Below are 144,179 nucleotides of genomic sequence, written 5' to 3' on the forward strand. Positions count from 1 at the left end.
ATCACCATTCTTCCAGTGAAACTAACTTTCAAGTCCTTCAGTTCAAACCTCCCGCGGAACGGACGAAACCAACGAACTGCGCCAGCGCTACAACGAAACTGACACACAAAACCAATGCAAGTATACTGCCGTTTCTCAATCTCAGATAGTGAAACTGTTTTCCCTGCTGGCCTCAAGGACTGGTTGTAAGTTTTACTGCTTCTCTTCTCTCTTTCCTTTCCTCTACTTTCGCTTCTGTATATATTTGTATATTCTGTATATAGACATATAACCTCTGTAGTAGTAGTTTGTATATTAAACACACTGTATTCATGCTGGTTTGTTCTTTATTCATTCAACAAAACCAAGTCCCTTTAACGTTCTATCAATTTTATGCTTTGATGCGGTGATAGGAAGTTATTCTTGTGGCCAAAGAATAAATCCAGTCATAACATAGAGTAAACTTGTTTGCAGGACAAACATAGTTCTCTAAATAATTATTAAAACAGAACTAATCATATCAGGTGATCGTTTGATTCGTTGTGGTCAATTCGTTGTGGTGATTCGTTGTGGTCAATTCACAGTATATGTTTAATTCCCCCTTGGGTCAATTTATGAATCATAATTTATCTTAAAGTTTATGATTTATTTTAATTCATAATTTTAACCCATAAACTGATTAATAACTGTACAGTACCGCTACACTTGACATGAGATGCATTATGTGAATGCTTGGCTAAAGAGATCCGTCTTTAATTTACTATTAAACTGGGTGAGCGAGTCTGAGCACCAAACATTTTCAGGAAGGCTACTCCAGAGTTTCGGAGCCAAATGTGAAAACGCTCTCCCTCCTTTAGTTGACTTAGATATCCTAGGTACAACCAGAAGTCCAGAGTTTTGTGATGTCAGTCACAGAGTTTTGTGACCAGTCATAGCACTCGGTTCTTCCCCTAAATATACTGTAAATGTTAGACCCAGTGACAGGCTGGCATGAAATGGCTTGCATAATACTTAGTAAGGAGGCCATAATAATTTTTGACTCATGGCTAAAGTTAAGTTTCTCCAGCTTTCCCCAGGTTGGCAAAAAACACATCTCAAAATGCATCAGATTGATGCTTTAAAATATGAAATATGAAATATTTAAATTTTTCTTCCGGGGGAGCATGATCCCGGACCCCCCCTAGAGGGGTAATATCCTTCTCACCTTTTTCACCCCTGACCCATTTTCATGCCTGAGTAGACCTAATAACTCAAATAAAACTTTATGGAGTGCTACAGATTTAACATGGGTATAACAAACAAACAGTTATTGCATATGTAACATTTATTGTAAGACTTGTATATTTTGGGCATCCATCTATATTTTGTTGTTCATCCAGTTACATGAATTATCACAGCCTGTAATGACAGCTGTGCTGGAGCATGACAGACAGGTTAGGTACACCAAGGATTTGTCTTCACTGTCTTCTATCAAGGACACACCAACTACACATCTAGTCTGTCATCACCCCCACCAGACACTGAAGTTATTCAGGGGAAAAAGGTACAATCAAAGGGGCCAACAAAGTAATAAGACAAGGAAGAAAGGAGAGATTAACCTTGAGAGAGAGAAAGTTGAGATCTTCAAGCAAGTAGCAGCTAATAAAACATTAAACAATGAGGATTTGGATGCTATAATTCAATAAGCAAGAGGTAAGTGAGATGGGTCTCAAAAGATCCTGAAGAGTAAAATGCAAACAGTTGGTCCATCATGATGATTTTGTATGATGCTCAAGACAAAAGCATGTCGAACACCCAGCAGATGTAAACCTACTCCTATCCTGGTACATTCTTAGGAGTGCTCACTTCAGAGCAGCAGGGTGAAGACACCTTGTAATAATTTTTGTTTTGTTTTTGCTTTGGTTGTGATGTTTAAGTACAACTTGTGATATTGAAAAAGTCTAAAAGTTGTACAAAATCTCTTACAAAAGGCTTTAATTGATGACTGATAAAATAAGAAAACCGGAGAGCAGTGGCAGACAATGTTCACTCAACTGGAAGTTCCTTTTTCCCTCCTTTGTTTGTTCCTAGTATTTATACACTGTGAAGTTTCATCTCAAAATACATAATTTACTTTACCATGCTGTAAATGCCCCTTTTTGGGTGGAAGCAAATACATGGCTGTTTTCATGCATGATTCTTTAAATGCAAATGAGCTGCTGCTCCTTACCTCCACTTTCCAGAAGAGACAGAAAATTTACAGTGCATGTCTTGGATACTCTGCCAACAGCAAACAAATGATCTGTTTGTTTTTGATCATTATCTCTAGCTATCTTCTGCAGAAGTTTAAATGCAGACACCCAAAGCATGTACACAAAGCTGGCTGTCACATGCCATGTGTCACGCTAGTACTAATCCTTGTGTGTATTTGACAGCTAAAGCCAGGGATGCAAACAGGCAAGGGGGAAAAAAGGTGAGAATATCGCGTGGGGTGGAGGCATGCTTCACAAAATGTTTTATAAATATATATATATATATATATATATATATATATATATATATTTGCTTTACATGCTCATTTGTATTTACTTAAAGGGATTTTCTATTTATTTTTAATACCGTTTATATCCAATACTGACCTAATTTATGCAGCCTAATAATCCTTTAACGGATCTGAAAATATAAATTGATAATGTGTTATGTGTATGCCAGGTTAAAGATATGCGTTTTTAGTCTAGATTTAAACTGACAGAGTGTGTCTGCTTCCCGAACAATGCTAGGAAGATTGTTCTAGAGTTTTGGTGCCAAATAGGAGAAGGATCTTCCACCTGTGGTTGATTTTGATATTCTAGGTATTATCAGCTGGCCTGAATTCTGAGATCGCAATAAACGTGAAGGACTATAATGCATTAAGAGCTCACTTAGGTACTGGGGAGCTAAACCATTTAGTGCTTAGTAAGTAATTAGCAAGATTTTAAAATCTATACGATGTTTAACAGGAAGCCAATGCAGTGTTGACAGAACTGGGATAATATGGTCATACTTCCTAGTTCTAGTAAGAACTCTAGCTGCTGCATTTTGTACGAGCTGTAGTTTATTTATCAGACGAGCAGAACAACCACCCAGTAGAGCGTTACAGTAGTCTAGCCTTGAGGTCATGAACGCATGAACTAACTGTTCTGCATTCTTCATTGAGAGCATATGTCGTAGTTTAGATATATTTTTAAGATGGAAGAATGCAGTTTTACAGATGCTAGTAACATGGCCTTCAAATGAAAGATTGGTATCAAAGAGCACACCCAGGTTCCTAACTGAAGACGAAGACTTAAAGCATATTCTGAGGCATAGACTGGAGTCTGTCTGGTTTTAGGCTGCACAGCAAACTAAACACTAGAGATCTTACTTCTATACTATAGTAATAGTGTTTAGTGGAGGTGAGGAGCACTAAAGAGCTTAGTATCAGGTGATAGTGCCCCAAAACAGGCCGAGATGTCGGCCGACTCGAACAGGTATTGAAGTACACTTAGTAGAGTATAAATTTATATGTTATTGAGTGTCGATTAGGAGACGCTCCGCATGGGTGTCTGGGACACCCGGTTTAAGTCAGGTGCGTAGGGAAAAATCTACCACAGGTTGTACAGGAGTCATGGTGAATAAATAAAGGATTTTTTGTAATATACACATTTTAACTGTTGCAATTCGACCTAAAAATGGAAAGTGGTAGATTCATCCAACAAGTTAAATCATCTTCTATTGTTTTTAACAGTGAGGTAAAATTGAGGTTAAATAAGTCTGCAAGGTTTGGAGAAATGTTTATTCCTAAATATGTAATATTGTTTATCGTAAATGATGTGTCCTGTATATTATTGTCATTTGAATTCATGTTCAGTGGTAAAATGGTTGATTTAGTCCAGTTTATGGAATAGTCTGAAATATTTGAGTGTTTATTGATGACGTTAATTATTTCTGAAAGTGATGTTTTGGGATTTTGTAGTAAAAGTAATATGTCATCTGCGTATAAGGAGATTTTATGATTCGTGTTGTTTGATAAAACTCTGGAGATATTGTCATTCTGTCTTATTGCAGTGGCCAGAGGTTCTATAAATAAAGCGAAAAGTAAAGGAGATATGGGACACCCTTGCCAAGTCCCGCGCTGAAGCTGGAATGGACAAATTTTAAACCAAGCACGGCAATTTTCATTTTATAAAGATCTTCCCTCTCTGTGTGCGCTCGCGCCTTTGTGTTTATGAGAGCTCGCGCAGTTCTGAGACAATGGTACTTTTAAATGCGTAAGTAACTAATATGCTAGTTTTCATACAAAATAAGCAGGCTATGTAACAATTAGGTACTTTAGTTATTATTTACACAATAACACAACACATGTAGGCTACGTTTCTGAACACTGAGAATAAATAAATAAATAAACGCCTGTTTCTCCAGACTCACACTTGTCAGTCAGTCACACATCACAGCATTATTCACTAAGCCATATAGTGATTTCAATTTTATTAAGATTTGTTGTTCAACGTTACTTGAGCATTTTATACTCGTTTACCTTAAGGAGTCATTGTCCTCGCTTGAGAACTGAGCACTGAGATGGCGGGAGTGGAAGAAGGATCGAGCTGTATTTTGTGTTGCTGTCGATTTGCAGTCTCTTTTTATTGATAGGCCGTATGCATTTGTCAATCATACCCGCTTGCTATTTGGAGTATTGAACTCAGCGCTATGATTGGTCAAACTCTTACTTTTTTTTTACCAGCATACTTTGATGTCAAAATGCGTACCCGCTACGCAAAATGCGTACATGTTGGCAGGTCTGCTTTACAATCTATATGTTTGTAAGGAACAGATCCAAATTCAGCCCTTTATACAGCAATCTTTATCTTCATTCTCCGCAGCGACCCTCACGGTCAAAGCCCACGCTTGTTATGATTCAAATTTGAAAGTTGGCCCCTCGAGAACCTTTACGACATGGCACTGATATCGAACAACCACGGTTCTCACCTGCTTCGTCACAGATTGCGACCTGTCGTGTTTCAGTGGATTGACATTTGAAATGAGTATCGCGCCTTCACACAGAGAAGCCGGGTTCATATTGTAGGGAAAACAAACCCTAGATGTAAAATTAGCTCAAATGAAGTAATTTATTAGGGAATTATAAAGAGTTGTTTACGACCGAGCAACTGAGTCGTCCAGCGTTCATTTGCTCGAGCCGTAATAAGCTCTTGTAGCGGATATAAATATCCAACAATCATGAAAACACTGATTACAGCCGGTAACTTTAAGCACATAATACAAGACAATAATCTAACAATCTAATACAAACACACACACATTCATACATATTGCAGTAAGAAGGAAATGAGAGAGAAAGAGTTATAAGAGAGAGAGAGAGAGTGTGATATGATTAACAGAATTCCTATCAAAGCATTTCAAAGACCTGAACGAACCATGAATGATTAATTTAAATGCACCAGTTCAGTTCTCATCTGGAGGTACTTGCTTGCGTTGACTTTAAATGTGAATTTCCCTCGTCGTGCAGAAAAGGCTTTTCCAAGTCGATGATTTGTCTCTTCAGGTCCAGATAGTGATTAGGTCAAAACCAATCACGTTTGAGCTTGCTGGAAAATTGAAGTCTCTTTGTCGTGGCTGGAGTTAAAGCTGAAGCAGCAAAAGTTGTTGGTTGAACTTTGCGGAAAAACTTTCAGCAGAAAAGAAAATTAAGTAAAAGCAAAGAAAAGAAAAGTGAGTGAAAGTTGAATGGCTTGAATGAGCTGCTTGTCTGTTCTTCTTGTTACTCCATTGTTCTTGGTTCTTCTGGTCATGACTGACTGGTTCTTTCTTCTTGAACTCGAATTTTAACTTGAATTAGTCTTCTCTTGCAGTTTGACTATTTAAACTTAGTTGTTTGTCACACCTCAGAGGAGTTTTGGCCAATCAGATATTGTCCTGTTTCAAAGGGGCTTTTCTCTGCTCCCAATAAAACATAGGTGTTACTCATAGGTCCATCTCTGCTTTAGCAGAGTGCCATTTTAACATAATTTCTATTAACTGGAATATGATACATTTTACACAGATTTCATTCAAGCCATAATTTAGGAAAGATGAAAAGAAATAAATCAAGTCCAAATAAGGCATACTTTCAGTCTGTTACAATACAGAAGAATACCAACAGAGATTGATACCAACAGAGAATAAACAGCAGTGCAGGTGAGTATATCGTGATGGGAATGAGATGAATGGAATGCAGAGAGGGAATACTGTCCTTTGATGATTGCAGATATGGAGTTCTTGGAGATCACTGGAGAAACTGGACAAGGAACACTCACACACAGAAGGAAGTCACACAAGGAGAACTGGAGATGCTGGAGACAGGTAAGTATAACACTGGGAGTCCTTAAGGTAAGCATGCAGGTAAGTCTTGATGCGAACGAGACCGGACAATGAGTGTGTGTGAGTGTGGGTCCTTTGTAGTACTGGTGATTACGGTGCTGGTGAGGTGCAGGTGGCGGTGTAGCGATTTTGTACAGTTATTAATCAATTTATGGGTGGGACATATGAATATAATAAGTCATAAAGCTTCATGACTGATTATTATGTACATACCGACCCAAGGGGGAATTAAACATATATTGTGAATTAATTACAACGAATTACAATCAGTTACATATATGATTAATTCTGGTTTAATAATTATTTAGAGAAACTATTAGTTTGTCCAGCAAACAGTAAGTTCCTCACAGAATATTATCAAAAGGAAGATTTTTCTCTGGCCACGAGAAAGACTTCCTCTCCTAGCATCCAAATCGTAAAGCAAGGATAGGATCAAAATGTTAAAGTGACCTGGTTTTTGTTGAATGAGCAAAAGAACAATCGAGCATGAATAATGTGTTTAATATATGCAAACAACGACTACAGAGGTTATACGGCTATACACAGGATATACACATATATACAAGAGTGAAAGTAAAGAAAGGGAAAGAGAGAAGGCAAGTAGCAAAACTTACAACAGTCCTTGAGGCCAGCATGGAAATCAGTTTCATTATCTAAGATCGAGAAACGGTAGTACTTGCATCAGTTTTGCTTGTCGAGTTTCGGTTTAGCTCTGGTGCAGTTCATTGGCTTCTTCCGTTCTGCGGGAAGGTTTGAACTGAGGACTTGAAAGTTAGTTTCACTGGAAGATGGTGGTCCCGAAAAATGAGCGCGATGGCAGCGCGGTCGCCGTGACGTCCGGGAGAGACGTGCGTGAGTGGGCGATGTATGATTCAGGGCAATCGGGAGAACACACAGAAAAAAAGTTGTGTTTTGGTGCTTTTATGGAAAGCCACGCTAACACACCTCCTTGGTTGGAATAGCCAGTGACATAGGAGCAAAGTTGGCGGGCAAACCTTTTCCTTTGTCTTGTCTTGTGGCTTGATTTGCATAATTTATGGAGGCATCAGATTGGAGTGTAACGTAGACTAACCATGTTCCGTACACTTTTCGCCATTCACCACACGTCAGCGACCACTCCCCCGTTGTTGAGAGCCAAACAAGCATGTTTGTGTGCTCATTCCCTGGGGGAATACCTATTGTACAGTTCAAACTTTGATTGATGTCTTTTCGACAAATAGTATTAGAGAAAAGTGGGGGAAAGTACCTCCTTCGCCTATGTACGGAAGATGTTAAAGGTTAACAGTGTTCCGTACAGGCTTACAATGATGTTCCGTACAGAGCGTATAACTTGATTTCAATTGCGAAAATAGACATTTAACTGATCAATTGTGTGTTGTTTATTTATTTTAACTGAAGAAAACATAATTTAAATGAATTAGACAGGCGAATACCTTTTTATTTGGTTAAAATGTAAGTTAATTACTTTAATAAGCTAGAGGAGTTGCCTTGATTCTGTCTTCTATTAATAACGGCATATGAGTTAAGCATGAAACATGTGAAACATTAGTGAATATAACGTTACCACGTATTTCTGAAGAGAATGAAGAACAAACAATTTGCATTGATTTAAATAAAATTTAATGATTAACCAATGTGAAAACTTCCAAACATAAATGATCAGATGCGCGTCTTTGCCCGTCTCAGGCTGAGAGTGGCGCCAAGCTGTCATCGTCCGCGACTGACGTTTAAAATATCCCATTTCAAAGCATTTATTTAACAAAAGGCAATATATAACAATTTGTGATAATACAGTATTTATTTCATAAAGACTGTAATACTGTGATAAGCACAAATTAAGTCGAAATGTACATTTTCGCTGCTCTAGTTGTCTCCCCACACAAGCTGCAGTCTGACGTGTAGCTTGCCCACCGTCCATTTTCAAGCGTTCATTTGGGCGCACCTTGCAAACTTAGTAAAATCCCACGGGAACAAAAGGCGGGGGCGTCTCTGTCTTGATTGGGGGTGAAAGAGGAAGAAATGAAGATGACATAGATATATAGTTTATGTATGACCTGGAAGTATGTTTTCAACGATCAGCAGTAAAAGCTCATCTGTACGGAACATCGTTGTGTACGGAACATGGTTAGTCTACGTTATTTTCTTCATAGTACCATTAAAATAGAATAATGCGTTTGACATCCATGTGACACACATAGGTGAATGAGACGAAGTTGAAAAGAATGAAAAGAAGTTATGGTTTACAGACAAATTCCATCATTAAAACTAAAACTAACACAACTACAGCCATTTAAACTAAGTCTAAGCACTAGGAAACATACATGCACTTGACATACATGACGGGTACATTTTGGCATAATTATATTTTACACATACAGTCTTCAATGCATGTTTGTGTGTTTTTGTGTTTGTGTGGTGTGTGTTGGAATGTGATCTGGCACTTAGTCCACATGAGGGGCCCTTTGATGTCCCAAGAGCTGGGAAATGGGGTTCTCTGTTTTACCTCAAAGGGTCCATGGAAGTGTCAAAGGTGCTCGTCTTTCGCAAACCGGCCGGAGCTGGTGAGATTTACAACACAGTGCAACATGCTAAAGGCATTCTGAAAATTCCAGATTTTATTGACTGTCCTGATAAGTGTGCATATGTGACAGCGGTGATCAGTACTCGGTGATTAAGTGCGCTATGATTGGTGGATGGTGGAACCTGACGTGTCTGTGACAGTCATTCAGTCAAGAGTTAACACATTTACATGAATTGTGAGTGTTCTAAAGCATAACTATTTGTGAACACATAATGCCAAAAATGTATGTAGTTAAAAAAAATGTTTGATAAGTCTGTTTAAAATTGTTGGAACAATTTTGATGCAGTTTTATTTGTAGAACAGTCTCTTTGGCTTTTCTGTGAAGTAAGGAAACAAAAGGGTCAGCATTGTCTCTCTGTTTCTTTGATCTGGTGATCAAAGAATCTTTATCTTCCTGGTGACCATTTGGTTTGTCACTTCTCCTGCTATCAGGAAGCATGGGGTGTCGTATAAATAATCAGCATTGGTTCTCTCTGTAGACGAGTTGGAGCCGGAACCTTGATTCTGAATTAGAATTATGTTTTATGAATCATCTGAATGATTCATTTGTCTGGTTCGTCCACAGTTCCTACAATATATAGATATATTTTATGGATTAATAACTTAAATTCTGCTCTGTACCTCATAACATACTATTACCGCCAGAGAAGACTCATCATCACTTTTGACATTTTCGACATTTATAACAGTATAGTTTTAAGAAATGGTTATCGGTAGGTTTAGGGGTACGTGTAGGATTAGCGGCTCAAAATATTGTTCTAATTGTCAGGGTTCTGCCCTGACAGCCTTGTCTGTTTTGTGTTTGTTTAATGTGTCCATGTTTATGTTGTGTCTGAGCACATGGCTTTGTCTGTGTTTGTGTCTGCCATGTGCTCCTCTGTTCCCTCCTCCTTGTTTGTCACCACGTCCTCTGTTCTAGTCATTGTTCAGTCCTTGTTTGTTATTAGTGTTCTCACCTGTTCCCTGCTCCCTTTCTTGTTGAGTCCTCGTTTGTCTAAGTGTTGTCACCTGTTCCTCGTGTTCTCTGCCTCCTTTATATTGTGCACTCTTTCCCTCATGTCTTTGCCAGTTCGTTAAGCTTCGTGCCTGTGTTCTAGTCTTTTGTTCACCTAAGCTCATAGCGTTTTGTGTTGGAGATTCTCGTATCCCTTTTGCCATTGTTGTCTTCCCTGTTCCAGACCCTCTAACCACCTGTCTCGTCTAGTCCTGGTAGTGTCTCTGGTCTCCCCCTGTCCTGTCCTACAGACTGAGGATCCCTGTGGCTGCTCTTTCTCCCCACCAAGCAGCAAGACCGGTTCAGTGCCTGATCGTATCTGATGGTTCTAACTGCTTAAGCTGTTTGATCCTGTCTGGCTCCCGCTACATCTTTGGGCCTCATACTGCACACCTGCCAATGCCCACCGGCCTGCTTACTACCTGGGCTGTTCTCAGTGGCCGTTCCCTCAGCGTGCTAGTCTTTGTGTCGCACCCCCTTCCTATTGTATGGACTGTGTTCACCTCCACACCCTCTATGTTTCAAGTTTGTCAATAAACCTGTAAAACTCATCCTGCATTTGAGTCCTCCCTCACAGATCCCTGACACTAATGTTATATTTTTACTAAAATTGTCATTTTCCTACAAATTTCTGTCCGTTATGTTTTATTCTTTTAACATTCTGTATAAAAAGGGTTAAGGTTCAGGATGGGGTTTAGGGATCTTACATTTATCTACAAAATGATAAAAGGGAAATTATACATTCATACATATGTTTATGATATGAAAGATTTGTAAATATTTAGTTCCCTTTCGTGGGAACTATCGACGCTACGTCAGTGACGTGATGGGAATCCTCTGCATTTTTGTGTTCGTGAAGCACTATTGTATCCAACCAATGAGAGAACGTGACGTCAGAGGCGGGCGACGTCGCGGACCGGAACGTATAAAGCATGCCCGGAAACAAAGAACGCTAGCTTCTGTTGTCTTCAGTAAGCGCTATTTGTATCTTGTCTGTCTTATTTACTGTTGTTTGTCTACCATCTCGCCAAAAAGTGATCTCTTCGTCTGAGGACAAGAGTTTCCAGAAAGAAAGTGCCAGCGTTTCATAAGTGTGCGCCTCCCTGTCCGCATTCATCGTACACACAATGTGTGTGAAGTGCCTGGGATGAGCACGCACAGGCAGCTCTCGAGGGGGCTGTCTGTGTGCACTGCGAGCAGCTCACTCTCAGGACGCTGCGCTCACGCCGGGCGCCTTTGAGGAGGGCGCCCGCGAGTGTTCCCCGCGGGTCTGGTCCCGCTGCTGCCGAGGCACAGCGAAGACTGCACTCGTGGGGTTCACAAATGGATCTAGCAGAGGGGGGAGAGACGGGCTCTGCCTTATCGCTCCCCTTACCTGCTAGATCTAGTGTCTCTTCTTTGGTGGTGGAAGCACACACTGCGGTTTTTTCCCCTCAAAGGGAGGCACCGGCACTGAACATATCTTCCTCCGAGGAGGTTGATGTTGAAGGTGTCGAGGGTGGTGATGAGGGACCGTCATCCTCATCTCCAGCCCATGAGGAGCTTATGGAGGTAGTGACCCAGGCAGTAGAGAAACCGAATATAAGCTGGCCCGTGGAGGAAAGCGTTCCTAAAATTAAAAGCAAGTTAGATGAACGCTTCCTCCCAGCTAGGTCACTACCCCAGCGTCGGGGACTGCCGTTCTTTCCCGACCTCCACACCGAGGTGTCGAGGTCGTGGAATAGACCCGTGCAGTACCGTGTCTTCAGCCCACAGACATCAATGTATAGCAACATCACTGGGCTGAAGCAACATGGTTATGGGGCGATGCCTCGGGTTGAGGAGACGCTTGCGAGCTATCTCTCGCCTGAGTCGGCATCGTCCCTGAAATCCCCGACGTTGCCCACCAGACCTCTAAAGCAAACATCGAATCTGGTGGGCAAGGCTTATTCGGCAGCGGGTCAGGCTGCGGCGTGTCTGCACACAATGTCCATACTGCAGGCATACCAAGCTGATCTGCTGGGGGAAATTGACGAGAGTGGGGAGGTTTCTTTTGAGGCCATTCATGAGCTGAGGAAAGCCACAGATTTAGCTCTCCGTGCCACCAAGGAGACGGCCAAGTCAGTAGGCCGCTCTATGGCAGCCCTGGTGGCCACGGAGAGACATCTGTGGCTCAATCTGGCTGATATCAAGGATAAGGACAAACATATCCTTATGGATGCGCCGCTTTCCTCCGAGGGCCTGTTCGGTGACGCAGTTAACACTGTCGTCGACAGGTTCGAGGAGGCGAAAAAACAGAAAGCGGTGTTCCAGAGATTCCTCCCCCGAAAATCTCATCCCCCTGAGGCTGCTGGGTGGGGGCAGCCTCAGCCGATAGCCGGCTCCTCGGGACACAGGTCCCAGCAAAAGGGTAGTGTGGCCGCCCGTGCTCCCCCGCGGAAAGCTTGGGGACCGGAGCGTGCTGCACAGCCGAAGCCTTCCGGGGGTAGGGCGGATCTGAGGACCGTCATTATTTCCCGGAAGGCTTCCCAAAAGAAATCCTGACGCTCATGGGCCAGGGTTTCTGAGAGCAGCCCCCTCCGAAGGGGTTCGACGATTAATTTCTATCGTTCCCCATCGGTGCCCTCAAGGGACTGTTCTGCCAACCCTGCCACCCAGTGTGCGACAGGGCGTAGCAGTCCCTGCCGATCCTCCGAGGAGGGTCGGCCAGCATGTGATTCGCTTATCTGCCGGTGCGCCGCGTCAGATAAACGAGCCAAGTGCTCAAAAAACACCAGAGACCAGTCTCGAGAGGCTGGTTCCCTTAGTAGAATTTTTGGAGGAATGGAAATGTCTTCCAAATATTTCGAAATGGGTGCTGCTCATGGTAGAACAGGGCTACAGAATTCAGTTCGGTTCTCGTCCGCCCAGGTTCAGTGGAGTGATTCACACTGTGGTAGCTCCAGAGCAGTCTCTGGTAATGGAACAAGAAGTTGCGACGCTTTTGCAAAAAGGGGCTATAGAACGGGTTCCCTCTCCCAGCAAAATGTCGGGCTTTTACAGCCGCTACTTCATTGTTCCAAAGAAGGATGGAGGGTTGCGTCCGTTTCTCGATTTACGTATTCTAAATCGGTCTGTAAAGAGGTTGAAGTTCAAGATGCTTACACTCAAACAGATTATTCCACAGATCAGATCCGAGGACTGGTTTGTGGCGATAGATCTGAAGGACGCATATTTTCACATATCCATCCATCCTTCTCACAGGAAGTTCCTCAGGTTTGCTTTCGGGGGCGAAGCATACCAATACAAGGTTCTTCCCTTCGGCCTATCATTATCACCCCGCACGTTCACGAAGTGCGTGGATGCAGCCTTGGCTCCTCTGAGACTCCAGGGCATCCGCGTGCTGAACTATATCGACGATTGGTTGATTTTAGCTCAAACAGAACGTCTGGCAGCTCAACATCGAGATGTTGTGCTGTCGCACATGAAGAGGCTTGGGCTGAGGCTCAATGCCAAGAAAAGTGTGCTGGTTCCGAGTCAGGTTGCCAACTATCTTGGGGTAATCTGGGATTCGATCACGATGCGGGCGCAATTGTCTCCCGCTCGTGTCACGTCCATTCTCGGGGCCGTGAATGGGGTGAAGTTAGGCCGGTCACTCACTGTAAAACAGTTTCAGAGACTGTTGGGTCTGATGGCAGCTGCGTCCAACGTTATCACTTTTGGCCTGCTGCACATGAGACCCTTACAGTGGTGGCTCAGGACCAAGGGGTTTTCCCCGAGGGGAAATCCTTTTCGCATGATCAAAGTCACGCGGCGATGCCTTCGTGCTCTGGTCATGTGGAAAAAGCCTTGGTTCCTGTCCCAGGGACCCGTGTTGGGAACTTCATGTCATCGCGTAATGCTTACGACAGATGCGTCCCTCACGGGCTGGGGAGCGATCATGAGTGGTCGCTCAGCTCAAGGTCGTTGGGAGGTACACCAGCTCTCTTGGCACATAAATCGGCTAGAGATGCTGGCAGTGTTTCAGGCTCTGAAGCACTTCCTCCCCGACCTCAGGGGCCATCATGTGTTGATTCAGACAGACAACACTACGGTGGTCTCCTACATAAATCACCAAGGGGGATTGCGGTCTCGTCCACTATGCAAATTAGTCAGTCGCATCCTCCTGTGGACCCAAGGGAAATTACTCTTACTGAGGGCAGCTCATATTCCGGGGTATCTGAATATGGGGGCGGACGCTCTGTCGAGGCAGAGCGCGAGTCCGGGGGAATGGAAGCTTCACTCCGAGGTAGTGGAGCTTACATGGAAAACATTCGGTCGAGCGGAAGTCGATCTCTTTGCCACAGAGGAGTCAACTCAATGCCCTCTGTGATACTCTCTGAGGCACCCAGCTCCTCTGGGGTTGGATGCCATGATACAGACGTGGCCGAGGCGACGTCTGTATGCTTTTCCCCCAGTCTCTCTGCTCCCGGGAGTTCTGGACAAAGTCCGTCAGGAAGGGGTACACCTGATATTGGTGGCTCCTTTCTGGCCAACAAGAATATGGTTTGCGGACCTAGTATCGCTTCTTCACGGCTCTCCTCTGGAGCTTCCAGTCAAACAGGATCTCCTGTCCCAAGCGGGCGACATGATTTTACATCCCCGCCCAGAAATGTGGAAACTGTGGGCCTGGCCCCTGAGGGGGCAAGGCTCATAGAATCTGGTCTCCCAACCGAGGTTGTGGAGACCATCCTTCAGTCCAGAGCTCCGTCTACAAGGAAGCTTTATATGTATAAGTGGAAGGTGTTCTCTACATGGTGTAGTCATCTTAAGGTGGACCCGGTCCATTCTTCTATCAGCTGTGTGCTTCAATTCCTTCAAGAGAAGCTTTCAGAAGGCTTAACTCATTCCACACTAAAAGTGTATGTGGCTGCTATTTCAGCCTATCACATTCCTATGGGTGGTGTCTCGGTAGGTCGAGACCCCTTAGTTGTTCGCTTCCTTCGTGGTGCACTGAGGTTGAGGCCTTCAGTACGCCCAAAATCCTGGGACTTAGCCATTGTGTTACAAGGGCTGGCTAAGGCGCCCTTTGAACCTTTGGAAGATGGGTCAGATAAAATGCTTACATTGAAAACTGTGTTTTTACTGGCCATTTCATCTTTGAAAAGGATAGGGGACCTTCAAGCTCTTTCGGTTTTACCATCATGTTTAGAGTTTGCACCAGGCATGGTTAAGGCCTTTCTACATACAAGGCCTGGTTACATTCCTAAGGTCCCCATTAGGGTCCCAGGTCTTATCGTTTTGGAGGCTTTTTATCCCCCTCCTTTCGTTAATCCGGATCAGGAGAGACTTAATCTGCTGTGCCCTGTGAGGGCATTGGATGCATATGTTCACAGAGCTGCCCTGTGGAGAAAATCAGACCAACTGTTTGTATGTTATGGGTCCCCGAGTCGAGGGGGCCCAGCGTCCAAGCAGAGGATGAGTAAATGGGTGGTTGAGGCCATCGCATTGGCTTATAAAGCCCTAGGGCACCCGTGCCCCTTGGATGTCAGGGCACACTCAACGAGAGGTATGGCTGCTTCAAAAGCTCATATGTCAGGGGTTTCCTTGGCTGATATTTGTGGTGCTGCTGGATGGTCATCCCAGCACACCTTCATCAGATTTTATAATCTTAATGTGAGTAGAACTCCGGGTGCTTTGGTTTTACAAGACAGTAGCCAGGCACTCGGAGACACGGCGTAGTTGGGATAGCGTTCCCATCACGTCACTGACGTAGCGTCGATAGTTCCCACGAAAGGGAACGTCTTGGGTTACGAGTGTAACCCTTGTTTCCTGAGTAAGGGAACGAGATGCTACGTCACGTTGCCGTACCTCCAGCATGCCTGGAGCGCTTACTTCAGACATATCACAGAAGCTAGCGTTCTTTGTTTCCGGGCATGCTTTATACGTTCCGGTCCGCGACGTCGCCCGCCTCTGACGTCACGTTCTCTCATTGGTTGGATACAATAGTGCTTCACGAACACAAAAATGCAGAGGATTCCCATCACGTCACTGACGTAGCGTCTCGTTCCCTTACTCAGGGAACAAGGGTTACACTCGTAACCCAAGACGTTTTTTTGCTAAAGTAAATATTTTTATGTTTTAGTGCTATAAATATGTCAATATTGCACCTTTATAGACATACAAAAATTTGTTTTTTGTCTCTGAAAGTTAAGTATTTATATCCATGTATTATCAATGAGACCAGGCTGTGTCTTCCCAGGTGTGAAACACATCAATTTTAATGATCACATATTGACTGTGAATAATCATTCTGACACAAAACTTCATATTCACATAAAACAATATATTGATTTTAAAAGTGTGAGTGGGCAGGATGATTTTTCTTACATCATTTTGAAGCAAAAATTCTAGGCTACAAGACTCAGTTGTCTTGAGACCAAATGTTTAGTATGTATAGTATTTAATGGCCTTATTTCAGTGACCTAAAAACAACCACGCTTAAACGTTGTTTTCTCAAAACTACAAACTTTTACATACATGCTGCTTTTATTATAGCAGTTTTTGCTGAATACAGTGTAACAGTGATGTCTGTGAAAAAGGGATGCAATAGACAAGCTCGCACATCTGTGCCGATTCAACGCCAATCTACTCTGTGTTTTGCTCATCAGCTCATGCACAGTAGCTATAGCATGAATAATTAATCAGTTTAGCATTCTGTTAATTGGATATATTTACTTTATAGACATCCTGTATATATCCTGATCTGATATATCCATTCTGCTCTCTGTTGTCTGTGTTTCTTTATCACAAACATTGTACTGTACACACTCTGTGTGGTATCGGTTGTTGGTATCAGAACATTTTAAAGAGTATAAGTACACAAGTGCAGTATCGGGCTTGATACTTGTCTTGTTCAGGACTTTTGCCCAATTTCCAAACATTATAAAAAAAAAGTCTTTACATGATGTTCCATACTGCCTTTGTTTCTTGCTGGTTACATTAATCAAAATGACAGTTCTACCATTCTTTTTATATTCATTTTCAAATGTGTCTTTATTTATAAGAAAGGGCTTTTTTACAAAATTGGACAAACTGATTGGTTCCTTTTCTACAGAGACCTACTGGGCAAGTAATGTCCATAATTTCATTTTCTAGATAACTTTTTAAGATCTTTAAACACAGTAGTCTCACATACTATAAAAATGTGGCCTCAATTTCAGAAATGTAAGCCTTTCTTAGGACCTATTTTTTCCTATTTGCCTGTTCCTTCTCTCTAATTACTGATGTGGCCTTTCAGGCGTGGAACAAGAATGATCTTAAATGCTTAAAAGATGTATTCCTAAATAACCTCTTTTGTTCCTTTGATAAACTTGCACATCAATTTAAGTAACCTATGCCATATTTCATGAGATATCTGTGTATAAGATTTATAAAAAAATTTACCTTAGTTAAATTCTGTTAGAAATACCAACAAATCTATGTTCAAATAAATAATTACAATCTCCTGAGCCTGGCAATGTGATATGGGTATGGTTTTTAGAGATAGAATGAGATGTTATTCTTGATCAGGTGCCTTCTTCCTCACCTTTTTTCCCCCTTCACCGCAGTATGTTACAATTTAAAGCTCACCACAGACTCCATCTTTCTAATTCAAATTCTGCCAAGAAGATATACCCTGACATTAGCCTTAAATATAAGAGATGTAAGCAGCCAGCAGCTACTCCATATATGTCCTAGACTGGAGGAGTATTATAGAAATATTTAATGAGTAGATATATTATTTAAAATATATTTTAAAATTTATTGCGAAATATTTAAATGGATAGTTCATCTAAAAAATATAATGCTGCCATATTTTACTCACCCTTGTTTTAAAGCTGCATGATCATCTTTTCTTGTAAAAAGAGTTTTAGCCAGAAAGAGAATTTAACTTTTCTGAGGGTGATGTAACCCTTCCCTGCACCCAGTAGCTAATGATGTCCATGTAAATGTTTCATGTCATTCCAAAAACATGCATTTGTATTTTTATGCACACTTTATTTTATTTATATAGGATATGCAAAAAGTAAATACACACACTGAACAGATAAAATATATATTAGAACAGAAATTACATATCAGCTTTAGTCCTTGATTAATTAAATGTTTGAAAAATCTCACTAAATTACCTACTACCCGCCATTCTTTTATTTATTTACAGTTCCTGTTTTCATTTGCAATACTGCATCTGAAAATATAATTTTGGTGTTTGGTACTTTCTACCCTTCAAATTATACTTCCTAATCCTGTGCTATAAAAACCCTGCAGTGTTACCCCACATTGCTGTTGCAGAGGTATGCAGTTTAAAACCATGTGAAGTGAGAATGGAACTGTGTTAATTGACAACAAACAATCAATCATAAACCATTAAAAAACATAATTCAAAACCAAGTGAGCTGTCCCTGAAGGTTACATTTTTACAGCTTCACAAGTCAGCTCTTCTTGCTGTTCCAACTATGTTTATCTTGCTGTAAAAAAAAAAATATATATAATTTTGTAAACCTCAGGGTGGGCAGTATCCTACAGTATGTGCCTTCAGAGGGTCCCTCGGGAATTAGATTAAATGTCAAAATATTTTTTTTGAAGGAGCTAGCTCCAGTATCTGTTTATTATAGACTCAGTTCGCAGCAATAATTAATTACTAGCCCAGTGTAAATTATAATCAGTATGAAATGTGGCCCAACTGAGTTCTTCCATATTGTATATAAACATTCAAAGATTTAAAGGAACACTCCACTTTTTTTTGAAAATAGGTTAATTTTCCAATTCCCCTAGAGTTAAAGTGTTGATTTTTTTACTCTTTTCGAATCCATTAAGCCGATCTCCGGGTCTGGAGGTACCACTTTTAGCATAGCTTAGCATAGTTCATTGAATCAGAGTTTTGATATTTTTCCTATTTAAAACTTGACTCTTCTGTAGTTACATCATGTACTAATGCTGCGTTCCAGGCAGGTTTTTGAGCCTGGAAGTCATGGCTTCAAATAACGACTTTGTTGCATTCCAGGAAATTCATGGCAAACTGAGTGTAAACAAAGCAGCATGGCGGACCATAAGGAGCTTATGCTTATTAACAATTATTTCTATCACCAAAGGAGCTTACTCCTTGCTTATTTGAGGGAAACAGAGGAGTAAAACGGTGCATAAGGCAAGAGAAGCTGTTATACCATTTATTTTACGCTGTTTTACCGTGCACTTGCATAAGCACCGCATCCGTAGGGGCTACCATTGTTGTTTCACGGGCTATGTGACTTTAGAACCCGTAACTGGGAGTACATCGACCTAGTACGAGTTCACGGGCGGGAAGTCGCGGGTTTGACTGCTGGGCGAAAAGTCACTGGTTTGACTGCTGTTCCAGTGCACTTTCATGGGTAGAAGGTTGGAAAAACACAGGTTACGGGTTCCCTGGAATGCGGCATAAGACCGACGGAAAATGAAAAGTTGTGATTTGATATTACGCAGCCTCTCTCACAAATGTCTCCATGGTTGCAAGGCATGCTCCCAAGCAGGGGCTCACAGGCGGTGCGTAATATCATTGCGCCTGCTGCACTCATGGAACGGCAGCAAAGTTCCTTGATTATTACTCTGGAATGAGAGTATAGTTCCTAGCCATATCGGCCTAGAAAATCTCAACTTTTCGTTTTCCGTCAGTCTTAGTACATGATGTAACTACAGAAGAGTCAAGTTTTAAATAGGAAAAATATCAAAACTCTTTGTTCATTTGATAAGCTATGCTAAAAGTGGTACCGCCTATTTTCAAAAAAAGTGGAGTGTTCCTTTAAAGGTGCCCTAGAATTAAAAATTGAGTTTACCTTGGCATAGTTGAATAACAAGAGTTCAGTATATGGAAATGACATACAGTGAGTCTCATTGTTTCCTCCTTCTTATATAAATCTTATTTGTTTAAAAGACCTCCGAAGAACAGGCGAATCTCAACATAATACCGACTGTTATGTACAGTAACAGTCGGGGTGTACGCCCCCAATATTTGCATATGCCAGCCCATGTTCCAAACATTATGAAAGGCATTACACAAGGGCAGCCAGTAATGTCTGGATCTGCACAGGTGAATCATCAGACTAGGTAAGCAAGAACAACAGCGAAAATGGCAGATGGAGCAATAATAACTGATATGATCCATGATAGCATGATATTTTTAGTGATATTTGTAAATTGTCTTTCTAAATGTTTCGTTAGCATGTTGCTAATGTAGGCTACTGTTGGTTAAAGTTACCATCGGTTATTTCTGTATTCACGGAGACAAGAGCCGTCGCTATTTTATTTTTAAACACTTGCGGTCTGTATAATTCATAAACACAACATCATTCTTTATAAATCTCTCCAACAGTGTGTAATGTTAGCTTTAGCCACGGAGCACCATCAAACTCATTCAGAATCAAATGTAAACATTCAAATATATACTTTACTCACATGACCCGAAGCATGCATGCAGCATACATGACGAACATCTTGTAAAGATCCATTTGAGGGTTATATTAGCTGTGTGAACATTGTAAATGCACTGTATTATAGAGTCGCGAGCTCGATGGGCAAGGACCACAAGATTTAAAGGGCCAGCAGCCCCTGAATCGGTTTATAGTTAATGATGCCCCAAAATAGGCAGTTAAAAAAATTAATTAAAAAAAATCTTTGGGGTATTTTGAGCTGAAACTTCACAGACACATTCAGGAGACACTTTAGACTTATATTACATCTTGTAAAAAAACGTTCGATGGCACCTTTAAAAGAAAGAAGAAAAGAAAGAAAACAAAATGTTAACAGAAACCCTGGTTTACTATTACATTTTTGCTCAAGCTCTACCTGATGTCAAAGACTACAAGTCACTGAACTAAACTATTAATGATTTTGTGCCATAATAAGAAACTTAAAGACAACAAACTCAAATATCTATATAAATGATTCTCTAAATACTAACTGTACATTAGGCTATTTTTTGTATGGTGGTGATCATAACATTTTTAAAATGGAAATAATTGTTAGTACATTGCATGCTAATGCTTTCTTGATTATGCTTTGTTTGAGCATATTTAACATTACTTGCTCATAAAGTCAAGTTTGATTGATTCATTTATTTTAGAATCAATATCAGTTGCAGTTGCCTTCATTTCAGTGGAGCCAAATTTTATTTCTAACCTGATCTCACGACTCAAGCCCCGGTTAGTTTTGGGCATCCCCACTGTACAAGAGCCAATTGATGCTATCCCCCACTCATCCACAAACTTGATATTTTGTCTGTTACTGCTGTAAAACTGAAATGTCACTTCTGTTTGCTTGGTTTCTGATGGGTAGAAAGTGAACGTTCGAACTTCATCACATTGGATTGATTCTCCCTTGGTAACAAGTTTATCAAAGCAGACATCGCAGTATTCACGTCCAACACTGTTTACATATTTACTCTTGCCCCTGTGCATTGATTCATCAAAGAGCAAGATACACAGACACCATATGTAAGAGCACTTATACGTGATTTCACCACTTTAGGTTGTTTGGCATATTTGATTGCTCCTTTTATTATTACTACCTGGGGTTCATCAGGGCACAGTACTTTGCATCTTGAGCCAAAGTGCTTCTTCATAAAGTTTCTCAGAATTGGACATTCAGCAAAACCTCCAACTAACAGCATGTACTCAAGATTCAGCTCAGTATATTTCATAATTTGCTTAATTTTGTCTGCAGTGGCCCTGAGACTGTCATCAAAAAAGCTTCTTAGTTGTTGCTCTTTAATTAGGATTGCTCCATCATCCCACTCTGCTCCCTGAACACCCTCAAAGTAATTTTCTATGTTCTGTTTTTTCCTGGCAAGTTCTTGTAAGGAAACCGGGCATGAGATCAGCACAACTTCATCACAAGATTTTGATAGAGCAATGTCATATTTTAATTTCAGTGCCTCTGATGGGTAGTCATGCTCAAATTTATCATAAATTTCCTCAGAGAATATATCTTTCAGAAAAGAGATGAACTTCCTGTCTACTGTCTGTCCACCCATGTCATTTCCTGATGCAGCATGCAATTCCTTCAGTTGTCCCTCTTTGAGCACCTCGTGTACGGTAATGTCAATAGTTCCACCTGCAAAATATAAACTCATTAAACTCATCACATTATCATAAATTATTAATTATGCTGTTGTGCTATAAAAAGTAAAACACAATAATATAATTCCTCTAATAATGTATTCTAGAATTTTAAAATTACACAATGACAGCAAACTCTGAATTCCAAAAATGAATAACATCTTAATTTATTATTATTATGGGCCAAGCACCGAAGGTGCCTAGGCACCTATTGTAATTGTTGCCATTCTTATTACTCTTCTTCTTCTGCTCGAGTCTGTGGCAGCCCATAGAACCCCTTGCAGGAAAGTTGTGAAATTTGGCACACAGAGGACAAGTATGAACATTATCCACAGCAATTTCGGAGTCTCTAACTAAATACCTCTAGCACCACCACCTGTCCAAATTTGCAATCATGTTTATGCTAATAACTTTTGAACCATAAGGGCTAGAAATAATTTTTTCCCCTCTGATTCCTTGACTCAAGCAATTTCAATTGTACACTATAACATAATTTTCCATCATGAAAACTTTCCTGCCATTTTTAATTATCCAAAATACCCAACTTTTTCCAAACTTCTCTTAGGCCATTGATGACGTGGCACACGAGATATGCAACCTTTATAGAATGAAGCCTTCCGTTAAAAGGCAGGAACACCAAGCCGACGGGCAGTTTTTGTTCGTCGGCTGACTAAGTTTCCTCAGTGTGTTTCAGCTGAGGTTGGTCCTCATCTGCTTTTTTTTCAGCCGATTTGACGTTGAATTGGCGTCGGAGCTTGTCGGTCCGTCTGATCATTCTGATTGGCTGTGGACAGGCATTTCATCTTCATTTTCATCTTGCAGACACAGAACAGACGTGCTACTTGGCCGTTGGCTTTCAAGCGTCGCTTTGGTGTGTCAGGGCAACTGTATTGTTAACTCACAGCACTGTAAGGAGAAAATGCCAATTTGATGGATAATTTAAAGGTGCTCTAAGCGATGTCACGCGTTTTTAGGCCAAAACATTTTTTGTCACATACAGCAAACATCTCCTCACTACTATGGCTATGGATGTTGAATCGTTGTATACAAATATAGACCATAAAGATGTGCTGGAAGCAGAGCCATGCACAGACCTTTTGAGGGGCATGTGCTGAAACTGAAAAAGGGCCACCCACTTCCAAATATATAACACAAAATAATAGTCTCAATATTTATTCACTATTAATGACAGTTATATAGATAATATATAGATATACAGGGTTTCAGAGCTTCTTTAAAACTAATTACAACAGAAATCTTCTGTGAGCCATGTGCTTGAAGATGTTCACTGGGATGTCCCTCTCTATGGCTATGAGGAGAAGGTCTGAGAGTCTCTCCTCTGAGCAAAGACTTCGGAGTTGGTTCTTAATTATCAAACTAGAAGTTTATACTATAGTATATATTTATACTATAGTCATACCGTTAGCATATCCAACATGTATCTGCCTAAAAACTGTGCAGAGGACCAGGCACATTGGTCTCTTGAAGGTGCACTAAGGTTGGTCGCTCTCTCATGCAGTACACTTTCCTTTAAAAAAGCCAGCAATAAACAATTTATAAACTTTTGTGAAATGTACAGTTGCAGTGAAAAGTTTTAATTGTTCCTGAGCTTCTCCCTTCACTTTATATACGTATATTAATGCACACACATTACATTCTGCATGATAAAATATAAAGAAGCACAGTGACCTGATGATTCTGTAATGTTTTTAGTTATTACAACATTACTGTAATAAAACCATGTTTTATGTTTATACATGTGAAGACGAGCAGGGAGTATACAATACTACATTAAAAAAAATTATCTAGCGAGCAAATACATGCATATTAACATCGCAAACATTAACCATACTGTGTTTCACCATAATATGATTAAATGTTAATGAATTTAATGTATCAGCAGATAGCCATCATAAATCAAAGAAGAAATTTCTTAAAAATGTATTTTACCTAGCTAACAAGGATCACTCAGTTCGCTTTGTGTCAAACTCTAATGCTGAGTTTTTGACCAGCAAATATGCGCAAATGTGCAATTTGTCCGTCATTAAAACGACGTCATCACATTATGATGTAACAATTGTTATGTGCTAAGTTTTTCCTGTTGTAAAATACGTTTGGCCAAAATCTCAATTTATAAAAGATGTAATACTACTGTATGCACAGGCTATTTAAGGCTATTTGTATGGTATTGGCTATGACTAACTTAGATAGCAAATGCTAGCCCCCCTCCCTCTCTCTCCGTAAATACAACATTATACTTATTCAAATTACAAGATATTTACTGTTGCAAGACGTTCAGCTGCTCTGCCGTGGAACTTCAGTTCGTGGCAATCAGGGAGTGGAGTTAAGAGGTTTGACTGACAGTTTGAGCGGATCCAAAAAGATTTTGTCACAAGTTCATTTTAATACTTTTATTAGGCTAAATATATTTGTAAAACAGTCAGACGTAAAGGGTGACCAATAGTATTGATTTTATTGAAGAAAATAAATAAAATAAAATACCTCCTAAAAAAAAAAGGCACTTCGGAGTATAGGTTTTATAGTATAGGTTGCGGCTTACCTGTGCACTTGCCTGACTGGAAGCATTAGCATTCTATTTGGATAAGAGATCATCTATTGAAAGGCCACCAGCATGTTTCATTGTGCAATTAGCTGAATAGTCACTAAATAACTTTTTGTTTCAAGATGAATTCTATAAACAAAGTAAAGGTACAGCAATGGGTGCTTGTTTTGCTCCAAATTATGCAAATTTGTTTTTAGGATTTTTTTAAGAAATTTGTATTTTCTGATTCAAACCCATATTTAAAGAATGTGATGTGGTGGGGTAGATATATACAGTAGATTATATTATTTTGATATGGACAGGTTTAGAGGCAGATCTGTTAGCTTTTCACTAATATTTAAATAATACCAATGCGAATCTGAAGGTGTGCAGTCTGTATGTGTCACCTGCTTTTAAGATTTGGCCAAGATGAAATAAAGGCTATTTTATTTTATTTTTTTATTATTATTATTTTTTTTTACATGATTCCAGTGTCTTGGATTATCCATAACTTTACAAGTTGAATTATGCCTTGCATCCAAAGAGCACCGAGACTGAAATCACACCCTGTGCAGCATTTCTATGGCATTGTTTGCTTTGAATATTTTAATAATATATTAGTAAATGTTGAAATTAACATTAACAAAGATTAATAAATGCTGTTTAAGTGCAGTTCATTATTAGTTCATGTTAACTAATGTAGTTAACTAATGAACCTAATTGTAAAGTGTTTAACAAATATTTAACAAATAACAAGTAATTTATTTTATATTTACACAATGTTGATCACTTGAGGTGTGTGCATTTGGAATAGAACTTTAACCAGATGGTTAATAAACAGAATATTACTTGAATCATATGAATCATATTGTATACAAGTTGAACATAAAAAAAAGAAAGAAAAGAAATTGGTAAATTGTTCTGGAAAAGAAAAAAAAAAAAAAAAAAAAAAAAAAGATTTTATTTTTTTGCCATATCGCCCAGCCCTACTTCTCAAACAGAAGAGACTACATAAACAGGAAGCAGTTCTCTTATGAGTCTGCTGATGAGCCTTTGACCAGTGCACTGCAAAACCTAGAAGTGACACTTTTTCACACAGTTGTGGATGTAGCACTTCATTCTCTTGAGGAGAGATTTCAGACCATGGAAAATGTTAGGGACACACGTTTGGTATCCTTTTGAATTTTAAAGCAATTTTTAATATTGCAACCATGTCAAGAGATACAGTGAAGAAACACTGTGAAGACATTGAGAATGCACTCAGCATAGAAGGACATGCCGATATCTCTGAAATGGAAATGGCAGAGGAGATCCTTAATCTTCCACCTTTGCCATCAAAAACACAGCCATGGAGCTTCAATTGACCTTTCAAAATTGTTTTATTAAAATAAAATAAATAAATTAAATAAATAAATTAAATTTGGCTAGGGTCTCCAAATGTCTAGAACCAGCCCTGCCTATGAGAGAAAGGGAACCTTTGGTCCTGTAGTGGTTGAAACATAATAACTCAAGTTATTTGTGGAGTAGTATTGTTTTTATTTCCACATCAGTGTTGCTTCAGCACTGCCCTTCTGCCCTTCTCCATGTTTTGTGATCTGACTAACTACACCAAGAATCACTGATAGAAATAAGTCCTACAAGACGTATATTGTCAAAAAAAAAAAAAAAAGTAGTCTGAGAAAGTAACATATCTGACGCTGTTGCTTTTAGCTGTAATTAACTGAAAAACCGATATGTATCTACAATAAGACAAGTGACAGAAACCCGAAATCTGACAGCTCTTAATGTAAATTCATTGTTGTAGGCTTACTAAGAAAAAGGATTTGATTTATATACTGGCAATAATGAAATATTGTTAATTCCTACAGAAAAATTAAATGGAAAAACCTCCATAGTGCACCTTTGATTAAATGATTCCACTTTATTGCTACGTCTAAAATATATATATCAAAGTGGAACTTCGACACTGTCTTGGATTGACACAGTGTGTCATTCAGGGTTACAGTTGTAACTTGAGATGTTCTTGGACAACACAGAAATCTCCCTGGAACCTTACAAGAATTTAAAAATTTCTTCATATTCCTTCACCATTGTGGATTATGAAAATTAAAATATAATTTCAGTGTATGTTGTGTCACAAATGTATAAATAAAATAAATTTGCATTTATTTATTAGTGCATTCTTGTGGTGTTTTATGCTTAAATGTTATGTATGTACTGTATTATACAGCACTGTCAGAGAAAAACAAAACAGAAGATAACTAGTCTATAAATATGTACCTCCACAATCCACAACCATATACTGTGTTCCAGGTTTTTGTTCCAGTCTGTCTTCACAGCCCTCCTCTGCTATGAAGCCGTCACTTGGTAGCTGCTTACAGTATACAGATGCAGCCTCAGGCTCCAAGGCAAAGAGAAGCCTCTCTGGCTCAGACTCTGTCACAAGACCTGCCTGGTATATGGTTCAAATCATTTAAAAGAAACATTCATGATAAATTAAACTAATTTTAGTTTTTCTTTATGACTTACCCTGTCATACCAAACATGTTTTATTTGATAGTTTGTATGTTTTGATTGTATAACACAAAAGAAGATGTCTAGCAGAATCCAAGCTCATATAACTAAAGTGGTTAATGGCTTACCTCAATAGCTGCTTCTCTCATAAACTGCTTGGCGGCCACTTTCCAGATCGCAGGAACAGTCAACACCCATGTAACATCAGATGCAATGAATTTCCTTCCAGATGTGTTCTCTTCAATCTTTTTCAGTGCATGATCCTTCAAATATCGTAGACTCTCAGAAAAAACTGTCATTGCTTTCATTTTTGCTCCATTTTTTGCAGTTATCTTCAAATCCCGGTGGATTTCCTTAACAGAAATACAATCAAAATATTAATCAACAAAAAATTCCAGATCTTTCTATAACACTAATTAATGATTACATAATAAGCATACTTACCTTACCATAGAGCTCCATTTTAAAATGTTCAAACAGATACTGTTGCTTTGCCTGACGTTTTTTAGTTAATCGCGTATATGTCACTATGGCATCATAACCAAACTTGAGGAACTTTTGATCTTCATCAAACAGAATGCAGGTGGGGGTTTTAAAGGTTTTGTACCCAAACCGTTTACCCCAGGAAGGAATCTTAATTTCTTCTTGATGCTGTTTGGTGTGAAAGTTGAAGGCATATCCACTGTATGATGTGCCAAAATCTATAGCTATGTAAAGCACTGAATCTGTCATTGTTCAGAACTTGTGAACCAGTATGCTTTAGTGCCTTTTGCACAGCACGTTCTTTCATTTATAATCTCTCCGTTTACTTTCAGTTTTGTAGACCTGCCCACTAACAAAACAGGGGTGTAGCCACTATGGGAATATAAAAGAGAAAGTCTTAACAAAATGTTCATATTTGGTTCCTGACTGCAGTAATGGTATAGAACAACCTATTTTGCCTTGTTAAAAATTAGGATAATACTAATTACATAGGAGTATAAAAAAGTCTTACACCCCTATATATATATATAAAACAAAATATTTGCTTAATTACTTTTATATTTCTTGCATTTTTATATTCATTCGAACATAACAGGATACAAATATGAGGTAAGACTGACAATTCCTTAAATTTCTTTAAACTCTTGGCTATCTATTAAAAATAGGAAATTTGAAAAGAACAGACCAAGAAATTCTTCAGAATGAATATCTATAAACATTTTAATATGACAGGTATGTTTCATTGATTTTAAAATAGGCTGCATGTGTGATTCATTCATTAATTAGAGCTTCTAATAGACTCGAAAGGACTTAAGGATTTCAAGTGCCGGGATAGGGTGCAGTCTCCTTTTGTTGTGTAGACGCTGCCTTTTGCAGAAACCTGACTGTACTGGTTATCTGATCTAATAAAAAATATACAAGAATATTAAAAACTGAACACAGCAACTTCCTTTCACACAAAGCTCTCAGAACACAAGACAATTTTACATAATATAATATATATAATAAGACAAAGTCAATAAGAGCTTTACATTTTTTAAATAATTCTGAACATTCAGGATCTTCCTCAGTTTTTCTTAACCTGTTTCTCATGTCTTTTCTCAGTTGAATTCATCAAAGATATAGTAAATGTGAAATATGTTAACATCATAGAATAACATAGTTTAAATAGTGTTTTAAACCTGGTTAGTGTCTTCAACTTAGCCAAGCATTGAAGTACAATCTAATCTGTCAGTTAGGAGATTAAAACTATAGAAGATTTGTCTTGTTTTCAATAAAAACGTAAAACTGAGGTGAGAAATTTATGGTTAAATGTTCAGTGATATTTTTTCTTCCCCCTTTTTCTTTTTCTTCCTCGAATTTTGGCTTCCCCTAACCCCCCTCTCCTCTCCTCTCCCCCTCTCTACTCCCCTCTATCTAGTGTTGAAATGGCAACTAGTAAATACACACATTTTTGTCAACTAGGCTATGTGGAAACTTATTAACAATGTGTATTACAATCAGTGTTGGTCATATTGCTTTAAAAAAGTAATTAGTTATAGTTACTAGTTACTTCTCACAAATAGTAACGGAGTTAGTAACTGAGTTACATCATTATAAAAGTAACTAATTACCAGGGAAAATAACTATTGCGTTACTTAAAAAAAATAAAATAAAAATATGCCAAATAAATTGAATGCCCCCAATATTACATATAAGTCTAAGAATAAATGATTCTTGATGCGACTCCTGACTCATGATCCGCTCTTGCTCACGACATGAAATTTCTCTGTACTGTGTTGGTAGCCATTAAAGAAAACGTAGTTTCATATTTATGTTTAAATAGTCCTATGTTATGTTTTAAATCCATTTATTTTTACCACTTCATTAAGTTTTGCTTTGTAGAAAGCCTTTCTTTAAAGTGAATTTCGTTTTGTAAAAATTGTATCTTAATTTTAATCAATGTTTCATCTACCAATTGCTTTGATTTAATATATAACAAGCAAATATAGCAGACAATAAAATCATGACATGGAGGCGCGGGCGCGATCACTGGCGCGTGAACTGGAGCGCGTCTTAAATGAACCGAAACTCAGAGGCTGCTTGCCTCGCAGACATGAGAAATATATCTATAGAATGTTTGAAATATCTACTTTAACGAAAATGAAGTTATTAAAAACGAAAAGAAAGAGGCTACTCTGATTATGTAGCCTAATCCGAATGAAATGTGCGTCATCTCTCTAGGCGCGTCCATATGAGCAAATGATCAGCAATGAGAATCAACAATGTCAACTTCATCTTTGCAGCCGACACTGATTCAGAAAACATTACTTTATTAATAAACAATTAAAATGTCTCCTTACTGTTTTTGTCACACTCATAATCATTACTTTTGCCGGTTCTTTATGGCAATTATGCGTGCACTTGAGTGCTATATAGCCTATATTATGTAAACGCTCCTTATTATGGTTTATTCTCTCCAGTATTTAAGAAATTAAATTAATATAAATGTGATTAGTCAACTAATAGCTTAAATGAACAACTACTAGTCGACTAGAAAAAAACTCATTTCACATATTTTCGATGAAGCATCAAAAAGGGTATTCTGGTTTGAGCTTGCCCTTCGCGCGCATGCTCTGACAGACACACACACAGCGCATCATACATTATTATCAGTTTAAAATTATATTTGTGTATGACTAACCGCAGCACACACCAGAGAAAAATCTTTGCAGGTCCTATGGCTGAGAGAGAGCCTACTCGGATGAAAACCGCTTCAGTGAGCTCAATTATAGTAACGCGGCATTTTTTTTGTCAGTAACGGCGTTGTAACGGGAGAAAAAGTAATTCGTTTGATTACTCGTTACTGAAAAAAGTAAAGGCGTTAGTAACGCCGTTTATTTATAACGCCGTTATTCCCATCACTGATTACAATGGATCACAATGGATCATGATGAAAATAGGGACGGGATAAACATGTTTACATACAGACAAGTGTTTAGAGAATGTTTACATTAATCCATTAATACTAAAAATATAATCGTATTACATAACTGAATTCTATGCCTATTGATTATATCAAGCAAGGAGAATCCTGCCAATCCCAGCTTGTGCCTGCACTCTAAACATGACAAGGACCAAAGGTAATTAATTCCTCCAGGAATCTCTTACCTCACTAAATATTTTAAGTGAAATATAAACAAAAATGAATATTGGACAAATATCTATAATAATTTCTAATATTGTTTGGTTGCAAAGCCCAGAATCTGAATGAACTGCCAGAGTGGAATATAAAAGATGGGTAAAATACTACTACTACTACTACTACTACTACTAATAATAATAATGCTTTGCATCTGTAAGAATAGACAGACAAGGAGATAGTATAATCCAAGAGGCAATGTTAACTTGACATTACAGCCAGTTGGACATCATTTTTAAAGGCAGGAACACACCAAGCCCACGGTTGGCCGACTAAGTTTTCTCAGTGTGTTCCGCACCGTTGGCTAAAGTTGGTCCTCGTCGCCTTTTTTCCGGCCGATTAGAAATGTTGAATTGGCGTCCTAGCTCGTCTGTCTGTTGGGCCATCTGATCATTCTGATTGGCTGTTCAGCTACTGCCACCTGCGGGTTCGGAAAGGCATTTTATCTCACGCAGGCCCAGAACTGACATGCTACTTGGCCGTCGGCTGTTTAGCGTCGGTTTGTTGTGTCAGGACAACTCTGGACACAGACGCTGCCGACATGAGCCAACCCCGCAGTCTGCTTTCGTCGCCACTAGTTCGTCGGCGTCGGCTTGGTGTGTTCCGGCCTTAACAGGCATGCTCTTGCCAAGGATCACCAATACAGAACTTGCTAATAACAAAAGTTTGTTAAATAGAATTTTTCTTAATTTCATATTGGTCATACACTACCGTTCAAAAGTTTGGGATCGGTAAGATTTTTAATGTTTTTAAAAGAAGTTTTGTCTGCTCACCAAGGCTGCATTTATTTAATTAAAAATAAAGTTAAAACAGTAATATTGTGAAATATTATTACAATATAAAATAATTGTTTTCTGTTCGAATATATTTTACAAAGTAATTTATGCTTGTGTTGGCAAAGCTGAATTTTCAGCATCATTACTCCAGTCTTCAGTGTCACTCTAATATGCCTTCAGAAATCACTCTAATATGCTGATTTGCTGCTCAAGAAACATTTAATGTGTACAATTGTACAAAATATGTGTACAATATTTTTTTTTCAGGATTCTTTGATGAATAGAAAGTTCAAAAGAACAGTGTTTATTTGAAATATAATCTGTTACATTATAATGTCTTTACTGTCACTTTTGATCGATTTAATGCATCCCTGTTGAATAAAAGTATTCATTTCTTTAATTTCTTTAAAAAAAAAATTAAAATTAAAATTCTTACTGTCCCCAAACTTTTGAATGATAGTGTATAATGTTACAAAAGCTTTGTATTTCAGATAAATGCTGTTCTTTTGAACTTTCTATTCATCAAGGAATCCTGAAAAAAAGTACACTGTTTTCAACATTGATGATAATCAGAAATATTTCTTGAGCAGCAAATCAGCATATCAGAATGCTTTCTGAAGGATCATGTGACACTGAAGACTGGAGTAATGATGCTGAAAATACAGCTTTGCCATCACAGGAATAAATTGCTTTGTAAAATATATTCAAATAGAAAACAGCTATTTTAAATTGTAATAATATTTCACAATATTCCTGTTTTTACTGTATTTTTAATTAAATAAATGCAGCCTTGGTAAGCAGACAAAACTTCTTTTAAAAACATTAAAAACCTTAGTTCCCTGAGAACAGGGAACGAGACTCTGCGTTCATGACGCAATGGTGAACGTCCACGTGACCCGGTGTTTCGAAATCTGACTACCAAAAACTCCAATTCTATTGGCCGGCGACAGTCACATGGTGCGACCCGGAAGTATAAAGGCGCGCCTATGGAAACAGTCAGTATATATCGTCTTTGAGGGACTGTTCCGCAGGCAGCCCCAAGCATGGCAAAGAAACGCAGAGTCTCGTTCCCTGTTCTCAGGGAACTAAGGTTACATACGTAACCCGAGACGTTCCCTTTCGAAGGGAACTTCTACTCTGCGTTCATGATGCAATGGGGAACGATATACCCATGCCTCCATGATTAGGGGAGTGCATGCCAAGAATGGCTGAGACAGAAGTCCTTACATTTCAATAGAAACTTTAGCAGCTCCCCCTCGGGTCACACCAGACTGTCAGTGACAACATTCCCTAAGGCCAACAGCCCAAGCTGAGCCAATAAGAGGCCTTCTTCGAAGAGAGAGAAGGCCTGATAAGGCCGCTAAGAGCTTCTGAGACCACCTCTTCCGCAGACAGAGTGGTCTCTTTTAGGGAATGAGGGCAGGGATCCGGAGGAAACCCTGCCCATGCCACTAAAAGGGGACAAAGTCACCCTTAATGCCATCAGGGAAGCTGACCTGGTCTTATCACAAGACATGCTAGTCTAGCTAATCCCTGTCTGAACACAGAATCTCCGAACGCAACCTTCACAGAAGGAAACAGGTAAGAGTGACTGCAATAGGGCAGGGGCAACTCAAACCCGTGCGAAGAGATGGGCATCCCGGAGAGCGGAACTCAGCCAGAAGTGCTATGAACCCTCATATTAAGGGGAGTGTAAACCGCTCACCTAGGATCTTCTTAGTGCCTAATTACGCACTAAGGGGGGCTGTGCGCTAACACACCTGACACCTCAGGGAAGCACAAACCAGCCCAAAGGCTGAAACTTAGGAGGAGGCCTAACCAGGGCCAACCCCCATGATCAGCTTAGGGAGCTAAGCACTATTACGTACATAACCCAAAAAGGGAAGTACCAAGCTCACCTAACAGGTAGACCATGCAATGGGCACCTAATCATAGAGGCCGAAGAGGGGCCTACAGCATGATAGTAACACAGAACATAGGTATATTCAGAAAGTGGCCTGGAGGGGCCACTCTGAACACCTCAAAAGGCAGCATAGGAGGCTGCAAAATGCCCGCATGAAAATCCACCTAACACAATCCATTGAGCAGTTTACTCGGTAAAAGCACCTTTTACTCTTTAAGCAAGAGGAGTACAACTTACGCCAACATGTATCAAGGAAGGCCTGGAGGGGCCTATAACCTCAATAAACACGTGGCATCAGCTCATGGCAGTGTTCTTAGGTCCTTGAAAACAGTATTAACCGACATGAAGGAGGTTAAATACCGCCAGGGCCCGTGGCCAACAACGTGTGTAAAGATCTTCAGATCGAAATACACATCAACATATACCATTATGTTAAGGAAGGCGGCCTGCAAAAAAACCTCTAGACAATATGGCATAAGTCTATTGGCCTTTACTAGGAGCATATAGAGTCCACCAAAGAGGCCTTCCTTAGTATGCACCTGGCAACAGCAAGTGGCTGTGGTATATAAAGACCACCAAAGAGCAGTGTATAAACTTCCTCGGAAGAGACACACAACACTACCCATTCACGCCACATGTGGCAACAGTCGTGAACTAATAGGGAACCAAGCTACAGGAAAGAGTTCCAAAATCTATGGAAGGCTAGTCCTGAGCTACCCATAATACACGTTGCAACAGGCAAAGAAATTAATTTGGCTAGGGAACCAACACAGCCAACACGGTCTAAAGAAGGTCAAAGGGGCCTATACTTCAAACAACAAGTGGCGCAACCCGTGCAGTGTAAATAAATGTGAGCAAAAAGCGACCAACTACAGCATGCTACCAATGCTAACTAAAAAGAGGCTATGTGAAAACAGGCCAACATTCTAGCTAGAAAGAACAGCCGTAAGGATGATCAAAAGACAGGAAGCGAGAAAATACCAACTTTCCTCAGAAAGTGGCAAAGCTACCCTGAGTATGCAATCCAGCAGGTGATGCACTCAGTAACACCAATAACCTTACCATGGGGAATATTGGGTCACCAATGTCTAACATAGCGGACTCCCAGCTATATGTAACAAGTGCCAACCTGTGGCAGCATAAACAGCTCACACATACAATAATGTAGGGCAAGGATCTAGAGCCTAAAGTCGGCAGTAGCCATGGCTTTAAAATGTCAACTTTAGACGAGGGAAAAAGTTCTTCCAGACAGATTCTCAAACCTGTATATAAGCCCAAGAGGACAAAGCTAACAGATAGCAAGGTCAACTCAACTTGATTGTAACAGCACAACAAGTGGCTCAGAGGAAAACATATTTCCCTATTGACACAAAGCTTCTAGAAAGTGGGGCCTAGCAGAAAGCTTAACTTATCTGTCTTAACAAGATAAGGGCCTAATCCACCTGAGATAACAGAACAGGAAGTTACACTGATGGTTAAACAACCTATCTGCTAACTCAACCCAAGCACCTACATAATAAGGGGATAATGGGCATACGGCCTAATCGCTCCCTCGGGAGGAGGCCAAAACTAGGAATATATATCCATTAACAAGGGATAATATACAAAGGTATTGCAAATAACACTCCTAGCTCTAGCCTAGCCGCTAAGCTACAGGCAAAGAAACAGTAAACAAAGTCTGTTTAAACATCATGGGAAGAGAGGAAAGCAACGTACCCTAGCAAACCAGACGTCAGGCGGCCGGTTAAAGCCGCCGACGTCACATAAACTGAAGTAGTAAGTACAACTCAAGTTATACTGAACAATAGCAGAGAAGCTAAAAGAGGAACCGAACAGCGGCCATTTTGTGGCCCGCTCAGCCCTTCTAAAACTACCCCAGTTTTGCCCATAAAACCCCTACATATTTACTGTCACATGTTCAGAAAATAACAGGAATAGTAAAAACAAGGCCAACATAACAATAAGTTGGCCCTGCTTACCTTTCCATTGGCTCCATAGACGAACGAATCCTCCTCCTGACTGTGGTGGGAAGATAATTCAGGTTTAAGCCAAAAACCCTGTTCACTATCAAGCCAGAAGGCAGGCCATCAGAGAGAAACTCATGATGGGCCCAACCGTCAGTCCTGACTGTTCAAGGGTGTCATCTGAACATGCAACCTCACAAAAGGTTCCCGGTAAGGCCGAGGAATAGCGGCGAGGGTAGATGAAATGTGCCCCTGCCAGGGAGGAGATCAATTACCGGCGAGGGTTATTCTGACGCCGGTTCTCAATCACCTCCGTCAGATCTTGCTTCCTATTCCTCGTATCCTGCCGCTTTTGCGACTTGCTCCGAGGAGGAGGAGGTGCTCGAGCGGCGACACTGGATCGCTGGACCTGCCTCTGAGCCTCGGCTCGAGACGGTCCAGGGCCTCCCGGGTGTCTGGGCACAGAATCGGATCTGAGCTGTATGCAGTTCTTATACGTTGCTGAGCGTGCCCTCGCCTTTCTGAACTTTCCAACAACCTTCTCAACGGAACCGCCAAAAAGTTCAGAAGGCGAGACTGGGGCATCGAGGAGAAAGCACTTTTCTTTTTCCCCGATGTCCGCCATGTTCAGCCACAGATGTCTCTCCGTGACCGCCATAGATCTACCGATCGAGGCGGCCGTCTGTTTGGTGGCCCGGAGAGCGAGATCTGTGGTGCGGCACAGCTCAGCCACCGCATCAGGGGACAGACCCTGCCCCTGATCCAGATCCTTCAGCAGATCAGCCTGGTAGGCTTGCAACACCCCCATCGAGTGCAAAGCCGCGCCAGCCTGACCTGCTGCAGCGTACACCCTGCCGTTCAAACGTGATGTCATCTTAAGGGGTTTGGACGGCAGGACCGGAGCTTTCAGTGACGGTGCACTGCCCGTAACGAGTTCGCAAACGTCTCGTCAATAGGCGGCATCGCCACATACCCATGCTGCCGCAATCCCTCCACATCAGCGAAATTACCCCGCTGCTGTGTATGAATCCTCGCCAAGTATGGGCTCTTCCATGCCTTCTCAATCTCTACGTGGAGATCTGGAAGGAATGGAAGGCTTACCGGAGTTACGGGGTTATGGTCAGAAAGAAATCGTTCGTCCAACCTGCCGCGAACGGTTTCTCTCCTCTCGCGCTCCCACGGCAGCTGCAGCCTGCCGACAGCGCGCTCCATAACCTCCAGTAACTCAGCGTACGCCAAACAGGGAGGTCTGGAGAAAGAAGCTCTTTCACTCGCTTCCTCCTCTACTGCCATCTCCTGCTCTTGGGGGCTGGCAGCCAGAAGAACACTCGCTCCTGGATCTGAAGATGTCAGAGATACGGCATCTTCATCATTCAGGATCGCATCCTCACCAGCCACCGCCTGAGGCTGAGAGACGGTTACACCTCTCTCAAACTCGGCGGCGAGCTCCACCTGTGAACCCCATGAACGCAGTCTTCGCTCTGCCTCAGCACGAGCGGGACCAGATCCACCGGGCACAGATGTTGACGCCCCTTCTCTCGAGAAGAGGGCCAGGCGAGAACGGAGCGTTCTGATAGGGAGACGCTCACAGTTAACACAGACAGCGCCCTCAAGCACTGTCCGCGCGTGTTCTTCCCCCAAACAATGAACACATAGGGTGTGTGTGTCTTCCGGCGTCAAGAATCTCGGACACGGATCAGCACACTTCCTAAAGTTCTTACCTTTCTCAGACATAGTAGGATTGGCACGGATTCTTAATGTCAAAGAATACACGGTAGCAGACACAACAGTCCCGAAAAGACGATGCATACCGACTGTTTCCATAGGCGCGCCTTTATACTTCCGGGTCGCGCCATGTGACTGTCGCCGGCCAATAGGATTGGAGTTTTTGGTAGTCAGATTTGGAAACACCGGGTCACGTGGACGTTCACCATTGCATCATGAACGCAGAGTAGAAGTTCCCTTCAAAAGGGAACTTACCGATCCCAAACTTTTGAACGGTAGTGTATATCATTAGCTAATGTGAAGATATCTGTTGATATTTAGCACTTGCTTACTGCACTTAAGCATATTTGAGAAAGAAAAGCAATACATCGTAATGCTGCCACCATAACAATTCTGCAATTATGTTATCAACAAACTTTGCATGTGACTGTAGGCGATTAGTGTGTACCTGCAGTCACACTGTGGCTGATCCCCTGTATGTTTCGGCACAACATAAAGAGCTGTCTCTTTTGCCTTTCTAAAAGCTTTACAGATGGACAGTGAGTCTTTTTCAAGATGTCATTCCGTCTGTGCGTTTCTGGAGGTGGTCGTTACGTGTCCTCACTGTCACACAATCACTTTCTCTCATGTCTGGATAGCGTGCTTAGACTGTATTTGTGGGTGGTTCATATTCTCACATGAGAGCACACCCATGTCAGCACGCTGTTCATCTTGCCTTTCTCGTAAGGACTTGAGTGCTCAGTGCGCTCTGATCTTGTTTTTTTTTTTTTTTTTAATTAGAAAAGTGCTACTTTGGTGAATAAGCCAGGGTGGCCTGAGGATTACAGTGTGGCAATTCCCGCCAAGCCAATCTCTGTGGGCCCCCCACTCATCTAGTGCATTGCAAACATGCTGTGACTGTGTTCGTGGGTGGTTTATGTTTAGTAGAACATGGCTATGTCGGCGCTCAGCGCGCTGTGCGTCGTCCAGTTATATGGCCACGTTCACTGTCCCACATGGCTGGTAGCTTCTGACTGGATTGCTGGTCCTTCTCATGGGGGACCTAGCGTTTCAGTCAGGGCTCCAGCAGAAGATCAGATGTCAATTGCTACATTGGACAGAGGGTTGTTGGGCTCTGGAAATGAAGATGAGGCTGAGTGTCACACAGTTCTGGTGTGTGCTTATGCTGAATCAGATTCAGAGTTGACAACCATGCTTTCCCAGGCCCCTGGGGGTGTAGTGCGACACATAACTTGCCTTGCCCCGCCCCTTGTCTTTTAGTACAGATGTGCATGAAAAACTTGACAATATGGAAGCCTTTTGGTGTGAAATATGGAACGTCAAAAGGGCCATAATCTGCATTAAAAGTTTTTCGTCTCTCAATACCCTTGATGCTGGGGTGGCAGTGCTACGGGCACACCACCTCTGCCCTGCATGTGTTTTGGGTAGTTCTGAGTTGGGTTTGAGCTACACATGATGCAAGTCACAGCGCAGGCCCCTGGCCAGACAATGTCCACCATGGTGGTCCAGAAACACCCCTGGCTAGCCTTGCAGAGGTGTGAGATGTCGTCAAAGTGCACTTTCTCGATGCTCTCATCTCACAAGCTGGCCTAAAACCCAGCCTGCTCAGTCTGCAGCCAAGCCAGGTGGTCCAGCGAGAAGCGGTCCTGAAACGGGCGACCTGGAGCAGAGGTAGAAAGGAGGAGGGCCGGGTGGAGAATCTGTGGTTCCATTCTGTTCCGCTGTTGGCTCTCTGGAGTCAATCCTCCAGGTCCCAACAGGGCGCGGCTGACGGTGTGCGATGCTATGCATCACCATCCTCAGTCTTGCTGACAGATCTGTAGAGCTGCGGTCTGGGTGCCACCTAACACGTTCGCTAGATTGAATAGCCTTTGTGTTGAACTGGTATCTTCCTGTGTACTCGCTTCCACTAGCTGGTAATGTGAAGGACTCTTCTAGTGTTGACTTGCTATGACATACCCCGCCCCCTTGGCCAGATATGTGCATCCATTGCTCCAGTGAGTTCCCCACCTGGTGAATCCTGTTGAGTTTCTCCGCCACCCCCTGCAGCTCAGACATTGCAGAGTTTCTGATGTTAGGCCAAATATCTGTCACTGACGTTGACGTTTGTCTGGGTGCCAAGTGTTGTGACCCCTTCACATGAGTGGTTCCATATGTGTATTGTCCACGGTTAACTCCCCTCAGTGAGCCCGTGTCTTTCCCTTGGAAGAGCCCGCTCTGCCGTTCCTGTCAGATGTGTCTCCCCCTGTGCCAGACTGGAGACCCAGAAACTCGATATGTGCACTGCCCACGGCACTGCCCATGGCAGTCCATATGTGTACTTCCACGTAATACCTCCCTCTCTGGGTACGTTGTAGCTTCCACAGCATCCCCTATGGGTTCACTTTCCCATTGTTGTCTAAGTCTTACTAAACGGGTCTTGCGGAACAGCAGTAGACTCTCTCAGTGTAAGCTCACCCCCTTCTCCGCCCCTAGATGTGCCGGGTGGCTGGAGCTTATGCTTGGTGCTGGAAGGAGGGAACGGAGACATACGTCCCGTCGCCACTGTTTCTGTGCCTTTGCTGTAGTGCAATGTAGTGACTCATGCTTGTCTCCTCAGTGAAATCAAAGTGTGTGTGCATCTGCATACGTACTTATACCCGCGCTGCGGGATGGAGCAGGTGCTATTAATCACGCATGCCAATATCCATTGGCTCATTTAGTTTAGTTTAGTATCACTCAAATGTGATAGGGCTCTCTAGCGATATCCCAATTTGTCGGTTCATTTCTGATATATGTCTCTGTTCCCTCCTTCAGGGAATGAGGGTTACATATGTAAGGGAGATGTTTTCTTTAACCTGAGGACAAATGTATTTAATATGTTTGTGACCTGTTCAATTCAGCATGCACCACATATTCCAGACAATGTATCTTTAATTTGGCCAAAATCAAACAGGTAATTTTCTCCAAGCAGATATTCTGTTGAATGAACATGTTTGTGCCACACACAATTAAAAATATTGTTAATTGACCTTTCATGAGCCTGCTTCATAATTAAGAAAATATTGTTTGTAGGAAACATGAAATAAGAATACAAATAGTAATAAAAAAATCTTCCCAACTAGAGTCCCCCCAGTGAATCTCAGCCATTTCCACCCCTGCCTACAACTAGATGACAAATACCAGACTTAGACTCTTCTCCAGTTTTTAAGTACAAAAAACATTTTCCTTAATAGAAGTACTGTTTCTTGAATAAAAAATGCAGTAGTTCTGTATGTACCTTTACATTGCAAACAAGCAGAGATCTGCAAACTACAGTATGAGCAGAACTTCATTTACAATAGAGGTGGGTACGAGGTTTAGTCACAAGCTCTTTAATATGCTTTTCATTGGTTAAATGTTTGTAAAAACCATAGACTCTAATAAAAAAAAAAAAAAAAAAAAAAGATGGACGATGTACCTTGTGCTGACGATTTTGTATGTACTGTACTAAGAGGGGTGCCAGCCTGGCAAATCATCCAGACAAATTTTAAATTCTCATCAATTAAATCGCCCCAAAGGAATCTAATAAAATGTCCTCAACAATTTATATGATCCCTATCTTATCCTGTTTCTTTAGTTTAGTTTAGTTTAGTTTTGTTGTTTAACAAATTCAAATGACCCTTCACAACCCAAAGCAAGTAAAAAAAACAAATTCACATTTTCAAGAAGTGCAATACAAAGTTCATAATACCCATACACATATTCCATCAGTACAATAAAACCAAACACAGCAAATGAACACCAATATACAAAGCATTTACAAATACATAGTTACTCAGTCCCTTCAGCATACTTTTACGAATGACCATTTAATGTCAAGTCAAGTCAAGTCACCTTCATTTATATAGCGCTTTTTACAATGCAGATTGTGTCAAAGCAGCTTTACATTGATAATTGTATATAATTTTTCCTTTTAAAGAATAGTGTCAATGCAGGCAGATCAAAAGCACTGTTGAATAAATGTCAAGGATACTGTTGAATATCAAATGTCAAGTCAAACTAAATTAAATTAGGGCTGCACGATTAATCGCATTTTATCACCATAACGATATCTGCTTCTCTCGATTGATTATAAATAATCGTCACGATATTGGCCCGCTCTATGAAAATGAAAAAAAAAATGCTTTAGATGCTTTAAAATCTAATGTGAATACATATTACAAAGCGCTCACCAAAACCATGTTTTGTATTGATTTACCATCTAACGAAGTTATCATAGTTGGTTTGGATTTAAGTCTTTGTGCCACCTACAGGCCTTTTGGGTGAAGTGTAGGTTGGTAAAGAACTTGCAAAATAGCCATAGTTACATTACTCTTTTGATAGAATAAACATGATTAATAATTGTGATTATAATTTTGAGGAAACTGTGGCACTGGCTGTCGTGTCGATGATGTCTTCACAATGGATGATCTAGTCGACTCGATCTCTGCTGATACAGGGCTGCGTTGTGGTCGTGTCAAGGCACCGGTCCTCGGTCTCATCTGGAAATGGCCCCGAATCCGGTTGGCTACGGTAAACCTCGGGATAAACAAAAAGACTAATATTAGCGTAGATGCCATTCTTTTTCTGATGTAACAAGTACATCTGGTGTTATAGGAAGTGTTCCCGGTTCCGGCTGAACTAATTTATGCAGCCTAATAATCCTTTAACGGATTTGAAAATATAAATATATGATGTGTTATGTGTATGCCAGGTTAAAGAGATGCGTTTTTAGTCTAGATTTAAACTGACAGAGTGTGTCTGCATCCCGAACAATGCTAGGAAGGTTGTTCCACAGTTTAGGTGCCAAACAGGAGAAGGATCTACCACCTGCAGTTGATTTCGATATTCTAGGTATTATCAGCTGGCCTGAATTCTGAGATCGCAATAAACGTGAAGGACTATAATGCATTAAGAGCTCGCTTAGGTACTGGGGGGCTAAACCATTTAGTGCTTTGTAAGTAATTAGCAAGATTTTAAAATCTATATGATGTTTAACAGGAAGCCAATGCAGTGACGACAGAACTGGGCTAATATGGTCATACTTCCTAGTTCTAGTAAGGACTCTAGCTGCTGCATTTTGTAGGAGCTGTAGTTTATTTATCAAGCGGGAGGAACAACCACCCAGTAGAGCGTTACAGTAGTCTAACCTTGAGGTCATGAACGCATGAACTAACTGTTCTGCATTCTTCATTGAGAGCATATGTCGTAGTTTAGATATATTTTTAAGATGGAAGAAAGCGGTTTTACAGATGCTAGTAACATGGCCTTCAAATGAAAGGAAGTTTTAGCTTGGATCAAAGTCTTTTAGGAATGCCCGTGGAGTGTGTGTATTTTCCATAACTTGGAACTTATCTAGTTCAAAAGAAATAAAACCCACCCCTAAATACAAATAAATGAAATATAATTAGCACAAAACAAAATAACAATCGAATTTACAACATCCCATAAAGATAAACAATAGCAAAAGAAAATTAAACTTACACTTTCCCTAATATGACTTACCGTCAGTCTCCATTTACATCAGGATAGGTGCACAATAGCTCTCCATACACGGCTTCAACAAGCGTTTCAAACATTCCATACACAAGCGGGATATTCAAAGCGTCAACAACAGTAAAACGCCAAAGTGTCTCCAGAGATTGTATAGGGAGATAAGAGGGTCTGTATCTCTTACCATTGGAGAAAGCATAACGGCTAACTTAATCACTTGTGGCACCTCTCAGCCTATCATGTAATGGCAGTGACATCTTTTGCAACATTCCCTAGTCTGCCTTCTCTTAAAAAAAATACATTTTTATCAAGCTAAAATCTACATATAGTTCCCAATGAAAGTATTGTTTAGTGTAAAACATGCTGAAGATTGGCAAACAGGCTGTCCATTAATTAAATGATTAGCTATTTCCCCACAAAAGCTGTTTAATCAGCATAGTGAAGCCTCTCATCCATTGACTTCCATTCAAAAAACAGCCTCCGGTCTCATTCCCTGCGTATTGCAGGGGGGGAGCGTTAGGTTTAGCTGTTACACTTTTTTGGCTAAAGGTTGCAGGCTTGCCTTCCAGTGGCTTTGGTGTCTCCTTAACACCGGACATTTTCTTTTTCCGCTAGGGAGAATGATGTCGCATGTACTCACTCCTTATTTAAAGGGGAACAACCGCTCTTTAGCGGAGTTTATCAAATGAAGTTCGCTACAACCTTCAATCTCTTCCAGTGTAGAAAAGTGAAGCCGCCAATGTCCCAATATGGCGCTGACATCTTGTGCTGAGCACGATGGCGTTTTATCAAGACCTCGCTCACACTCCCACAGAATCGTTTAGTACAGTTTACTGCAGAACAACTCATGATGTCAGTGTGAAATAAACTGTTACGGAAATGTAGAAATTAAGGTTAAAGCTCCAATCTCCTCCTGAAATTCCTGAAAAAAGTCTGTCAGTGCCTCAGTGACTATTTCACTCAGAGAAGCTGTCAATCTCAGCTGTCAATCATGACATCACACTCCCATTTTTATAGCATCAAAACTAATAAAACCAAACTTATTTGAAAAACGAACACTTGAACTTAAAATGACAGAACCTTTCTTTGGAAAAAAAATATTTTAAGTGTAATTTGATTGTTTAGTTTGTCTCACTTCCCATAAGATTACATGGAGAAGGCAGGGTTTATGACCTATACTGGTACAAGACACCTGGGGGTGAAAAAAAAAACATTTTGGCTTCACTTTTCAGGACTTGTATGGCACACTTGGTAAAAACCCACATACAGAGGGAAAGGATGACCAGTAGCATTGATTTTTAAAAATAAAACAAAAATGAATAAATATGGAGATACAAAGTTTCTGCCTGACAGCAACAATATATTCCTCTTTTTTGTAGCACTTAATTAATTTACCTTTTGGAATTTGATCATTTTGCATGGCACACCTGACAACTTGTCAAGACACACTATTTGGGAAACACTTGGCTAGAACAATGAGTTGTGAATCAACTGCATAGCAGTGAAATGAGAAGCGTGTGCCTTTATGATATTGGACCCATTAAGTATTTATCGAGAAGAGGAACATCCTTGAGCCACCAAAGTTTAAGGTCATGTGGCTTAGACATCCCTCCCTTCCAGAAAACATTAAATCATTTGCCTGTGAAGTGGGATTCAAGCTAGCAAATTGCAGTTCCTGTGATGCTCAGAACAGAGAGCTTCAGAGATCTTGTATCATATTATTTCACTTAAAGTCCCCCTGTGGTGAAAATCAAGTTTTTAATGTTGTTTATATGTCTATGTAGTGTTTTTAATATGCTTTAAGACTAACCATGTGCAAATTCATAAGTCGGCACCATTGCTGAGTATTTTATGTTTGAAACTGCAGTAAACCAAAAACCTGCGGTTTGAAATCTGTTTGTGACGTCACAGACTACCTTGTAACCAATCACAACAACGTGCTGGCAGGCTTTAGCATATCATTAAAAAATTGTGTAGATTTATCGATATAGCGAGTCTATTACGATGTTATGATGAACACATGTTGATGACTTGCATATTAATGAGCTCTTTCAGACTGGTAGGCTGTGAAAAAACCCTTTGTGATCATGCTGATAACAGGATTAAAGTCCACTAATACAAAAAAAAACATGATTTCTGTGATCTCATGCATGCTGTATTATCGCACATGATGTGAAGAAAATTTTGTATAGCCCTATGTTAAATTACAGTACCAGTCAAAAGTTTTACGCATTACTAATGTTTTTAAAAGAAGTCTCAAGTCTCTAACCAAATAATGGTTTTCTATTTTAATATTCTTTAAAATATAATGTATTTCTGTGATGCAAAGCGTCTGAACATTCCTACCGCTATGGCATTTCATATAGGCTACTATATTTGTTATATTATAGAGCTTAAATGTTAATGTGCAGTTGACAAACTATACATCATTAAAAAGATCTAAGACTAAAGCTTCACATTTTGACTGTTAAAATCTTAATATGCTTAAAAGCATGCACATTTGGAAATATTGATGGATTCTCATATGTTTATATCAATTTTCTATACAGAGGAGTAATATTTATTCTATATTTATTGTTATTACTGTGAGCTCTGGATAGCCTACTGTGTTTTCAATTCATTCTTGCAGCTGGAGGGCGCTCTGCCCCTTTTGTCCACAAATGCCTCAGTAAAAGAAGAGGCATATCATGTGACAATCAAGGAACTAACAGAGGCAAGAGATCGCTAACTATGGCTATTCAAAACACTTTTCAAGACAATAAATACACGATTGAGATGATGTATGCATGTATTGACTGAATTTGTGTCTGAATAGCGCTGGCTCCGTGGGCGTGGCCGCATTAGCGGATAATGAGCTGAATCGCAGACTTCTGACATGGCTCTCTTTTCATACAGATTACATAAACAGAGAATATTTGTTTTTGATTTGACTTACACGATTTAAAACCTGACATCTCAACGTTTATTTAGACATAAGTGTAATTTTTTTGTGATTAGTATTCACTAGGTTACAGTTCATTTTCTGAGAACTATCAGATTGGAGTTCCTTCAGAGGGAGACGACAGATCACGCATCATGTTAGTTTTCTTTATTTTACAAAAAGCACAGCATTTTGTTTTTACTCTGAGTGTACACAAATAAAAGAAGATATTCCACAGATTAAAAAGGTGTATAACTCTTAATTGTATGTGCAGCATCGGCAGAGTATTTTGAGTCTCTTTCACACTGGTAAGAAAAAAACCGCGGTGGTATCGCCGGCGATACCTCAGACCTCAGAGTGTTAATATTATAAAGCGACGAGAATATTTTTGGAGCGCCAAAAAAACAAAATAACGACTTATTTTGTGATGGCCGATTTCAAAACCCTGCTTCAGGAAGCTTCGGAGCACAAATGAATCAGTGTGTCGAATCATTATTCGGATCGTATGTCAAACTGCAACAGCTGAAATCACGTGACTTTGGCGCTCCGATCAGCAGATTCGACACACTGATTCATTTATGCTCCAATGCTTCCTGAAGCAGTGTTTTAAAATCGACCATCACTAAATAAGTCGTTATTTAGTTTTTTTTGGCGCTCCAAAAATATTCTCATCGCTTTATAATATTAATATTGAACCACTGTAGTCACATGAACTGATTTAGAGGTGTTTTAGTACCTTTATCGATCTTGACAGAGGAAATGTCATTGTTCCTTATGGAGGCCTCACTGAGCCATCGGATTTCAACTAAAATATTCATTCTTTGTCTGTTACGTTTGTAGAAAAATCTTTGCTTTCACAGAAAACTACAATCAAGTAGTTATTTTTTGTTATCAGTGCACATACTTTATATGTGTACAAAAGAAAGCTCAGAATTTCATGTTATTTCTCAGTATTGCTCATGTTTTTATGTATTTTTTACTTAAAGGCATGTGATAAACTGTCCAACCTGCAGTTCCAACCAGCAGGTTCTTAAGTAAGTATGTGCTTTAAATGCTCTTAACAATTTTTTCCCCCTATAATCTTTGCTAAATTTTGTCATGTTGCTTCATTCAGTAAGTACGGAAGAGAATTAAGGCCAAGCAATAATAAAAAAATAAAACCATCTCGAGATTAAAGTTGTTAAATTTCGAGAAAAAACTCGTTAAATTTCGAGAAAAAAGTTTAAATAAAATGTTGAGAATAAACTCATTAAATTACGAGAAAAAACCCGTTAATATTCTAGAAAAAAGTCGAGATAAAATGTTGAGAATAAAAGTTGTTAAATTTCGAGAAAAAAGTCGAGATAAAATGTTTAGAATAAAGTCATTAAATTACGAGAAAAAACTTGTTAAATTTCGAGAAAGAAGTCGAGATAAAATATTGAGAATAAACTCATGAGTTTATTCTCAACATTTTATCTCGACTTTTTTCTTGAAATTTAACAACTTTAATCTCTCAACTTTAATCTGGTTTTATTTTTTTATTATTGCTTGGCCCTAATCCTCTTCCGTAAGTAAGTAATCTATTGAATGTATTCTTTTTTTAAAGGTTTTTAGGCAAGTGTTAAAAATTAGCTCACTAACAAAAGTTTGACAAAAAAATATTGATTCTACAGTACATGAGCTACTAGAAAAGAAATATCACTTACAAACTAAGGCAATTCTGTCTGTGTGTATGAATATAGAGATCGTGCTTATAAAGATCTGGAGCAGAAGTGTGAGGAACTAAGGTAATCTTATTTTTTTCCAAATCATCCCTTTACAGTATTGAAATTTCTGACTGAATAGCAGCAAATAATTTTAAGTTGTTCACCACTCTTCTGGTTTGTGTTTGTTTGAATTACAGTGCAGAGCATAAATGAGTACACCCCCTCCGAAAGTCAGCAATTGCTCAACTGCTTAGAAGACATGTTAGGGTTCTTTAGAGATATAATGTTCCAGCAAATCTGATTAATCAATTACCAAAGAAACATGTCAAAATTATCCAGGAAAATAAGATTTTCTTATCAAGGTGATAAAATGTTGTATAGCAAAAATGAGTACACCCTCCTAAAACTAATAAAATGAAATAAAAATTATCTGGTTTAAGTTTAAGGCAATGTTTGATGTCAAGTAAGTATGTTGAACCAAAACACTTAAAGATAAGTAATTTCTTGACAATTAAAAGTGTTATATAGCCCACTGAATCATTCTCAGACTTAATGCTGACAACAATGGAAGCACTTGAGAGAGAACTGCAGGAGACTTATTTCTTAGCACAAAAGAGGACAGTGGTACAAGAGGATTACTAAATCATTGTTTTAAGTGTGAAAATATAGCAAAAGTAACACAGAAATTCAAAAACAATGGACTTGTGACAAGGCCCCTGAAATAATCAGGGCCCGTATCCCTAAAGAATTTTTGTGCAAAAAGTGGCTCCTAGCGGCCAAATTCTAAGAAAATTCTCAGAGTCATGACGTTTTCTTAGAATTTCCCCTAAAAGTGACACGAAAATCCCAGTTAATATAAAAGCTATTCCTCAAGATTCCTAGCGCTTAAAAGGGCTCCTAAGGCGAGATCTGCTAAGAGCAGGGAAGAGGACTTTTAGTTGCTTAGGAGTTCCCCTAAGCAGCTGCACAAAATGGCCAACAGAGGAGGCAGAAGAGATGTCCTGCAAACACTGGATGACAGGGAATTATTGAGACGCTACAGATTGGATCGTGCAGGAATCATGTTTGTGGTGGATCTCCTTAGAGATGCAATTACTTCACCAACTCGACGCCACAACGCTATTACACCGGAGAAGAAAGTAATCACAGACATTGATAAAAGCTGAGCCGTGTTACCCTCGTTAAGACCACACTGAGTTGTAACGTTGTAATTTCTACTTCATTAAGGACAGTCCCTTGAGATAGGCCATCTTGTTTTCAATGGGGTCCATATGGGAGTGAAAGTACAAAATATGCCAGCTAGGATATTAATCTGAGCAAATAAGACAGGAATCATTATTTGAACAGGGTGTAATGAGCTTAAGTTTTCACATATTTTAGATTCTAATGTTAGGCTATAACCCCTACAGCTTACTATTCATTTTCCAGATATTTTCTTGAATGTGAAATATTATTTACAATTACAGTCTGCATAAGATTAGAGTGTATAATTATGTTTATTGATTTGAGGGTACATCCTTTGGTCATTATCACCAAAAGTTCATCAATTATTTTATGGCTATTAATGACATATATTTCTCAGTTTTTATTATGTATATGTTAAATACATTTTAGTTTTTCCATCTTTCCATGAATTGTATTAGTGATCATAAAGAAAATACATCTTTTGTGTTTGTTCAGAGGGGGTGTACTCATTTATGCTGTGCACTGTATGTCATCCAAGTCTTTTGTATTACTTCGCCTAATGCATAGAGGCAAGACAAAAAGGAATGACAAACAACTTCAGTTTACTGTACTGAAAATAACATGAAAGTAATGTATTTCCAACATGTTAATAGAGTATAGGCTACACTGTGTGACTTTAAACTGGTCTACTGGTAAATTTATATTACATACTAAAAATCAAATTAGTAACCCCTCTGGTTCTACTCGCACCGCCACGAGTGTGATTCAGTCCACTGTTTCCAGCTTGCAAGGTGCGTACACTAAAGACTGCGGCCTCTAACAGCAGTCGCAAGTGCACGTCTTGAGATTAGGGGAACGAGGTTTACTCATACAGATCTTACTAGCTGGCTTCCGTTACACTTACCCCCCTAAACCTCACTCCCTTATGGGTCATGGCACCAACGTAACCCCTCAGTTCCTAATTGCCCCGCTCTGGGCTGGTCTCGAACCCGGGTCGCCGGCATGGGAGGCTAGGCCAGGGGAGTGAGGTTTACTCGCACAGATCTTACTGGCTGAACCTGATCTGAACTCGAGTGGTGTTCTGTTATTGGACTTCTGTGCTAGTGTGCTAGTGCTAGTACACCCTGTGTCTGTACCCCGAATTAATAAAAACAAAAAACTTCCAAACCCATTTAATGGAAAAAATTTAATTGATGTTCAACAAATAAAAAATCGAGATAATAATGATAAACAAATGATAAAGCTTGAATTGTTAAATATTAGATCACTTTCTTCAAAAGAACTTATTGTAAATGATATTATCACAGACAATAATCTAGATGTGCTGTGTTTGACAGAAACCTGGCTAAAACCGGACGATTACATTACTTTAAATGAGTCTAGCCCTCAAGGTTATGATTATCGACACAATCCTCGACAGAATGACAAAGGGGGAGGTGTTGCTGTAATTTATAGTAATATTTACAGTATTAGTCAAAAGTCTTTCAAATATAATTCCTTCGAAGTGATGGTGCTTTACGTAACATTATGTAAGTTGACATTTGTGTTGGCTACTGTATACAGGCCACCAGGACACCATACAGACTTTATCAAAGAATTTGCTGATTTTCTATCAGAGTTAGTACTAGCTGCAGATAAAGTCCTTGTTGTTGGTGATTTTAATATCCATGTAGATAATAAAAAAGACTCATTGGGATTGGCATTTACGGACATTCTAAATTCTATTGGTGTTAGACAACACGTGTCAGGACCCACTCATTGTCGTAATCATACTTTAGATTTAATATTGTCACATGGAATCGATATTGACGCCGTTGAAATTCTGCAGCAGAGTGATGACATCTCAGATCATTATCTAGTCTCGTGTATACTACATTTAGTCAAAGAGGCTAAACTGCCTCCCTGCCATAAATATGGTAGAACCATCACTTCTACCACTAAAGATCGCTTTATAAATAATTTTCCTGATCAGTTTCATCACCTTAGCATACCAGACAGCTTAGAAGACCTCGATGTTGCAACAGAAACTATTGAAAAGCCTCTGTCTTTTCCAGCACATTAGATTCAGTCGCTCCTTTGCGTTTAAAAAAGATTAAGGAATTTAATCCAACACCATGGTACAGTGAGCAGACTCGGGCCCTAAAAACTGCAGCCAGAAAAATGGAGCGTAGCTGGAAGAAAACAAAACCAGAAGTATTTCGCATTTCGTGGAGAGAGAAAATGATTGAGTACAGAAAGGCCTTAAAAACTGCCAGATCTGCCTATTTTTCAAAACTCTTAGAAGAAAATAAACACAACCCTAGGTATTTATTTGATACAGTGGCTAAATTAACAAGAAATAAAGCTTCAACTTCTGATGTTCCCAAAGAGCACAGCAGTAATGACTTTATGAACTTCTTTACTTGCAAGATTGATAATATTAGAGAGAAAATTATAACCATGCAACCGTCTACTACAGTATCGTGTCAGACATTGCATTGTAGTGTCCCTGAGGAAAAATTCATTTCATTTACTGCTTTAGGAGAGGAAGAATTGTCTAAACTTGTTAAATCATCAAAATCAACAACATGTATGTTATACCCTATACCAACTAAGCTATTGAAAGAGATGCTTCCAGAAGTCATAGATCCCCTTCTTAATATTGTTAATTCATCTTTGTCATTAGGATACGTACCAAAAACTTTTAAGCTGGCTATTATTAAACCTCTTATTAAAAACCACAACTTGATCCTAAAGAATTAGTCAATTACAGGCCGATCTCAAATCTTACTTTTCTGTCAAAAATACTAGAAAAGGCAGTTTCATCGCAACTATGTTCCTTTTTAGAAAGAAATAATATCTGTGAGGATTTCCAGTCAGGATTCAGACCGTACCATAGTACTGAGACTGCTCTCATTAGAGTTACTAATGATTTGCTCTTATCATCAGATCGTGGTTGTATCTCTCTATTAGTTGTTACTGGATCTTAGTGCTGCATTTGACACTATCGATCACAATATTCTCTTAAATAGACTTGAAAATTATGTTGGCATTAGTGGAATTGCATTGGCATGGTTCAAATCATACTTATCTGACCGTTATCAGTTTGTAGTAGTAAACGATGAGATATCATATCGATCACAAGTTCAATATGGAGTACCGCAAGGCTCAGTACTAGGACCATTGCTTTTCACTCTGTACATGCTACCCTTGGGAGATATCATTAGGAAGCATGGCGTTAGTTTTCATTGTTACGCTGATGATACTCAGCTCTATATTTCTTCACGCCCTGACGAAACTTACCAATTCACAAAATTAACAGAATGCATAGCTGATATAAAAAAACTGGATGACCAGTAATTTCCTACTACTAAATTCAGAAAAAACAGAGATTCTAATTTTTGGACCGAAAACTTCTTCACGTAATAACCTAGAATACTGTCTAACACTTGATGGCTGCTCTGTTAAGTCTTCTTTGTCAGTTAGGAACCTGGGTGTGCTCTTTGATACCAATCTTTCATTTGAAGGCCATGTTACTAGCCACTGTAAAACCGCTTTCTTCCATCTTAAAAATATATCTAAACTACGACATATGCTCTCAATGAAGAATGCAGAACAGTTAGTTCATGCGTTCATGACCTCAAGGTTAGACTACTGTAACGCTCTACTGGGTGGTTGTTCCTCCCGCTTGATAAATAAACTACAGCTCGTACAAAATGCAGCAGCTAGAGTTCTTACTAGAACTAGGAAGCATGACCATATTAGCCCAGTTCTGTCGTCACTGCATTGGCTTCCTGTTAAACATCGTATAGATTTTAAAATCTTGCTAATTACTTACAAAGCACTAAATGGTTTAGCCCCCCAGTACCTAAGCGAGCTCTAAATGCATTATAGTCCTTCACGTTTATTGCGATCTCAGAATTCAGGCCAGCTGATAATACCTAGAATATCGAAATCAACTGCAGGTGGTAGATCCTTCTCCTATTTGGCACCTAAACTGTGGAACAACCTTCCTAGCATTGTTCGGGATGCAGACACACTCTGTCAGTTTAAATCTAGACTAAAAACGCATCTCTTTAACCTGGCATACACATAACACATTATATATTTATATTTTCAAATCCGTTAAAGGATTATTAGGCTGCATAAATTAGTTCAGCCGGAACCGGGAACACTTCCTATAACACCAGATGTACTTGTTACATCAGAAAAAGAATGGCATCTACGCTAATATTAGTCTTTTTTTTAATCCCGAGGTTTAACCGTAGCCAACCGGATTCGGGCCGTTTCCAGATGAGACCGAGGACCGGTGCCTTGACACGACCACAACGCAGCCTTGTATCAGCAGAGATTGAGTCGACTAGATCATCCATTGTGAAGATGGACGATTAGACAGTTATTAATCATGTTTATTCTATCAAAAGAGTAATGTAACTATGGCTATTTTGCAAGTTCTTTACCAACCTACACTTCACCCAAAAGGCCTGTAGGTGGCACAAAGACTTAAATTTAACCAACTATGATAACTTCGTTAGATGGTAAATCAATACAAAACATGGTTTTGGTGAGCGCTTTGTAATATGTATTCACATTAGATTTTAAAGCAACACAATTCGTTTGCAATAAGACAAACCAGATTCAAATTGCCCGGCAAATTCGTAAAGCAAAGAAAAATCATTTCTAGCTGATCAACATTATGAAAACTGGTAAAACCTTTAGGAACTTCAAAAGATAAAACAGCGAAATTCCTAATATTACTTCCAATATTTCCAAATTATGCTCATTTTCATAGAGCGGGCCAATATCGTGACGATTATTTAAAATCAATCGAGAGAAGCAGATATCGTTATGGTGATAAAATACAATTAATCGTGCAGCCCTAATTTAATTTAATTTGACTTGACATTTGGTATTCAACAGTATCCTTGACATTTATTCAACAGTGCTTTTGATCTGCCTGCATTGACACTATTCTTTAAAAGGAAAAATTATATACCAATTATCAATGTAAAGCTGCTTTGACACAATCTGCATTGTAAAAAGCGCTATATAAATGAAGGTGACTTGACTTGACTTGACTTGACTTGCGCCTCAGGAAGGGGAAGCAGTGCCCTGCCAACACTGTTTACAGTGGAAGTGGGCAAAGACTATCGGTCGGCCTCGAGGAGATTCTGGCAAACCATCCGGCGCCTCAGGAAGGGGAAGCAGTGCCCTGCCAACACTGTTTACAGTGGAAGTGGGCAGCTGTTGACCTCAACTGGGGATATCGTCTGACGGTGGAAGGAATACTTCGAGGATCTCCTCAACCCCACCGACACGTCTTCCTCTGAGAAAGCAGAGGCCGAGGGCTCAGAGGTGGATTCGTCCATCACCCAAGCTGAAGTCACCGAGGTAGTTCAGAAGCTTCTCGGTGGCAAGGCACCGGGGGTGGATGAGATCCGCCCTGAGTACCTTAAGTCTCTGGATGTTGCAGGGCTGTCTTGGTTGACACGCCTCTGCAACATCACGTGGCAGTTGTTGGACTGGCAGACCGGGGTGGTAATCCCTCTTTATAAGAAGGGGGATCGGAGGGTGTGTTCCAACTACAGGGGGATCACACTCCTCAGCCTCCCTGGAAAAGTCTATGCCAGGGTACTGGAGAGGAGAATTCAGCCGATTGTCGAACATCGGATCCAGGAGGAACAATGCGGTTTTCGTCCCGGTCGTGGAACACTGGACCAGCTCTATACCCTCTTCAGGGTGCTGGAGGGTTCATGGGAGTTTGCCCAACCAGTCCACATGTGCTTTGTGGATTTGGAGAAAGCATTCGACCGTAGGATTTTGTCACTGCTTTTTGCAGATGATGTTGTCCTGTTGGCTCCATCAAACCAGGACCTTCAGCGTGCATGGGAACTGGCTGGGATGAGAATCAGCACCTCCAAGTCCGAGGCCATGGTTCTCAGCCGGAAAAGGGTGGCTTGCCCCCTTCAGGTTGGTGGAGTAGTCCTCCCTCAAGTGGAGGAGTTTAAGTATCTTGGGGTCTTGTTCATGAGTGAGGAAAGGACGGAACGGGAGATTGACAGGCGGATCGGTGGAGCTTCTGCAGTAATGCGGTCGATGTACCTGTCCGTCGTGGTGAAGAAGGAGCTGAGCCGTGAGGCGAAGCTCTCGATTTACTGGTCAATCTACATTCCAACTCTCACCTATGGTCATGAGCTTTGGGTCATGACCGAAAGAATGAGATCCCGGATACAGGCGGTCGAAATGAGCTTCCTCCGTAGGGTGGCTGGGCGCTCCCTTAGAGATAGGGTGAGGAGCTCGGTCACTCAGGAGGAGCTCAGAGTAGAGCCGCTGCTCCTCCACATTGAGAGGAGCCAGCTGAGGTGGCTCGGGCATCTGTTCCGGATGCCTCCTGGACGCCTCCCTGGGGAGGTGTTCCGGGCATGTCCCACCGGGAGGAGGCCCCAGGGAAGACCTAGGGCACGCTGGAGGGACTATGTCTCTCGGCTGGCCTGGGAACGCCTTGGAATTCCCCCGGAAGAGCTGGAGGAAGTGTCTGGAGAGAGGGAAGTCTGAGCGTCTCTGCTTAGACTGCTGCCCCCGCGACCCGGCCCCGGATAAGTGGAAAAAAATGAATGAATGAATGAATCTTACTGGCTGGCCTCCATTACACACACATTCCATTATATATAAAATCCCTTCAGTTTCCATGTAAAATGAACACCAGTGGTGCCTCAAAATCAATGAAATTTGTAGAAAATGAGTAGTTAATAAGGACCTTTCCTTCTATGGTGTTTACAAACAAATATCATATCCTCCTTATTATTATTATTATTGTAATTACATTGTATATATATATATATATATATATATATATATATATATATATATATATATATATTTATTCATGTGTTATGCTATGTCAACTCAATGTTTTTTTTTTTCATCCACCAATCAATTTTTAGATTTCAGGATTTTCTTAACCAAACATTGTATGAAGATGATTCTCAGCTATGTAATGAAAGATATAACAGAATGATCTGACTTGTTTACTTTATGTAATATGTGTATAAAATGGCCATAAATGGGTACTCCCTCTACAGTGGATGTATGAATTCGATGTCCCGTTTCATAACAGAAAGTCATATTCTGATATGAAATCACATAATTCCCACAATTCCCTGAGATGCTGATTTCTGACGAACAATTTAAACATTTTATCAGATTTAAATGATTATTAAAAAATATTATATTTCCACAAGAGTGCTACATTTGATCATTTAATCGATGTCAGTCATTTTTAAAGACAAAGTAGAGAGAGTTCTCATTGTGAAACCTCCAAACATTTGGTATCGCTGAAAAGCCCTGAACTGCTCCTTAGAGGACATCCATAAAATTGTCAAATTGTTACATGTACAGTGTCAGAGACATTTCCTAAAATATGTCCACTACAGTGGACAAAAGTGCCTCAGTAGGATATGAATTCATCAGGCTTCTGACACACACAACCAGTAGCTCTACTGGTACTTTCATGAGTATGATTCCCAGCAAACATATGAACTGGTAGAAAAATATGGAATGTTGCTGAGATGTACCATATAATGCCACTTTGACATAACATTTTTCTAAACTATTGTAAGTATAAATTATTCTTCAGTTCTAAAAAAAAAGAAAAAAAGAGGATTCATTTGATTGACAGTGTTAGAGTCTGTTACCACAAGACCAGTAACTATGTAATGTATCCTAGTTACCTAGTGCCTGGGTAGATTGATCCTGCCACCCAGCATAAGTACAATCCAAGCCTCGGTGGACTGTATCTTTGACAGTCTCTGTCAGTTAATCAAAGACATATACTTATATCCGCCACTAGTCCATGGTTGACACTCTGAGTCTCTTTAGAAGGCCAGTTTATCAGTGCTTCGCTCAGACATTGACCTCATCATCATACACAATTGAGTAACCCATATAGTAATGACCTGTGGTGCGCAGTGGTGTTCTGAAATGAGGCAAAGTCCTGTTTTTTTTTTGTTTTTTTACTCTTATGTGTCAAACTTATGTTATAAAAAATAACCAATACAATTCTATTTATTCATTTATTTTTACATTAACAATTAGTGTAATGTTTTATTAAAGGTTATTAAACCTAACATTAAGGTTGAACCACTGTAGTCACGTACAAATTTTTGTTTTTTATTTTGATTCCACCCATCAGAAATTTAATTTTTGATTTAATACATAGTACCCCATTTACATTACCAAATCTATCACTGTGTTTGCCAGTGCCACATATTTTGTTTGATTTTAACAAGTTTTGGTGGGGACATTGTCAATATGACATTACATATGAAATATGTAAAACTGCTATAACTTTTGCCTGTTATGATATTTGTCTTGATGTGTTCCTTGGATCACGCCAAGATTGAGCCATGGTTGGTTGGATGATCTTGCCGTCTGCCATTTCAAATTATTATTATTATTATTATTATTATTATTATATATCTTTATTGTCAAACATGGTTGAAATTTGTCACGTTTTTAAACCACACCAGAAAAACACGGTTACTACAGTCATGGTTGACTACACAGTTTTACTATAGTAAAACCATGGTTAATTTTATTTTTTTTTATAAATTATTTTGAAAACCTACTTCAGAGGTCTCCAAACTCTGTCCTGGGGTTTAGGTCTAATCAAGGTCTAAGTAGGCATACTAGTGTAACGATCGGCCCTATCGATCAATTTTACATTGAATGAGGTCAGATTAAACTGTATGAGAGGTTATGAGTGTTTAAAAAGATGAGACAGACGACAAAAATAAAGTGAATAAATAAAGCGTATTTACAATTTCCATAAGTCCATAAGAATCCTAGTATGATGTAAGTCCCAATGTGAAAGTGTCCACCGGTGTATATACAAAGTCCACGGAAGTGTTAATCCAAGTGAAGATGATGTGAAGTGCTGGAAAGACAAGTTCATAAAAACAACTCCTCAGTCCAGCGTGTGGTCTTTCATTAATGACCCTAGGCGTTTCTCAAAACCAAGTTCGCAAAGTTCGGACTCGCATCCTTGGTAGTTAGGACTTGGCAAGTTCGACTCAGGAGAACGAACTCCCATGGACGGGAGAACACAAGTCCGGTGATTCTGCAAATGGAACAGCTCTGAGGGGGGTGAATTTTTTTATAACTCATCCGTTTAAATTATATTAAGCCTTAAAGTTCTGCATAATTAAGGGCGTGGTCACTTGAGTGACAGGTGGATTGCCGCTGCTGTCTGTGAGTTGCATGTTACCTCAGCTAATTCCAGCCGCTGAATTTGACATCTCAGCCGTATTTGTGCTTTTTTCTCGATTATTTTATACAATTATAAAATATGGCTTGCTGCATAATATTCAATACTGATGTGTCTCTGTGTAGATGTGCATGCATGCGGAAGACCCCTTAGTGTAACAACACACGTTGTTGGATCGTGGCATTGGCTAAAAGTTTTGGTTGTGAGATTTACTACAATGACAATACCAGGAGGATATCAAAATCCGACAGCACTGCTTGGATATTATAACTAAAACTGCTGGACTATTTTGAAAAAATATACTTTGGACACAGGCTCATTTGTTTGTTAGATACGATCGTATACAGTTTTACAACATAAACGCTGATCAGATTGCATCCTTTCTTGAAGAACGATGACAGAGAGCAGATCATTCAGAAGAAATGTGATGCAAACAATGGACAATATATAAATCTTTCATGGACAAAAAGTACTGTTTTTTTTTGTTTTGCAATGGACACTCATATTTTACCCAATTGCCACAGATTGGATTCATCTCGCGATCTCTATTTCATTATAAAGGTATGAAGTCCCATTTGATTTTCCATGTTGTTATTTGCACACCCAACACTACTGGTGTTGGAGCATCTATATCTTAAAAAAACACTGTAGATTGACAGTAAACCTTTAGAACTTTCTAATGATAAAACTTATCTTCATTAATATTTTAGATCGTATCTAAGATAGATAGATAGCTCCTTTGCCTGCTAACATAGAGACAGAGCGACACGCGTCATAATCTGAAAACCACGCCCACCGGGGGGGAAAACAATCCAACCGTTTCCATTGACTTTGTATTGCGTGAGGCTGCCTCCTTGTCATTTCTGACTTAAGATTTTTAATAAGAAATACACTGGAGGGGGTCGTAATCGGCGACAACATATGCTAAACAAACCAACAAAAACAAACCATTCATTATTTTTAACCATGTCAAAGAATTATTTCACCTGTCGCCGATTACGACCCCCTCCAGTGTATTTCTTATAGTAATATGACCCGTGGCGCTCTGTCTCACTGCCTGTATCCACTTTTGTGTCCTTAAACATTCGTTTTTTTGGGGTCGACAGCTTATAAAAACTTATTTCTGGGTTTTTTAGCTTGTTAGCTGTACACCTTGTCACACAGCAGCTTTTAGGCATTGTTGTTTTTTGTAATAAGTCAGAAAAGACAAGAAGGCAGCCTCACGCAATACAAAGTCTATGGAGACGGTTGGATTGTTCCCCCCCCGGTGGGCGTGGTGTTCAGATTATAATAAATGCGCTCTGTCTCTATGGTCATGTCGAGCTAGGAGGGCGTGGTTTCAGCATCCAGTCACATCAGCTCAAACCACCTCCCGCCTCTTTGCCCATTTTCAGTTATCCGGGAGTGACGTGATGGCAGCGGCCTCATTTTCGCTTCAAAACTGCTGTTCAGAACTCTATGGGTGACGTCATGGACGCTACATCCATATTTTTTTACAGTCTATGGTCTGCACAAGTCACCTCTCCATGCATCCTCGATAAAAGGGGCGGATCAAGAACACATCCAGGGATTTGAACTGAACTTGGCTAGATGCGAACTTTGAATTGGAACAGTACTTGGACAGTGACTGATGACGTTTCACAAGAACACAAGTACAGACAAGTACGCATATCAAAGAGTATAGAACCCAAGAGGCAACACTTCGATACTTTTTTGCTAACAGCCACTAGATGGTGCTCCGGTAGCGCGCCCGCCATTTTGGGGTGAAAATATGAACTGGACCATGAATCCTTCACAACTTACGCTCCCAAAATCAGCAAATTTCACTGCCAAATCAGATGCGCAATAGAACAGGTTTTTAAATTAAGTCTCCAGTAAATTGTATGGTTCCTACAGTAAATGTTGTATTGTCTTATATATGTTTTATTACCAGTTGTGGAATCTAACCATTCAACCATCTGAGGTAACGTAGTTAGTGTACTTTATTTTCATTTTATGCAACTTTACACATGTATTAATAGTAAATTAATAATTAATAAATTTAAGATCATCATGTTTGCAGCAAACAATATATTTCAGACCTAGTGGAGTAATAATAATAATATATCACTAGGTCTGAATTGAAATAGCTATATTGTACGTTTTAATGGATCACGCTACAAACATAATGATCTTATAATACATGATGCATTGCTGTGTCTGTTATCGCACAATTCAAACTTTTGCTTTAATGGACATTAGACAACACTGCAAAATCAAGCTGTTATATTCATATTGTCCAACATTCCCAATTTTTCTGATGCATGTCCTTAATTTTCATATGTTGGTAATAATTCAGTGTTTATAAGCCTTTTAAAGAATTTTAACCAAAACTGACATGGGTTTCTAGAGAGCAAAGGTTTTGTGGAGAAAAAAAGTCTGTATAATAAACCGTTAAAAAATTAAATGATCACTAGTCTAGTGTTTGTACGTTATTCTGTGTTATCATTCAGGTTTTCGGCTAATTTCAGCTTTAATGTACGTTTTTTAAACAAAGCAGTTGATATTCCCATTGAAATCTATTGGACTGCCGCGTGGTTTTCACCTCAAAATGGCGGAAACGCAGGGAGGCTGCTGGGCGCTGGTGTTTCAATGAAACGTTCTATTGACTGTCGCTTCTTGTCAGTGTATATTCTTTGCGCATATTGAGAAATGGCTCTTGTTTGTTTGCCATGCTGCCTCCTTTATGCTGGCTTACTTCCTGATTCCTGTCATGTGATCAGTCACATGACAGGCAGACCCAGACTCATTTAAAGACATACACACATTAATTAGATAAGAGGAATAAAATTGACTAAAAAACATGTAAACCAGTTAAAACTTCATTACACATAAAATCATTGTAATAGAGCAGTGAAACATGTATTTTATGTGACAGTGTCACACAAGAAACTTCCAGGCAGGAAAAACTCTGCTGGATAGAGTTCAGAGACCCCTGAAGACTGTAACCATGGAGACAAACAGGCAGGCACAAAAGGAGAACTGAAACAATGAACAAACTAGAAAATTGAAGTAAATGAAGACAGGGAAGAAATTTGAAAACTGATGAAAAAAACTAAACATGACAAATATATGGTTAGGGATAGGGTTTTGTTTAGGGTCTGTTGCGTGTAATTTTGCAGTTTAAAATTATTACATTTAGTAACTAAAATGAAACTAAACTAAAATGAAACTTAGACACTGTAAAATAAAGTGTCACAGAATAACCTTCCGCAATAAAACACAAACTTTTTGATCATTCTTGTTATATATTAATGTCTGAAGAAAATACAAATAATGCTATTTTTATGTCTTCCAGACACGAAGCAGAAATTAACAAGAAGAAGCTAGAGGACTTCAAAGAAAGGTACATTATGGCATTTGAAACATAATCTAGAATGCTAACTCAACCAATTTAAAGGCACACAAAGTAATTTTGTGCCAATTGATAGAGTTTAAAACAATTAAATTAACATTATTTATTTATAAATATGTTTTGAAAATTATTTACTTGGGCACCACCATATTGAGATTCTAGAACTATTTATCTTACACTAGAACTATTCAGTCATCAACTGTAGGCCAACCCAGAAGTTTTTTTTTAATTTTTTATTTTTTTATTTATTGGTAAAATAAGGTATATGGTGAATATTAGATGAATATTATTTTCAGTTATCTTCTGGGTTTTAGAGTTAGGGTAGGTTACAGAAATACAGGGGCATTCTAACTCCAATACATTTGCTAATGTAAACATGCAAATACAGGAAAATAGCAAATGTCAGCATAGATCCTAACCCTAACCTATTTTAGGAAGCCACACAGTTTTAATAAACCTAAACAGTGGGCCATGAATATCTCAATATTGTATATCTTAACAAAAATTAAGTTTAATATTGTTCAGTATTTATTTGTTTAATTTGAGATTTACACCATTTTCTGTTCATTTTTCCAAGGATGTCAATTGAGGCATCTGCTGAAATGGGATGCACCAGTGAAATATTTGAAGATATAAATAATCCTTGCAGAGAGTCTGAGCTAAGAAAGCGTTATGAAATTTTAAGAATTAGTCTGTGGCCAAAGTGCCTTAGGACAATTAGAGAAAATGTAAAAAAGAGAAGAGGAGAAACTGCTGATGAAAAGAAAGAAAAAGAAACAGTAGAAAGAATGATAAAGGTATTATATCATCCTCCACCAATATTCACCTTACATAGTAGTAAATAATACGAGTGAAAATAATACTTTTTGAAATTGTGCTCTTTTGTATAGAACACTTTTGACAAGGCATTAACTGATATGAAGAAAAAGAAAGATTCATTGCAAACTTTTTTCAAAATAAGTGATAGAGAGAAATCTGTCACCAACAAAAAGGTATGTATATATCATATAAAACATGCATGCTTTGAGAAATTATATAAATTTATCTAAACTTTATCATAAAGTAACCATCAATCAGAAACTGCATGATCAAAACATGACACTGATCTTACACTGATCTTTTAGCAACTGAAGTGCATGGACATGGCTGTTCAAAATCTACAAATGATGATACTGTATGAAAACTTTACACATTACCAGGATATAAATGAGGTATGTTATAAAGCAAAAAAATATCTGTCATAAGTAATTTCAGATTAGGTTAAAAAGCACACATACACACAATGTCTCTGGTTACTTATGTAACCTTGGTTTTCTAAGATAAGGGAATGAGACATTTAGTCAGTAGCTGACACTAAGGGGAAACAATCTGACCCCCTAAAAATCATGCCAGTGCTGTGCACCGGCCAATGGTGTTTGAGCGCACCAACTGATTCCGGGCTCACAGACTATTTAAAGTACTGCTGAATGCTATCTCCTCAGAATGTGTTGACTGAGGCCAGAGGGCGATGCTCACTTTAGTAAGTTCAAGCATAGTAACGTGGTCAGTTTACGCAGTTTACGTCTTGTTCCCTTATCTCACGGATGAAATCCTTACAAAAGATTATTGTAGGTTTTACATAAATAAAACTGCAGTTTTTTGGACACGAAAAAACTGGAATATTGCAGTATAGCGGCAATACAACTACAGTTTCACTGCTGTTGAACTGCAGTTGTACTGTGATTATAATTCATTATACTGCAAATCTATGGTTGTGCTTAATTATACTTAAGTTATACTACTATGTACTGCAGTTTTACTGCAGTTGTACTTGAATATACTGCAGTTCTTTTTTGTAAGGGTAGTTTTGCCTGGTGCCAAAACAATGTCATATGAGCTGTTAAAATGATTCTCTTCTGAAGGAAATGAAGCATCGCTTGATGTTTTCTGCACTGTTCAAACCTCTAAGCGAAGCCCTCAACAGCATCACCAAAATGACTGGATGGGTTGATGGGAGCATCCAGGAGGACAGCCTTCTCAGTATCTCTCTTTTAAATCAGGGTCAGCCAGAGGTGGGGGTCATAAAGGCTTCCCATGGTGTCGCCAGTTATTTGCACCATCATCTTTATAGTATGCAATGTGTCTGAAACACCTGCACAACCATGATTTGCAGCGCTAATTCTGCTTGTCCATCAAATGCAAAAGCCTTTCTTGCCAGATTGGCAGTGAGGTGGCACCCAGCCTGGGTGGACGCATCATATAGGATTTCCATCTATGCAGTTTTTGATTATAGCCCATCTATGCAGATGGGCTATAACATCATCTTCCACATGGGAAAGTGGAGAAAGTGAACTAGTTTTTATACAAGGATGTTAACAATACACGGACAGTTAAGAAAACAAAATAATTTAAATTACATTTTCATTTCTTTTAGCACAAATATTTATCCAAAGTAAAGTTAATATAGTAGGAATTTTTGACTGTTTAGAAACCGTAGAAGATAGTTCCTCTAACAATTAATTATTGATGCAATTTGATCGATTTTAATTTATTTCAGGAACTTGGACACAATGAACCAGACTACCTGTGTGAACTCGCTGATGAGTGCTACAAGCAGGGCTGCCTGATGGCTTTACATAATCCACCTTTGACTCTTGATTGGAGCAACAAAGAAAAACATTGTGGATGCCCCTTCCCACCTATAAAATTAGATTAAGGTATTGTTGATATGAGCCACACCCTGCTTCATTAGGAAATGCAACTTTTCTAGGCTACTCGTACCTCTTCTGCTTATAAAGAATAATGATGACAACACAACTGAGATTTAAGAAGAAAAAACATTTATTGAAATAAGTGATTTATAAGTAATAATAATGACAACACAACTGTTATTTGAAGGTAAAAAAGAAAAAAGCTGTTTATGAAGTACAGCTATCATAAAGAGATACCTTGGAGGAAGAAACATGTTCAGTGACATGTTTGTGTGTAAACAAGTGAAAAGAAAAAAAGCTGTTTATGAAGTACAGCTGTTATGAGAGATATATTGGTAACTTGTTTTTTGATATATTGATAACTTGTTTATTGATAACTTGAAAGAATTATGAGTGATAGCTATTCATGTAAACAAAATTTATGACAGAGACAGCTTGTTGGAAAATATTAATATGAGTGATAACTTCATGAAAAACAACTGTAAAAGAGACATTGGAGGAAAATACATGGTTGATAACTTGTTTGTAAAGCAGTGGAAATGCATGATAATTTCTATATAATAACTGTTTATTGATGAAAACAAGACAAATGGGTTTTTATAAAGCTGTTTAATAAGATAATAGCTTATTAAAGAATGAAAGACAACTGGTATTGTAACTCCTTTATTAAAGCATCTATTAATCTTATAAAACTTATTAAAGAATAGAAAACAGCAGGTAAAGCATTTGTTAGTAACATGTTAGTAGATTAGAAAGGAACTAATCTGTATTAGAAAGGCAGTCTTACCGTTGAAGGATGTCTTGATCAGAAGCGCAGGACGCAGCAGAGAAATAGAGTCCAGAACAAAGAGACAGGCCTCTATATATAGATTCAGATGAGGGGAATTCCCAAGAAGATGACATCAAGTGGTCAGATAGTCTATAAAAGGCTGGACCATGAAGAGAACAGGAGGGGCTGCTTCACACCTGAGGCTACACCTCCGACACCAGAACCAGCTGATGATGCCTCCATCGCTGATATTGTCTTGACTGAAGAACTTTTCAATACTTATACTTTATTTAATTACTTGTATAGAATGTTCTAGAATTTATAACTAAACTCAGCCTCATGTGGCATTAATTTAAGTCGTTGAGCCTGAACAGACCACAGAGAAGTCTTCTGTCTGATTGTAAGTAATTTAGGTCAGATTTGACTTACTTACCTAACCTGAGAATAATAAAAATAAGGTGAAGGTGCTTAGAGACGCATCACAAAACAGTGTATGCAAAATTAACTAACTAAATATATATATAACATTATAGGGGTTGAATTACTCACAGTTCGGGTTTAGTTGTATCAGGGTTTTAGGGTCATGGTTTCGGTATGGATTGGTATGTGCTATGTTCATTAAAAAAATAGAGATGGAGGAATATTAGACTGCTGTCCCTTTAAGACAATTCCAAGATCCAGTACACTGACACTGATACACATGCGTTGTCTGTCTCATGTTTCTCTCAAGACATAAACTAAACCTACTATGTTAGGACATTTTTGACATTGACATTTTTTGTGTGAATTTGTCCATTTATGTGCAAGACTTTAAAGAGAATTTGCGCGCTATAATGCAGCTCTCCGAATATGCACTTCAGATGAGTACACATAATCTCCTCACAGCATGCGCAAGTTCTCTTTCGGTTGAATGTTTAAATCTGCAAGGTTTCAAATCTGCGAGTTTAGTTTAAACACAGATAGCAATGTGAGCTGTTCAGGTCTCCCCTGCACTCACGCACTATCAACACCTGGTGATGACGACGTAAATGACTGGTCATAGAGCATTTAGAATGTCATTGAACATTTGTTTATGGTGACTGTTTTGTGTATGTTCTTTTGATCATCGATGTTGAAACGTATTACAAGTTGTTTTCAACAAACCATATAATATATGCGTCATCAGATTTGAGTTGGGTGGGTGAAGAACAAAAGGTTAGATTTTTTTTTTTTTTTTACAGAGAACCATTCCACCCCTAATACAGGTCCTTCTCAAAAAATTAGCATATTGTGATAAAAGTTCATTATTTTCCATAATGTAATGATAAAAATTAAACTTTCATATATTTTAGATTCATTGCACACCAACTGAAATATTTCAGGTCTTTTATTGTTTTAATACTGATGATTTTGGCATACAGCTCATGAAAACCCAAAATTCTCAAAAAATTAGCATATCATGAAAAGGTTCTCTAAACGAGCTATTAACCTAATCATCTGAATCAACTAATTAACTCTAAACACCTGCAAAAGATTCCGGAGGCTTTTAAAAACTCCCAGCCTGGTTCATTACTCAACCGCAATCATGGGTAAGACTGCCGACCTGACTGCTGTCCAGAAGGCCATCATTGACACCCTCAAGCGAGAGGGTAAGACACAGAAAGAAATTTCTGAACGAATAGGCTGTTCCCAGAGTGCTGTATCAAGGCACCTCAGTGGGAAGTCTGTGGGAAGGAAAAAGTGTGGCAAAAAACACTGCACAACGAGAAGAGGTGACCGGACCCTGAGGAAGATTGTGGAGAAGGACCGATTCCAGACCTTGGGGGACCTGCGGAAGCAGTGGACTGAGTCTGGAGTAGAAACATCCAGAGCCACCGTGCACAGGCGTGTGCAGGAAATGGGCTACAGGTGCCGCATTCCCCAGGTCAAGCCACTTTTGAACCAGAAACAGCGGCAGAAGCGCCTGACCTGGGCTACAGAGAAGCAGCACTGGACTGTTGCTCAGTTTTGCATGTCATTCGGAAATCAAGGTGCCAGAGTCTGGAGGAAGACTGGGGAGAAGGAAATGCCAAAATGCCTGAAGTCCAGTGTCAAGTACCCACAGTCAGTGATGGTCTGGGGTGCCATGTCAGCTGCTGGTGTTGGTCCACTGTGTTTTATCAAGGGCAGGGTCAATGCAGCTAGCTATCAGGAGATTTTGGAGCACTTCATGCTTCCATCTGCTGAAAAGCTTTATGGAGATGAAGATTTCGTTTTTCAGCACGACCTGGCACCTGCTCACAGTGCCAAAACCACTGGTAAATGGTTTACTGACCATGGTATTACTGTGCTCAATTGGCCTGCCAACTCTCCTGACCTGAACCCCATAGAGAATCTGTGGGATATTGTGAAGAGAAAGTTGAGAGACGCAAGACCCAACACTCTGGATGAGCTTAAGGCCGCTATCGAAGCATCCTGGGCCTCCGTAACACCTCAGCAGTGCCACAGGCTGATTGCCTCCATGCCACGCCGCATTGAAGCAGTCATTTCTGCAAAAGGATTCCCGACCAAGTATTGAGTGCATAACTGAACATAATTATTTGAAGGTTGACTTTTTTTGTATTAAAAACACTTTTCTTTTATTGGTCGGATGAAATATGCTAATTTTTTGAGATTTTGGGTTTTCATGAGCTGTATGCCAAAATCATCAGTATTAAAACAATAAAAGACCTGAAATATTTCAGTTGGTGTGCAATGAATCTAAAATATATGAAAGTTTAATTTTTATCATTACATTATGGAAAATAATGAACTTTTATCACAATATGCTAATTTTTTGAGAAGGACCTGTATATATGGGTCATTCTACAGAAACATTCACTTTTGGTATGGCAAGATGCATTTCTTTTTCTATCATTTAAACTTAGACCACATTTTTAGATTACCCTTTGACTGTATGAAAACACAAATGACAGCTTAATGACTTTTTTTTTTTTTTGTGCATTTATTTAAAGTGTTGTTGCAAGCACAGAGCGACAACAATACAGTAGAAGACCCAAATGCAGTTTTATTTGTAGCACAATCCAAAGTCGTAGTCAAGTTAAACAGGCAGAGGTCAGAGCACAGTAAATCAGTCCATACATACAAACAAACAAACAAACAAACAAATCCAGAGGATGAGACAGAAACGAGGAAACAGGCAGATATCACAAACCAGGAACATCGAAACCAGGTGAACTGAGAAGGGTCTGGCTGCAGACCATGGACGAGTGGAGCTCCACTCTCGAACAGGAAATATGTCACCTCCACTTGCGTTTTACTTACATCTACACCTAACCCAACCCTAAACCTACCCTTTACAGTAATGCAAATACTTGTTTTACTAACGTCTACACCTACCCCAACCCTAAACCTACCCTTACAAATAATGCAAATACAGTAATTAAACTATTGGAGGTGACGTATTTCCTGTTCGAGAGTGGAGCTCCACTCGCCCCCTCAGGCTGCAGCTAGACCCTATTGGGTGAACTGCTCAGTAATGCTGTGCAAGGCCAGACAAGACTTCACAATTAGACAAACAACTGAACTAAGTTATATAGGGAGAGAGACAAAGGGATAATGAGGTGATGGGAAACAGCTGCACATAATTACACAGATGACAGAACAAAGCATTGTGGAAACTAATGCTGCATTCCAGGCAGGTTTTTGAGCCCGTAAATCACGACTTCAAATCACGACTCACGACTTTGTAGCGTTCCAGGAAAATCACCCCAAACTGCTTAAAAGTGTAAACAAACCAACATGGCGGACCGTATGGGGCATATTCTCATTAACAATTATTTCTATCGCTAAAGGTGCACTCCTTGCTTATTTGAGGGAAACAGAGGTGGAAAATTGCGCATAAGGCAAGAGAAGCTGTTATACCTTTTATTTTACCGTGCACTTACATAAACACCGCATCCATAGGGGCTGCCATTGTTGTTTCACGGGCTATGTGACATCAGAACCCGTAACTGGGAGTACATCGATCTAGTACGAGTTCACGGGTGGGAAGTCACGGCTTTGACTGCTGTTCCAGTGCACTTTCACGGGTAGAAGGTTGAAAAAACACGGGTTACAGGTTGCCTGGAACGCGGCATAAGTCCATGATGTGTGTAGTATTAGTGGAAACATTGCCCTCTGCAGGCATACAAGGGCATTCGCAGCTGGTGGACGTGACAAAGACCGCTTGGACAATTTTTTTGTCACTGCCGTTACCTTACTTCTTTGGCAATATTAAAGGTTTTTATGAAAAATTATTTCAACATTTTTTCAGCACATGTAGTCACAGTTACAGAAAAATAATGATAATGCAAAAAATAAGGAGATTATTTATTTTAATCAGGATTGTTTAAAGTGTGATTTTATGATGTTAGTTAATTTGTACAACCATGTATTTGCTATAACAATGAAATATTTGTAAAATAGTTACAAAGAAGTAATGATGCAATCCTTTAAATCTAATGTAGCAGAATTCAATGGATGTAAAAATTATTACCATGTTACATATGACACATTTTATGTAATGTGAAACAAAAAAACAGTGACACAATGAATTACCAGTGACACCAAAGATCTTTATTCAGTTATAAGTAGATGAGATTAAATTATTACATTTGGCATAAAATGTAGAGTATAACTGATTATATTTGACATTTAGTAAAAACAAATAGTAAAAGTTAATAAACAACTTTTTAAAAACACATTTTAACTCCATTAGAAAACAACAAAAATGTACAACAAAGTACATTGTCTAAACTTGTAAAAAATAGTTGCAAACTGCAACTATTTTGTCATGGTAGATGGTACCATACTAGGTTATGACTAAGAGGGGTAAACTTTAAACTGTGCCCATTTTACATTTCATGGTGCCTTTTTTTACTTGTACAATTGCCCCATAACGAACTTCCAGAACCGCCGATCAATCTGAACTGAACACTTATTCAGTGCTGGGGCTCTGGAATCAGGCATATGATCTGGTCATCAATGTACCAGCTAACATCTCTGTCTGGGTCTGAAATCTTTGCCTGTTTGACTGATTGCATCCATAGCTACGATAGTAATCTCCTCTAGGCTGTGGCATGGACAATCAAACACCCCCTTAGCAGCCTTGGTTTACTCCAGTGTGGAGGGTCACTTTCTGATGTGACCCACCAAAGTGAACTGACTGGATTTCATTGGAGTATTTACAAGAATAGTTCTCGCTGAAATCAATGTGGATGAGGCAGTCTTTGGCATTGAGGCTCTCTCTGAGATTCCTGTACTCATTGTACTGCCAGCAAATATTAAAAATCTGTCTCCTGAAGTTAAAGAGACAGTGCTGTCAGACATTTCTTCTGATTATTTGCCTGCATCTTTGATGACGGACCCTCCATGCCTTATGCTCTCTTCTCTAACCCCTTTCACTTAAATCATTTATTCTCATTCTTTTTTTCTTTTCCTTTTTGTTTCAATTTCTCTGGGCATAGCTGTGCTTCCTTTTCTGCAAATATTCCAACCCAGTCTCACGGCAGTTCGTGACATAGTCACGGAATTTAATCTATTGGTTCGTGTTCGTGGACACGAATTTCCCCATTTTTTCGTGTCACGCAGCACGACTTTCGATCTAATGTATTTCAATAGGACGCATCTTTCGTGCCTGCACCACGTTTTTCTTTCTGCCACTCAGAAGCATTGTTTTTTCTCATTTGTTATTCATTTTTAAACTTTAAGCACTACATTACTCAACATTTAACCAGGAGATTTTATCGTTGAGTTTATTGCTTTATATTCTGTAGGCTACTAACCATTATGCTACGGTTTCTTTTCTGAGAAATGCCGTTTTTCCATCTATTTGGTGTGTCAAATCGGACAGTAAACTAAATATTACAGTACCCATGAGCCTTATCTACTTTTACTATGTTGAAGATGTCAGCTAAAACTACCTGATGACCCACCGCCGATTCTCTTTTAATGATATCCTCATCTTTCTTTCAACACATAAACACGAGAGTGTGCTTGATAATTCAACAATACGATGTTCATGACCATCAGTTTTATTTGATTCTCCTTCTATTGTGAGAACGGGGGTTTAGTTGTGGTTATTAATTAAATTAAAATCAAATAAAAAATAAATTAAATTAATTAGTGGACGCCCGCATTACCCGTGAGCCTCAGCATCCGTTGCTATGGAGACGGAGCCAGTCCGCTTCGCGATTGGGTGATTTCTGCAGGCCGCGAATTCTCCGTCATTGCGCTCAAACCACTTTCCAGGTAAGCCACGAGACTTGAATGTAATGATCAAATTTGTTTAAATGTTATAATTGATGCTTTTCTTTTCCATTAGACATTAGACGAATTAAAGGCCGACCATTGGTTTCCATATTAACAGTAAAAAAAGAAGAAAAAAGACGCACCCTTTGTGCAGTCATACAGAAAATGGGAAAAACATGCATTTTATTTTTTTATTAAGTACAGTATTTTTAAGAAAATAGGTATCTCTCACTATCGGGGTACACATTTTAAACCTTTTTTCATCATATCTAGCCTTCACTATATAATTAACATTTTCTGTTCTCCCTGCAGATCCTGTCAAACTTCACCTTCACCCTATAGATGCACCTGATTCCCAAAACCCAAAGGCACTTTTAAGAGCCAACCTCTATCTATCTTCATCATTTTCTATCACTGTCCATCTATCTCACCATCTATATTTCTATCCATCTCTTCAAACTCTATCTGTCATCTATCTCAATTTCTCTATTTCTCAATATCTTTCCTCTCTTTCTGTCTTTGTCAGTCAGTCAGTCTGTCTGTCTGTCTCTGTCTGTGTTGCAGTGGCCACCAGACATATCCTTGACTCACAGGACCAAGAGGGGAGACGCATGGCTCTTGAACTGAAACATGACCACGTTCTAGCCGAGTTTTTATACACCTCAATCATTTTATACATACATAACATACAGATGGGAGACAAATTGAAGTAAAAACATAATGAATGTGGAAGGATGAGTGTATTAGATTTCAGACAGGTATATTGCATGATGCAGTTAAGCAATTAACATCCTATCATGCTCTGTGGCATATGTAAATGAGGGAATATATTTTGGAAGAATGGAGCTCCATCCCCCTGAGTTACAGAGACTTCTATGCCAAGGCTCTTTCAAGCCATTAACACCTTACTAACACACTGTTGTGTTTTCTTTTCACTAGTTACATTTCTTTTGGTTCCAGTACATTTAACAACATCAGTCTTACAAGAAATATTCACTCCAACACACAGAGAGCAGCTTTGGAGAGGAAACGTGCAGGCTCTGGAGGAGACCCTCCACGGACCTCTAAAAAGGTCTTTGTAGGTCGTGGCAAGCCGAGGGGAAGGCGAGGAGGGCGACGCTACAGGTTATATGTGAATTATTTGACGTTTGCTGGAATTTATTATGTAAATGGTGGACCAACTGAAATTAGAACACAGTAAATGATTGTTGAGAATTTAAAATACTCCAATATCCAAAAAGACATTAAAAAGTTCATAAACCTTTTTGTGGCACTATTATAGAAGACATTACCAAGTACTTAACAGAAATATGTCTGATTTCAAACATTGTTCAGTATATACAGTAGAATGAAAAAAAAGAAAGAACATGAATGCAGTTATAACCTAACCTGTTGTTATTCTTTTTTTTTTACAGTCACACACCCCCCGGTTGAGTGTTCCCTGTCATCCAGTGTGGAGGTTCCCCCATGAGCAAGGTACGTTCACATGAAAGTCCTAATTTTGCTGTTCATGTGTGTCAGCAGCCAGTTACAGATCATCTAAATGAGTGGTTTTCATTCTTTTTGCCAGCTTGCATTTTGCCAACTGTGAAGGTGCCAGACTGCTCCTGTGAAGGCACAAACTTCACTGTATTACCAGGCAAACCAGTGATTTTGATTACCATCAATGGTAAAAACAATACACTATTTAGATTTCTATTTTAGATTTGATGTTTTTCACTCTGGTGTGCTGTGACATTGTGCCCGTCAACACCCATGGTATTGACATTAACCGGAACAAAGACAGACATCTTTTTATTTTTTGTCCTCTGCAAACAAAAAAAATAGTTAGCTGTTGCAAAGCAGTAACATCCTTTGCATGCTTCCAGGTTGAAGTCCAATCGACACAGCTGTTTGGAATTTGGTGAATTAGACAAATGTAAACAATGTTGGTGTGAGACTTCTCAAGAAGTATGAGTGCTATACTGGGATTATAGGAACTTAAGCAATGTCTCTCAACCATTCACAACTGCAGAATGAACTAACTGTTGTAAAATAAAGTATGTGGTAAATGTGTATTTATTATTTTTTAAATTAACTTTTTTGTTCCAAGGGCGTTTTGACTTGCATCAGCCACTATATGAATGTCAAACATGCCAGCAGCAGTGGACTCCTGATTCGAAGGACCTCCTTAGGAGTGGATATTGGCCAGCCTCTGTCAGCAATTCAACGCTGTATACACTGGACCTCCTGAGCTCCTTTCAGGAGCTCAAGGTCATCGCTCCAGGATTCTCCAGACAAGCCTTTGCAAAGCTGCTGGAGCATCGGACTAAGTGTGGAGGAAGAGTAAGTGTAATTGTTATTACTGTTATTACTTATAACATAAGCAGGCAACATCACAAATACTATTCTATCTTCCAGTCTGGACATATCAACGGTGATGCACTGCAGCGGAGCTTCTTGGAGTTTTCCTACTCTTCTTTTGAAGAAGACCAGCTCTGCTGTAGTGCTCCTTTCACCTGCCCAGCATGCATGCTTTTGCTTTGCCAGGTGAAAAAATACTATAGTAATTTTATAGTAAATACTATAGTGTTTTTAAACTGTACTATAAGTACTTGAATTAATTTATTGTGGTAATTAGTTGCTGTGATAATATAACTATAGTAATATAAACAAATTACTTTACCCAATATTGTAAATATTGTAAGTTTTCTACAATTTTAGGGTATATTATACTACAACATACACTACAGTTTACTGTAGTAAAAACTAAAGTATACTACTGTATTTATAACAGTTTATCAGTTCATTATAGTTAATACTACCGTATTCTGTAGCATTCATTAACAAAGTGTTGTGAATACCATAATATACAGTATACAAACATTTACTATAGTATGGTTCAAAAAGACTGTAGTATTCACTATAGTATTTTTTTCAACTGGGTGGTTACATATTCATGGTTTGTGATTGTTTGTTACTTGTTGTTGGTGCTTTATTTTATTTCATAGGTTACATTTTACAATAGTGATCAATGTTTTTGTGGATTTTTAGAGGCATGTTAGTGTTGGGAGATGCTCCGCTTTACTTCATTTACTGCGATGCAAAACGTGCTGCAACAACTTCCACTGTCCAGTGTTCTTAAACTGACCAGACGGCACAAGTTGAATGCACAGCTTCAAATTCACTTCAAAAAGGCTGTTGTCCATAGAGGTATGAATGTTTCTTTTGTACTCTGAATTTAAAATGTTGTTTTTGCAATGCAGTAAGTAGTAATTTTGACTTTAGAAGAATGAAACTTGTTTCTTTTATGCAATTTTATGGTTATATATTTAAGTTTTTCTGTTTTGATTTTGCAATGCAGTAAGTTGACAAGCAGAATCACCCCAGGACAATGGAAGCTGATCAAAAACAAGGTTAGTTTCAAGACTTTCATAAACACATAAGCTACTTCTACAGATGGTGTGTTGTTATAGAATGTTCCACAACAGTACTGACTGTGGGATCTTCATGTTAATGGTAAGAAAAAGAAGGAAAAGTTAAAAGTTTTTAAAAATGTATGAACTTCTCTTTTCATTAGAATGAAAAACAATCATGAGGGCTTTTCATACTTTAAATAGTTAACCCAGGGTGATTGTAAACCCCAGGTAAACAGAATCCTGGGTCATCTTGATTCATGTTTCACACTGATCATCATTTACCTGAGGTTAACAATTAATTCTGAGTATTCATACGCAGCGTTTCACACTGTACATTACTAAGCCCTGGGTTAACATTCTTATTTGCAGTGTCAGTGTCACCGATTGGATGAACAAAGCACACAATATGTTTACATAAATGCTCAGGCATTGCACATCCTCATTACATATAGTGTTGTATTTGTTATCCCCCCCCCCCCCCCCCCCCCAATTAATCATACAAACAGTTCTACAGTCCTTAACTGCATTACAAAATTTGATCTTACCATGGATTGAGAGCGTTGTATGACTATCAGAGGTTTCAAGGTGGAGTCCACACCAGCTCAGTCAGGGTCCGGTGCTCTTGAGGCTTGATGGAGTAAAGTAATTACAGGTTCAGATAATAGTTTTATGTAAAAGTAATTTCACTCTGAGTCTTGTTTAGAGAAGTTTACGAATCGCCAAATACAATGGCTTCGGTTTAATAACAAGATACAGAATAAAAATTACAAAGAACATAAAAGCGAGTAAAGTCTTCACCCGAGGTGTGGCAATTTTCTGTTGTACAACTTCCAGTATATATAGTCTGATCACATCCTCTTTCCTGACATAAAACATCTCCTTATTTGTCAAAGTATAAGATATAGAGGTCATCCACGGGTTGCGCACGTGCAACACGTCTTAACACATTTTACTAACTTGACCTTCACGACTTTCACAATAGATGTTCCTTAAACAATTCTAGTTCTGCAAAAAGGCATATAGCTTGCATTGAAAATACATATATTGTTAGCTTGTGGTAAAAGCATACATCTTAGTTGACATTAGTTCCTCTTAATACTTCGCCTTTCAGCACCCAAGACGTATATTGTGGTTAGCTTGCTTCAACACTTCTAAAAATGAAAAATATAACATACATCTTGGCCAGTTTCCACTTTGACCTTTTTGGCCTTTACATATAATATTCAGACTCAACCGGCGCTGAAGCTTTTGTATTCAAAGCTTCAACCTTGTTTGTAATCTGTTCCAAGTCACACATAAAAGTATTCAACATACATGATTGTTTAATAAGCATGATCAACTTCAAATTAATTATCTGATGTTGTCTCAGTAATTTAAGCATTTCTTTGGCCTTTGGATCCATCTTCATCCCTTCCATTCTCGTGGTTCTTCTTCTTCTCTTCCTCATCTTGTTTCTTCTTGATTTTGTCTTGTTCTTTTAGCCAACCTTGAGAAATCAAATTGACCATATCAAATCTAGGTCTTTTGGTAGGAAATTTTCAGTACAGTTCATATTTGTTAGCGCCGTCTCCACGACAATAGTCAACTTCACTATCAAGTTTATCCTGAATGGACATTTGAGACTATAAAAGAATTAAACAGTATTTTCTGCACTGCAATTGTTGCATTTTCTGTCAGCATTTGTTGTTTTTTCTCTTTTCAATGCTGAATTTTTTATTCATATACAATGCACAGTGTTTCTGTGACAGTCAAAAGCATGTAAATATACAAGCAATATGTGGACCGTTACTTTACCCAGGGTTAAAAGTGGTGAAAAGCCATGTGAATTGCTTGCCTTTAAAAATAAATAAATAAATAAATAAACTGAACATAATTGATTAATTTCATTAGTGACAGGGTATGATTTTTCTTTAATATATAAACATGAGAAAAACAGAATGTCAAAACTTTATTATACATGCTGTGCATATAACAAAAAATTATTGTTAAATACACTTTTAACATTTCATCCCATTTGTTTGTACCCTTCTCTCATGAAGGAGCCACGGAGCACAGGAGACCTCTGCGCTGCACAACAACTAAAAGTCTTCAAGGGTTTAGTGGAAGAGCCGTGCTTTCTGATATTGAAAGAGGAAGACCAGGAAAAAGCCCTTCTTCAACTTTCACAGGCTGAAACGGATGATGACACACAACTGGCCAAAGAGCCTTTAGTGTTTTGCTTACAAATTAAGGATAAGGACATTTTTCTTAATGAGTGTCTGGACAAAATAATATTTCTTGTAATTAATCGCATGTTTATGAAGATTTCATTTTTTTTTATTTTTAAGATTTAATTTGTCATCATGTACCTGCTGTTCAATTTAACTAAATTTGGTTTGATTTTGTATTTGTTTTTTTAGAGTAAAGCTCAGCTAGTAGCTATATAATGCTTTTGCTACTTTGAAGGAAAAGTACATTTTATTAAAATTAAATAAATAACTTTTGTGTTTTGTTTTTGGGTTTGATGGATCTGAATTTGCTTAATTCATGCAATCTAGTGTACAACCGTGTAATCGGTACTATATGAAAAACAATGGTTCATTCTGAAATGCTTGAGTAAAATATACATGTTATGACAAATTAATGTTTATCATTTTTAGAGTTTAAGCTTTGTGTTCAATTTATATTCAGTTAATTATTTAAGACATATAACAAATTGATGAACTTTTAAACTATTAAAAGGTTAGGGCGCTTTAATACACACACATAGGCTATCTATCTATCTATCTATCTATCTATATATATATATATATATCTATATATATATATATATATATATATATATATATATATATATATATAGGCTATATATATACACATACATATCGTAACTTGTGTGTTTGTGTGTATATGATTAAGCTATTATTAACACAATGCGAGTATATCTATCTATCATTTCAGTTAGATCGTTTTAATAAAATATTTGATATTATAGGTTTTAAACTTTAAAAAGCTCCAAGTAGAGCAATGCCTACGAAGACAAATTTGCTCCGCCCTCTGGTCTGGCGCGCTGACGTCCTCAGACTGTCATGACGTATAGTTCTGCAGTTGGTTATTATTGGATCTGTCAAAATGACGGACGGGCTGCAGATTTTTTCCGTCACAGCTAAAAAAATTCCATCAATGACGGAAAATTTTCGGTTAACGCGACCTCTTATATATATATATATATATATATATATATATATATATATATATATATATATATATATATATATATATATATGTATAATGTCACACTACCGCCGTTGACACTCCACGACCGCGATGACAAGTTGACCACCGCGGTAGAACAATCGTCATGCCTACAATTCTAGTTCTAATTACAGCAATCAAAAAGTATGCAAAACGGGTAGTAACTGACGACATATACAAACTGTTGGATGTGCTGGTCCCACTCCTAAGAGGAAGTCGTTAGTTTTTGACAAGACCACGTGAGGTCTTAAAGGTGAGACCAATAACAAGAATGGAATGGAAATTACTTTAACAAAACAAAAATATATAAAGCTATGACCTGAGTGACAGTGAAATTATCAGTGGGCATCCAGAGAAAGTCATAGTAATATGGCAACGCCAGCTGATTTACTGTTTCCATAAGCCATCCAGATAATATCTCCCCACTGATTTTTCCAGAAATTAAAATCTGAAGGTAATGTGTGTGTTTCTTGTAGGAAATAAAAATCTGCCTTGAAAGTTTTACAAAATAAAAATACAGCTTTCCTCTTAATCTGTTCTCGTATACCCCTCACATTAAGTGAATAACATAACAAAGACAAGTTGAAAGTAGAACAAAAGTTGACTCAGAAGAAAAGAAAAACAACCTTGAGTTTTAGGTGTATTAAAGAAACAAAATGATTTTCTACACCTTTTAAATACTAATTTGAACAAGCAAAGAAGAGTTTATAATTCTCTGATTTTTGAACTTTCAAACATGAGGTATAACAGCACATCACAACCTTATAAAGTCTGATATAATTAAATAATAGTCAGAAATAATCAGACTCTCCCAATCTTTTCATTTTACCCCATTTTTACAGGTAAAAACACCGATATTAAAAGAGAAACCGTTAACTATAGAACATTGATTGCACTATTACAATGTATGATGAATGTAAAGTGGTGAATGTGATTTAGCTGATGTTTTTGAGGGAAATGACCTAAATATGCTCCAGTGATCATTATATCTAACTTTTATTTATTATTTTTGGTTTATAAAATGTATAATTATTCAAGTTAATGTGTTAATATTTAGTGTTTGATGTCTCTGGGAAGCTCATTCTGTGATCGCGTTTGGCGCGCTTGGTAGTCACGTGACCAGGCACTGAGGGAAGAGTAGAAAAGCACTCTCTCCCTGCGTTCTATTCGGAAGGGCTATCCCTATACCCAATCCCTTCAAAGGGTTTACCCTCTGGAGTGAGAGCTTCGAAGGGATGAAGGGTGTAGGGGTAAAAAAAACAAAAAAACTCTTTTTTGGAACGCACTTCAGCGTCATCTTAACGAGACAATCAAAGAGGAGTAGATTGTACAAGCTGCACCTTTTGTTTAACAGTCTATTTATTTATTTTTGGTTTATCGTACCACATTGTATATTGTGTCTGTGTATTTGAAACATTTGAATGGACTGATAAAGGGAACTGTAAAGTATTTTTGTTTAAAGGTGCCCTAGATTCAAAAATTGAATTTACCTCGGCATAGTTGAATAACAAGATGTCTGGATCTGTGCACAGCTGAATCAACAGACTAGGTAAGCAAGCAAGGACAATAGCGAAAAATGGCAGATGGAGCAATAATAATTGACATGATCCATGATAACATGATATTTTTAGTGATATTTGTGAATTGTCTTTCTAAATATTTCGTTAGCAAGTTGCTAATGTACTGTTAAATGTGGTTAAAGTTACCATCGTTTCTTACTGTATTCACAGAGACAAGAGAGCCGTTGTTATTTTCATTTTTTAAACACTTGCAGTCTGTATAATTCATAAACACAACTTCATTCTTTATAAATCTCTCCAGTGTGTAATGTTAGCTTTAGCCACGGAGCACTATCAAACTCATTCAGAATCAAATGTAAACATCCAAATAAATACTATACTTACATGATCTGATGTATGCATGCAGCGTGCATGACGAACATTTTGTAAAGATCCATTTTGAGGGTTATATTAGCTGTGGGAACTTTTTTTATGCTATGTAAAATAGAGTCGAGAGCTTGAGGGCAGGGAGCGTGAGGATTTAAAGGGGAAGCAGCCTGAATCGGCGCATATTTAATGATGCCCCAAAATAGGCCGTTACAAAAATGAATAAAATAAAAAAAAATCTATGGGGTATTTTGAGCTGGAACTTCACAGACACATTCAGGGGACACCTTAGACTTATATTACATCTTGTGAAAAAGCATTCTAGGGCACCTTTAATCTGTCTAGAAACTGCATGTATTTCTACCACATCTGCTTTGCTCAAACAGAGTTGTTCTTCCATACCAGTGCGCCTTATGTTGACAAAACCAGTTCACTTTGTTTAACAGATGACTGGGATTAGAGTAAAACGGAAAAGAGAATAATATAAACATATGAATTTTAGTATACAGAAGGAATTTAACATATATTGCTAGTTTACAATGGGCACATATGAAATAAGAGCATAGGATTGTGTACATGGATGTGAAATGAACTGACATCTCAATCTGTACACTTGATCACTTTAAATTATATCAAAATTAGTGATCAACAATAAGTAATTGCAACAGACAAAATATTTGTGTGATAGTTAATGCATGATAAAGGTACAGTACACAAGGGCTGTCGCGTATATTTGGGCTATTACGTATAATAATTAGTCCTGATCCCTGAATCTGATTAAACGAGAGACTTTCTGCTGATATTCATGAATATAAGCAGAACTACTCATCTCTGTGCGTTCTAGACAGACTGCCAGTCAGTTCAGTTACATTGTCTTTGAGTTTAAAACCTTCATTCAACTGCACGCTCAAAAACGCTGATTCATTCAAAAAGAGATGTTAAAAAACAAGCTGTTGAAATAATTTTAACTTTGAGCGCCACTTTATAAGGCTTAGCTGACCAGTAATGCTTCAATGCTAAGGCAGAGATTTCGCAATCCTTGGACACGGCAAACTTTTTTTCATGAACGCGTGTATGAACATACACAAAATATTTGTAAAACCAAAGCAACCCAATCTCCCGCCGAACATGGCAGTTCCCAATCTTCTGGCCAGATCTGTGGAACAAGAAGCCATGAATTAAATAACAAAAGCAGCTGATACCAAACAGATAAATTAGGCTTTGGTAAATAAATGATCTCGTAATTTGTGAGTCCTAGTGAGCAAAGCAATCCAGACACTTGCTGAGGAAACACCAGCGCCACCTAAAAAACAAACACTTAATGCTTCCTTACAATCACTTATGAATCGCAACAGGTTTATGTTTTCTCTATACAAAAACACAGAATGAGACTTGTGTTTGATCGTCATCAGGAAACAGCTCAAAAGTACTTTCAGTAGTAGCACTCACTCTTACCTTTGTGGTGAAACAATTGTGCAATGTGTTTTTTTTTTGCGGTATTGAACGACTGTCCATGTCCTACATGTATTTCTATCATTCAGATACACTGATCACAACTCTGGGGAAGGTTTGGCTGTCAAAAGGTGAAATGCTTAGTTCTTAAGCATTATCATTAACTAAAGTACTGGTCAAAGGTCTGAGGAGGCACTCATGGGAGGGAAGAAGCACCCCCTATCTTCAAGCTGGTATGTGAATCTCTGTGTGTGGGTCCCGTCTGCTCCACTAGTCTCATAGTGAGCTCCTCCCCACAAGCGCCTGATAGACCATCAGGTCAGATAGGGAATGTCAATCAATCAACCGTGACTGTCCTCTGATAAGCACCAGTCTGACCTCTCCAGTTCAGATGGGGCAGAATGTCTGAGAACAGGACCCTTGTTCTGGGAAACATCCTAAAGACCCCAGCCAGGTCAGCCTTCATTTCCCAAAGGAAATCCAAGCAGTTATGCAGACACATGCTGTTCCCACCGAGGTGAATGATCAGGATATCAGGAGCAGTAGCTCTGGCCCTGAGGGAGCGGAGCACTGGAAGCGGCTGCTCCCAGAGTCCATCTCGACTGCCGTCCCAGATCTTTCAGTGAAGACTAACATTTCTGTCCAACCGCTACAATCCAAACTCGAGGTGCCATCTCAAAGAAGAGTGTGGGAGCTGTGATTTACTTTCAGTGTTTGTGCTACATTTCGTTAACTGACCATTGACCAAAGTGCTGTACATATATGTAAACACAAAGACAATCATCACAACAATAAAACTACATTCTATACCATGTTAAATGCGAGGAGGTATTAAGTTTGTGCTGATCTGAGAGAAAAGAGTAAACCATTCCAAAGATTTGGAGCTATCGCTAAGCGGTTAAGCAAAGATTTATGCCGGTATATAATGAGCTGCAGTAATCTAACCTTGTAAATCTGAACGCATGAATGACTTTTTCGAGATCACGCATGGACAAAAATGGTTTTACTTTTGCTATTAATCTCAAGTGGTAAAAACAGGACTTAACCATATGGAGTAAATCTGTTTCTCAAACTTGATCACTGTCAAAAATAACTCCTAGATTACACACTGATGGCTAACAAAAAAGGGGCTAAACTGCCCAGGGGTGCGTTTCCCAAAAGCATCGTTAGCCAACTAACATCGCAAGTTCCGTCGTTACTTAAATAGTTCAGCGATTTGGTGTTTCCCGAAACCATAGTCCAGACGAACATGGGTAAACTGCATTGTAAACTTGTGTGGTTGGAACGACGGCTCTCGAGCTGTAGTTAGAAGCATAGTTTCCTGTTTTATAACTTGGACTTAATAAATCGTTATATTGAGCAAAATAAGCAAGCTGGCATTAAGTACAATGTATATCTTTTAATTTGAATATATACAAATGTCATTTATATATTTTAGTTTGTCGAGATTTAAAGTTGAACGTGGTTGAACGACAAGTTTGCAACAATACGGTTTCGGGAAACAGTTGTGACTCGCTAGTTGGTTTGTTCAACGATGCATCGTACTATGGTAGTTCAGCAGCGAGTTACATCGTTGTACGGGAAACGCACCCAAGTATAGTGAGTCGAGTAGTCATTATACTACACTGTAGAATTTTACGGATGACCTTTAACCTATGACATTTGACCTTTATAACATATGATATTAGGCCTCGGGATATTTTCCCTCCCCCATGGTTGACCTTTGGCATTGATTATCAATATGTCCATTGATTCCCGGCATTTTTTTAACACCTATGATGTTGACCTTGTGGGTCATTTGTGGGGTAGAACAAATGAATAATTGATGAACTTTGACTGTGCAAATTGGAAGTCCTGGGGGTAATTTTTTAAATTCTATACAAAACAATTCTATTTTATTTACAGAAACATGCATAAATACAAAATGTAGAAATAACTCAATATTTTACAAAAATTGCATTCCAAAAATAACCGACACAACTTCATTTAACTTGCATCACAAAAATAAATTAGATTCTCATTGAGAAGGTAACATTTACAACAACAACAACAAAGTTTTCTCTTCTTGAGAGAATGGTTAAGAAATTAAGTATTTATTAACCATTCACTCAAGAAGAGAAAACATTCTCTCCCTGCTCTTCTTTCCTCCCTCTCCCTCTGGAACTGGATGACCTCTCGGAGCAGCTCCACCAACTCATCCTCATGGTCACGGCCTCTTGTTTCTTTTTTGGGGGCTGGCTCCGGCTCCACATCTTGGTTGCCCACTGCTGAACTTGGCCCTGGCGTTTCCTCAGGGATGAAGGCAATTAGGACAGGGGGGATGTTGGAAGGCCTCTGTCCTAACACTTCATCCATGAGGACAAAGAAGGGCAATGTTTCAGCAGTGAGTTTCCCAGACACCCCCTCACCTGTCCCAGGACACTTGCAATCCTAAGGCAGTGTAAATCAAACCCGTTAACAAAGATGTTTATATTAACTTGCTTGCTTTGTTTTTTTTTGTTTTTTTTGTAATGTAATGGAGTCAATTTGCCCAACAGGCAACATTTTCTCCAGAATGGTCCTAAAACAAGAGAAAACCGAAACGCTTAATATATATATTAACATAGCGGGGCATGCATACAAAATACTGAAGTGGTCAAGTTTGGATAAAACATGTGCATGTTGCATGAAAGCACTACAAACAAGACTGTTGCCTTATATACAGGTTGTTTGTGGGCTCTTTGTAGGATGACGGCTATTTCTTGCAACACACAAGAGAATACTGAAAATATTACATATGTGTATTTGCCTTACCTCCAAGCCACGCTGGCTGAGTTTTTGGTCCCAGTGAACAGATGTTCTGCCTCAGCCTGCAATTTGATTAGTTCGGCGGTCTGCTCCTTGCCCCCTAAAAAACAAGCGAAACATTAGAAGTTTTGCCTCAGACCACCTAACAAATGAATCTGCGCAGTGTTAACATCTTTACTTTCAGTTCACATGTTTTAAGAAAGACCATTGGCTTTTAACGGGATAGTTCACCTAAAAATGAAAATGGAAGATATTTGGAAGAATGTGAGTAACTGAACAGTTCTGGGGCACTATTGACTTACTATTGACCATGAAACTACCCAACAATATATAAAGTACTTTAAATTTAACAACCTTCAAAATATTCAGAAGTAAAATGCAACATACACAGTAGCGCAGCAGTAATATTAATTCACAACCATCATATTTAAAAGCCCTGAATAGGACAAATAGATACCTTTACTTTTCATACCTTAAATATTAAGTATGCACGATAACGCTTTTACTTAACCAAGGTTTTAAATGACTAGTAGTTTCTCCCCAATGTGGTATTAGTAGGCTAGTTACTAAAAGTAGTTCACTAATTTATTTATTCCACCAATTACTTTGTTGTAGCCAGTGTTGGGTGTACTAATTAAATTACTTATCCACTGAAAAAGTAAAGTAAAGGATTACTGTTCATTTTTAGGTAGATTAGTTCAACAGTAACACTCAATGTGTTAATCTCAATGTAACACTCACTGCACACACACCGAGAGAGATGATCTGAGCTGGGAGAGAAAATCCTTGGTCGCAGGGCCATATTGGCAATATTTTTCCACTGGATGCAAGGCAAGGTGTAGCACCCTTTAAAGGATTGCTAACAATTTAATGATTGAGTTGAATTTAGTTTATCAGAAGATTGAAATTAATTAATCAGAAGATTTAGAGATCGTCAAGGAGGTGGCGGGCTGTGGTGAGAAACAGACAGACAACAAAGTTAAATTTGATATGAAATATAATTTGATAATTACAAAAGAACAAAAGGCAATTACATTACAATTTCATATGAACAATATACAATAAAGATTGGCTTTGGAAATTTCCCTTGAGTGCACTTTTTTTTTCACCCCAAAAATATACACGGACCGGTCATTTCAATATTAGAAAGAGGAGAAGAAGAAGAAAAAGAAAAGAAAGAAAATAAATAAAACAGATAGAGAAACTTTTTTTTTTTTTCTCTCAAAAATCTCACAGATAATCCAATAAGCACTTCAATGTTAATCAAACGGGTTACTGGTATCCTATCAAGCATTCAATGTTCTATGTAGTACTGATCAGTTTCTTTTTCTCTTTTCCCGTTCTGTTCCGTAAATTCCCTCAAGGAAGGGATTCTGATAGTTCTTTAGGTTGAAAGTGTCTTGCTTTCTCCAAGCAAGAATGATAAATTCAAAGAAAGGATATTGTCCTCTTCTTTATGATGTGTCGTCCTTTTTCCTCTGTAGCAGATTTTGGTTGGCTCGCCATCAAATGTGAAGTTTCACAGGATATCACAGAAGATCACCGGAGTATCACGAATCCGTAGAATGAAGAAAGAAGAAAAAATAGAAGAAAGAAAAAAAAAAACAGAAAAAACAAGGAAGGAAAAAAAACCTGGCCTCTATGAATTGATTTTACTTATTCACAGGCGAGTCTCTCTCACACACTCGTGTGTGGCCTACAATGGCGTCGGTGAACGCGGAGTTCGTTTTTGCTCTCACACAGGCACGCGTCTCTATCACATGCGCGTGCGACCAGCAATGGCGTCTGTGAACGAGTAAAATGCGTCTCAACAATGTTCAATCGACGTTTTGAGATGCTGGATGCCTCAAAATAAATGAATTTAAATGTTTGTACGATATTCTGAGATATGCATGATGTTTTATGCACAATGAGTCACGCGCAAGCCATTAAAATGGTGCCACAAAACCAAATTAAAGCGGGATGAAGCTTTGATCTCTAACTGTCCAATGACGGTGAGTGTTACAAGTGAGAGAGGATTGGCTCTTCAAATTGAGTCAAATTGATTGGTTGCTCCCACGTGTGTACTGTCCAGTGGCATTTTACCACTCGATTGACAAATGAATAAAGAAAAGCAATTGGTAAATAAAGAGAAAAAGTGATTTAAATGTACATTTAAAATTTACTAATGTACTTTTTGTTTTATTGATCTATGCTTTAAAAAATAACCCGTTTCAAATTTGTCTATTTATACATTCAAAATAGATTTTCATTTATTGTTTTATTAAACTACATTTAAAAACAGGAATTAAATAAACAACTTTAAATATGTCTATTAATTTGCCCATATAAAAAAGTGATTCATTTATATACATTATGTTTGAATTATTAAATTAATTAATTGATTCTTCGTTTTATTTTTAAGTGGCTTTTAATCAAGCTGTGAGATCTCATAACAGACAGGTGTGCGTTTGTATGCACTAGATTTGGAATTTGTTTAAAGGTAGGATGGTTTGTCTTTATTTGTAAAACACAATAAGAGATGGTACTCAACCAGAACGCCTATTGCCACTGCACAGCAATGCCACTGCAGCAAAAATAAACCAGTCGCGTTTCAAAGTAGTTTACAAAATGACCGCCCAGAGGCGCAATGGGACATTTTGCAAGTAACGTTAGAGCTGAAGTCATACATCAACAATAATAAAAATGCAACAGTTATGTTATATAAGGGGGGGGGGGGGGAATCTCTTGTCACCCAAAATCAGGTCTCTAGGCTTAAAATGGTTCAAAAGAATCCAGTACTAGTCAGTGCAATCCAATATCATTCTGCAATTTTGGAAAGGTAGAAATGAAGAAGGTGTGCAGGTCTTGTTTTTCTCCCGGCTGGGAACAGTGCTCATTATATCCTTAAGAGGGACCTTGTGAAATACCTCTGTGAATGTTGTCAATACATTACTTACAGTGTTTGCACTGCAGTGAAAACCAGGTGTAGGTGTGTATAGTTGTGGCGAAGTTTCATCAATGTCATGAAAATCTGGTCCTCAAGAATGATTTCTTTGGGTCTCCATCCAGCAAAGTATGTAATAGAATCCTCAAAATGAGCAACATATTCACACACAGCACTGAAGGCATCTCTATGTGGCAATCCTGTCTCCATCCAAATCACACTTTCACTCAGCTGAGAGGCTGAATATCTGTCACAACAGTTACTTGTTTGCCCTTGGAGCTTGTCCCTGAGAAACTGTATCTCTGCTCTGGAATGCTTTAACTCGATCTCAAGCTGGATTCTTTTTCTTTGTTCAGACTGCAGCTCCTCTTCAGTGGTGCTACTACTTGGTTGTTCCTCAGAATTGTTGGCGAGGGGTTGATCAGCCTGAGATGGTTCATCATCTTTGTCAGCCATAAATTGTGTAGCCATTTCCTCCTCTTCATCCATGAGTGGAACAGTGTCAGGCACATCAGTGCTATCCTGTCTCAGGGAGAATGAATAATCTTCCAAAACTTTGTCCAGTGGGGACATCATCTGTGGATACAAACAAAACGAGGACATTTTTTCCCTGTAGGAAAATGGCAGATGCGAGAATGGGCACTGGGCTTCCGCTCAGCTCGTCTAAAGGGACAAGTTCAAAATATGCAATGAGCTTTATGAAGGAGTTTTTCAGCATTTACATTAATCTATTAATCTGTCCATGTTTTCTACAGCACATTAAACACAGTTACTACTAAAATAAAAGATTAATATCATTGTTACCTAAAGCCTTAACTAATGTTGTTTACAAATTAGGGGTGTAAGAAAATATCGATACACATGAATATTGCGATATTATGTTTGGCGATATTGTATCGATTGTCAAAAACACTGTATTGATATTTATTTATTTATTTACATCCAATATTTGTGGGTTTTTGTTTGGTTTAAACCACGGACTGACACGTAGCCGGAGAACCGCAAGGTGCATCATGAACATTAGCTTTAGCAAACCCAGCTCACAAGACAATATTATTCTGCTCCTGCAGCATATATAATCAAAGTGTGTGGACTCATTTTGGCTTCAACTGTAAAGAACCCACTAAGCAGATCAACAAGAGTCAGTTGTTTGTAAAATAGGCCATGTTAAAATACAAAACTCGAAAAATGCAGCTCACTTGCATCCCGACGCGATCCACTCTGCTTAGAGAGGCATTTAGATAGAATAACGTTATGTACCGCACGTTTTCCTCTCAGTAACAAAATAAACATACAACAAAAATGACAGCGGTGACAGCAGAAAGAAAGCATCTGATCATAGCGATGTGAATATGTTTGCACCAGCTCTGTTCAGCACTTCAGTGAAGGCATGTTTATTTAAATAGCACTTTATGCATTAGACTGCTTTAAAGCAAGAAGCTTTACAGTATTAAATAATAAAAAAAAACAGACATTCAGTCATGAAATGGACAATGCACTAGTTGTTAAATCAGAAATTTGCCACAAATCCAAATGTTTCCATATTCACGATGTATTTGGATTCCAAACTTATTTATTAAAACGCTTTGATTGTACAGACTACTTAAAATGAGCAGTGCAACTCTTTATATATTTACTTGACTGTATGTTATTTTGACAAACAGGGTGCGATGTCAAGTTACTAAAACTGATGGGCTATATGTTGTGTGTGTGCGTGAGGCGCTGGCACGATCACTTGAATTTTCTTTTTAAAAAAGTGTAAATAACCTAAAACACTTTCATTTGACAGGTATGGTCAAACGTCTTGGTTTCCTTTCCGTGAACTCGGCTCTCAAAACAACCGAAACTCCACATACAGCCTAGTCTATTAGCCTACTTGTCACATTTTTTTTTCTTCTTTTTTCTTAAATTAAGTTTAATTAAAGTTGCCCTAGAAATGAAAAATGAATTTACCTTGTTTCCTCCTTATGTAAATTTGATTAGTGTAAAAGACCTCTGAAGAACATGCGAATCTCAACATAACACCGACTGTGATATGTGAACAGTCGAGATCATTAATATGTACGCCCCCAAATCTGGCATATGCCAGCCCATGTTCAAGGCATTAGACAAGCCAGTATTAATGTCTGGAGCAGCACAGCTGAATCATCAGACTTTATGCAGGTAAGCAAGCAAGGACAACAGCGAAAAATGGCAGATGGGGCAATAATAACTGACATGATATCATGATATTTTTAGTGATATTTGTAAATTGTCTTTCTAAATGTTTCGTTAGCATGTTGCTAATGTACTGTTAAATGTGGTTAAAGTTACCATCGTTTCTTACTGTATTCACGGAGACAAGAGAGTCGTCGCTATTTTCATTATTAAACACTTGCAGTCTGTATAATTCATAAACACAACTTCATTCTTTATAAATCTCTCCAACAGTGTGTAATGTTAGCTTTAGCTCAGTTAGCTGCAGCCTAGCTACTATTAAACTCATTCAGAATCAAATGTAAACATCCAAATAAATACCATACTTACGCGATTAGACATGCTGCATGACGAACACTTTGTAAAGATCCATTTTGAGGGTTATATTAGCTGTGTGAACTTTGTTTATACAATGTATTATAGAGTCGCAAGCTTGGGGGCGGGGAGCGTGAGCATTTAAAGGGTATGTGCGCTGAAACGGCACATTTCTAATTATGCCCCAAAATAGGCAGATAAAAAATTTAATAATAAAAAAAATCTATGGGGTATTTTGAGCTGAAACTTCACAGACACATTCAGGGGACACCTTAGACCAGGGATTGGCAATCCAAAATGTTCAAAGAGCCATATTGGACCAAAAAAACAAAAAACAAATCTTTCTGGAGCCGAAGGCAACACAGGATGTCAGTGTATATTAGCTATATTAGCCTACTATCAAAATGACTACGTAGGCTACAAATACATAATGAGGTACTATTTAAAAACTGCTGAAAGCTACAGAAAAAAGAAGCAAATGGATCAATTCACAGAAACAGCTGGACTCCAGGCAGAGAAACATGGATTGGCAGTTATCATTTTGTGTCAAATTGTTGGATTTTGAGGTAAAATCATTCCATATATATTGTATTGTTATATATCATGTTGACAAATCATCAATTAAATATTTTACATCTTATATTCTGCATAATTGTGTGTTTTAAAATAAACACTGACAAAAACTGTACTATTAAACTATGTGTTTTACGGCTGGACAACATAACATACGATATAACATTGATATAAGTGTTTAAGCGGTTTTAAACCTACCTATATTGTAGTTATATAAATATTCACAGGCAGATTTGCTTTATGTATTTCCCCGGCGTCAAATCAGGCACATATAAATGTCAGGAAACACGATTCCTGGCTGCATGTCAATATCCATGGATTAGGTTTATTTGACAAGTTGTAAGAAACACTTTTGAGTCCAAACTTTAGTGTAATTCGTTTGTTTTTACTCGCGTTTTCGCAGTTTCCCCTATTAAATCCAGTCACGCAGCAGGTACTTTTGCCACTCAGTCCAGCTGATCGGGAGCGCGCTTTCGGCGGGAAAGTGACGTCGATGCCGCAGGCTTTGATGCAAATCTTTGTTGACAGAAATGTTGAAATTTAATATTATACACATTTTTACAGCATTGGAAAACGTTAAGAATGTTTGTCATGTTTGTCCTCCAACAGAAACCATATGCAAACAAAAAATATACCCCCCCCCCCTCTAAAAATTCTTCTTTAGTACTTAAGTGTACTCAACTGTGCTATTTTGAGACACCATGAAATATGAACTAAAATGTGCTTTTAATAAACTATCTCTGTTTTTAAAAAATGTATTTAGATACCACTTACAGTACATTTGAACCCATACTACAAGTAGTAGCTAAATATTTTTTTTCACGCCTTCAAGCATACTGTGTTTCTTGACAAAAAGTGTCTTAAAAAATGTAAATCAATATATTGTTTTATATGAACGATTAGGCAGAATAATTTGACATCATTTTTAAGCAAAAACTCTAATCTACAACCTCCAATACCCAGAAGTCTTGTGAACACAGATTTAATATACTTTTTTTGGCTTTATTTCAGTGACTTAAGTTTTTTGTTTTTTCAATAACCACGCATAAACATTATTCCTTCAAAAATACAAACATGTACATACATGTTCCTCACATATTATTGTAGCCTAGTTTGTGCTAAATACAGTGTAATGACCAAGCGGCAACCTCCCCCTTTCTCTCGTGAAGCCAATACGGAAGTAACTTAAACTGCGATTCATCGACTGGCCGCTAGGGACAGGCTCCAAAAGAGAGCAGAATCTCATAGAGTCCCATGTTAAATTGGCCAAGTTTATAGCAGAAAAAAACATGTTTACAAGTTGGTTCAAATTGTGGTTTTGGTCTATACTGCTATTTTTGCCCTTCATGACAACTCTGAGGGGGGTGAATTTTTTTATAACTTATCCGTTTAAATTATATTAAGCCTTAAAGTTCTGCATAATTAAGGGCGTGGTCACTTGAGTGACAGGTAGATTGCGCTGCTGTCTGTGAGCCGTCATGTTACCTCAGCTGCCGCTGAATTTGGCATCTCAGCCGTTTTTGTGCTTTTTTCTCGATTATTTTATACAATTATAAAATATGGCTTGCTGCATAATATTCGAGACTGATGTGTGTCTGTGTAGATGTGCATGCATGGGGAAGAGACACAGAACACACGTTGTTGGATCGTGGCATTGGCTGAAAGTTTTGAAACTGCTGCACTATTTTGAAAAAAATATACTTTGGACACAGGCTCATTTGTTTGTTAGATACGATCGTATACAGTTTTACAACATAAACGCTGCTCAGATTGCATCCTTTCTTGAAGAACGATGACAGAGAGCAGATCATTCAGAAGAAATGTGAAATGTTTTTTTGTTTTGCAATGGACACTCATATTTTACCCAAGTGCCACAGATTGGATTCATCTCGTGATCTCTATTTCATTACAAAGGTATGTCCATTTGATTTTCCATGTTGTTATTTGCACACCCAATACTGGTGTTGGAGGATCTATATCTTAAAGAAACACCGTAGATTGACAGTAAACCTTTAGAACGCTCTGATGATAAAACTTATCTTCATTAATATTTTAGATCGTTCCTTTGCTGCTAACATGGTCACGTCGAGCTAGGCGGGCGTGGTTTCAGCAACCAGTCATATCAGCTCAAACCACCTCCCCGCCTCTTTGCCCATTTTCAGTTATCCGGGAGTGACGTGCGGTGACGCGCAGCTAAGATGGCCGCGGCCTCATTTACGTGTCAAAACTGCTGTTCAGAAATCTATGGGTGACATCACGGACGCTACGTCCATATTTTTTTACAGTCTATGGTAATGACACTTTTGTCATTAATATGTTTATGAACAACTGAAAAAAGCACAAATGTCAGGGCATGTCAAAACTTCTCCAGGGCCCCAAAAATCCTCGGACCCCAGAGGGTTAATAGCTAAATCTAGTTGAGTATGAATGTGAACCGACATCATCCCTCAGGCTTATAAATAAAACAATTTTTGAATATATACTAAAATATATTTTATATATATATATATATATATATATATATATTTTTTTTTTTTTTTTTTTTTTTTTTTTGAAACCTTACGTATGATGTACACAAAACCCATGATGTTTTTTTTTTTTTTTTTTGTCATGATTCTTCATTGTTAAAGATACAACCATGGCATTTACCCAGATCTTGTAGTTCTGCAATAATAATAAATAAAAAAAGATATGAACACAGTTCACAGTGCACCTCGTGTCACAGGCTACCATGTCATGCTTGCTTTCTGGTCCACAGCAAATGCACGTTAACTCTTCAGCACTTCTCCTGGTCCTGCCCTTGTTTGGTACTATTTTAGAGGGTTTTTATTTATTTTTTTTATTTCCTTCCTGGAGCAGAAATCTGTTTGTGACATCTGAGTGAAGTTGCCGCTTGTAAGTTCAAGGAGACAAACTCAAACACCTGTGCCTTTTTAAGAACAGCATTCCAGAGCTGTGGGTCAGGTGCAACACGCAATACAGCACAGTCTTTTAACCCTCAGGAGTCTGAGACTGATTTGGGACCCTGGAGAAGTTTTGACATGCCCTGACATTTATGCTTTTTTCAGTTGTTCATAAACATATTAATGACAAAAGCGTCATTACACTGTATTCAGCACAAACTAGGCTACAATAATATGTAAGGAACATGTATGTACATGTTTGTGTTTTTGAAGGAATAACGTTTATGCGTGGTTATTGAAAAAACAAAAAACTTAAGTCACTGAAATAAAGCCAAAAATATATATATATTAAATCTGTGTTCACAAGACTTCTGGGTATTGGAGGTTGTAGACTAGAGTTTTTGCTTCAAAATTAGGTAAAAATTATCATTCCTACTCCTTCATATAAAACAATAGAGAGATTTAAATTTTCTAAAACATCTTTGGTCAAGAAACACGGTATGCGTGGAGGCGTGAATAATCATGAATAATGGGTGATTCTCACCTGAGAAGACAAAAGAATCACATAAAGAGCTCTAATGACCTGCATAAATAATGAGCTCTTTCAGTCAGGTAACCCTCTGTTTATCATGTCTCAAGCTCATCATGGTGTGAATCAAACATACAGAAAAAACAGCAATACTGTGAAATATTATTACAATTTAAAATAATGGTATTCTATTAGTGTCTGAACAGTTATGTTACCTCTATGGCATTTCATATAGGCTTTTAGCTTAAAAGCATGCACATTTGGAGAAATATTGATGGATTCTCATGTTTATGTCAATTTTCTATACAGAGGAGTATTTATTCATTATTTATTGTCATCACTGTGAACGCTGGATACTGTTTTCAATTCATACTTGCAGCCGGAGGGCACTTTTAGTCCACAAATGCCAATGCTAAAGAAGAATAGGCAATCCAGGAAATAACTGAACTAACAGAGGCCAGAGATCGCTAACTATGGCTATTCAAAACACTTTTCAAGACAATAAATACACGATTGAGACGATGTATACATGCATTGACTGAATTTGCGTCTGAATAGCGCTGGCTCCGTGGGCGTGACCACATTAGCGGATAATGAGCTGAATCACAGACTTCTGACATGGCTCTCTTTTCATACAGATTACATAAACACAGAATGTTTGTTTTCAATTTGACTTACACGATTTAAAACCTGACATTTCAACGTTTCTTTAGACACAAGTCTAATTTTTTTGTGATTAGTATTCACCAAGTTACAGTTCATTTTCTGAGAACTATCAGATTGGACTTCGTTCAGAGGGAGACGAGAGATCATGCATCATGTTAGTTTTCTTTATTATACAAAAAGCACAACATTTTGTTTTTACTCTGAGTGTACACAAATAAAAAGAAGATATTCCACAGATTAAAATGGTGTATAGCTCTTAATTGTATGTGCAACATTGACGGAGTATTTTGAGTCTCTTTCACACTGGTTAGAAAAAAAACGCGGTGATCACGCCGGCATGACCGCCGACCCGAGGGAGTTAAAGTCCATAAAATAAAATCACAGTACTCTGCATCAGCCACAAAAACTGTGTCTGGACTTCCTTGTAGTATGGACTACTCTTCTTTACCTGAAGCTCACCATCCACAACTTCCAAACACAGGTCTTTGTCACAGCTGCTGCTGCATGCTTCCTCCACAGTGCTGTTACGGTACTTATACGGGCACTTTATCTCAATGCAGCCTTTTCCACAGCAGGTACACTGCACTAATCCAACTGGCGACGCTCCAACTTGAGGAAACAGGGTTTATGATGAAGCCACACTCAGTAATTTGCATGCCACAGTGATGCTTCATGGTTTGAACTAGGGGTGTCGCAATATACCGGTATTTTTCGATAACCGTGATATTCAAAGCATGAAATATCGATATCGTGTTAATTTAGGGTGTGATGATTATATCGGTATTGGCGATAACCACAATATTTAAAATGAATAGGATGCTTATGATATCATGGCATGTAAATACACCAGCGCCAGTTCCTGGTTGATCTCTCAGGTGGCAGTATTGCACCTTAACGCTGATGCCTGTCAAACAAGAAGAAGATGCAGCGCGCAGCCGAACGGGAGAGTGAGAGGCTCTGTTCACACACCCGAAAAAAGTAAACAGTATGGGAGTTTTTCGGCTCCTTAGACAGCCCAGTCAGCAGGATTTGACTAGCTACAGTCAGCACCAAGGGTGGCAACACCACCAACCTTTTTATCCACCTCCGTGTCCATCACCCTGCAGATTACTCCATTTTACAGAGAGTAAGTTGCGATTATTTTACTAGTCATGGAATGGGAAAAGTTATATTAACCTGTTAACAGCGATTTTCTGTGTTCATATATTTAAATAAAGGGTGATTATTTTAAGTACCGCGTTTTCTTTACTCGTCTTATTCTGCGTGATGTAGCTGTGCATACAGTTATTTGCCCTCAAAATTCAAGATACACGGGCATTTTTTGCCCCGACAATTTTTTGTCATTATATCATATTATAAGATGAAGTTGTGTTACAATATCACACGAGCAAAAGTGCCGTTTTGCCCAAATCAGCACAAATGCAATGTTCCTTCAACTTATTGTTAAATGAGCAATGTGAGTTACATTTTAAACACAGTAATATTGTTTTTTTTCCCTTTGTTTCAAAAATATTTAAAACATTTCAAAGTTATGAACAGCAGAACAGAGCCCCCATGCAACAGAAATGTTTTTGTTATTCTGACTGAATCCGGTTTCAGAACGAATGAATCCGAGCTTCGTTCCTGAATGAAGTCATGAATCAGTCATTTGAACAAATCGGTTGACTCACTCACTCATTAAGACAGCGACTTGCTGCCACCTACTGGCAGTTTAGTTTAGTTTCATATTTAGGGGACATTTTAATTAAAAAGTTAAAATTAGAAAAAAAAATATTTAAATATTGTATTAAATTTATTCAATCTTAAATTTATATCAAATTAAAATTAATTTAATTTGATTGGTAACAGCCATAATGTATAGGCTACTATGCTAGTATTAATTTTTATTTCTTCAGGTCTTTAAAAGCCTTAACACTCTGAGGTCTGAGGGTATCGCCGGCGATACCACCGAGTTTTTTTTCTAACCAGTGTGAAAGAGAATCAAAATACTCTGTCAATGTTGCACATACAATTAAGAGCTATACACCATTTTAATCTGTGGAATATCTTCTTTTATTTGTGTACACTCAGAGTAAAAACAAAATGTTGTGCTTTTTGTAAAATAAAGAAAACTAACATGATGCATGATCTCTCGTCTCCCTCTGAACGAACTCCGATCTGATAGTTCTCAGAAAATGAACTGTAACTTTTTTAGGTTTTAAATCGCGTAAGTCAAATCGAAAACAAACATTCTGTGTTTATGTAATCTGTATGAAAAGAGAGCCATGTCAGAAGTCTGTGATTCAGCTCATTATCCGCTAATGCGGCCACGCCCACGGAGCCAGCGCTATTCAGACGCAAATTCAGTCAATACATGTATACATCGTCTCAATCGTGTATTTATTGCCTTGAAAAGTGAAAAGTGTTTTGAATAGCCATAGTTAGCGATCTCTGTCCTCTGTTAGTTCGGTTAGTTCCTGGATTGCTTATTCTTCTTTAGTGCTCAGGCATTTGTGGACTAAAGGTGTACAGAGCGCCCTCCGGCTGCGAGTATGAATTGACAGTATCCAGCACTCATAGTAATGACAATAAATCCTGAATAGGCTAAATATTACTCTTCTGTATAGAAAATTGACAAACATATGAGAATCCATCAATATTTCTCCAAATGTGCATGCTTTTAAGCTAAAAGCCTATATGAAATGCCATAGAGTTAACATAATTGTTCAGACACTTTGCATCACAGAAATACATTATATTTTAAAGAATATAATAGAATATCAGGTAACACTTTATAATAACTGCACACTATGAAGCATTAGTTAAGCATTAGTAAATAGTCAATTCATCATTTATAAAGCATTAATATACATTAGTAAGCAGTTTATAAATACAGCTATAAATGCTTTATTCTTGATTTATAAGCATATCTATAATGTGTTTAATAATTGTATTTTCATACTTTATTAATGATCAATTTATCATTTGTAAATTAAGTATTACATTATTTACAAAGCAGTTATTTAGGAGTTGTCAGTGCTTCATAAGATCATTTAGGAAGTGTAAGTAAATGATTAATAAACTATTTAAATGTACACTTATACATCTTATTATTTAGACATTTAGTAATAGTTAGTCAGTGTGTTAATAAATGCTTTATTAGCACATATTCCTACTGTAATTCATGATTAATTCAGGTAGTTATAAAACATTTAGAAGTGGTCAATTAACTATTTTTGTGAGCTCATCTAAAGTGAGGACTATTTATGCTTTGTAAAGCATTCATAAAGGAGATTTAAAGGCTCAGTTATATTCTAAACAGAAAAAGGAAACAAACAACACAGAGTGATACAGAACATAGAAATATTTATTTCAAGATGCAAAAATTGTACAACTGTACACTTCATATAAAATGAAAAATAAACCTCTGCAATATCATAAAAAGAAAAAAAATGAACAAAAAAAGAACAAAATAAGCAAGAAAGTTAATATAAATAAAAAAATAAGCAACAAAATGACAGAGATAGAAAAACAAATATACTCAACAAATGATCAAACACTATTTGAAAATTATGTTTTATATAAATTCTTATATAAAGGGCTCTTATGCTTGTTACAGTGACTAAGTAATATTACTTGTACATTCTTGAAATGTCATGAATAAGTCTGCCAAAAGCACCATCATAGTGTTTCTTTGCCAGCCATTCATTCCACTCTATCACTGCAAGGTGGTCAGAAAGCAAACTCTCAGTCCGATTTCCCCTAAGCCTCCAGATCTGCTCCTTGTAAGATCTCCAGGCCCTTTCAATATGTTGGGTATGGGCACCAGTGTGGGGATCTACATACCACCTGCTGTGGTTGACAGTGTGATGGTTGTACCCTAGTGCAGGGAGTATGTGATAGGCACGCCACTCGTCACTGATAATTGATGACCCAGGCCTCACATGATGTGCAATCAAAGGGACTAGATGGTTTCGAGATCTTTTTTCCATAAGACGTAGAATAGGTTTTCTGGATTTTTTTTGCTGATGCCTCACACCTAACATTCCAAAGACCCACTTCTTTCTTTTCCACCCACCAGCCATTCTTCCTCTACCATACTAATGGAGACAACAAACACAGAGGTAGACAGATATATTATAATGACAATAACTTTGGAACCTACAGTGGTATGCGAAAGTTTGGGAACCCCTCGCAGAATCTGTGAAAATGTGAATAATTTTAATAAAATAAGAGAGATCATACAAAATGCATGTTATTTTTTATTTAGTACTGTCCTGAGTAAGATATTTTGCATAAAAGATGTTTACATATAATCCACAAGACAAAAAAGTAGCTGAATTTATTAAAATATCTCAGTACAAAAGTTTGGGAACCCTTGATTCTCAATACAGTGTGTTGTTACCTGGATGATCTATGACTGTTTTTTTGTTTTGTGATGGTTGTTCATGAGTCTCTTGTTTGTCCTGAGCAGTTAAACTGAGCTCTGTTCTTCAGAAAAATCCTCCAGGTCCTGCAGATTCTTCAGTTTTCAAGCATTTTTTGCATATTTGAACCCTTTCCAGCAGTGACTGTATGATTTTGAGATTCATCTTTTCACACTGAGGACGACTGAGGGACTCAAACACAACTATTAAAAAAGATTCAAACATTCACTGATGCTCCAGAAGGAAACACGATGCATTAAGAGTCGGGGGGTGAAAACTTTTAGAATTTAAAGATCAAGGTAAATTGTACTTAATTTGTCTTCCGGGAAACATGCAAATATTATGTTGCTTCCGAAGGGCAGAACTAAATGAAAACAATGATATTTAAACAAAATAAGAAAAATTGTGACATCTTCATCCTGTTCAAAAGTTTTCACTCCCCGACTCTTAATGCATCGTGTTTCCTTCTGGAGCATCAGTGAATGTTTGAACCTTTTTTAATAGTTGAGTTTGAGTCCCTCAGTTGTCCTCAGTGTGAAAAGATGAATCTCAAAATCATTCAGTCACTGCTGGAAAGGGTTCAAATATGCAGAAGATGCTTGAAAACTGATGAATCTGCAGGAGCTGGAGGATTTTCCTGAAGAACAGAGCTCAGTTTAACTACTCAGGACAAACAAGAGACTCATGAACAACCATCACAAAACATAAAAACAGTCGTGGATCATCAGGTAACCACACACAGTATTGAGAATCAGTGGTTCACATACTTATGAATGGGGTCATTTTAATAAATTCAGCTACTTTTTTGTCTTGTGGATTATATGTAAACATATTTTTTGTAAAATATCTTAATCAGGACAGTACTAAATAAAAAATAACATGCATTTTGTATGATCTCTCTTATTTTGTTAAAATTATTCACATTTTCACAGATTCTGCGAGGGGTTCCCAAACTTTCGCATATCACTGTATATTTTAAATTTATTTAAAGTTGCTATTGCTATAACATACCTTTCTTTTGTGCCGAAAATGGCTTTCGTCGATCACAACAAACTCCCTTCTTCCACCAATCTGCTGACCTGTACACCTTCTCATCCTTTCAACTGCTGTGACACAGACTTCCCTTATTTTCTTTGCCATTTTACTAAGTGTTGCTGAACTGCCTGCAATGCTGTCGTCCATCATGTCTATCTGCCGTAACCGCAGACCCTGAGAAAACCTTTAAAGCCAAAAAGAACATGTAATGTTTATGAATGCCTTTAAATAATTTACACTGTATGCATTATTTTATGCAAATTACAAAGAGAACAGTGACAAAAGTGAGTTAATTATATACATATTTATATTACAACTGTTGTATTCCTACCTGTACAGGAATTGCATCCACCTACTGAAGGAGACCTTTGATCCACTGAATATTGATTTGTGCCTGACAGAAATTTGTTTTGCCCTTCCCTCATGTGCTCCTGCTTGTCGACAAATCCTATTGTAAAAAAAAAAAAAAAAAAATCTTGATTATGTTCAATATGCAAATATATATATATATATATATATATATATATATATATATATATATATATACACACACACACACACATAAAATCTTGATTGTTTCAGTGCGATGCAAATTATTTCAGTCCTTTTCTTCATTTTCATGTCCCAATGCAAATTCTGCATTTATTTTATAGTTTCCTTTTCTAGCCTACATAGGGTTTTCTTTGTAGAGCTGGGCTCATATAAGCTTCTTTAGCCGGCTTATCTGCTATTTTTATTTTTTATTTTTTTTTATTTTTTTACAATTGCTTTCGATAGTAGTGATAGATGACAGCTAGTTTGTATCAAATATAGACTGTAAAAAAATATACGTAGTGTCCGTACGTCACCCATAGTTCTGAACAGCAGTTTTGACACGTAAATGAGGCCGCGGCCATCTTAGCTGCACGTGACCGCACGTCACTCACGGATAACTGAAAATGGGCAAAGAGGCGGGATGTGTGGAGCCCATGACTTGTGTGAAACCACGCCCGCCTGCATATCTATCTTAGATACTATCTAAAATATTAATAAAGATAACAGTACCATAGAAAGTACTAAAGTTTTACTGTCAATCCGGTGTTTTTTAAGATAACGTTATAGATGCTCCAACACCAGTAGGCGCAAATAACACAAAAAATCAACTGGGACTTTTCTTTAATGAAAAAGAGATCGCGAGATGAATCCAATCCGTTGCACTTGGGTAAAATGTCCATTTCAAAACATAAAAAAAACTACTTTTTGTTCATGAAAGTGTTAAATCCATGAAATCTTTATATATTATCCATCGTTTGCATTACATATCTAAGGAATGATTTGCTCTCCATGATCGTTCTTCAAGAAAGGATGCAATTGAGCAGCGTTTTTAGCTATAGTTAGGTCAGATATCTGTATAATGTTTTCAAACAAATGAGCACTGTCCAAAGTATAATTTTTCAAAATAGTGCACAGTTTTAGTTAATCCAAGCATCTTCAGTATATCCTCCTGGTTTTCTTTGTAAATCTAGAACAAAACTTTTTTAGCCAAGACTGACATCTGCTGAAGTATGCAGCAAGCCATTAATAAGCTTCAGCGGCTTTAGCCGGCTCACAGACAGCAGCGCCAATACCTGTCATCTGACCACGCTCATTTTTATTTTTATTAAAAAAATTCACCCCCCATCAGAGTTTTGAAAGGAAAAAATTAGCAGTATAGACCAAAACACAATTGAACCAGAGTTAAACATGTTTGTTTCTGCTGTAAACTTGGCTGTTTTAACATTGCAATGAGATTTTCTTTTGAGCCTGTTAGCGGCCAGTCGATGAATCGGTTTAATAGTATTGCTTCACAGAAACTGGGGGAGTGCCGCTTGATCAAATAGGTGGGAGAAATCGCGCTCCCGCTTTCATACGTAATCAATGTGGGACAAAGGAAAACTCGCGCTTTCGAACGTCATCAACAGGGGACAAAGGAATTGTGCAGCAGCAGTTTGTTTATGACATGGAGAACTCCGACAAAAGTAGAAAAGGCGTGCGGACCCGGGCCAAAAGGAATGCTAGCGTGGAGATGGATGCGTTGGATTTGACTTCCGTCGGTGGCACTAGTGGTAAGTATGTTACTCTCTTTACTGGCACACATTATTAATTATGGCTAACAAGCTAATTGCTAGTTAGAAGTCCTAATACCAGCGACACGCAGGGGGGCGGGAGCGTTGCGACGAACGCTGGGCAGGAAGCCTGGCTGTCAATAGATGACTTTTATAATGACATTTTTGACTCTCTTTGTGTAATGTACAGGGGCGGGCAGGATGGGATGAGAGTTTGTTAGACAACAAGAAAGTAAATAGAACATTTACAGTTCATTCAATAATGTATGTTTACTTTTAATTAGGTGTGCCCACGGTCCCCACTGCACATCTGGCAGACAAAAGAAAATCTCATGAGCTGGAGATGTGTAAGCTGAAAATAGAGTGGCAAAAAGACAAGATTGATGAGCTGACCAAGGAGAGAGACTATCTTAAAGAGCAGCTGGCATCAGGTAAGGCTCACAACACACAACATGTATTCAATAATAGTACAATTGAGTCTTATTATGTGAGTTAAGCTTTGTGTTCCTATGTACCATGTGATGCAAGCTGTGAGCCTTATGTATGTATTTGTATCCATTTTAACAGCTCTTAAAAGAGAGGACACCGTTTCTAAGCAGACGATTCCCCTGTCTTCAGATTCCTGTCGTGACAGCTCAGAATCTTCCTCTGATTCTATGTCTGACTCCTCTATATCCTCATCAGAGGGGGCAGGAAGAAGAGGAGGGTGAAAAGAAAGGGGAAAGGGAAAAAGTATGGGAAGAAGTCAAAGAAAATGGAAACAAAGACACGTCAGAGAGGTTAGAATGCTATTTTCACCCTTTCCACTTGTTTCTCACTTGGCTGGTTCTTCCTGCATGATGTCACATTGTGTGTGTGTGTCCCATAAAGAATTGCATTGGGGATTACATCAGCTTCGATACTTATTTAGTTTTTAGTTAAATCCATGTAAAAGATTCAAAACAAAATGACAGGGTGACTTATGCTGCCTTCACATGCTCTTGGAACTATTGTAAATATGAGTTTTCTAGGTAAAAAGTGCACATGAACACCCAACCATTCCGAAAGTTGAATGCAATGAGCTCGTAATCACGACTTCAGAAGTGGGAATTGTCAAATTTCTGCTAGCACTTGAAGGCAGCATAAATAAGATGAATTTATTAAATTTATTAAATCATAATTTCATAAGCTACCAATTATTACACTTTTTAATTTACACCAAACTACAGCAGGTACTACCTTTGATTAGCTAAAGTACTATGTAAACAAACCAACAAATCAGATTATATCAAATACAAAAAAAAAAAAAATAATTGCACACAACTGTATAATAAATAACTGAAGTACATATATGACTTATTCAATGGCTTAATTTAATCATTTAACATTGGACTGGTCTGATTATCTGGGTGTAACTGGTCTGCTATCTCTCTATACTGAAGTTTGTGGAATGTGTCATACTATAGATAGAAACAATGTACGGTGTGTGTGTGTGTGTGTGTGTGTGTGTGTCAAAGGTGTGCGAGAATAATAAAACCAAATACTAAGACTAATTCCATTTTCTCTGAATTACAGCTCAAACACCACAGCAGGTAGTGGCCCGATATGAAAAAGTTCTTCGACGCTTCAGCAAAGGAGGGACCATGTCTGCTGCATTCAAGCAGGTTGGGGTGGACCGGAACACCATCGTAGTCAATGCACCGATTGCCGAATTGTACATCGCTGCACCCTGCAAATTTAAGGAACTCCTTAAATCCCACAGCAGTGAGGTTAAGCTCAGTATTTTTGCCACACAATGTGCTGCTGTGATTCATGAGGATCCAGCTATAGAAGATGCTATCAAAGCCCTTAAGGCTTCCGGTAAGCTGCTGCCACTAAAAGGAAAGTGAACTGGTCTAGGATCAAGGTTTAGGATCAAGTTTTCAAGTTTTCACTCTAAATAAAACTAAAGTTGTACAATGGACTGAAACACGTCCACAATCTGCACTGCTGTTCTGTAATGTTTGAAACGCTCTGTAATGTTAATACTGAGGTAGTTTTTACACTGTAAAATATTTTATTTATTAATAAAAAATGTATTTGTTGTATTTTATATGTTGTATTTTTTATTTTTTTATTTTATGTTGCATTATCACTCCTGTAGCACTTAAAATAATTTTTTATACCATATTGCAGAGGCTTATGTTTACTGGAGGTGTACAGGGATTTTTTTTTTTTTTTTTTTTTTTTTTGTGATATTGCAGAGGTTTATTTTTCATTTTATATGAAGTGTACAGTTGTACAATTTTTGCATCTTGAAATAAATATTTCTATGTTCTGTATCACTCTGTGTTGTTTGTTTCCTTTTTCTGTTTAGAATATAACTGAGCCTTTAAATCTCATTTATGAATGCTTTACAAAGCATAAATAGTCCTCACTTTAGATGAGCTCACAAAAATAGTTAATTGACCACTTCTAAATGTTTTATAACTACCTGAATTAATCATGAATTACAGTAGGAATATGTGCTAATAAAGCATTTATTAACACACTGACTAACTATTACTAAATGTCTAAATAATAAGATGTATAAGTGTACATTTAAATAGTTTATTAATCATTTACTTACACTTCCTAAATGATCTTATGAAGCACTGACAACTCCTAAATAACTGCTTTGTAAATAATGTAATACTTAATTTACAAATGATAAATTGATCATTAATAAAGTATGAAAATAGAATTATTAAACACATTATAGATATGCTTATAAATCAAGAATAAAGCATTTATAGCTGTATTTATAAACTGCTTACTAATGTATATTAATGCTTTATAAATGATGAATTGACTATTTACTAATGCTTAACTAATGCTTCATAGTGTGCAGTTATTATAAAGTGTTACCAATAAAGGAAAATGTTCATTATCACTTACTCTTAATGTGCTTTTATTTACCTTTTTTGTAACTCGGGTCATGGAGCAAGTCTAGTGGTGGAGGAGATAAAGGTCGTTGTCCTCTCCAAAGCCAATGGGGAACTGGCAATCCTGACAGAGGACTTTGCTGAATTCACAGCACCCCTCGATCTCCTCGACAAGAGCATTGAGGAGTTAGTCAGCGAACTCCCCTTCATTTGGTGATCATGCATCGATGGAGGTCAATCGAGAAAATATGTAAAAAAAAAAAGAATAAAGTAAAAACACTGTTCTTGGTAGTTTATGTTTCAAATTAATATTCACGTGTTACTTATGTATTTATAGTTTATAGATAGATGATATTAGCGAAATGGCTTAAAACAAATCGGTTCGGTTCATGTTTTTTTTTTTTTTTGTGATTTTAAAATCTTTTATTTTGTTCATTATTTTGTATAAAGTTCATTATTTGTGTAATAAAGTACATCAGCATAAAACATTTTGCATGTGTGTGTGAGCCTGATATAATAGGCCTACCTTTAAATCAACCAAATCAATCCCAGTTTTTATTTGTGTGTGTAGATAGATAATTTTACAGATAATTTTGTCACAAAATCTCATTCAACAGAGATGAAGGAAATAGACCCCAAAGACCATATGAGAGTAAGAGCAACTGTCCACTAAAGGAATTGTAATGTTAAACATTCAAAAACATTTTAAAGGCATTCCTGAGGCTTCACACGATATCACCTGGATATTCTGTTGATTTCCTGGGAAAAAAGGATAAAGAGACTGGTCTGATGGTATATAGTAGGAATTTACAATAATTAACTTTAAATTTATTAATTTAGAGTGTCTTCCATAGACTGTGAACATTGTACAGCAGACAGTAAAATTAATAAAAAGTTAGAATGATAATATAGGTCAAATTATGAATATGGATAGTCTGTATGGACAGTCAGGAAAAAAATAGGCCTATGTTAGTGTTGTTTTAGGTGTGTATTGCCTGTAATGTCCAGGATTTAGTATTTAGTTATAAAATATCTGTATTTAGTGCCTGTAATGTCCATTTATAGACTTTACACATCAGCTTGGCTCCTTACATGGTTAAAAACCAGTTAATTTCAAGACGCTGACGTCACGTCAGGTCGTCATGTGGGTCACCCGCTCAGTTAGACGCTCAAAGTACAAGATGTTCGGATAGACATTCGGTTTGACGTTCGATCGATCGGTCGGTCAGTCGTTCAGACACTTGATTTTGGCACGGACTCCACGCCATACCTCCATGCTGATCCCATGGGAGCATACGCCATCATAGACGCCTGGATCAGAAAAGCTTATGTAGTGCCCCCTACCCTCTTAGGATTTACCACGCCCAAGTTCTGTTAGGGTGTAGCATCAGGTTCTGGTAATATGTCTCTCGACAACTTTATAAATTATTACACACCTCTAGTATTAATAATAGTTATAAGCTAAGCCTTAATTTTAAGCCTTCCCTTTTCTGTGGCCAGACAGATGCTGTAAAAACACCTATGTTAGAGGACTTAACAATACAGGTAAGTATAACTCACCATGTAAGTAGGGGTAACAAACTATAATGTTTTATTATCACAGAAAGCAGATCAATAAATAGTCAAGATTTCAATAAATAGATTAAATAAGATAATAAATAAACCAATAAATTAGTATCTACAGATGACTGAACCGCATGTAACGAAAACGCACCGACCTATAATGATGTGCAGGTCAGCTTTTTATAGCAGTTTTATATTTTCTATAGCAGTTCATATAAAACCGCTATAAAGAAAAAGCTTAACGTCGTTTAATATAGCCTAAGTCAGAGATCAAAGATCAAATTCCTCACAAAAACTATTATTCAATATAGTATGCTTCATTAGTATGGTATTTACTAAGTTTGGTTTGTTAGTAACACTGTCTTTGTAAATTAGGCTAAGCCATGTTAAGCTCTTTCACATTAAGCGTTTTATATATCCCTTTCAGACTTGTATAGGCCAACCGTTTACAGCCTACGCTACATAACCACAGAACGAAATGTTCATTTACCGTTTTTTTACGTTCGCTGTGCAAAAAAAGAATGGCATCAACTGTACCGGGGTTTAATCGATTTCGCCTAGACTCCAGCACCCGTCCAGCAGAGCTGAATGTGCACTCGCTTGATGCGCTTGCGGCCGGGATACAGAGAATCATTTTAGACACCTTGGCAAGCACAGGAAAGGCGATTGACTGCGACTGCAGGAAGCTTAGAATATCCTCTCCGTCCCAGAAGAACTGGCCCTCAATGTGGCGTTTTATTTTGTTTTATTTCTCTGTTTTTGTTGGCTCACAAACAACAGGACTTTGATAATGACAATAGTCCAGTTCAAAGATCAGCAGTGAGAAATGAAGTAATCCAGACAGAATACTGATAAAAATAATCTGAACAGAACTGTGGAAAAACATGTAGCAAAACATACAAACAGTCCAGGTGCGAAGCGGCAGCACAGACACGCACAGCGTTCTCAACCTGGAAGTGTTGGAACATATAAGAATCACAGATGTTTTTAACAAAAAACTGGCTGCTAGGGAGTTGCTAGAGTGTTGCTATGTAGTTACTAAAGTGTCTTTTGTGGTTGCTAGGCTTGATCTTAGTGGTTGATATGGTGCTGCTATGCGGTTGCTAAGGTGTTCTGATTTTTTGCTAGGTGGTTGTTAGGGTGTTCTGGGTGGTTGGTAGTTGTCACAGATGGTAACTATGGAGTTTTTATAGTTCTTAGCATGTTATTAACATATTTTAACACTTAGTTGTTTTTAGCATGTAGCTATTCACTGCTAGCATGTGTAGCATTTTGGAAGTCCTGTTTGCTACCATAAAAACAAGCACCACTAATAATAAGTTTAAACAGCATTTCAGCTTTTTCAAGCCAACTTAACAATGTTGCTTCTGTGCTTTGACTCCTGAAATACACTTGATTACAAGATGTTGAACAAATCTCAATTCTACACTCATAAATTATAATTGATGTGACACTATAATAGAACTAAATGAAGGTGATTTCCATTGACAGAGATTACCGAAGGTACCGAAAAGAACAGATACACACACTGATCTGTGTCACACACTTTTATTCTGACATGATATTTCAGGTTCACAGTATTAATGTAACGAAGAGACTCTATAACATCTGATTCATCATCAGCTCAAAGCATTGTGGGTAAAAACAGCCTGTTCTGATTCATCATCAGCTCAAAGCATTGTGGGTAGAGTCTCTCTACAGTCTGTTGTGATTCATCAACACAGTTTCACTGATCCAGGAAATTGAACACTAATCCCAGGATAGAGCGGTTGAGTGAATGTGGTCTGGACTGTGTGGATGAGGCTCATTGTGTCTCCAGAGACGCTGTAGAAGGACAGAATTCCTCCACTGGGATCCACATACACTCCTACTCTCCTGCTGATGGACTTTACAGGGAGTTTAGTCTCTATGTTATTGTGTCTGAATGAGTAACTGGAGGACAAACTCCAGGACTGATCATTACCTCCAAAATCACACTTATTATCCACTCCCCTCCTGCAGATGCTCTTATATGCCACTGCTATTAACACATAATCTCCACTCCACTCAACCTCCCAGTAAGAGCGTCGATCACTCACACTCTCTCTACACAACACCTGACGATACCACTCAAATCTGTCTGGATGATCAGGATACGGCTGACGCCCTCTGCCAATGTTAGTAATCAGCGTGTTGTTCTCGGACAGAAGGAGGCCTTTAAACACTGTGTTCAGATCCGCAGTGAACCGACGGGAATCTGATGGAGATAAAACACATCACAATCAGGAATCATCAATCTGATCTTGTAATGTATCTGAACTCTTCATGTTCAGTATTTCAGCAGTGTCTCAGTACAGTTGAGCAGATATCCTGTGAAAATCATCATCATGATCAACTCTAAAACTCTTCTGTCATGTTTTCTCACTCAGTGAGTTTCTCTGCTTGTTTTCTCAGTGACTTACATTTTAGGAAGTCGTTCCTGGTCCAGGAAACAAAGTCTTTGTCTGTGGAAATCAAGAGACATGAAGAGTGTGATTATCATGTCAGGAGAAAATGATCCCTGCATCCATCGCTCACACATGCAGAAATCCTCCAACACAGAAGATATTTAGAGAAATGCCTCTGCTGTTTCCTGACACAGACACTACTGAGGGTTTGATATTATTGACACGTCACCATATTTGATTTGTCTTCTGTAGACATGAACTGATCAGAGGGAATCGATCAAATTTCACTTTGCTCCTCATACAGAGAAATCATATCGCTTCATAAGACTCGGATTAAACTTCAACCTCCTTAGTAATGTTCTTCAAAGAGACTCTGATCAATCAATAAATGTCTCCTGCTCAATCATTTGATTAGCCGACAGTATATTATAATTCTACTGTTTATTATGAAAATGACTGAATACATGGAAGACACATTTCAGCTTCAGTTATCAAAATCATAAAAATGATGTTTTGGTTTTAAATTCTTCTAAAAGCATATTTGGTATCATCAGTATTTGAATGTGTGATTTTAACAGTAAATCGGGGCTACAGTAGACTCATGTTAGTGCTGTTAGAAGTGACCCAGTGTTTGACGAGTCGATCTCTTCTCTCCTTCAGTTCACCAGGTTGAACCGGTTTTACCTGTTTTACTCTCATTCTGCAACTTTACCATCCTTACATTAGCAACATTATGATTTCACACTGGTTATGCCTCTCAGATAATCTACCAGCAATAAACAAAGCCTGATATTAATTGTTATTATTATATGATCTACAGTTCCATAGATGTTTAATAAAGAATATAAACTACATTGTTTAGAATGGTAAATTATGTAAAATAACTCAATTATAGGATTAGATCAGGGGTCGAGAACTGCACTGGTGCCATATTCAACAATGAACAAATTCAATGCAACGAAAGATATAGATATTTTTAAAATGTTTTTTTTTTTTGTATGATCTACATAGGGCCATGTGGTGTATTTGATACCACTAATATGTGCATTAAGTTTGTACCTGAAGGCTTGCCGTTGTTTAGGTAGGGTGCCTTCTGCGCATGTCATAACGAAGAGTAGAGTCTGTATACCCTCATGTTCAGCTTGTGTGATACGTTGACCTAGTTATTTAAGTACACCACATAATTGGCGACGAGATAAATCGGTTTAGTTCGTGAAAATGGCGCACTTTTCACAAAGACCGGACGAGTTCAAGCCGGAGCATGAAACATGGTCTGCCTACTTTGAGCGCATGGAGTTGTTGTTCGAGGCTCATGATGTCGAAGACGGAAAGAAAGTTCCCGTATTGTTGAGTTCAGTCGGCGCAACAACATATGGCCTTCTACGCAATCTGGTCCAGCCTGACAAGCCAAAGACCAAAACTTTTGATCAGATTGTGACCATTCTAACAGATTACTGTAGTGAACAGCACATTCTAGGGCCCAGTTTACGGCCGGGCCCCTCTCTGTCCATAACAGTGGACAAAGGTTTGCTACAGTTTGATTGGATCTTGGTGGCCTAACACAAACAAACTGTCCAATGCCATCAGATAAAGATGTAAGGACAACATCCAGACCTCTCTTAGAGGGCAAGAAGAAGACCTCTTGTACCAAGCCTGGGAAGGACAGGACTTCTCATTGGTCCACAGGCAGTTTCTGCCCTTCACCCATCTAGAGACTACTTTTCTAAGGTTGGCCAGAGACTGCCATAAAAATTCCTCGGGACCTTAGCAGTACCGGGTGAAACAAAGAGAGATCACAAAGATCCATCCAAATCCTATTATAATCCTAAAAAAGTCTCTATTTGTGTAGAATATTGCCAAAGGTATTCTGGTGGTGGTTTGGAAAGTGAGAAATGCATTGGTAAACTTTAAAGACACTGTAAAGACTTCCAACTTTGTGCTTTATGCAAATGAGTTCCACAGGGGAGAGAAGGGTGGACCACACTTTGTGTGTCCCCTCTGAGAAGCACCAAATTACAATCTCCTCCTCATTGGAAAGGGATAAAGGTACCCTTTCAACAGACACTCCTTGTTCTGAGTCTGTCCGTCAAAGGGGATAGACATTAACAGATATACCGTTCTGAGTCCCGGCTTGCGAAGCTGAGACACAACAGATACATCGTTCTGAGTCTGCCCTTCAAACAGGGAAAGACATAACAGATATTGTTCTGGGTCTTAACTCTGTAAGGAGTGAGAAATTAACAGATATTCTTCTGAGTCTCCCATCGGGTGAGACACAACAGATACAACACCATTCTGAGCCTCTTGTCCATCCAGAAGAGACAACAACAGATCCCGTGATCTGAGTCTACAGCTTGTGAGGCAGCAACAGAGTCGACTCCATTCTAAGCCTCCAGCTTGTGAGGAAAGAGACATTAACAAACACTACGTTCAGAGTTTCCGTCCAGCGAGACAGTGACGACATCTGCAACAAGGTTAAGCTCAGGAGAGCAAACCATCACTTCAAGGTACCTTCGTCTGCGTGTTCCAGATTGTTAAGGACCTTCTGCACCTACGCCAGGGCCTCATCTGCGTGTTCCAGATTTTAGGACCCTTTGGTGCTCCAGGAGATCAGCATCCCACAGACCTTCGTGTTCAAGACTACTGAAACAGATTCTGGCTCCTCTCCCCACTGCATTGTCACCCAGCACAACCAGTGGAAGACGTCACCGTCATCGGATTCAACCACGTGGAACGTAAATATCACTTAACCAAACCTCTTTCCAGAGACCTTGGCATTGTTGTATATTATCAGTATATAATTTCCTAATTTCCATTAGATGTAATATAGCTGATGTTAGTTAATAACAAATACTCTTGTTTATTTGTTTGGTGCATAATAAGGTTCTCCACCTTATCATTTTCAGAGAAACAGTTTATCTTTCCATAAGATAACGTAACTCTTCCATAGCCACACCCAACTCGCTGCAAAGTGTGATTTCGGGGACAGGCTGGATGAAGCTCTACGTGATTTGTCAGCGGGATTGAGGCATGCCAGCGCAAATTACTCTCAGAGGATAGAGACTTTTGGAGTCAGCTTGCTGTTCTGGAGACAGCCACCGAGGCATGCGGAAAGGTGATGATGTCAGCTCAAATAAAGGGGAGGCGGCGCTGCCTTCTCAAGAAGGGTCTATAGAGAGGAATCATAGCGCCAGCGAGTTACTACAAAGATGAGTGTCATAAATGTGAAGTCGGGCATATTCAGAAGGCATGCAGGACTGGGGGGGCGGAAACGTGAGAGACAGGAAAAAAAGGAGAGGAGAAACAGTGAACGAAAAGAAGAAAAAATGACTAGCTACGTACAAGCTGATGAAATAGAAGATGAAATTCTGATGTTTTCTGTGTTCAGTGCAAATGGTGCGGGCAGGTGGCCGTACAGGGCAATTTTTGCTGTAAATGGAAAAAAAGTGCCGATGGAAATTGACACAGGAGCAGGAGTCAGCATTATCTCAGAAAATGTGTATGAGCAGTCATTCTCACATGTGCCACTGGAGGGCAGCAACGCCACACTAAAGGGCTATTCAGGCGAGACCATTCCAGTGAAAGGACAGTTTATTGCAAAAGTGACTTATGGAAATCAGATTGCTGATCTACCGCTCATAGTAGTGGCTGGAGGAGGTCCTTCGCTGTGTGGGCGTGAATGGCTGGATCAAATTAAGCTGAACTGGAAAATTATTTTAAAAAGTCACAGAAAATGTTACGCACCCAACAACTAAACCCAAGTCAATCCAAGATGTGTTGGATAAATATGCTGATGTTTTCAAAGATGAGTTGGGGACATTAAAGGGCATTAAAGCAGAAATTTCTGTGAAGCCTGGCGCAGTTCCAAAGTTCCAGAAAGCCCGTGTCCTGCCTTTCGCAATGAAAGAAAGAGTAGAAAAAGAACTAGAACGCCTGGAAAAAGATGGTGTCATCAGCCCTGTGAAGCACAGTGAGTGGGCTGCTCCAGTGGTCCCTGTAACCAAGTGAGACGGTGGACTCCGCTTATGCGGCAACTATAAAGTAACTGTGAACATGGCTACAAACACTGAAACATACCCACTACCACGCATTGAAGAGATTCTGGCAGCAATATGTGGAGGGAAGATATTCTCTAAAATTGACCTGGCAGCCGCTTACCAACAAGTCCTCTTAGAGGACGAGTCAAAAAAGTATACTACTGTGAACACGCATAAAGGGCTGTTTGTGTACAATCGGATTTGCTTTGGCATTAATTCTGCTGTTAGTATTTTCCAAAGGATCATGGAGAACGTAATGACCTCAATGTCATGGTCTATTTGGATGACCTGCTGGTGATGGGCAGGGATGAGACTGAACATCTGACGAACCTAGACAAAGTTCTACAACGGCTTCAAGAAAATGGCCTGAGAGTAAAAAAGGCAAAGTGTGACTTCGGGAAAACACAAATCGAGTACCTAGGTCACATGTTAGATGGAAAAGGAGTCTACCCTTCAAAAGACAAGGTCAGAGCCGTGCATGATGCTCCAACACCCACAAACATCAAAGAGCTCAGAGCTTTCCTGGGGTTAGTAAACTATTATGGTCATTTTTTGCCACAGCAAAGTACTGTTTTGGCACCCTTTTACAGACTTCTGAAGGACCAAACAAAATGGGGGTGGAGTAAGGTAGAACAGAACGCTTTCAATAGGTGCAAAGAAATGTTGGCCAGTGACAAGGTGTTAGTTCACTATGATCCGAACCTGCCACTTTCTCTCGCATGTGACGCTTCAGCGTACGGAATTGGGGCTGTTATTCAACACACAACACCTGATGGACAAGAACATCCAATAGCCTATGCTTCTCGTACGCTCTCACCGGCAGAAAAGAATTATTCGCAAATTGAGAAGGAAGCATTGAGCCTGGTGTATGGAGTGAAAAAATTCCACCAATGTCTGTGGGGGCAAAAGTTTAACTTGATCACTGACCATAAACCCCTGCTCACTCTTTTTGGAGAACATAAAGGGCTTCCAACAATGGCAGCAGCGCGTATACAGAGGTGGGCCATTATACTGTCTGCCTATGACTATCACATAATCTATCGCCAGTCAGAGGAACACAGCAATGTGGATGGTCTGTCTCGTGTCCCACTGCCGGAAACTACAGACGCAAGAACAGAGTCAATGACGGCATACCTACATGCGCTAATCTGTGAACACCTAGAAGAAGCACCACTGTGTGCAAAACAGATCTCCAAGGTAACACGCAAGGACGCTGAGCTATCTAGGCTGCACAGATACGTCATGGAAGGGTGGCCGAAAGAAGTATCGGAAGAACTGAAAGTGTATTAAAAAAAAAAAGAGGAACTATCTGTTGAACAAGGATGTGTTCTATGGGGGACAAGAGTAGTGGTGCCTGCAAAGCTGAGAACAGCAGTGTTTAATGAGATCCACAGCGGACACCCTGGCATCGTAAAGATGAAGACCATTGCCAGGCAATATGTGTGGTGGCCACATATAGACATGGACATTGAAAAAATCTGTAAGCAGTGTGATCGGTGCCAGTTGGAGCAGCGTATGCCACGCCTAGTTCCTCTGCACCCCTGGGAGTTTCCAGGATGTTTGGAAAAGGCTCCATATTGATTTTGCGGGTCCGTTCATGGGTCACATGTTTATGATAGTTGTAGACGCCTATTCTAAGTGGCTGGAGGTTTTCAAGATGGCTCAAATAACGTCCTCCGCAACCATTTCAAGACTTCGGAGACTTTTTGCATCATATGGTTTGCCAGAGCAAGTTGTAACAGATAACGCCACGACTTTCAGATGAGTTTCAGCTGTTCATGAAAAGGAATGGTATCCTTCACACGACTGGTGCACTGAGACATCCAGCTACCAATGGCCTTGCTGAGAGGTATGTTGCCACATTCAAAGCAGGCATGAAGAAGTTGAATGGAGAAAATTTGAGTGTTGAGGACAAAATCTCGCATTTCCTACTGCGATATCGCACAACTCCCAATAGTGCGACAGGAGAGTCACCCGCAGATTTGCACCTGAAGAGACATGTGTGTTTGCGGCTGGATTTCCTAAAGCCTAACATCGCCATGAGGGTGAGGAGGAGGCAGTATCAGCAGAAGGAGGAACATGACCTTCAGGCTGCAGAGAGACAGTTTGATGTGGATGATCCTGTGTATCTACGTAATACTGCAGGGGATAAACCCAAATGGATCCCAGGAGTAGTTACACAACAGACAGGTCCGGTGTCGTACCGAGTGCAGGGAGAGTTAACTGACCAAGTGTACAGGCGTCACGGAGATCAGTTACGACCTCGATGCCCTCAGGGCGTTTCAGACCCAGAGTCTCAAGGAGCAATTCAGTCAACTGAGCAGGAGAGTGACCTTGCTGTGCCAGTCTCCGCAGCACCTGTCCCGCCACCTTTTACATTGGACCAGCCCGGGCTACCCAATCCAGAGACGGTGACTTTGAGGCGCTCTGGGCGCATGGCTAAGCGGCCGGCACGATACAGAGATTAAATATAGTTTGATACTGGGGTTTGTTTAGTCATAAAAGAGGGTTGAGTTATTGTATGGCTTAACATGTTTTGTTCATTAAGAAGTCACTATTCTGTGTAAGAAGTATAGTTTTAAGTTGGTGTTATGTGCTTATGTGCTATGTGGAGATTACCTTTAATTTTAAAGGGGAGGTAATGTGGTGTATTTGATACCATTAATATGTGCATTAAGTTTGTACCTGAAGGCTTGCCGTTGTTTAGGTAGGGTGCCTTCTGCGCATGTCATAACGAAGAGTAGAGTCTGTATACCCTCATGTTCAGCTTGTGTGATACGTTCCGACCTCTCTAATATAAAGCTGACAAACGTGTGCCTTGCCTAGTTATTTAAGTACACCACAGGCCATAAATGTTTAATATAAAATATTTCATATGAAATGTTACAATATAATATAAAGTTCCAGTTTAATAATTCAAACATACAGAAAAATGTTTTTTATTTAATAAAGACAACATTCCTTGTGTACATTTACAACTTGAGCGCATCTCTCTCCGTCTGTGTGACGCACACAAGAGCGTCCTTCAACGATTCAGTCGCCGTTCTGACACTGTTGTGCGAGATGGAAATATGCTCATGTCTTTCAATTCATAACTTTAATAGAGTAAATAAAATAAAGTTAAAATGTAAGTAATTCATTACAGAAAAGCATCTCTCAAGGCTCTGTATACTTCAAGCTAAGTCATTCTTCATTTAGAGGTAAAAACATTTGCAGTAAATGTATCAAACAACACAAGAACTGTGGGTAACACTTTAGAGCACTGTTTCTTACTGCATAACTAATAAGAAATCACTGAAGAACTAATAGATAATTCTTCATTAACACTTTAGTCACTACTGTTAACTACTAATGAAGATGTGTTAACTAATCAGTACGTAAAAGAATTTGATGTTGAGTATCATTTAGCTAATCAATAACTAATGAATTCTGTCATATCTCCTGAAGAACTACTATTAATTATCTACTAATAACTATGAAGTAACTACTATTGAACAAACACAATTACACTGAGTTGTGACCCTTTCTAATTTACCAATGTTATCAGTAGTAGTATTATGAAAATGCAAATACAATAAACTTTATAGAGGTTTTTGCCTGTGTGGTAAATAATTGTTTTGTGAATGTGTTTTGTAAGAACTCAACTTCGGAAACAAAGCAACAACATATACGTAGGACAGAGCAAGACTGGCCATTAATATTCTCTCATTGTGCAAAAGTTTTATAAAGGCTCCAATACAGAGCGGCATAAAGCACTTATACACATCCCGTGTGCAGAATGATGCGCTTGAAGCAACACAGAGTCACAGTTTATTGAGGATTTTCTTTTAACAGTTACTGTGTGTGTGAAGAATGATTCACAGCACTCTGTTCTCCAGTGTTGTGATCAAAGTAACAGACACTGTCTGAGATGTGCACTGTTTTTTGCAAGGCTTTAAACGCGAACAAATGATAAACTTTCGTGAAGATTCAGCACTGGCTCAGTTCTATGTAATGTCCCAAGCGTCTTTCACAAGTTCTGAAAGGTAGTTTAAAGGTGCCCTAGAACACTTTATCACAAGATGTAATATAAGTCTAAGGTGTCCCCTGAATGTGTCTGTGAAGTTTCAGCTCAAAATACCCCATAGTTTTTTTTTTATTCAATTTTTTAACAGCCTATTTTGGGGCATAATTAAATAATTTCTTATTTCTTGGGCTTCACTTTTTGACTTTCTCTGTGTCTTGGGATTTTTCCATTGTGCACATCATGAACCTACCTAGACAAAACAAGAAGTAGTAGTCCTTGGACACACTGACACTCTCACACGTAGCCAGAAGTTGAAGACACACACACATTTACGCACATACATTTCTTATTTGTTATTATATTTCTTGAAATGCCATACATGGTAAGGTTTGATTCTTAAGTCGTATGATTGGATGCTCATGCCATCCTAGAGATTGTTGTTTGACCTATGTCTATAAATATGACCCTTCTTCCTGAATAAATCTGAGAATGCTTTGTACCACACTTGATCTGTGTCTGCATGGTCATTCTCCCGAGATCTCGTGCTGCTGCTGCCACACGTCACAGGGGTTGAGGCGCCCATTTCTAAACTGATGACTGAGACTACAAATATTCTACCTATTATTGAGATTTAGATTCAGCAGATTTAGATTCTTCCCCTTTAAATGCTCACGCTCCCCGCCCCCGAGCTCGCAACTCTATAATACACTGCATAAACAAAGTTCACACAGCTAATATAACCCTCAAAATGGATCTTTACAAAGTGTTTGTCATGCAGCCTATCGGATCATGTGAGTATAGTATTTATTTGGATGTTTACATTTGATTCTGAATGAGTTTGATTGTGCTCTGTGGCTAAAGCTAACATTACACACTGTTGGAGAGATTTATAAAGAATGAAGCTGTGTTTATGAATTATACAGACTGCAAGTGTTTAATAATGAAAATAACAAAATGGCTCTGGTATCCGTGAATACAGTAAGAAACAATGGTAACTTTAACCACATTTAACAGTACATTAGTAACATGCTAACAAAACATTTAGAAAGACAATTTACAAATATCAAAAAAAATATAATGTTATCATAGATCATGTCAGTTATTATTGCTCTATCCGCCATTTTTCACTATTGTCCTTGCTTGCTTACCTAGTCTGTTGATTCAGCTGTGCACAGATCCAGACATTAATATTTGCTTGTCTAATGCCTTGAACATGGGCTGGTATATGCAAAATTTGGGGGCGTACATATTAATGATCCCGACTGTTGCAAGGAAACAATGGTGTTTAAGTCTCACTGTATGTCATTTCCATGTACAGAACTCTTGTTATTCAACTATGCCAAGGTAAATTAAATTTTTAATTCTATGGCACCTTTAAACCAGAGGCACACATTGGTGATAATGCATTGACTGTCATTGTGTGAAAATGTGGATAGTGTTAAAACAAAGGTGCCTCTATAAATAGCCCACAGGTATAAATTTTTTACGCGTTGCATCGATACATTGTATTGTTAGACATTAAATTTATGTATCAATGTATTGTTACACACCTATAGCATCCTTCATATCTCTGAAGAGTCTGTAGTTTTATCATATTTATAAAAGACAGATATGCTGTACTGAGTCTTTCTGTAAAAAGCAGCGCTCCTGGAGGCCGTGCCGTCGGCAGAGCTAAAGGATGAGTCTCAATCAGCTTCAGCTCCCTAGTTCAGTAGTCAGGGCACTGATCAGGGAGTCGGCCACATTAATTTTCACGATATCCGGTGTGTTCCAGACGGGATATGTTGCCCTCCTAAGGGCACTTCGGAGTGAAAATAATCATGGCCGCTATACTGAAGGGTTGTTCCAAATTGAAGTGCTCAAAACATTTCAGGTTACGTATGTAACCATAGTTCCCTGAGAACCAGGGAACGAGACTCTGCGTTGAATACTCAATGGGGAACGTCACAAGTGATCCGATGTCTGAAAGCCAACTATCCAACAACTCCAATCCCTATTGGCCAGCAACAGCCTATGATGTAAAATGGCGTGACCCAGAAGTATAAAGGAGCGCCTGAAGAAACAGTCAGTATCTATCATCTTGAGGTACTGTTCTGCAGGCAGGCAGCCCGAAGCATGGCAAGGAAACGCAGAGTCTCGTTCCCTGGTTCTCAGGGAACTCTGGTTACATACGTAACCTGAGACGTTCCCTTTCGAAAGGGAACGCGCTCTGCGTTGAATACGCAACGGGGAACAATATACCCACGCCGCCATGCTTGAGGAGAGTGCATGCCAAATAATATGGCTGACAAAATGTCGAGCAGTTTCGAAGGAAATGCTTAGCAACTCACCCTCGGGCCACACCAGGCTGTCGGTGACAGCATTTGGCCAACAGCCCAAGCTGAGCCTCAAGAAGGCTTTCCGCAGAAGGCCAGAGAACCGAAAGGAACCCCGGCCAGTCACTAGAGGGGGAATGAAGTCACCCCCAATGCCACCAGGGAGGCCGACCTGGTCTGTCATAGGACAAACTTAGTCTTGGCCAACCCTGTCTGAATACAGAATCTCCATAACGCATTCTTGATAGAAGAGAGCAGGTAAGAGCGACTGCAGAAGGGCAGGAGCAACTCAGACCCACGCGTAGAGACGGGCATCCTGGAGTGTACGCCGTTGCAACGGCGTAGGCTGTGCGTAGCACGCGTAGCCTACAATGTAGCCTGACGTGCACCTCTTCAAAAATGTAACAACGCGTCAATTCTACACGGACCGCAAGCGCTCTGATTGGTCTGCTAGAACCCCTCCCTTGGGTCAAAAAACTGGCGCGGAGCACTCGGAGAAGAGCGAGCACTTTCAACTTCACTATGAATGAAAAAAAGCTCTGTTTCAGAGGACACATGAAGTCAAACTGCAACAAAAGTCATTACATATTTGCCGCTTCTCTGCCGTTTCTGTTTGTAAGCCTCTCTGACAACGTACATGACGAGCTGCTTCTTCTTCGGCTTTTGTTTTGATACTCAACATTACCGCAGACACCGCCTCCTAGTGGTCTGCATGCACGTCGACATGGACAACGACGCAGAAGTATAAATGAAAACAGACGCATAGCCTACGGCGCAGAGGCTCCGGCGTAGGTCAGACGCTGAAGTATAAATCAGCCTTAACACAATCCAACAAGCAGTGTACTCAGTAAAAGCACCTTTTACTCTTTAAAGCAAGAGGAGTACAGCGTACGCCAACACGTATTAAGGAAGGCCTGGACGGGCCTATAACCTTAACAGACATGTGGCATCAGCTCGTGGCAGCGTTTAGGCCCCAAGAACCATAAAAATAACTGAAGCAAAGGAGGTTAGATTTATCACCTGGCCAACCAGAAGTGTATACAGATAATTCTTAGGGAGAAATATACACAAACATACACCAGAATGTTCAAAAAGCAACCTCTAAGACATATGGCGCAAGTCTAGTGGCCACGTAGAGAGTGGCATCCTGGAGAGCAGAACTCAGCTGAGTGCTATAAACTCTGCAAACTATGATCAGTTAAGCAGCATTGTAAAAAACAACTGCTAACTAGGAGGCTAAATATCATAAAGCCTACAATCCGAGTTACATGCAATATAGCTGAACAAGATCACCAAGGAGAGAGCTAAACAGATACCAACTTTCCTCAAAAAGTGGTTCTAACTACCCTGAGTATGCAATCCAACAGGTGATGCACTCAGTAACACAATTAAACCTCTTAACTGGGGAATATACAGTCACCATCCTCTCAAATAGAGGCCACTTTACAGCGAAAAGGGCCGACTATTAAGAGAACCCGGTGCTAACTTGTGGCAGCATAAGTAAGCTCACATATAAATGTAGGGCAAAAGTCTAGAACTCAAAGTAACACAAAACTTTGATATACATGCTGTTTAAAAAGGAAAAACACTCCATTGTTTCCCATACATTGACTAGACTGTGGCGGCCCGCCACATTCTAATTTGTCCCGCCACAGTCTCAGAATGAAACGAAAATTATGTCGCAATATTTAAATTACCGTCTGATAATCGCGCTCTTTAATATGGCAAAAGTGGGAGTCATAGAGCAAAATAAGTAGACTAGTACCAATTAAGTTTTCGTGCACTATATTTAAAGTCATCTGAAGCCATTCCATAGCTTCATGTGAGGGACAGAAGAATATGTACATTGTTAAGTTCACGGTCAGAAACTCTTCCCTCCGCTACAGCTGTCAATCATTCAGCACTCAAACAGCGCGTCGCGTTCGGTAACGACAGTCAGCACGGTAAAACTCTCCAATATGATATATTCCCATTATAAAACTTGATATGTGGATAAAGGGCTGTGGATTTGCATAAATGACTTTATCTTGCTGGAGTTTATTGCTGTTTCTGAACGATGTCATCATACTGGCTACAGGATGTCTGTTAGATCGCACAACACAAGGACTATGAATTGGCGTCACATGCATAATAACTGGAATTTAAAAAAGTGAGAAGAAACATGGTTAATAAACTGTTAGATGCAGATATAACTTTTCAATGTGCAGCACAACTGCGCGCTCTGACTCGATATTGCTTCAAGCATCATTCTGCACCCGGGATGCGCATTAGAGTTTTTTTGCTGCTGTTTTGAAGCGTTTCATATTATCATGGTTTTGCACACTGAAAGATTATTAATAGCCTATTCTATTCTGTCGTATCTATCATGTCTTGTTGCCCCATTAAAAAGCTGCACAATACATTTAAAATAAGCGTCTTTTAATCTTACATTAATATAAATACATGTAATTATTTACATATAAATCTAATATAAATCGTTTTTTCATTTCATAAGAATATAAATAGTAATTTTAAACTTTTTATTCACATGTGGATTTATAAAATTACTGTGCAAAGTTTTTAGGCTAGAATAATTTTTGCTGCTGAATTATATACTTGCCTAGTTTACTTATTTATTTATTGGTCAGCTTATGATTATACATTTTTATTCATTTGTTATTTTTCTCTATAATGAGGTTGTTTGTTTATTGCATTCTGGATTGGTTAACAAATCAAATAAATAAATTACTTTTAGAGCACAAAATTGTTTACAAGAGAACAAATTTCTTTATTGATCTAGTCACTTAATTTTGCTCTCAGAATGCACCAGATTCATGCATTTAAATTTAAAATGTACAAAATTTTTCTCCGGGGGGGGCACGCCCCCGGACACCCCTGGAGGAACCGATGTCCGCCCACCACAGTCTCACAATATCCTGTGGGAAACACTGCACTCTCTCATACAGATTCTCTAATCTGTTCTAAGCCCTAGAGGACGAAAGCTAAAAAACTAGCATTGTCAACTCAAACTTGATAAATACAGACATCGCACCTAACCTAGCTCTAGCCTGGCCGTTAAGCTACGGGCCTTCTTACAGGGCCACAAGCCTAATGAAGCCTGGGCTTCACCTCCAAATCTCATGAATAAGAGAAAGAAAGTGAAGCTCACAAACAAACAATGTCAGGTGGCTGATTAAGGCCGACCTAAACATACATATTAACTGAAGTGACGAGTGCTAACTCAAACTACTCTAGAAAACAGCAGATGAGAAGCTACTCTAAACAACAGTTATGCAGTTGCACACACAACTGCATAACACACACACACACACACACACACACACACGGAAAGAGCACAACAATTATAAAACTGTTAATTTATAAATAAATAAATGTATTTTGCTCCTTGTCTTAAGGTGGTGGGTGTAAATTGTAAAGTGCACCGCGACACTCCAACTGCTTCATATTGTATTCGTAACATCGTTGATGCTGTTTCAACTGTTCCCTCTTCTTAATCTAATTGTTATGACAGACCCTAACTGAGCATATAATACTCATCTACCGTTACAGCTATACTGCTAGCGACTACTAGCTTAGGTCCCTCAACCGAAAGTAAGATGACAAAATGAAGGAATTGGCACCACCCTTGTTGTCGCGGAAAATAAGGTGAATACTGACATCCCTCATCTGATATTTCCATAACAACACTTGTAAAAAAAACAAAAAACAAAAAACAGCCGCCCATGCGTTGCCTTTTATCAACAGACCTGACACTTTGCAACTCAGACAAAGGGCAAATTAAAATAAACCTATTGGATTTGAGATTGTGTTCCTTAAAAATCCCTTTAAATATGATAATGGATTTTACAGAAACCATGATTGTTTTGTTGTGCAGGTTGATATTATGGTTTTACTGCAAGTAAAAATAGTAGGTCTATTTGAATTTGGGTCATTCTACAGAAAAGTCCACTTTTGGTATGACAAAATGTCTTACAATGTATTTCTTTTTCTAACGTTTAAACTTAGACCACATTATTATATTACACATTGATATTTATGATTTTTTTTTGTGCATTTAAAGACAGCACAATTTTTTTGCCACTGGTTACCTTACTTCTCTGGCATTTTTAAATATTTTTATGAAATATTATTTCTCAATTTTTCAGCTCATGCAGTCAGAGTTACAGAAAAAATAATGAAAATGCAAAAAATAAGGAGATTATGTTTTTTTTTTTTTTTTTTTTTTTTAAATCAGGTTAGTTAAAAGTGTGATTGAATGATGTTAATTCAATTGCACAACCATGTATTTGCTATAACAATGTAAATATTTGAAAAACAAGATCATAAACAACATTTTAAAACTGTCTGTAAAATATGCTGTCTGTAAAGTCACTGCTTCTCAGCTGCACTGAATTTAGCCAAATACCCTTAATTTAGCCATATCTGCCCAAAGGAGGATTAACAATGAGAAAGAAAAGTTAGAATCACATTATCTTAGTGCTATTTTATGCAAAAGAACTAAATGAATAACTTTGAATAGATTTTTTTTCTATAAATAGTAACACCAGTGACAATTTTCATGAAAAATGCATTTTACAAAATGGCTGCTGCAAGGTATCAATCCACATGTTGTCAATCATGATATATTCACTAAATTAAGTAGTTTAATCCATTTGTATTCTAGTTTTTTTTTTTTTTTTAATTCCCTAACAATAAAGTAGGTCACACCAGTGCCTTCAACTAAAAGATTTTCTAATTAAAATTTCTGATAACTGAAAAGAAATAGAGGACTTTCCATTGGTCTTTCTTCATTGATCTTCAGGAAATAGAAAGAAGGTAGTCAAGTGATGTCATCAGTGTGATTATTATTTCAAAATAAGAGATTTTTGTTAAAGGTAACACCAGTGACACAACTCCAGGGGACCACTACATTCATTATATATTTTATAATATTTATTCGGCATTTGTTTTTATTTTATGTCAATATATTTGATAGTTATGCATACATTATTGTATTTGAAATGGTGGAAACCCTGTTTCTGAGCTCAAAATAAAGCACTTTCCCTCTGTACATGACTGTGGGGACGAGCGCTTCTGTGGCATTTGAAATTTTTATAATTAATTGAAAAACAAATATTGCCACATTGATGGCTCAAGAAGGTTTAATTGTTCAAATAACATATTGGTTCATATTAATATATATATATATATATATATATATATATATATATATATATATATATATATATATATAAATGTAATCCCAAAGTATTTTCAAGTGTAATATTTCTGTAAAGTCTAGGGACAGAAAAGTGGACGTTTCTGTAGAATGACCCCTTCATTGTAAAATGAAGTAAATATATATATTAAAAATGAACAACTTTCATGTTAGCCTATGGGAAAAAATAATGGAGTAACTTCAACCTACAAACTAATTAAAGATGTCATCAGATCATGTGTGCTTTCAGCAGTTATCATTTTAAACATCAAAATCATGATGCCCCTCAATAGTAAGCAACTGAATATAAGATAGGGTGAATTCAGACTGAATGGGACATTTTATCATCTCAGCCATCTCAATGGTAAAAAGTGTCCCAAACACCCTGAACTCACCCTATACAATTTATTATGTATTCCCATGCATGAAGAAAATTGAATCCCATGGAGCTCTAAAATAATGTTATTGACTTTAACTGATGAATGCAGCAAAGAAAAGATGAAGAATGGAAAAGCACTTGCTGGCAAAGAAATTGGAAAATAACACAGGTAATTCCTATACAAATAAATACCTGCCAAACATGGTTTTATTAAAGAAAAGTTATTTTAGAAAAAAAAAATACTTTAATTTTTACACTTAAGACAGGTATAGCATGTGGCAGAAAGTGTAATATAGCCACACTGGGAAATACAAGCAGGTGACGATCGAGTGACGTCATTCTTTAGGGCGCGCGCATGTATCCATGGCAACGCTCAGCCGCGTCGAGAGTTAACGGTTCTGCCGGTGATTTTCTCTTTCGTCGGCCGAAAAGGTATTTTAAATTTTAGTTTAGCAGACATTAGCTACCGTAACCACTGTTTAGCTTGTAAAGTTTAAATTATATGACAAGATAACAACTTCAGCAAACGATTGTAAATGTAATTTCGTTTCTCCTTCCCCCCCCCAAAATATTCACAAACTTGCTTACCATGTCATCAACTATCTGATATTCCGATTCTCAAATATGTATAAGTGAGTGTGTTTTGTCATTTAAAAACGTTAATAAATGATCTTGATCTATAACGCGAGATGGGCGCCGCCATTGTTTGCGCAGCTGGTCAGCGAGTCCTGTCAGTCGGTTTTACACAAGCGGCAACCTCCCCCAGTTTCTCGTGAAGCCAATACGGAAGTAACTTAAACTGCGATTCATCGACTGGCCGCTAGGGACAGGCTGCAAAAGGGAGCAGAATCTCATTGACCATCATGTTAAAACAGCCAAGTTTACAGCAGAAAAAAACATGTTTACACTCTGGTTCACATTGTGTTGTGGTCTATACTGCTAATTTTGTCCTTCATGACAGCTCTGAGGGGGGTGAATTTTTTTATAACTGATCCGTTTAAATTATATTAAGCCTTAAAGTTCTGCATAATTAAGGGCGTGGTCACTTGAGTGACAGGTGGATCGGCACTGCTGTATGTGAGCCGTCATGTTACCTCAGCTAATTCTAGCCGCTGAATTTGGCATCTCAGCCGTGTTTGTGCCTTTTTTCTGGATTATTTTATACAATGTATGGCTTGCTGCATACTCGAGACAGATGTCAGTCTGTGTACATGTGCTGGCATGCGGAACACACGTTGTTGGATCGTCGTGGCATTGGCTAAAAGCTTTGTTCCTGAGATTTAATGACAATACCAGGAGGATATACAACTCCGACAGCACTGCTTGTATATTATAACTAAAACTGCTGCACTATTTTGAAAAATTATACTTTGGACACGTGCTCATTAGTTTGAGAGAACATTTGAGAGTTATAGATATCTGGTACCTATATATGTACGTATAGAGTTTTACATTATAAACAATGTTTTATGTTTTGAAATGGACATTTTACCCAAGTGCAACGGATTGGATTCATCTCGCGATCTCTATTTCATTAAAGGTATGAAGTCCAAGTTGATTTTTTTTTTGTGTTATTTGCAAAAACCACACAAATTAATTAGCCTACTGGTGTTAGAGCATCTATAACGTTATCTTAAAAAGCACCGTAGATTGACAGTAAACCTTTAGTACTTTCTAATTATATTGTTATCTTTATTAATATTTTAGATAGTATCTAAGATAGATATGCTAGGCGGGCGTGGTTTCAGCAACAAGTCGCATGGGCTAAAACTACGTCCCGCCTCTTTGCCCATTTTCAGTTATCCGTGAGTGACGTGCGGTCACGCGCAGCTAAGATGGCCGCGGCCTCATTTTTGCATCAAAACTGCTGTTCAGAACTCTAGGGTGACGTCACGGACACTACGTCCATATTTTTTACAGTCTATGGTTTTACAGCACGTGAATTCATCACTTTCTCCCGAAATCCATGTAAGTAAGTGTCCGGTGATCTGGGAGAAAAATAGAGTAAACTTTATAGTTACTTATACTATGTGTGTCTGATATGAATAAAACACGTCGGCAAATTATATTTGAATTGATTGTTACTGCTGCTTGACTACTTTACAAACTCTAAATGTATGGTTTTACTATAACTTATGTATATTTAAATGTCTGACACCTAAAATAAACATTATGTTGTTAAAAACACTGCATAGTTGTGACAAATGACAAGCACTGCTGAACGCGTCCGTTTCTGGCTCAGCGCCAGCCAAAGCACAGTTTGAATCTGGCTGATAAGTGACGTTACTGAATGTTATAAGTCCCATATTTGGGACCGTACTCTCAGGGCCACAGAAATAAAAATCCCATATGTGGGACAGGACTCAAAAGGTTAAAAGAGATGGGCACAAAAATGTCCAAATTTCCTCTCGTTTGTCGCGCCCCACCTGTCATGTCTCTATTCCCCACCAGTGGGGCGCACCACACACTTTGAGAAACGCTGCCCTAAAGGGACATAATGGTGGAAAAAATTGGGGATGGGATGAAAATTTGTTTATTTTTTTAACTTTTCCCTTGCAAAGATATTTGCGTTCCCCAAAACCTGTTGTGAGATCTGACAAACACTTTCTGTTTGATTTCCCACAGGCAGTGGTTCAGAAAGCTCAGTGTGTTCGGTCCGTGTATCTTTTGGTCATTTGTTTTTTGATTTAATATTGAAATCGGAAAATGTAAAAAACGTGTCAGTTACGACTGTAACCTTTGTTCCCTGAAGAGGGATCGAGACATTGCATAGAAAATGACGCTGTGGAAACCCTCTGCGTGATTGCGTCGTGAAGAAATGAAACTGGCACCGCGTTCGTTCCGTAAGTAGAATAGGAAAGGCGTCGGACATACAGCGTAAGCATTTTGAAGAATGTGGAAACCGGAAGTATGTTCAAGGGCGATATTTTGTGTTTTCATCAAAAACCTTAATTTCTTTTCAACTGACGAAAGAAAGGCATGAACATCTTGGATGACATGGGGGTGAGTAAATTATCAGGAAAAGTGTATTTAAAAGTGGACTAATCCTTTAAGAATTTAACTTTATAGATAGCATACATATTTAATAAGATTAGGAAAGAAATTCTATATGAAGGTAAAAGAAAAATACCCCTGAAAATCATTTGTTTCATATGAGAAAGTTCATTTCTGACACTGATGGCATTAAATATGAAAATCTCTGGTTTATTGTTCAAAGTCTTATTTCAGGGTTTTATTCAATTCAAACAAGTTCACCTTAAAATCATTAGCCTCAAATTCATATTTCACTAAAGTCAATCACTGAAACAACCATTCTTTGAGATAATGGCATTATTATATCCAACTGTTGTATGAATAAAAATCATAACTATAATAGATGTGCTGTGAACAATAACTATGATGCAATGTTATTTCTTTTCATATCTGTCATATTATTTCAAGTTCCTCCACTGTCCAAATCTCAGTATTTCCTAAAAAAGGTATGACATCTGCGTATGATGATTTAAATGGACACAGGTCTGGGCTTTATGTTTTTGGAAAAAAAAAAGAAAAAAAAAATTGCTTTCATTCACTTTTTTAAGTGTCGTCTCACCTTGTTTTTGAGCTTCACTCTTAGCCAGTCTGATTTCCAGATCTTGTTTTTCCTTTTTGATTTCCTCAATCTGAGCTTCACTCTTAGCCAGTCTGATTTCCAGATCTTGTAGTTGCTTCAGTACATCTGTGCATATTTTCAAAGGACAAGTCAACTCTGAGTTGGCAGGTTCTGTCGCGAATATGACATTCGGAGCGAATACAAGACATTTGTACAGAAGCAGAAGAACTGCTACTCTGAACTTCATTCTTAATGCTTTAGCTAAAGCGTGTTGGAGATGTGTGTGCTGTATCTGTATGTTCAGAGTGTTACAAATCGAATGCTTTTATACCATAATCTTTAGTAATGCTCACATGATTAACAATTTAGCCAATGACAGACAAAATAGCCTACAGCATATGACTGTTCCTCAAAAAATATTGTTGTGCTGGCTTAATGTTTTACAAATGTATGCAATGTTGACAGATGAAAGTTGTGTTTTCTTTGGCTGCTTTGATCTTACAAAACACTGAACTTTGGGCTTAATAACAGTACAAACTATCCAGTACTAGACATACATTCCTCTATGTTTGCAACATGTTTTTTTCTGCATTCACTGTAGTTTGGATTCTGAGAGCCGCACAGTGACAAAACGCAGCTGTTTGAGATCCTGCTGTGCTTATTCCATTAATTCATGTATCATATCGTACAAGGTATAAATAATTTAAATATACATATCAAATACTAGAACATGTGTATAATGTAGTATTTTAGTTGATTTACTCTTGCCAAGCTCTGATTTCTGAGACACACACACAGAGGAAACAGCAACGCAGCTATTTAATTTGTGCTCAATTCATTCAAAGAGTTTACGCTCATTCATTATTGCAGTGACCCTACAGGTTTGTGAATAACACTGTGTTTTCCCCTGGCTCTCCTGAAATCCAGCAAACACGAGGAGTGACAGTGTCAGTGGAACCGGCTTGTCACCGACTGCTGTTACGTTTCTCTCTGCATTGTGTACAATGAAGACCAGGGCTGGATTTCCCGAAACCTTCTTAACTCTACGTCATTCTTAAATTATACCTTAAGTTGTACCTTAACATTTAATACGTGTTTCCAGAAACGTTCTTAGTTAAGTATACCTTCTGTAAGTCATACTTTCTTAAGGTTGGTCTGGACTGCTCTTAGCTATACCTTATTATCACTGTTGACAGTCAATACGAATATAATTCTGAAGCTGTAATACACCCAGTGTTTGATTAGGATTATGGCAAAGAATAAAATGCAAAGATTGACTGCTAAATTCAAATGTGCTTTAGCGCTGATCCAGAGACAGATGCTTGTCATGTGTCACAACTATTCAGTGTTTTTAACCTCATCAGGTTTATTTTAGGTTTCAGACATTTAAAGACATTCAGACATTCAGGCTGAAAATCAAAATCAAATTCCATACACTGATGTCTACGGAAGCTGCAACAATAACCCTTTTAATTATATAATTTGATGAAGTGTTTTATTCATATCAGTAAAATAATATGAACGATAAAGTTTACTCTATTCTTCTCCCAGTTCACCAGCAACATAGGCTACTTTTATGTATTTTGGGGAAGATTTTGTAAATCTGACAGCTCTGAATTGCCGTGCAAACTCATCGCGCGACAAAACACATTCTTTCACATATTTTACAATCAGAATATATCATAAATTCATTATATAGGAAGCTTTAGAGCATTATGAATCAGTGTATCGAATCAAGATTCAGATCGTGTTTCAAACTGCTGAAATCATGTGACTTTGGTCTGACTTTTGGTCAGCTGAACTCTTCGAACAGCTGATTCGACATGCTGATTCATTATGCTCCGATGCTTCCTGAAGCAGTGTTTTGAAATCAGTCATCACTATATAAGCCGTAATTTTTTTTTTTTTTTTTTGGTGCACCAAAAATATTCTCGTCACTTTATAATATTAATATTGAACCACTGTAATCACATGAACTGATTTAAATGTGTTTTTAGTACCTTTATGGATCTTGAGAGAGGAAGTGTCCATTGCTCCCTATGCAGGCCTCACAGAGCCATCGGATTTCAACTAAAATATTTCAATTTGCGTTCCGAAGATTAAAGAAGGTCTTACGGGTGTGAAACGACATGAGGGTGAGTAATAAATAACAGAATTTTCATTTTTGGTTGAACTAACCCTTTAACATCTGGAGCTGCACAGCTGAATCATCAGACTTTATGCAGGTAAGCAAGCAAGAACAATAGTGAAAAATGGCAGATGGAGCAATATGTTTGGTTAGCATGTTGCTAATGTACTGTTAAATGTGGTTAAAGTTACCATTGTTTCTTACTGTATTCACGGAGACCACACAGCAAAAAAGCCAGTGTACATTTCACTCAATTTGAGTCAAATTTAACACTCCTTAAATGTATATATGACTCCCTCCATTTGGGAGTTAAAATAACACTTTTAAAAGTGTGAAATATGTACATTACTCCCAGAGTACATTTTAACACTGTAGGAGTTTATTTGTAAATCCAACAGAAGTGTCACAACTCTTACATGAGTGTTAAAATGTACTCTGGGAGTAATGTACATATTTCAAACTTTTAAAAGTGTTATTTTAACTCCCAAATGGAGGGAGTCATTTTTTTAAGTAATACTTTTTTTGTATTATTAATGTGTGTGATACAAGTAACAATGATGAAATTAACTTGTAAAACTTTTTTTATTCATGAAACTTTTTTTATTCAAAAAAAATAATAATTTCATAAAATCTTTTATAACTTCATAAACTTTGCCATTCTGACAAATCAGAAACAAGTGCATATAAAACAGTATAAAAACTGTAAAATATCCAATATAAAAACAATGACTTATGGCAAATTATGTATGTAAATCATAAACTTGGTTACCCGACAAACATTCTTAAAATTTGCTATTCTGACAAATCAGAAACAAGTGCATATAAAACTGTATAAAACTGTAAAATATCCAATATAAAAACAATGACTTGACAAATTATGTATGTAACTCATAAACTTGGTTACTTGACAAACATTCTTAAAAGGATTAGTCCACTTTTAAATACACTTTTCCTGATAAATTTACTCACCCCCATGTCATCCAAGATGTTCATGTCTTTCTTTCGTCAGTCGAAAAGAAATGAAGGTTTTTGAGGAAAACATTCCAGGATTATTCTCCTTACAGTGGATTTCAATGGCTACCAACAGATTGAAGGTCAAAATTACAGTTTCAGTGCAGCTTCAAGGGCTTTAAACGATACCAGATGAGGAATAAGGGTCTTATCTAGCGAATCGAGCGGTCATTTTCGATTTATAAACAAAATATCGCCTTGAACGTACTTTGCGCTTCCGCATTCTTCATAACGCTTACGCTGAATGTCCTACGCCTTCCCTATTCTACTTACGGAACGAACGCGGCACCAGTTTCGTTTTTTTCCGTAACTTGAATAGGGAAGGCGTAGGACATTCAGCGTAAGCGTTATGAAGAATGCGGAAGCGGAAAGTACGTTCAAGGCGATATTTTGTTTAAAAAGCATAAACGGTTGTATTTTTTTCTAAAATGACCGATCGATTCACTAGATAAGACCCTTATTCCTCATCTGGTATCATTTAAAGCCCTTGAAGCTGCACTGAAACTGTAATTTTGACCTTCAAACTGTTGGTAGCCACTGAAATCCACTGTAAGGAGAAAAATCCTGGAATGTTTTCCTCAAAAACCTTAATTTCTTTTCGACTGAAGAGAGAAAGACATGAACATCTTGGATGACATGGGGGTGAGTAAATTTAATCAGGAAAAGTGTATTTAAAAGTGGACTAATCCTTTAAACTTTCTTTCATACACTAAGCTTGAACATACCGAAAAGCAATAAGCAGTCAAGTATCGGTTCAACTGACCGAATAATTATAGCTTTTGTGCTCCACAACAAAGTTCAAGATGATTACAGATCTTCATGCACAAAACAGTGCACTGGAACAATGTACAAATATGGTTCCTCAAAACCATATGATACCTGTAAGTCAAATTGTCTGTAAAAAGGAAGGTCCTCAACTCTTGACAGACAAAAAACATTCAGTTCTCTCACACGGTAGGCATGAAGATGCTCCACAAATCCATCAGTTTTAAAGTCTTTAGTGACCAAAACATTTTGGTCATCCATCAGGATAATTTCAGTAATTTTACTGAACACAGGCAGGTCATTTTCCATTCTAGAACAAACCATTAGGTCAGGATGATACTCGGTTCCAGAATGTTTTAACCATGAAGTCACGGTGATCTTACCATCAGACACATTTGGGTACCTTTCAAGAATAGTATCACGGTATGGTAAATCCTCAAAATCAAGAATTTTCAAGGGCCCATATTCAACACTTCTAACAGGTAAACTTTCCCAGTGAAAAGCAATAGCATACTGGTGTTTTAATGCAAGGGATTTTGTGATGTTTTTAAAGTTTCTTATACTGTTTTTGAAAAACTTATGTTTAGCTTCGAATCGCATCGACCACACATGTACTAAGGGACCGATTTTACGTATGCAACGAGGATAATGTAACATGTAGTGGTGTTTTGGAATCAAATTTTTATGTGGATATAATTCTTTAAAGAGACTATGATGCTCTACAATAAGATGTTTCAGATAGTAGGTCATACCTTCTGTTATTACAGGAGAAAACACTATATTAATTACCTGCAATAACAAGAGTAGTAAATGCCAATGTTTGTTTTCCTCATCAACAAGGTCTCCAAATATCAGAGGAATATTTCGAATTAAACAGAATGTCTGAATGGCATTCAGTCCTATACCATTCCCTGTCTGCTCTAGGTTTACCCTAGTAGGCCGGTTTTTTCTTTCCAAGTAGCCATAGTTGAAAGAATAGATTCTGTTACATATGCCTTGTCTTGATATAACGCCAGAAAGATATTCAAGAAGTAACTTTATCTCATACTGTCCGACACCCTCAAGGATATCGTGCATTATATCAGGAGCGTAATTGTCACAAATATGAAAATATTGCAAGTCATTTAGCAGACATGTGCGTTTAACCCCAAAAGACGAAGTAATGTTAGGGTCAGCTAACAAATCTGCATAGTGCTGTTCTTGCAAAGCTTTGTTTCGTAATACAACATTAGTGTTGTCTTCACTGAAAATAGACTGTGAAGTTTTCTTGTCTACTAAACAGAATCGACAGAAGTAATGGGCACTGAAAGATTCCATGAACCCAAGAAGAGTGTGCATTCCCAAATTGTCCCCTGTAACCAGGGCAATTGTGCCAAACAAGGGCTCTTTGGAAAAAGGAACATGAATTCCTGAACTTTCAAGGACTTTCAAATCTTCAACAAGGGGCCGCAAAATTGCATCAAATCCGTACTTCTTAACATCCTGAGCATGGAATAATGACAGTAAATGAATATTCATTAAATTTGAATTCATTTTTGGTGGAAAGTTCCTGAGAATGAAGTAAATGGCTCCAATTTTGTGAATGCCTTGCTTAGAGCCCAGCGGATTAGCAGATTCAAAGTCATCATAATATAACTGTATCTGAAGTGCATTTGGTTGTTTACTGAAAAGCGGGTGGTTTTTATAATAACTTCCATCACAAAAGTCGTTATAAACAGTTGAACTCCCACTTGGTCTTAACATATGTTTACATATATCTGCATTCCTAAAAATAAACTTCAAGGTGTCCAACAGGGGAATGTAAATAAATGTGTCAGTTACTGGGACTTGATCATATGTCCGCGTCACCCGATTCAATCTACTGTCAAATCTTACCCCTAACTTGATCTCTATAGGGTCAACAACAGCCCATTTTTTTTTGAAATATTTTTTCCATTTGTGTTCTGAACTCAGATTGGATTATCCAGGTTATTAAAACAGTCCTCCATTTTGGATGCTGTTGCAAAATCATCTACAGGAAGTAAATTCATTACTTCACTTTTAATATTAGAATGCATTTCATGGACCAGTTCTTCCATATCCAATACTACAGAAGTTATTACACTGGTTGCTACTCCGCTATTTTGCAATCTAGCGATAACGGATGCACACATTTCTTGAGTGTCAGGCACACTCCCTTTATCACTGAGTGATGTCTCTAACAGTTCATTGTGATCATTTAAATGTGATAGTTCATTATCTCCATGAATTTGATTTTCAGTCTCTGTTTGTTCTAGAAAGTCATTTCTATGAACACTGAAGTGTTTTCGAAATCCGGCATAAGTCATGAAGCTATATTTACAATCATTTTGTGCACATTTCAAATTCATTTTTTTCCCAGGATAGTAAGCATGGATAAGTTTCAAATGACGAACAAGGTCATTTACAGTTGAATGTACCACTTTGCAAACAAAACAGCGGAACATTTTAATCCTAGACAGTTAAGCTAATTCAGAAGTTTGGCTCTTAAGTCCTTAACCCTAGGGGTTTCACGAACTGTCCCAAAGCCAATCTTGTAGATCGTTGTCTGAATGAATGTAAACATCGCATTTAGGCACTGGGGGTATGATACGCTAAAGACAAAATATGCCTTAAAAAGCTTGTCAAAAGCAGCAAGGGAAGACTTTGCCTGACATGGTAGGAGTTGTCCATCAAGCACAATGTAGAAATCATGGATGGTGTTCTTCGCTGAGCCAACTGCAAGGAGATGTGGCTGAAGGCCTTCAGTCTTCTCAACATGTTCAGTTAGACTGCGGCAAGACTGAAACAATAAGGGAAGAACAATTAGAAACAAGTAACCCAAGATTAACATCTCACTAGTGTTTCAGCACAAACCTTGTGAAACTGCACAATATAGTCCATTGCCTCCCTGATGCTGATCTTTGTGGATTTGTTTCTACCACCAGCTGAAGGTGGCAAAAGGAAAGCCAAGAGTAAAAGAGAGGACATGTCACTGTCCCACCCTGCAATGAACAAAGAGGGCATGCAGATAAACAAAGTAAATTATATGTAACAGACCAAATTATATATCTTCACAAGTAACAAAATTCTTTACCTTGCCATTCATATTCCTGGTTTTGTCCATTGGCCTGAGCAGCTGCAAGCAGGCTGTTGAGATGCAAGTTGGAAGTAAGTGTTTTCGCCTCTGCAATGACCTTGGGCTTTAGACTGTCCCATTGTTCTAGAAGTCTGGAAGCCGTTTCAGTTCCAAATTTGATGTCAAAATCTTGAAGTACCTGTAAAAAATATTAATAAACATGACACAACAATACAAGTCCAGGACACCATGCTTTCCCACATGATATAATTTTCTCTTCACATTATACTATCTTCTGTATCTTACCAATCCTTTAGTGTCGAGAAATCTTGGAAAAACCGAAAACACTGTATTGGACTTGATGGCATCATGAATAAGCTGCTGCCTGTGCTTGAACGTTAATTTCATCTTCTCAAAAATCTGGTCCTTTTCAGTACAATGATTCATAAAAGATATAGCTTCCTTGCACTGGTCACCCTCAAGCTGCTTTTCCAAGTGGTTCCAGTTGGCTCTATGAGCTGTTGGTCCTCCACTGCCCTCATCATCAGATGTTGCACTTGACCTGGCATTCCTTGTGCTGTGAGGTTTGCTTTGACGTGAAACTGTTTTTAGTCGCCAGGATATGTATCCTTGATTGCTCTTGGGATCATAGAAATGTTCCTTTAGATTAAAACAAAATGAATGCAAACATTTTAAAAAGTCTGAACTTCTAAATTAGGCAATATCTATACTTGGCATCAATGAGCAAATACTCATTGATACAGAATACAATATAATGATGGCACTTAATATATTTATTGATAAACCAAAATGAAAATTCTGGATGCTCTTGGCCAAAAACCAAAGCCAAAAATGCTTTAAAAATCATTTCTTATTTTAAATTAGCTTATTTGTGTATAATTGTATTAACATTACACTTTTTTAAATGAAATAACTTTAATGATACAGAGTTTAAAAAATACAAGCCAACACATGCATATATATATATATATATATATATATATATATATATATATATATATATATATATATATATTAGGGCTGGGCGATATATCGCATGCAATTGTCACGCGCATTTCGTCAGTAAAGCCGGTTCCCTGATTACCGCTAAATCGCCATCACCTGCTTTCAAATGGAGCGGCATTTAATAGACAGAGCCGTAGATCACTGAAAAGCCACGCAATATCGCGTTCAATATCGAAGGCGATTCATCTGCTACCGGGATCTCCCTAATACATTTTCCAACTGAAATGAGTCGTATGGAATTGTGGGAAATACACTGCATGTTGAGTTAAAAGTTTAACACTGGAAGAATAACTCTCTTTATAGATGCTATTTTACACTTGTGGATCAAAATGTACTCCAGTTTTAACACTGAGCAACACCAAAAATTTCACACCGTATATTTAACACTGGTAAATTTGCTGTGCAGAGTCATGTCGTTATTTTCATTATTAAACACTTGCAGTCTGTATAATTCATAAACACAACTTCATTCTTTATAAATCTCTCCAACAGTGTGTAATGTTAGCTTTAGCCACGGAGCACTATCAAACTCATTCAGAATCAAATGTAAACATCCAAATAAATACCATACTCACATGATCTGATATGCTGCATGATGAACATCTTTTAACCCTCTGGAGTCTGAGGCTGATTTGGGGCCTGGAGAAGTTTTGACATGCCCTGACATTTGTGCTTTTTTCAGTTGTTCATAAACATATTAATGACACAAGTGTCATTACACTGTATTCAGCACAAACTAGGCTACCATAATATGTGAGGAACATGTGTGTACATGTTTGTGTTTTTGAAGGAATAACGTTTATGCGTGGTTACTGAAAAAACAAAAAACTTAAGTCACTGATATAAGGCCAATAAAAGTATATTAAATCTGTGTTCACAAGACTTTTGGGTATTGAAGGTTAGACTAGAGTTTTTGCTTCAAAATTATGTAAAAATTATGCTGACTACTCTTTCATTTATAACAATATACTGATTTAGTTTTTGTAAGACACTTTTTGCCAAGAAACACGGTATGCGTGGAGGCGTGAATCTCCATGAATAATGGCTCATTCTCACCTGTGAAGACAAAATAATTGAATAGTAATGACCTGAAAAGACTTGCATATTAATGAGGCATTTCAGTCAGGTAGGCTGTGAAAAAAAACTTCTGTGATGTCTCAAGCTCATCATGGTATATGAAACATACAGAAAAATTTTATTACAATATAAAATAATGGTTTTATATTATACTTTAAAATATAATGTATTTCTGTGATGCAAAGAGTCTGAATATAGGCTTTTAGTTTAAAAGCATGCACATTTGGAGAAATATAGGATTCTCATATGTTTATGTCCATTTTCTATACAGAGGAGTAATTTTTTATTTAATATTCATTGTTATCTCTATGAGCGCTGGTGTTTGCAATTCATACTGCAGCCGGAGGGCGCTCTGTGCATTTTTAGTCCACAAATTCACCTAAGAAGAAGACGATATTCCATGAATGGTGTTTACCAATTCATACTACAGCCGGAGGGCGCTAAAGAAACAAAAACTCACTTAAAACTTATCAATAGAAGAAAACAAACAGGAATTTACTGGATGTCTTCCAGAGATCGCTAACCATTTTTCATCCAGATAAACAATTTTCAAGGCAATAAATACACGATTGAGATGATGAATGCATGTGTTGTCTCTGAATTTGCCTGTGAATAGCGCTGGCTCCGTGGGCGTGGCCGCATTAGTGGGTAATGAGCTGAATCACGGACTTCTGACATGGCTCTCTTTTCATACAGATTACATAAACACAGAATGTTTGTTTTCGATTTGACTTGCACGATTTAAAACCTGACATTTCAACGTTTTGTTAGACATAAGTATGAATTTTTTGTGATTAGTATTCACTAAGTTACACTTCATTTTCTGAGAATTATCAGATTGGACTTCGTTCAGAGGGAGATGAGAGATCACGCATCATGTTAGTTTTCTTTATTTTACAAAAAGCACAACATTTTGTTTTTACTCTGAGTGTATACAAATAAAAGGAGATATTCTATAGTTTCAATTGATGTATTACTTATGTCTCTATGACAACAAATGACAGAGTATTTTAAGTCTGTTTTGCTGCAATGTGAAAAAAAACCTGCAAAACGCGCCGGCGCGTTTTTAGACCTCAGAGTGTTAAAGATCCATTTTGAGGGTTATATTAGCTGTGTGAACTTTGTTTATGCAATGTATTATAGAGTTGCGAGCTCAGGGGCAAGTATTTAAAGGTGCCATCGAACGTTTTTTTCACAAGATGTAATATAAGTCTAAGGTGTCCCCTGAATGTGTCTGTGAAGTTTCAGCTCAAAATACCCCATAGATTTTTTTTAATTCATTTTTTTTAACTGCCTATTTTGGGGGATCATTATAAATGAGCCGATTCATGCTGCGGCCCCTTTAAATCTCGCGCTCCCCGCCCATGGAGCTCGTGTTTGCCTTAAACAGCTATAAACAAAGTTTACACAGCTAATATAACCCTCAAAATGGATCTTTACAAAGTGTTCGTCATTCATGCTGCATGCACGCACCGGATTATGTGAGTAAAGTATTTATTTGGATGTTTACATTTGATTCTGAATGAGTTTGATGGTGCTTCGTGGCTAAAGCTAACATTACACACTGTTGGAGAGATTTATAAAGAATGAAGTTGTGTTTATGAATTATACAGACTGCAAGTGTTTAAAAATGAAAATAGCGACGGCTCTTGTCTCTGTGAATACAGTAAGAAACAATGGTAACTTTAACCACATTTAACAGTACATTAGCAACATGCTAACGAAACATTTAGAAAGACAATCTACAAATATCACTAAAAATATCATGATATCATGGATCATGTCAGTTATTATTGCTCCATTTGCCATTTTTCGCTGTTTTCCTTGCTTGCTTACCTAGTCTGATTCAGCTGTGCATTCAGACGTTACTGCCTGCCCTTGTCTAATGCCTTTCATAATGTTGGGAACATGGGCTGGCATATGCAAATATTGGGGGCGTACTTAAAGGGGACACGCATTTTTAATTACACCCCAAAATAGGCAGTTAAAACATTGTATAATAAAAAATCTATGGGGTATTTTGAGCTGAAATTTCACAGACACATTCTGGTGACACCTTAGACTTATATTACATCTTGTGAAATAGTGTTCTAGTGCACCTTTAAATCCTAACTCTGTTCCCCCTTCTTTTACAAATTAAAAAATATGATCACCAAATAATTTCTTGCACTCACTCAATAACATAGGCCTTTTTACCTGGGTTTACCTGTTTACTCGTGCAGTGCTGTAAAAGGAAAAAGTTAAGTGTGGGGTGGACAGGGCAAGCTTTCTTGCAGGTGTGCCACTGACTTCTTTCTGCCAGTTTAGCATAGTGGTTGAAGAAATGTTTGGGTGAACAAGGTTTACCATCAACACTAAATCAAATACCATCTTTAATACTGCAGATTTCCTCCAGACAGCTCTCTCTGCCTCTGAAGCAAATATTTCATGCTCTGTAGAGAGTTAGAACAGTCAAAGTTATTTTCAGATAACGTGGTACACACAATCTCCCTTGTTTGGGTGGCAGCAGCTTTTGCCTTTTTAGAAACAGAAATCCAAATGGGCAACAAAATATCGTCCAGCAAATCTGACACTAACACACAATGAATGATTTGGCGACCATCTGACTTCAATCATTTTCCATGTTTCCACAGCGCCCCAATATCATGAAACACCCCAAAACAAAAACAGGAGTCTGTCAATCGTCACACATTTCCCTGCCATTAATTTACAGATCATTTTGACAGTGACTGTCATTTTTTATATCCCTACTTTCAAGTCTATAACATTTTCTGTTTATCATTCTGATCACACATAGCTAACGGTATTTAAATTTAGACCCTCAGTTCAATTTAGATAAAGCGTCAATCTTCAACTTCACATTTCCAGTTTGCATAAATACTTAAACTAATCCTGAATGTAATTCAAATCAACATCATAAATGACAGAAGTAGTCTTTAGCAGACAGAACTGATAACCGGTCTAATTAAGCTCATCTATATCATCTTTTTCATCAGATTCAGTCAGAATTATCAGCTTCTTTAAAGTTTTGTCATTTCATTTAACCCATCTGTAATGACACTCTTTCCAGAGGTTAGTGACACAATATACACACGGTAGGGACAGAATAGTACCTTGAACTAACAAATACAAAACAAAGTCCAATGAGCACACACTCACACACACACACACACACACACACACTAGACACACTCATACTAGACACACATGACTATTAACCGCTCATTTTCAAGGTTTGATTTTTGGTGTTAACTCTAAAAACATTTGTATGATGTTGTATTTTTCAGGTTTTATCTAGTTCTTTACATGGTCTCTTAACCATTTTTAAAGCATGTCTGATCATTATAAATTAGTTTTAAAAGAGTCAGCTGGGATTGTTTTGGTTGTGATATCATTACTTTATGTTTTGTTTAAGCTTTAGCAGATAACATCCCTGCTTCCACTAAGTCTCTCTCTCTCTCTCTCTCTCTCTCTCTCTCTCTCTCTCTCTCTCTTACAGCACAAATAATCTTTTCAATAGCCTCCTAAGACTGTAACTCAGACAGAATCTAATATTAAATTCATTACGATATAAAACCCTTAATGTTAAAATGTAAATGTTTAACTACCAAATAAAATCCATTACAACAATCTTGAAATATTTTATGCTAGGATCATTTTTAAGGTTACCTTTAGTTAAAATGTTGAAATCACTTAACATTTGTAATCCAGACTTTTCTTTAGGCATCACCATGTCTTGGAGTTATTCTATGTCATGGATTACCTCAATCCATTAGGTATTACCTCAAATCTGTGTTCAGGATTGATCATACGGAAGGTTTAATAGATGGAGCACATCAATTAAGTCCATTTCGATTTCTGACTATCGCTGCCTTAAATAAGTTGCAGTTTTTGTAAATATATAAAAACTATGCTTGTTGTTACGAGTAAGCAGAGGGCGACCGACTTAAGGGTAGATATTTACCCTGCATCCAATGTTTAAGGTCAGAACTGATGAGTTTGTGTCCGGGAAGGGCATTAAGTTGGCCAAAGTGACTCTTCTAAAGCGATACCGGGACCGCAGTGAACGAAATAGTTGAAAATATAAGGTAATCAGAATAATCAAAAATCTAAATTAAGGGATAACTAATGATTCATTTCTAATTGAAAGCACAACCTAAGAATAAGAATCATTTGAAATTGGAGTCAGATTAAACGAGTGAAATTAAGTGAACTTCACAGAGGCATACATGCATTAACCTTCGCCCAGGGCGTCGGATTCCGTTTTTGGGCTGATGGGGGGTTCCTTACACTCTGTCTGTGAAACCAGGACTGTTTGTCACCACAAAATGCCATTTTTACAGTCACTTGTTTTTCCTGAATGTGACGTTAATTCCTGTTCAAACAGTGTGTGGTAATAAATACATATGTATGAAAATTGAAGGAAGTTGTGAATTGTTCATTAAAACCATATTTACTGCAGCCCTTACATTGTCTCTGATTGAAATGAGTAGAAGTAGACATTTAACTGGCTTAGAATCTTGTTGTACATAAAGTAAGATTGATTTGATATTGTTTCATTTATTAATTCAATGTTAAATAGGTGATTTAATTAAGGTTGAAAAAACATTGATTTTACAACCATGTTGATCTATTTTTCATCATTGAAATAACATTATTTCAGGGTGCAAATCTGATGAAAAAAAAATCAACTAAAACTTCAACGTTGATTCAATGTTAATTTGGTTAATGCATTAACAATGATATAACATTGATTCAAAGTTGGTCTGCTATCTGGGACTGTTATGCTGCTGATACTATATTTCTCTATAGTATTATCAGCTATATAGTATCATCAATATTATCTTCCTCTATAACGCTCTATATTTCTTTGCGCCCTGACGAAACTTAACAATTCACAAAATTTCCTACTACTAAATTTATAAAAAGCAGAGATTTAATTTTTGGACCAAAACATTTTCATGTAACAACCTTACAATACTGTCTAACACTTGATGGCTGTCGTCAGTTAGGAACCTGGGTGTGCTCTTTGATACAAATCTTTCATTTGAAGGCCATGTTTCTAGCATCTGTAAAACCGCATTCTTCCATCTTAAAAATATATCTAAACTACGAAATATGCTCTCAATGAAAAATGCAGAACAGTTAGTTCATGACCTCAGGGCTAGATTACTGTAACGCTCTACTGGGTGGTTGTTCCTCCCGCTTGATAAATAAACTACAGCTCGTACAAAATGCAGCAGCTAGAGTTCTTACTAGAACTAGGAAGTATGACCATATTAGCCCAGTTCTGTCATCACTGCATTGGCTTCCTGTTAAACATCGTATAGATTTTAAAATCTTGTTAATTACTTACAAAGCACTAAATGGTTTAGCTCCCCAGTACCTAAGTGAGCTCTTAATGCATTATAGTCCTTCACGTTTATTGCGATCTCAGAATTCAGGCCAGCTGATAATACCTAGAATATCAAAATCAACCGCAGGCGGTAGATCCTTCTCCTATTTGGCACCTAAACTCTGGAACAATCTTCCTAGCATTGTTCGGGAAGCAGACACACTCTGTCAGTTTAAATCTAGACTAAAAACGCATCTCTTTAACCTGGCATGCACATAACACATTATCAATTTGTATTTTCAAATCCGTTAAAGGATTATTAGGCTGCATAGATTAGGTCAGCCGGAACCGGGAACACTTCCTATAACACCAGATGTACTTGTTACATCAGAAGAAGAATGGCATCTACGCTAATATTAGTCTCACTGTTTATCCCGAGGTTTACTGTAGTCAACCAGATCCGGGCTGTTTTCAGGTGAGATCGAGGACCTGCACCTTGACACGACCACAATGCAGCCCTGAAGTATCAGCAGAGATCGAGTCAACTAGATCATCCATTGTGAAGACATCATCGACAGGACAGCCAGTGCCACAGTTCCTCAACAAACCGTCCATACCGGCGTGATGAATCCGATCCTCAACTGGATGGAACTGGATTAAATACTTTAAATATTGCGATCCTATCGGACTTATGATAGGTACCTGAATCGTAACAAAGCACTATTCGCCAGAGGAGAACTGGCCGTCCAACTAAGCCTGGTTTCTTCCAAGGTTTTGTAGCGTCTGGATAGATCCAGCGTAGTCAATCAACTTTGGAATTTTCAGAACGCTGTTAGCCTGCTGAACTGTGTTGTAAATCTCGCACCGGCTCCGGCCGGGCTGCGAAAGATGAGCACCTTTGGCATGTTCATGGACCCTCTGAGGTAAAACAGAGGGCCCCATTTCCTAGCTCTTGGGACATCAAAGGGCCCCTTATGTGGACTAAGTGCCAGATCACATTCCAACACACACCACACACACACAGACACACAAACATGCATTGAAGACTGTATGTGTAAAATATAATTATGCCTAAATGTAACCGCCGTTGTATGTCAAATTGCATATAGTTACTCCCACTGCATAAGCTTAGCTTGGATTTTAAGTTTGCTGGTGTAATTTCTAATGATACTATTGTCTGTAAACCATAACTTCTTTTATATGCTTTTCTGATCTGTCGAGTTTGGTCTCGTTTTAAAGCTCTCGCTACCTCTCATTCACTGAGATATGTCACATAGCTGACAAATGCATTGTTCTATTTGTTTAATGGTACTGGGAAGAAAGTACTATCCGATCTGATACCCATAAATTATGCAAATTCAGCCAGGAGACAAGACGAAGAAAACTTTGCCCGCCAAACAGTGCTACGCATCTATTAGCCGTTCAAACCCAGGGGGTGTGTCAGCTTGGTTTTCCATAAAAGCACCAACACACAACTTTCGGTGTGTTCTCCCGATTGCCCTGAATCATCCCTCGCCCACTCACGCACGTCTCTCCCAGACGTCACGGCGACCGCGCTGCCATCGCGCTCATCTTTTGGGACCGCCATCTTCCAGCAAAACCAACTTTCAAGTCCTCAGTTCAAACCTTCCCGCGGAGATGGAAGAAGCCAACGAACTGCACCAGCGCTAAGCTGAAACTCGACACGCAAAACTGATGCAAGTAACCGTTTCTCTTTTATATAATGAAACTGATTTCTGTGCTGGCTTTCAAGGACTTTTAGTAGGTTTTTGCTACTTGCTTTCTCTCTTTCCCTTTCTTTACTTTCACTCTTGTATAAATGTGTATACTCTGTATTTAGACGTATAACCTCTGTAGTAGTAGTTTTCATATATTAAACACATTGTATCCATGCTCGATTGTTCTGCTGCTCATTCAACAAGAACCAGGTCACTTTAACGTTTGGATGCTAGAAGAGGAAGTCTTTCTCGTGGCCAGAGAAAAACCTTCGTTTTGATAATATTCTGTGAGGAGCTTAACGGTTTGCTGGGCAAACTGATAGTTTCTCTAAATAATTATTAAACCAGAACTAATCATATATGTAATTGATTATAATTCATTCTAATTAATTCACAATATATGTTTAATTCCCCCTTGGGTCGGTAAATGCATCATAATTAATCATAAAGCTTTATGATTATTATATATAATAACTGTATAATTCACTACAGTTTTTTCTCAATTTTAACACCTGTTTGTCACCTGATGTCACCTGATGTCA

At 38.3% G+C, this 144,179-nt stretch overlaps 6 protein-coding genes, 1 long non-coding RNA gene and 1 pseudogene across 8 annotated transcripts; 4 read left to right on the forward strand and 4 right to left on the reverse strand.

Annotated features, from left to right (window-relative positions):
• Nucleotides 1-20,562: 20,562 nt before the first annotated feature.
• Nucleotides 20,563-27,797, reverse strand: LOC125242994 (annotated as a pseudogene).
• Nucleotides 27,798-27,961: 164 nt separating this feature from the next.
• On the forward strand, nucleotides 27,962-63,705 carry si:dkey-61p9.7 (uncharacterized protein LOC559161 homolog). Its single transcript, XM_048153220.1, has 9 exons — nucleotides 27,962-27,970; nucleotides 28,129-28,142; nucleotides 46,482-46,529; nucleotides 47,220-47,264; nucleotides 60,950-60,997; nucleotides 61,584-61,803; nucleotides 61,897-61,998; nucleotides 62,131-62,217; nucleotides 63,543-63,705. The coding sequence occupies exons 1-9, from the start codon at nucleotides 27,968-27,970 to the stop codon at nucleotides 63,699-63,701; spliced, it is 726 nt and encodes a 241-aa protein (XP_048009177.1). The 5' UTR covers nucleotides 27,962-27,967; the 3' UTR covers nucleotides 63,702-63,705.
• Nucleotides 53,405-55,035, forward strand: LOC125243494. The gene has a single exon (XM_048153207.1). The coding sequence runs from the start codon at nucleotides 54,126-54,128 to the stop codon at nucleotides 54,900-54,902; it is 777 nt and encodes a 258-aa protein (XP_048009164.1). The 5' UTR covers nucleotides 53,405-54,125; the 3' UTR covers nucleotides 54,903-55,035.
• Nucleotides 63,706-69,254: 5,549 nt separating the features above from the next.
• Nucleotides 69,255-76,333, forward strand: LOC125243753. 2 transcript variants are annotated; one of them, XR_007179111.1, is made up of 8 exons: nucleotides 69,255-70,714; nucleotides 71,027-71,839; nucleotides 72,130-72,190; nucleotides 72,285-72,383; nucleotides 72,807-73,039; nucleotides 73,748-73,906; nucleotides 74,058-74,109; nucleotides 76,152-76,333. It is a non-coding gene; the product is annotated as an uncharacterized LOC125243753 (long non-coding RNA). The 2 variants fall into 2 exon arrangements; XR_007179112.1 differs by lacking the exons at nucleotides 73,748-73,906; nucleotides 74,058-74,109; nucleotides 76,152-76,333 and adding an exon at nucleotides 73,115-73,219 and having other exon boundaries at nucleotides 69,257-70,714.
• Nucleotides 76,334-97,041: 20,708 nt separating this feature from the next.
• LOC125243516 lies at nucleotides 97,042-99,485 on the reverse strand. The gene is made up of 3 exons (XM_048153244.1): nucleotides 99,352-99,485; nucleotides 98,997-99,204; nucleotides 97,042-97,658 (listed from the first exon to the last, which is right to left on the reverse strand). The coding sequence occupies exons 1-3, from the start codon at nucleotides 99,366-99,368 to the stop codon at nucleotides 97,191-97,193; spliced, it is 693 nt and encodes a 230-aa protein (XP_048009201.1). The 5' UTR covers nucleotides 99,369-99,485; the 3' UTR covers nucleotides 97,042-97,190.
• Nucleotides 99,486-101,825: 2,340 nt separating this feature from the next.
• Nucleotides 101,826-103,457, forward strand: LOC125243699 (coiled-coil domain-containing protein 106-like). Its single transcript, XM_048153509.1, has 2 exons — nucleotides 101,826-101,883; nucleotides 102,659-103,457. Exons 1-2 carry the CDS (start codon nucleotides 101,859-101,861, stop codon nucleotides 102,970-102,972), a joined length of 339 nt encoding a protein of 112 aa, XP_048009466.1. The 5' UTR covers nucleotides 101,826-101,858; the 3' UTR covers nucleotides 102,973-103,457.
• Nucleotides 103,458-107,081: 3,624 nt separating this feature from the next.
• Nucleotides 107,082-127,871, reverse strand: LOC125243486 (tripartite motif-containing protein 16-like). Its single transcript, XM_048153195.1, has 3 exons — nucleotides 127,502-127,871; nucleotides 107,991-108,032; nucleotides 107,082-107,785 (listed from the first exon to the last, which is right to left on the reverse strand). Exons 1-3 carry the CDS (start codon nucleotides 127,746-127,748, stop codon nucleotides 107,265-107,267), a joined length of 810 nt encoding a protein of 269 aa, XP_048009152.1. The 5' UTR covers nucleotides 127,749-127,871; the 3' UTR covers nucleotides 107,082-107,264.
• A 3,392-nt stretch (nucleotides 127,872-131,263) lies between these two features.
• Nucleotides 131,264-136,136, reverse strand: LOC125243648. Its single transcript, XM_048153437.1, has 5 exons — nucleotides 136,083-136,136; nucleotides 134,788-135,141; nucleotides 134,500-134,680; nucleotides 134,280-134,407; nucleotides 131,264-134,205 (listed from the first exon to the last, which is right to left on the reverse strand). Exons 2-5 carry the CDS (start codon nucleotides 134,926-134,928, stop codon nucleotides 133,891-133,893), a joined length of 765 nt encoding a protein of 254 aa, XP_048009394.1. The 5' UTR covers nucleotides 134,929-135,141; nucleotides 136,083-136,136; the 3' UTR covers nucleotides 131,264-133,890.
• Between the last annotated feature and the right edge of the window lie 8,043 nt (nucleotides 136,137-144,179).

This window comes from Megalobrama amblycephala, linkage group LG1 (assembly GCF_018812025.1).
Source record: "Megalobrama amblycephala isolate DHTTF-2021 linkage group LG1, ASM1881202v1, whole genome shotgun sequence".
NCBI lineage: Eukaryota > Metazoa > Chordata > Actinopteri > Cypriniformes > Xenocyprididae > Megalobrama > Megalobrama amblycephala.

What these genes read in the sequence shown, in the direction of transcription:
- si:dkey-61p9.7 (XM_048153220.1), top strand. An exon ending in TCCAACCAGCAGGTTCTTAA is followed by an intron (nt 46,530 to 47,219) that starts GTAAGTATGTGC and finishes GTATGAATATAG; the next exon opens with AGATCGTGCTTATAAAGATC. An exon ending in AATCTGTCACCAACAAAAAG is followed by an intron (nt 61,999 to 62,130) that starts GTATGTATATAT and finishes CTGATCTTTTAG; the next exon opens with CAACTGAAGTGCATGGACAT.
- LOC125243494 (XM_048153207.1), top strand. Translation starts at nt 54,126, where the DNA reads ATGTGCTTTGTGGATTTGGAGAAAGCATTCGACCGTAGGATTTTGTCA.
- LOC125243516 (XM_048153244.1), bottom strand. An exon ending in ATTTTCGGCACAAAAGAAAG is followed by an intron (nt 97,659 to 98,996) that starts GTATGTTATAGC and finishes TGTCTCCATTAG; the next exon opens with TATGGTAGAGGAAGAATGGC.
- LOC125243648 (XM_048153437.1), bottom strand. Translation starts at nt 134,928, where the DNA reads ATGAATCATTGTACTGAAAAGGACCAGATTTTTGAGAAGATGAAATTA. An exon ending in TTCTCGACACTAAAGGATTG is followed by an intron (nt 134,681 to 134,787) that starts GTAAGATACAGA and finishes TATTTTTTACAG; the next exon opens with GTACTTCAAGATTTTGACAT. An exon ending in ATATTGTGCAGTTTCACAAG is followed by an intron (nt 134,206 to 134,279) that starts GTTTGTGCTGAA and finishes TTATTGTTTCAG; the next exon opens with TCTTGCCGCAGTCTAACTGA.
- LOC125243699 (XM_048153509.1), top strand. Translation starts at nt 101,859, where the DNA reads ATGGAAACAAAGACACGTCAGAGAG. An exon ending in AACAAAGACACGTCAGAGAG is followed by an intron (nt 101,884 to 102,658) that starts GTTAGAATGCTA and finishes TCTGAATTACAG; the next exon opens with CTCAAACACCACAGCAGGTA.
- LOC125243486 (XM_048153195.1), bottom strand. Translation starts at nt 127,748, where the DNA reads ATGAAGTTCAGAGTAGCAGTTCTTCTGCTTCTGTACAAATGTCTTGTA. An exon ending in GAGTGAAGCTCAAAAACAAG is followed by an intron (nt 108,033 to 127,501) that starts GTGAGACGACAC and finishes TGATTTCCACAG; the next exon opens with ACAAAGACTTTGTTTCCTGG. An exon ending in CAGGAACGACTTCCTAAAAT is followed by an intron (nt 107,786 to 107,990) that starts GTAAGTCACTGA and finishes TATCTCCATCAG; the next exon opens with ATTCCCGTCGGTTCACTGCG.